We start from the raw sequence: 144,179 nt of genomic DNA on the forward strand, positions 1-144,179 counted from the left end.
CACTACACTGGTTACCTGTGTCATTCAGAATTGACTTTAAAATTCTGCTTATGGTTTATAAAGCCTTAAATAATCTCGCCCCATCTTATATATCGGAATGTCTGACACCTTATATTCCAAATCGTAACCTCAGATCCTCAAATGAGTGTCTCCTTAGAATTCCAAGAACAAAACTTAAAAGAAGTGGTGAGGCGGCCTTCTGCTGTTATGCACCTAAAATCTGGAATAGCCTGCCAATAGGAATTCGCCAGGCTGATACAGTGGAGCAGTTTAAAACACTGCTGAAAACACATTACTTTAACATGGCCTTTTTATAACTTCATTTTAATCGTAATTTAACTTAATCCTGATACTCTGTATGTTCAATTCATCATAACAACTATTCATGGTGGCTCTAAAATCGGTACTGACCCCTACTCTCTTTTCTGTTTCTTTTCCGGTTTCTTTGTGGTGGTGGCCTGCGCCACCTCCACCTACTCAAAGCTTCATGATGCTCCAACAATGATGGACGGATTAAAAGGCAGAAGTCTACGTGACCATCATCATCATCAAGCCCTTCTGTGAGAATCCTAAATCCATTTATGTTAGGTAGAATGCCCAGAGGGGACTGGGCGGTATCATGGTCTGGAATCCCTACAGATTTTATTTTTTCTCCAGCCGTCTGGAGTTTTTGTTTTTCTGTCCCCTGGCCATTGAACCTTACTCTTATTCGATGTTAATGTTGATTTATTATGTTTTATAATTATTTCTTTCATTTTTCTATTCTTTAATATGTAAAGCACTTTGAGCTACTGTTTGTATGAAAATGTGCTATATAAATAAATGTTGTTGTTGTTGTACCAAAAGATCTTATCAACCAAACAGACAAGTAAAACCAGGCATTAAATAATTGCTTGCAACAATTCCAATTTCTTTCAAAAAGGAATACAATTAACAATATTGGCTATATCCTTGTGAACATTTGGACACAAAGACATTCATTGATTACTGGATACAAGCCTCTAAAATGTGAACGTCACTGGAGAAGGATACATTAAATGCATCCCGAGGATGCACTTGTAAATTTTGTATTGTATAACACAAGTGGCTAGATATTCCTGTCCTTCATTAAACTTACATAAACTTTACATAATAAAAAATAACAAGCATTTGTTCAAAGTTGCCATTGTATCATTTATGACAAAAGGGGTTTATGAAACTTGTGAAGGTTTAGAAAGGCTATTGGGGTTAAAGAGGAAACAATAACAATATGGTGAATACAGAGGCATGAAGCTGTAGCGATAAAAAGCAAAAATAAACAAATAAATAAAATTGGGGTAAAAAAGCAAAAAATACACACCTACTAGTTAAAGTCTTAGTCTCACATAGTTGCATTACACCACTGGATGGGGCACCACTAGTCACTTCTAGGCGCAAAGACGATTCTTCATGTTGTCAGTTCGCACACTTCTCGATGGATTTTTCAGGTGATTTTATATGTAATAAACTTAAGTTATAGCATAATGAAAATTGCATAATTAGATCTGGAGCACCTTATATTTGATACATTTCATTGTGCTTTTTTTCTTGGCAAGAAGGATGAAAGGAATCTTACAATAAACAAACATTTATGTGACAGATGTACAGTACATTCAACAAACAGTTTAGCACATCTATGACCATTTAGGCCTACATTAAGAATCCATCAAGAAACATATTGCTTGGATTGATTGCAGCAATCACACTTGTTGCTTTTTAACACTGAATATAATGCTTGAGTGTCACTATTAAATTGTCTCTAAATCTGTATGTTGGAAGAGGGAGAACATCATTGAGCTCCTTTAGCTGCCCCACACATAAAGAGGTTAGTGCTGTCACAGAGTTCAACAGATCTGAAATGCTCATAGTACCATGTGGTAATCTCTTTGAAGACAAACAGGATCTCTGTGTTAATTGATATTATCTGATTTTGGAAGGCCTGAGTATGGACCAACAGAGAGAATCATATCAGCATAATACTGAATTCCATCTAAAAATACTGATGATGCAACAAGAACTGTTACAAGCCAGGGAACTCTCCGGCTGAAAATGTATTGGACACTCTCAGGATAAGATGTGATAAATGTTGTAGTAACCTTGCCTATTTAAACTGAGGGATTGAAAAATGAACTTGTATCTAAATGGTAAGCCATTATTTTCCGATTCTTTACAGCCAGTGTAAAAGCCACATTCTGACTTTGTGATCATTATGAAAGACCTGTTTAAAAATGTGTTTTCCCTCAAAGTGCATTGTCTAGACATGTGAAAATGGACTGAATACCTTAATCAAGTTAGGATAATGTTCAATGAAATGGTGTTTTGAATGTACTCTGAGATCAGGCAATAAAGCATCAATTCAAAAAAAAATCTTTAAGAAACACAACAAAAATATCATAGTCATCTTGTTTGTTTTCAGATTCGCAGTGGCAGATGATGATGTTTAACTCTTTTTTGCACAGATTAATGACTTTGCTAAAAAGAAAACTCGATGAGATTACTCATGCATGTACATAATGGATAATTGATAAATCACATTTTCGGCTTAATCGGTTATTCACTGTAACCCAATTATGTGTGTGTTTTGATTATGACTATGTTAACATCAGAGTCTGGACTGCAAGAACTATGAGAATACTTCTGCAAGAATTCCTGTAGGTGCTGGTGTGTCCCCTAATTCAAAACGTTGCTCTTATATTTGCATACTAACAATGTGTCCAGATACAAGTGTGACTGTAGCAGGCTTTTTGTGACACAATATAGTAACTGAAAAAAGTGGCCAAAAAGGAAATAGAATCTATAGTTATGACCAATGTTGCATTACAAGTAGACCAAGTTGCAAGCAGAATCTTCAATGCATTAGCAGGACATGATAGGACATGTTCATATTTCGGATGATGTTGGAATCAGTCATTTTAGCTCTTTTTCTGCTTCTTTGGGAGAACTAAAGATACATCAATCACTTTCAATTTGGCTGTTAACAATAGGCTGTATCTGATTTCAACTTTGCATAAGCACTGTTTAATACAGATGTTGAAGCAGAGAAATCTGAGAAAATACAAATGTGGTTATTTCAAATATAATCTCCTCTTTCTGTCTGAGAATCAGAGCAAGGGTGCCACATAATCAGTATAGGTGACCGACAGGGGCGCTGTTTAGCACAGGGGGCAACAGAAAAGAGAGTATAATTTATTTTGTAATATACTGTATAGTTTTACTTATAGTATTATAGTAAGGAGCTCCATCGCTATTACAAAAGACTCCAGAGCCTGAATGAACCTATTAATTTTTTACATTTAAGATTTTTCATTTAAAGATTTACCAATGTTGTTTCTTGTCCTAGTGTGTGGATATAAACACAGGGAGCTTCGGTTTCTGTATTACATCTTGCCTGAAGAAGAGGCCCGAGTTTCCTCGAAAGCTTGCATATTGTAATCTTTTTAGTTAGCCAATAAAAGGTGTCATTTTGCTTGGCTTTTCTCTACATTCATAATGGCTGACACGGTACAACACCCTAGTTCTACTTATAGTATTGAAACAAGTTAATACGTTTAAATATGATATAATTGTATTTATTATATATTATATATTTCTATCAGACGGTTGTGGCAAGCGCCCTCTTCTACACGGTGGTGTGCTGGGGAGGCAGCATAAAGAAGAAGGATGCCTCACGCCTTGACAAACTGGTGAGGAAGGCAGGCTCTGTTGTAGGCACGGAGCTGGACAGTTTGACATCTGTGGCAGAGCGACGGGCGCTGAGCAGGCTACTGTCAGTCATGGAGAATCCACTGCATCCACTGAACAGGATCATCTCCAGACAGAGGAGCAGCTTCAGCGACGGACTGCTGTCACCGTCCTGTTCCACTGACAGACTGAGGAGATCGTTCCTCCCCCACACTATGCAACTCTTTAATTCCACCCGGGGGAGTAAACATTAATATTATACAAAATTATTGTCTGTCTGTTATACCTTTGTCATTATCACTCTTTAATTTAATATTGTTCTTTATCAGCATGCTGCTTCTGGAGTATGTGAATTTCCCCTTGGGATTAATAAAGTATCTATCTATCTATCTATCTATCTATCTATCTATCTATCTATCTATCTATCTATCTATCTATCTATCTATCTATCTATCTAAATACAGATTTTTGCAATCCAATATCTCAAACACAAATCTCTTGTAGTGACTTGGGTGCGACACTCCAGATGTGCTGTCCACAGTAACCAACCTGGTCATATAGTTATTCCTAGTATATGAGCACCTACACTTAGACGCCAGTCTTGCACACCCTTAGGACAGGGGTACCTACCCATTAACCAGAAGGCTCCACTGGGACTGGCTGGAATCAGATCCTGGTGTGACCCAAGAGTCAGAATGAGGTTAGGGTAAATTGGATTTACAATGTGTACTTCCACAGCCACAGGATCTCTCACCACTTTGGTCACTGTGTGGTCTGCCTCAGGGTAGTAGGGGCCACAAATGAAATTTGTCAATGGCAAAAAAGTTTTCTACTGATCATTCTATGATGCCTTTGGTTGGGAATCAGTTGCCTTAAAAGCACTGTGGACTTGCACTCAGAGGATTGTTAATTAAACACAAAGGCAACGTCAAAGGTTTGGGGAATCTTCCCATATATTGCAGATGTCAGGTGAATGACTAACACCTTTACAGACTGGAGTTCAAAACAGAACTGATTATAACAAAGAGGAGGCAGTATATATGGTCGGTGGAAGGAAATGGCATCATGAGTATGTGGCATTCTGGAACTGGAAGTGACATCAGGAGGAGGCAGGATATGATGGACCATAGCTGGAAGTGATGTTGTCTGGGGACCGGAAGTGATGGTTAGGCTGAGGGTTCTTCTGTTGTCCTGTAGAAAGAGATGAGAAAGATTTAAAGGATAGTGCTAACCTCTGGTCTGGCAGGCAAATGCACTTATTTGAGCCCATATACGGTCTCTTAATCGTATGTGTGTGACAGGGTCATTTATAGCCTAGCTGGCATTGCTTTGACATTAAACCAACAGGGACACATACAGTACCTGTTGCAATGCGTAATTCCAGATCAAATGGATCTTGCTGTATTTCTGGAGAAGACAAACCAGACCACATCATATCCAGACCCTGGGGTGGGGACTCTAGGTTGTTGCAGTTTCAGAACTCTTACTTGTAGAAACCGTTCCAGATGATAGAGCCATCTGGGCCATTCTTCACAGTGACTGCCGCAGACATCATGTTCTCATAAGTCATATTGCCACCAACAATCTGAAAGACATTTGAAACACTATAGCTCCCCTACATTAAGAATATGACCCTCCCCAGCTGAACTACAGTAGACCATTTTACACTTTAGAAATATTGATCTATACCCAAAGACAAGATTCTTAACCAAAGTGTTGATCAGTCCTCAGTATCTAGTTGCAGATCAGAGTAGCCATCACATTTTACCACACCAAACATTTGCCAATCACTTTTGGGTGCACATTCCCAGAGAAGCCTCAGCAGGTTTACATATATACCCAGATAGATGGTTACCTTAATCATAGTACCAGAGGCACTGACTGTAAACTGATACATGACAAAGCCAGACAGGCTGGTTATGTGACTACACAGGTGGGTGTACACAGTACTCCAGATGAGGCCTCACCAGTACATTGCAAAGCTTGAGCATAACTGCCTTGGACTTGTACTGTACACATCAGGCCGCTATATAACCTGACATTCTGTTAGCCTTCTTAATGGCTTCTGAACAATGTCTGACAGTTGATAGTGCCCAGTCTACTATGACTCCTAAATCCTTCTGATCAGGTGTACCTCACTTTGTGTACTCAATTCTAACATTTTTACTTCCTACGTGTAATACTTTACATTTACTTACATTAAATCTCATCTGCCACAAATCTGCACAAGCCTGTATACTGTCCTAGTCCCTCTGTAATGATTTAATGGATTCTAGATTATTTGAAAATCCACCTAGTTTGGGATTGTCTGCAAACGTAACCAGCTTGTTACTTATATTCCTATCCAAATCATTTATATATATATTCATAATAACAGTGATGCTAGAACACCATTTGTAACATCAGCCGATTCTGAAGAGGTTCCTTGCATCATAACCCTCTTCTTCCTGTGTCTGAGCTATTTCTTGTCCCGTCTACACACAACACCCTGAACTCTCATTTGTTTACTTTGATGCCCAACCTCTCATGTGGCACCTAATCAAATACATTCTGAAAGTCAAGATAAATAGCATCAAATGCTCCACTTTGATTAAATCTTTTTGCTGCTTCCACATTGATTTCCAGCATGTTAGTAAAATACGACATCCTGACCTTGCACAATAAACAATTTCTCAAAAGTATTGCAGGTGTAGTTATATTATTAGAAAAAAATAGTTTAGTGCATTTTATTTTTATTTTTGTTGTTGTTATTGTTGCTTACATGTTGCCTACATTTTCATACCAGCTTCTCCCAGTGCTGGGTTACAGGGATGAGGACAATGCATTTTCTGGCATCGCTGGGAACAGTGCAGGAAACAGCCCTGGACAGAGTCCCCCAAACCTAGCTCACCTGAAACTTTGAGCGCTGCTGGTATAGCATAATGGTGCTCAGCAGTACATTAGAAAACATTGACAGTACTCTAAGCTGAAATTGAAAGAGCACTGCTCAGAAAACTATCATAGAGAGAATGTGCATCAGACAGCTTCCGGTAAGATAATTGAACCCATGATGTTTGAACTGTAAAACTGCACACTACAATGTTTCAAAGTTACACTAAACAGTACTTACAAATGAAATGTAGCATCAAGTCTTTCAGCAAGTGCGGTGTTCTCAATAGAGTGATCAGAATCTGACTCAAGCCTTATGCATAACAGTGCATAAAGATGAACTGTCACACAAGCAATTTACAAGGGATGTTCAAAAAGTTTCTACACTTTTTTTAACTCTTAAGAGACAAATTATATCACTTTCTATATAGTCACATTCGTTTGCAATGCAATATTCTTAGCGTCGTACCAACTTTTTAATGCGCAATTACTACTCCTGCCTTCACCGTTTTTAACAAAAATATAAAGTGCGAAAACGTTTTGAACATCCTTCATATTTCCTGACTTTTATGCACAGCTGTGCATAAATATAGTACAAATGTCCAATCATAGACAACAATACATCAATGGAAAAGATTAAAGCTCAGCTATCTGGTGGTAGTGTGCTTTTCACTGTATGTGGCTCTGCCTCGGCAGGATGTTTGATAAAAGCAGTTTCATTTAGTTTAGATGCACTGCTTGCCTCAGAATATACATGTACAAATTACATATCTCTCTATTTTAATAAAAAAATTCCTGGGACGACACGTGACTTTTTCAGAGAGATACTTTCATGTCCCGCGAGACAAGACTTTGTGCCAAGAGATTTAACCACACTCGGGGCCGAAAATAAAAGACAAAGAATAGATGACAAAGCAGAACATGGTAAAAAATTCAAAAACGTTGGCGAGATACACATACAGATCAGGTTAGAGATAATGAAAGTACTCAAATTCGAAAGTCTCAAAAAAAAAATGATAGTAAAGATTGAATTAGCGCAAACAAACAGAAATTATTACTCAGTAAAATAACGGAACAGCGAAGAGATTGAATATATTGTTCAGATTTAAACTTTAAGTCGGAGACATGTAGATCATCTAATTCATGTTGCCATCAGGGAAAGGTATTGATTCTTCCCAATAAGGAGTCGTATCTGCGAGAATTAAAAGATTTGTTGTTTGGTGAAAGTGAAATCCACACACGTGAGTGGCAGAATCCGAATACAGGGTCACGGGGTCTGCTGGAGTGACAGGCACGGAGCACAGGTCAGGGGGGTTTGCATGTCTTTGGAAGGAAACTGGAGCGCCGGAGGTGAGACACGGGAGGAGATGCCCCTGGCTACCACTTTCAGGAGGAGATGCCCCCTGGTTTTAATAATAAAAGAGAGCAGACAACAAAGAAAATTATTATTTATTTGAAAGAAGGCATCCTTGGTTATGTAAGAAAAGCCATGATTGTTTTTGATTGACTTGTGAGTTCCCTGCAATGTACATAAACAACTTTGAAATATGGCTGTGTCCCACTGGCTTGTTACCTTGTAAATAAATGGCTACAGTTACTTCAGAGAGAGAAATCATAGTGAGAATAGTGCACAGACAAGGTGTGGGCTGACACAGGGACAGATCAGTTGATGTCACCAGGAGGTTTTCCACTCACAGTGTTCTGAAGCAATCCCTGCATGGCTGAATAAAGGAGCTCTCCATTTTGCTCATACAAGAAGAAGAACCACTTCTGAGCCTGATGTTACGGGTTCATTACTGATCACCTGCAGTTCACCTCAGTGCAAATCTTCAAACGAGATTCTACATGGTGTCAGCCCATGACCATTCAGAATTTAAATTGGAAACTTGATTGCACGAGCAGTAGGCAAACTGTCATCTGCAGGAATCAAGAAACAGAAAACAGCTTTTGCAAGACACCAGGGTTGGAATGCAAGAGGCTTTCCATTTAATAAGTTTTCCTGTGGAGAAGGCTCAGTAATGTGAGAGAAAGCACATTTTTATAAACTTTTCATGTGTAAGAATGTCATTTTTTTAAGAAACACATTGTACCTCCATGGTAATTTGAATGAGAGACATAAATAGAATTGATTATAACAGGGTGTGGGTGATTACCTTCATTACACAGGTGTGGATAAAAAGCACAAGTAAACGCACAAGTGTGAAGAAGTCTTTCGGGACCAATACCCACTTTGTTAGACATGTACAAATAGAGGGCATCTTCTTGGCTCATATATGAAATATAATTCTCCACCGGACCATGGGTTGGCGCTGTCACAAAAACGTTTAGCCTCAGAGCAGAGAGCAGCTGGCTGAGAGAACTTTAACATTACTTCCTCTGATGTCACTAAGCTTCCACCTCTTTCATCCCATTCTGGATATACTGTAAGACCAACATCATGGCAACTGGGAGAAGAAGACTGTTACTCCATTAGCAACCTATCAGAGAAAGAGAGAACAGATCCACAAGGTCCTCAATATCATATTCATTGTGTTCTGCTTACTTACATTTAATTGACGTGCAAGGCTCACCCTGCTGGTGAACCAACCCTTTATCTTGTTAATTCTGATTCTATACCACTTGTTTTCTATCCCCAAGAAACATTTAAACCCGCCAAAACGTTTTACTGAGTGTTGTGTTTCTCAATTGTAAAATAATCAGCAAAGTGAATTTTAGTGTCCATTTTGTGAAACTGTATGCAAATTGACACTTCCCTCTTTTTCCCATCACTGCTGCCAATAATCAATGAGATATAAATAATAAAGGAACCAGCAGCTTAACATTTATCTTGGTTCCACTTACACCTGTCTGTGTTTATCAAGAATGTTTTGGAAAAAAAATGAATGCAAGATATTAAAGAACTGAAAAATACTAATCAGCTCTGGTCCACAAATTAAGAAGATGATATCCTCTAAAAGGAAAAATCGACAATGTAAAAATTAACTGATGTGCCAGAATGACAATGATAATAGTCATAAAATTAAATATTTAGTTATGAGCAAGGGTTGGCATCTAATTAAGAAACTGTGCAGAAACAAAAACATCTGGGACCAAACTTTAACACCCTTGATTTAAAGACGTATTTTGTTTTTTCACTCTGTGAATGTATTTTCTTCAGTGAACAACAGGTTTTCTCTAGATATTTGTATCCAGCCCAGCAAACAGGTCCTCCAACATACAGGGAAAACTTGGGGTTTGGTGGCAGAACTGGCACTCCAGCCACCATAAAAATCCTCACACTCTTCCAGTGTGGTGCTGAGGTGTCGCCCGCTGCACTCAGGTCCCAATCCAGGTGGTTCGTCGTGTGGTGGGTGCAGCAACAGCTATCAGCACATGCTTCCAAACTCCTCCTCCTCTAGGTAACTGAAAAAAAACAAATACTAGCATTTTTGATCTCTTTGAGAAAATCATTACGTGGCAAAGACAGAGTTTTATCTCTATGAAAGATATTATTTTGTACAATTCCTAGATGCTTATGGGAATGATTTGCCAGCAGCCATGCCACCTGGACTTGTGAACAGATAATCCAGCTGAAGCTCATCATGTTTAGGTTTTGCCAGTACAGTACTTGGACTGAGACCAGTCAGGAAAGCCTGGGTCGCTGGTGAAAGAAGTGTTGGTAAGACGATTCAGTATCTCCAAGCATGACATATAATCATTTACAGGACATTTACAACACATAAGTTAGAAAATGTATACATGGAGTAACATTCAGGTGTATTTGAGGGTGAAACACACTGTGGCCCACAATGAACTGAGTTCAGTAGTTCTAGAACCTACTCAATGCATTTCATGGTGATGGCAGCCAAAGGCTGTTTCACCAGAACTGGACAAAATGCAGAAAACAGGCCTGGATGTGACTCTTGTCCTTCACAAACACCACTCTTACTCACATACCCACATAAACACACACACACACACTCATACGTATACATCCCATATTCAAACACATTTCCAATTGACAAATAACAGCAAAATTAGAACCATTCACTCCAGTGTTTGAGGTTATTCAATCACCTGCACACAGGTATGTTGTCACCTTAATTTAGTCACCAACTCTTTAGTCTTTTGTCACCTCAAGCATGCCTCCCACTCCTTTTTCTGCTGCTACAGTTCTAATTTCACCCGTGAATGTGTCTGTTGAGTCATATGTTTCTGCTGATGCAACACTATTTCAGGAACCAACAACTTCAATGTTTTTTGTCAAATCTTTTCAGCTACCAATCCCTGAAGATGTTGTAGTCCTTGCTGAGTTTTTCACCCCTATGTATGACTGTTTCTTTTGTCTCTTTATCACCATTTTCCGTCTTTGCTGTTGAAACTGAGCCTAATGTCCTGGATAGGAGACCAAAGAAGAAAGCTGTGGTTACTGCTGGGTGAGGTGTTGTTAAAGTCATCAGAGGCACTTACCCATTGTTCTGTGTATGGATACCAATATCCCAGGGCAGTGATGGGGAGACTGTGCTGAAAATAATGGTGCTGTCCTTCGGATGAGATGTAACACCAAGGTAATGACTCTCAGGGACGCGTCTTTGCTAAAGCATATTACACAACTTTCAGTTGGGGGGCATGTCAAACTTGATGATTGCAATTGTTGATCTTGTCCCATGAGTATTGTTTTGATGTTGCTACACTGGTTACCTGTGTCTTTCAGAATTGACTTTAAAATTCTGCTTATAGTTTACAAAGCCTTAAATAATCTCACTCCATCTTATATATCGGAATGTCTGACACCCTATATTCCAAATCGTAATCTTAGATCATCAAATGAGTGTCTCCTTAGAATTCCAAAAGCTAAACTTAAAAGAAGTGGTGAGGCGGCCTTCTGCTGCTATGCACCTAAAATCTGGAATAGCCTGCCGATAGGAATTCGCCAGGCTGATACAGTAGAGCACTTTAAAACACTGCTGAAAACACATTACTTTAACATGGCCTTTTTATAACTTCAATTTATCTTAATCCTGATACTCTGTATGTTCAATTCATCATAATAACTACTCATGGTGGCTCTAAAATCTGTACTGACCCCTACTCTCTCTTCTGTTTCTTTTCCGGTTTCTCTGTGGTGGCGGCCTGCGCCACCACCAACCTACTCAAAGCACCATGATGCCCCAGAATTGATGGACTAAAAGCCAGAAGTCCACGTGATCATCATCATCATCATCAAATCCTTCCGTGAAAACCATAAATACAAAGAGGACTGTTTCATTTATGTTAGGTAGATTGCCCAGAGGGGACCGGGCGGTCTCATGGTCTGGAATCCCTGCAGATTTTTTTTTTTTCTCCGGCCGTCTGGAGTTTTTTTGTTTTTTGTTTTTTCTGTCCCCCCTGGCCATTGGACCTTACTCTTATTCTATGTTAATTAATGCTGACTTATTTTATTTTCTTACTGTGTCTCTTATTTTTCTATTCTTCATTATGTAAAGCACTTTGAGCTACATTTTTTTGTATGAAAATGTGCTATATAAATAAATGTTGTTGTTGTTGTTGTTGTTATGTTAGATTACATGACAAGAAATCAGAGAGTGTGACAAATTAAGGCCATGTTACATTACACGTCTTTTTTTAGCAATTTTCAGTCACAGACTTAGTGAGCTGGAAGTGGTTGTGGCATGCTGCTGTGAACGCTGGTCATCTAGTGTGACATTCCCAACAAGTCTGCAACATACCCTGAAAACATCAAACAAGTTTTTCAAATTTATATAATTCAAACTTGATTTTTTAATGTGTCTTAAGTTTGTCTTGTGCTTCTGATATGGATGTAACACTGGAGCACCACAAGGAACAGTCCTGCCTCCTTTCCCTTTACACTGTGCACTTCAGACTGTAAATATAACACCATGTTATGTTATTTGTAGAAATTGTCCAATGACTTTGGATTTACGGGGTGTATTGATAAGGGGGGGATGAGACAGAGTATAGGAGTCAGATGGAGAACTGCAACTTAAAATCAGCAAAACCAAGAAACCCTAACTCTAATTATTGAGCCTCGATGTCCGGTCACTGCTCAGGGAGTGGGTGTAAAGGTGGTGAACTCCTTCAAGTACATCAGGGTGACACAGAGGTACTATATAAGAAAGGGCAAAGCAGGCTCCCTTTTCTTAGAAGACTGAGCTCATTATATGTGGATAAGGATATCATTCATAACTTCTACTACTTTCTGATGGCTAGTCCAGTTTTGTACACTGTGATGTGTTGAGCTAGTAACATCACTTTGAGAAAAAGCCCACCGAAACAACAAGCTAATTAAAAGGGCAGGCTTAGTTATGGGTGGAGTGGTGGCTCTGAGGCTAGGGATTTACACTAGCAATTGGAAGGTTGCTGGTTCAAATCCCGTAAATGCCAAAAAGGGACTCTGCTCTGTTAGGCACTTGAGCAAGGCCCTTAACCTGCAATTGCTCCCTCCTGGGTATGATGCTAATCTGCACCCATCCCTGCATGTAGGCACTCCAGCCACCATAAAAAAGCCTCACACTGTTCCACTCCATCTGAACTAGTGTGGTGCTGAGGTGTCACCCGTTGCATGGCTGCACTTGGGTCCTAATCTGGACCCTGATTGGGTTTGTGGTGGGTGCAGTGCGTGCTCCTAACCTCCTCTTTGTTATGGTTATGCACTCAGAACCCCCTGAAGATAATAGGAAAGAAAACTGTGCTTCACAACAGCAAAACCTTCTTGTGAACTGCAAAGTGAAAATGTTGAAGTCTTTTTTATTGGTCAAAGTAGCTCTAAACCACACCTTCATTTCATTTTATTAGTTGGACTAGCAGAATACCCGCACTTCGCAGCGGAGAAGTAGTGTGTTAAAGAAGTTATGAAAAAGAAAAGGAAATATTTTTAAAATAACGTAAGATGATTGATATATATATATACACAGACACACACACACACATATATAATCATATATATATATACATATATATATATATACAGTATACACACATACATATATATATATATACATTTTGTGCGGCCGGGACGCCCTGGAGTATGAGAGGAGGGCTTCTGCCTCCTCCAGACCGCGAGGGGGCATCCGTCCTGGTTATGTTGGGGGATGCGGATAGAGGGCTTGGAAGCCCAGCCCTGAAGGGACCCGTGGCCACCGCCAGGCGGCGCCCCGATGCCGGTTTATCCCGTGTGGTCCTCGGCCGGGGCGGAAGCTTTGGAGGACCAGAGGAGGGCGTGTGCCTCCTCCAGACCCAGAGGGGGGCATCCGTCCTGGTTATGCAGGAGGCCTCGGGTAGGGGGCTTGGAAGCCCGGCAGGCGGCGCCCCAGTGCCTATTTATCTAGGGAGCCGCCTGGAAGTGCCGGGGGGAAGACTACAGGGGACACCCGGACAGCTTCCGGGTGTGCAGCCGGCACTTCTGCCACACAGGGGTGTGGCCAACTCTAATTGCCGGGAAGCAGCTGGAACCCATCCGGGTTCCCATAAGAGGGGCCGCCTCCCTCCAGTCATTGGTAGATGTCGGGAGGTAGTGAGACAGAGCTGGGGAGAGGACTGGAGGCGGGCAGGAAGAGAAGGCACAGAGACTGTGAGCCCTGGACTTTGGGGGAATCGGTGCAAGAGGCACTGGGGTTGATGCACTACAAACTTGTAAATATTGTAAATAAACGGCGTGTTGGGTGAACTTAAGATGTCCGTCTGTGTGTGTCCGGGCAAGCTTTCACAATATACATATATACATATATATATATATATATATATATATACACACACACACACACATACAGTATATACAGTATATACATATATATACACATATACATATCTACATATATACTGTATATACACATATATATATACAAATCTACATATATATATTAGGGGTGGGTACTCGATTAAAAAAATTAATCCAATTAATTAGAGGCTGTGTAATAATTAATCTTGATTAATCGTATGTAATCGCACACGTAAATTTGCCCCAAATCGCAATTTTTTTTTTTAATTTAAAAGGGTTTTAGTGGGCAACAGAATCAAATAATAGACATGGACATGAATATTGTAAACTGAAGCTCTTTTAATTTCTGAAAAAAAAATGCTTTTAAACTGCATTTGAATTTAAAACAGAAACAAAAATATCATCCCTGGTTAAAATTGGGCAGACTTAAAAATAAAGTGGTAGTTTAAGTACTTTAAGTACATTTTCAGAATGGTATTGTCTTTAAAAAATAATAACCAAAATTTCAACATAAAGTGCAGTTTTTCTTCTTAAAAAAATAAGTCAGAAACATAAAAGGTAATTTGACCAACTTAATCTTTAAACTCTGAGTAACCTCAGCCAAAATTATTTTGTACATTAGGCTAAAACAGTGTGATCATTGAACATTTTGTAATTAGATGTAATTAGAATTACTAACGGTCACGGAAGTCCAATGATCCCCAGTAAGAGCCACAAAGTCCGCTTTCTGTAATGCATCTAATTTTGCTTTTCAGTGTGCTTTTCAGTGTGCAGAAAACCATGCTTTTATCAAGGCTTCGCTCGGGTAGTTTTTTGAAATGAAATTTTCCTCTGATCAGTCGTAGGAACGCACTTCATTCCGACTCTAACATTTTTGTAGCTGTGATGTGTGCATCAGTGTAATGGATGTACCAGGAAATCATGCATTGACAAAAGTTCCCCTTTGCTTGGAATTGAAAGTGTGATTAAATGCGTTATTTTTTGTTATGCAGTACATGCATCGAAGCTTCTCAGCTGTGCTTGTGCTAAGAAAAGGAAAGATTTTAAAAATAACGTAACATGATTCTGCTTTAAACCGCATATTTTTCCATACATCCCAAACCAAGGAGATGTGAGGTTAAAATGAATCGGGAAGCGCGCGTACATACTCAGTACATCCCCTCTCGGGAATCGAACCTCGGATGTCGGCGCTAGAGGCGAATTGTGCCACGGCGTGTGGCTTGTCTATTTGAGAGTATGTAGATTGGGGTATATATATATATTCGCAGCGGAGAAGTAGTGTGTTAAAGAAGGTATGAAAAAGAAAAGGGAACATTTTAAAAATAACGTAACATGATTGTCAATATACAGTAATTGTTTTGTGAGTGTTATTGAGTGTTGCTGTCATCAAGGATTTGATTATCATTATTTCTTTCAATTAGGTTCGTATTTGTAGGATGTGTTGTGTTCAAGTTACATTCTGTGTTTGTCAATCGTTGTAAAGATAAGAGGTTTCATTCATCGATTCGTTTCTTACTGCATCAATAAACAGCTCGTCTTCCTCTTTATCTGAGACGTGACACACTGCATGCACAGGTTTTTTTTTACACTGTGTTCCTTTAGCGGAACATTCACTTTTACCACCGTGTGCTTTGTTTCCGCAGTAGTTGGATTTATGAATATGCTTGTATGTATCAGACGCTTCATATTTTTTTGCTGCCTTCTCAGTTGTGTAATTCAGTTTTTGTTCAGCACTCTTTGGAACTGTTGCTTTTTATCTGTGCACTGCGTCCGTTCACGTGAGCCGCTCGGTGTACATGCATCGAAGATTCCCAGCTGTGCTGGTGCCATCTCGTGTGATGTCCATGGCTGTATTTAATGTTAGCTAAGACCCGGCACTTAAAAGTTTCTCTCGCAGTTTCGCTGAGTTTGTGTCAAACACCACCCTGACCATCTCATCTTCCTCTGCATAAGCACAGTCCTTCACCCGTGAATATTTAGCGGCAGTGTTTCTATTGGATTGCCGCTGACGGACGGCCTTATATGGGCAGGCACTAAATTACAAACGCCAGCGGCAGCCTGTCTATGAACTTCATTTAAAGTGTAGGTTTACATCGTGCTTTGTTTCCGAAGTAGCAGCACTCATCAATATGGTTGTATATGTCACTCGCTCGCTTCTTATTGTTTAGCTGCCTTCTCAATTATATAATGCATGTTTTCTTCAGCGCTTTTTTGAGCTCTTCCTGGTTCTCTACGTACTGCGTTGATAGTCAGTTCGCGTGATTACGTGGGAGGCATGATGACGTCACACGAAACTCCGCCCCCCACAGCCATCCATCTCAACTCCATTACAGTATATGGAGAAAAACAGCTTCCAGTTATGACCATTACGCGTAGAATTTCGAAATGAAACGTGCCCAACTTTTGTAAGGAAGCTGTAAGGAATGAGCCTGCCAAATTTCAGCCTTCTACCTACACGGGAAGTTGGAGAATTAGTGATGAGTGAGTCAGTGAGTCAGTCAGTCAGTGAGGGCTTTGCCTTTTATTAGTATAGATTCCCTGCTTGTGAATTCCTAACTCCAATCATCAGCACAGGGGTTCACGTATTTTTTCGAACCTATGTGTATGAATATACTGTATGAATAATGTAATCACTATGTGCAAGAACAATGCAATAATTTTGTGTTATTAGTTAAGACAAATTTTTGTTCTTTTTGTAACTTAGATTAAGATCCAACCATATTTTAAAACAAATTTATTCATAAATGTGGTTAGTTCAAAAGGGTTCAAATACTTTTCCATGCCTATATAAGGTTAATTTATAGTGAAACCCCAGACAGCTCATCTCCATTGAGGATTTAGGGCAATTCAATTAAACGGGGTGAATAGTTACAAGATTAGTTGTTTTTTGTTCTACATTTATGATTTATTTAGACCACTTTGAAGAGGAGCCAGCCTTAGATGAGAAGCCATTCAACTCACACTGAGCTAATTCATGTTAACCTAACAGACCTAAATAGAACCCAGGGGCCTCATTTAAGACTTTATGTAGAAGTGTGAAAATTTGTGCCTGCAAAACAAAAAAAAAAACAAAAAAAAAACAGGGAAATACATGTGCCAATTGATTGTGCATTTGTATGCAATTTTAATTTAATAGCATTTTTATGTCGATATATCTCGATGTTTGTGTGGGAATTTGTGAATGAAGAATTTGAACCAGTTTTTGTGAGTACACAAGCTTCATAAATGAGGTGTGCTGGTCCTTAGAGCTGAGTAACAGCAGCAGTAACCACTGTGCCATCCTATGAGTGGGTTATTATTAACTGAATTTTCTGTACAGGGCTGTGTGGGAATAAAAGGAGGAGAAACAATGAAGGTATAAGTGTTATTAATCTATTCTAGGAAAGAAATCCTTTGGATGACATCCTCAGAAAATAACTATATCTAATATAAGAATGACCTGATATTATAGATGTAAATCATAGTATTAATAAGAAGTTCTGTGGTCAACAGGGATTGGATTTGGATTAAGCAATTGGGTTAAAACAAAAACCTTAAGACACTGCGATCCTCCAAAACTGAACCAGAGGACCACTACTTTATCTAAAAAAAAATACAAGCGTAATTTAATTAAGATTGCTGGCAATTTTGAAGAATTCATTTATTCATATATTGCTTTTGGGAGTACAGTCTCTGATAATCTAAACTGGCATGCCTACTACATGGAGAAAACTTCATAAAATCTCATTTTCCCTTTCTCTATAGTTATTCAGCAATGGTCTTCTTTCCCATCAGATAGTCACGAGTGTTCCACTGTGGTCTTAGAAGAATTATGTAGCATTTTGGGTAAAAAATGCAAACTTCAAGGCCGGCACTTGATGACAAGATGGCAAATATCTCAACAGCAACCATGTACTTCCCTTTTGTGCTGATATAAGCAGGGATGAAGGACAGCCACACACTAACAAATACCACCATGCTGAATGTGATGAACTTTGCCTCATTGAAGCTGTCTGGAAGTTTCCGTGCTAAAAAAGCCACAATAAAACTGATAAAAGCAAGCATGCCCATGTATCCCAGCATGCACCAGAAGGCCAGGGAGGATCCTTCATTACACTCCAAAATTATTGTTCCAGTATGTGCTTTAGTGTTGTTCTCTGGGAAGGGTGGAGATGCTCCAAGCCATGTCACACAGATCATGATCTGGAAATTGGAAGCACAGTGTTGGTGACATATTTTATATTATACCTAAGAATAGTGCAACCCTATTTTCCAAAAAAAAAAAAAAATAGCCTTACTTATTTTCTACTACTATGGGGATGAAATGAAAAATTTGGATTCCATGACACTACAAACAAAGTTTACAAATGCTGAAAATCATGTGGTGGACCTACACATAGGATAGCATAAAATGTCTCATGTATATTAATTTTGGGGGTCTGATTCATGTATTTTCTAAAAGGTGACAGAGGCTAGATACACAAAACCAGCTTAACTTTAAAATGGGCAGAAGTGACCAAACCGGAAACAAATAAGGAGCAGTACAGTGAGAAAAGATGATATTATAATCATTAAAGACTTAAACAAGTAAAAAAAAAATGGAAACATTGCATGACATTCAGGTGTGTTCAGAGACTTGTTGAAAGCGGGAGTATTTTTACACTTTCAGTCACTTCTTCAGGGACTTGTAGTCACGGTGTAGTTTATTTATTCTAAATTGGCCCAAGTGTATGTTTAGTGTTTGCGTGTGTGTCTGTGTGCTCGCCCTGTAATGAACTGGCGCCTGTCCAGGGTTTGCAACGCTACAAGCAGAACATGCAGCAGCAGCAAGACAGCAGCTGATCCGACTGCATCTCCTTAGCATGAGTTCAGCCCTTCACGACGCAAGTAATCAAGAGATGCGAAGTGGCTGGCGCGCAGCCCCCTAGGGAAAATGCACACAACCACCCACCCACACCAGGGCCAATTTAGCTGCATGTCTTTGGACTGTGTGAGGAAACTGAAGCCCCCATAGGAAACTCACGCAGACATGGGGAGAATATGCAAACTCTACATAGGAATTACCTGGGACCCAAACCCTATTCTCCTTATTGAAAGGCAGCAACACTTCACCACTGTGCTGCCTTGGCCTACACATATTTCATAATATTTAAATACTTTCCCATAGCATTATAAACTATTTTTATAGTATTTCACCCTTTTCAGTAGAGTTTGCTTACTTCATTATATTCAGTGAATTCTGAGAAATGACACAGATGCCAACAACACTGAATTCTAAAGGACAGTAATTACTTCCCCATCATTTATCTGTTTTCTGCTATTTTTTAAATGTTTTAGCCTTTTAAAAAACTCTTATCATTTTAGAAATCCAGCCATACCAATGTAAACAGGGTCATCCAGTTTTTCATTTCTTTCCTTGTACAAAACACCAGTCTATCGCAAGTCACGAAACCCCCAATAATACCTGTCATAATTTTGAACAGTAACATCTCAAGTTCTTTGTGGATTTCGGTTCTGCATTTAATACAGTCATAGCAGAGCTTCTCCATAGCAAACATCTCAGTATGAATGTGGACTATGCCACGCGTCTCTGAATCTCTGACTTTCTATATAATAGATGTCAGACAGTGAAGATGGGTGAATGTCAGTCAGAGTCCCTGACCCTGAGCTCAGAGTTCACTCAGAGCTATGTTCTGTTTCCTCTCCTTTTGTTTTATGTACACCAGTGACTGCACCTCTGGTGATTCACCCAAAGTTTGTTGATGAAACCACCCTGATTGGCCTGATCACAGACACGGATGAGGTGCCACATCTGAGGGGGGTGGATTAGCTGGCCATTTGGTCCTCAACAATCTTAACTTATATTCCTTGAAAGCAGTAGAAATGACTATAAATTTTAGGAGACAGCCCTCACCTCCTACTCCCCTAGTTTTAAATGATGTCACTGTCAACAGGGTAGAATCATTTACATTTATTGACACAACTATCACTCACAATCTGAAATGGGATGAAAACGTAACAGCAGTGGATGTTTTTTCTCTGTCATCTCAAAAGGTTTAACCTTTCCCAGTCAGTGCCAGTACAGTTTTACACAGTTGTCACTGAAAGCATTCTCGCTTTCTCATTACCAGTCTGGTGTGACAGCGCATCTGCTCAACCCAAACATAAACTGCAGTTTGTTATTCGGACAGAGGAAATGATTGTATGACTAAAACTGGACTCCAGTGTGGTCCTGTATACATCACGAGTCAGGAAATAAGCTGGAAATAAAAGCCAAGACTACACTCATTTGGGCAACCATCTTCCTCAGTCGTTACCATTAAGGAAAGGTTAGCATTCACTAAAGGTAAAAACTACTAGATATAGAAACAGCCTCCTTCCTATTGCAGTCATTATGGTTAAACACGGCCTCTGATTCATTTCTGTCTGACCAGATTTCTCTTTTCCTCCATTCAATATGAATTATGTTATTGGACTTATCTCTCTATTATATAAAAAAATCTTGGGTCGAGGCATGACCTTCTCGGAGACATTTTAACATCCCGTGAGACAAGGCTGTTAGCTAAAAGGATAGTTGCTGTACAGGCTTTTAAATGTTGGAAGCACTGCACAACATGCAGATCATGCAGCACGACAGCAGGAAGCCAACAGCAGATCGAGCACAGATGAGGTAAAAAAAATGTTCTCCATTGTATTACCATTTAAGAGAGGGTTTTGGAGGAGCAACTGCATCTCCTTAGCGTGCGTTCAGCCCCCCTCTGCAAAACGCGAGTGGCAGAGACGCCCAGGGGGTATGGGGTCGGGGGTGGGCGAGCCGGGGGCGGAGGCCCCTAGTCTAATATACTACTGGACAGGAGTGCAATTATATATTGTGTATATAATATTGCATATATATTGTTTTATATATTTGTGTTTGCTGTATATATGTTGGATTGGTGTCATGCATTGTACACTGTTTTGTTTAATACTATGTGCCTTGTTATATGAATGGATGATACACCAAGAGAAATTCTTAGAAACTACGCTGCCTTTCAATAAAGTTCAAGTACAAGTTCTAAATAACAGCATACAAATGGATTTGTTTTTTGCAATGATTATGATATTCCTTGTATGCTGTATCAGTGGGTCGCCAAACAATGTGCCTTATTGGCTGTTAGAAACATTGGAAATTTCAGTACAGGTAGAGTTGGCGACTCATCATTATTGGACAAATCTGAGATTTGATTTATCATTAACATTTGAAAGCTGAGTGGTTGTAGGATTTCCAGCACCCACTGCAAATGCTGGAAGAGCTAGCGGTGATATTTTCACTTGCCATTGGGGTATCACCAACATCTTCAAGTGCTGATATCATACTCTGGAATGTTTTGCTAATAAAACTTCAAAGGGTTGTTTGTCGTGACATTGTTCACCATAACTTGCCTTGTTCACATTTCTCTCCAACAGGACATAATATAACTAAGGTAAGTTCAAAAAGCTACTGGTTGATGGCTTCCTTTTTTAATGCTTGTGACTGGAAAAAACTGAAATCCAATCTTATTTTCTAAACCTAGTTACTCGGATGTGTGCAGTAAAATCACCGTCAATGTAAGCAGAAATAACCAATGAGAAAAGTGAGTGGGCATAGGCCTACCTAGGCCCTATACTGGCGCTGCACCTGAGACACATGAATATGACACTAAAGTAATTGTATCCTGTTTGTAAACAGTGTTGTTAACATTTCGATACAATTAAGGAAGCAAACTCGACAGCAGTTGTTCGTAATTTCTGTCCTGGAGACACCATATGGCTGCAGGTGTTTTTGCCAGCCAGCTTCTGTTTTTATTGAACTTCTAGCCTACTTAAGCAAGCTGCTACTTCCCTGTTTCTATGTTTTGGTGTCAATGTACATATTAGTTTTGTAAAATTTTCTTTGAATATGCCAAGCATTTATGTACGTTACATTGAAATAATTAAAGGTTTTTAGGATTTTCATCATTATCATGAAGCAGGTGTTCTGATAAGCATGTTAGAGGGTCTGACTCTGAAACTGCTTATCTTTGGTCTTATGTGGTGTGGTCTCCAGCCCGGCCGGGACGCCCAGGAGGACGTGAGGAGGGCTTGTGCCTCCTCCAGACCGCGAGGGGGCGTCCGTCCTGGTTCTGTTGGGAGCCACAGGTCGAGGGCATGGAAGCCCTACCCTGTAGGGGCCCGTGGCCACTGCCAGGCGGCGCCCCGATGCCGGTTCATCCCGTGTGGCCCTCGGCCGGGGATGGAGCCCGGCCGGGACGCCTTAGAGGACCGGAGGAGGGCGTGTGCCTCCTCCAGAACGAGTGGGGCGTCCGTCCTGGTTAGACAGGGGGCCTCGGGTACAGGGCTTGGAAGCCCAGCCCTGTAGGGACCCGTGGCCACCGCCAGGCGGCGCCCCAGTGCCTGTTTATTCCGGGAGCCTGGCACTTCCGCCACACCAGGAAGTGCCGGGGGGAAGACGACCGGGGAGACACGGACGGCCTCCGGTGCAGCCAGCACTTCCGCCACACAGGGTGTGGCCACCGGTAAGTGCCGGGAAGCAGCTGGAGCCCATCCGGCTCCCCATAAAAGGGGCCGCCTCCCTCCAGTCAGCAGTGGATGTCGGGTGGAAGTGGACAGAGCTGGAGAGAGGACAGGAGGCGGCCAGGACAAAGGCACAGAGACTGTGGGCCCTGGACTTTGGGGGATTCAGTGCCAAGGGCGCTGGGGTTGTGAGTGCACGTGACTTTTATGATTATTGTATATATTGTAAATAAACGGTGTGTGGGGAGAAAAATATGTTGTCCGTCTGTCTGTGCCGGGGCCAGCGTTCACAGTGGCCAAATCTCTCTCTCTCTTTCCTCAGTTCTCTCTGTGCATATTCCCTTGGCACGTCAGGTTCTCTTTCTCTTGAATTTCTTTACTCTAATTTTCTGTACTTCAGCAGAAGATAATCACTCTAGCAACTATTGGTGCAAAACTGTTATTGGCTTCCCGCTGGAAATTACCTGACTTTATCACTTTGTCTATTTGGAAGGCATCATTCTTTAACTTTCCGCTTTGTGGATTAACAGCTAATCTAACTCTACAGTTCAGAGATGGCTTACTGCAGTTTAGTTGATCAGGAGCTGGGTGGGGTTTGCCCCATTGTGCTTCTGTCTCCTCGCTTGCTGGTCAACTGTTGTACTACTGAATCTTTTTATTTTTTGTTTCCTTCAAATAATGTTCACCATTTCACAAGTATCTGGGTTTGGTGGGTATATGTGGTGATTCTTTTTTGCATCACTGTTGTAAGATTAAGATTAAAACAAAGATGCTATCATGATCATCAGATGCAGTTTGTCAGCATTCAATGTCATGTGTCAAGATGTCTGCTCTATTCCATTAACTTTTATTCAACATTAATAAGAGAAAATCAAAGGACCAAACTGCAGAGTAAAAGACACATTTATAGTTAAATAACAAAAGGAAATTATGTATTTAAAGGTAAAGCTTCTCACTGATTGTGAAACTGCATCAATGTGGAGTCTCCAGAACTGAGTTTGAGAGTCACTACTCTACAGAAAATGGTGAATAAATTTTGGCCTAAAACAAAAATTCTTACATTTCTTAGAATGAGAAAATAAATAGGACAGTCCACTGAACAATGATATCACTTACAATTAAGAAGCTGCACTGATTGTGAAAATGGTTGCAATTAAAACCTGCAGTCACAGGGGTCCAAGGACAACCTGTTTGAAGAGTCCAAGACTTCTGGTTCAAGTTTCTAGTTCGATGTTTTAAGTTACACCCTAGTGAGCATGGCCATCTTTTGGAAAAATTATGCAACTGTAAAACATCAAGTAGCTGGAACCATATTTTAGATTATACCTCTGAGTGACAAAATCATCAAACTGTAAAATACGAATTTATAGTTATTGAACCACATATTTATTCACCTTACAACCTGTAGTGAGTCAACTGAAAATCATATTGTACCCCTAAAGTACCTTTAATTAAAGATTCCTATCCATCCATTTTAAAATTTCCTAAATTCTAAACGTGGGCACCAAAGAGCACAAGAATATCCAGCTATGAGGGTATGGCAGTCAATCACAAACTATATTCACTTATACCCTCTCAGCTTAGGGTCTCTAACCTGAACGCCTTTGGGTTATGTGAAAAAGAATTTGAAGTATCATAGAAAACACATGTCAACATAATAATAACAAGCAACCCCAATGCAGAGACTAATTAAATGTAGGCCCAAAATCTCTGAATGAGTAGTGCCAACCAATTTACAATTAAAAAAATACATATATTTGAGGATACCTACCTGAAACAGTGTTCCCCCACAAGCAATGGAATTTGGTAAACATGACCCAACCCACTTCTGTAATCCACTGCCTGGTTTGGAAGCCCTGAAAGCAATCACCACCATGATAGTTTTGGCCAAGACACAAGAGACACTGAGTGCGAACACCGTACCAAAGGCAGTCTGGCGAAGCATGCAGGAGGTGGGTGAAGGTCTGCCAATGAAAATCAGAGAGCACAAGGGACACATGGCCAGAGCACAGAGAAGCACATAACTCAGCTGCCGGTTGTTAGCCTTCACTATGGGTGTATGATGGTGCCAGAGAAAAATGGCAAGAGTAGAGATTGGCATCAATGATGTCACCACCGAGAGGGACACCAGAACTACACCCAAAGGTTCCTGGAAGGACAGGAATTCAATCAGTTTGGGGGTACAGGAGTCTCGCTTTTCACTAGACCAGAAGCCCTCCGGGCAGTATAGGCACTCTGCAGAGTCTGTAATGAAAAGAGAAAGGAAAATAATTTCATTATCTATCTATCTATCTGTCTATCTGTCTGTCTGTCTGTCTGTCTGTCTGTCTGACTAAAAAGAAGTGCTTCCCTGTTTCCATGTAATCTAGGGGAAACAACTATGATATTTCAAATTTAATAATGACAAAATGTAAAATTTCTTCTTATCTTCAACAACTGCAGAATAGTTCAGATGGTTGATAGTATGTTTGACTACAAGTAATCAACACCTTGGTTTGGGTCCTTGCTGAATACTTTTTTTAATCTTCATCATATCTGTGTTTTATTTTGTCAGCCATATGAGGATAGTGACTTATTTGCAGGGGTCAATTCGAAGTTGCGTCAAGGCAAGGTCTGAGAATTGCCATGGGTAATCCTACAGTTTCCACATGATGAAAACAGAGTACTGACGTCACTTCTGGGGCCACCAAGGATCCGCCTCTTCCAGTCAGTTCAATGCACAAAGACCTGAAGTGAATTAGGCTTTAGTTCTAGATGTTGCAACTCAGAGAAGCACATTATCACTCTCAGAGCACTGTTACAAAATATTTCTTCTATTTCTTGCCTAACCATTACAGGAATTAAATGGAGTATCAAGCCTGGAACCCTAAGCATTTCAAAATCTATCCTGGGTCATTTTATTTATGCATAAATAAATCTAGAAGAATTTTCAACCCTATCTAAGTGATTTCAAAATAAAAAATTGTTTATTACTCTAAATTAATTCTTACCATAAAAAGAGCATTGTCCCAGATATTTTTTAAATGTATAATATTCTCACTGTTCAGTCTTCAACTCTATTTCTTTGTTATTTATTTTAAATCATTTTATTATCTGGAGAAATGACAACATCTTTCGATTTCTTTTCAGTTTTCAAATGCATGCTTAATGTATTCTGTAATTTAAATCATTAGATTACAAATGTCCTTTAATAAATCAGAACTGTTACTGTCTCTGTCTATTCTGCTTTCTTCTTCATTAATTCAAGTCTGACTTGTTTCTGCACAATTATCTAGCTGGAAAGTTAAAATTAAGACTCCAGTCCATCCATCCATTTTCTAACCCGCTGAATCCGAATACAGGGTCACGGGGGTCTGCTGGAGCCAATCCCAGCCAACACAGGGCACAAGGCAGGAACCAATCCTGGACAGGGTGCCAACCCACTGCAGGACACACACAAACACACCAAGCACACACTAGGGCCAATTTAGAATCGCCAATCCACCTAACCTGCATGTCTTTGGATTGTGGGAGGAAACTGGAGCGCCCGGAGGAAACCCACGCAGACACGGGAGAACATGCAAACTCCACGAGGGAGGACCCGGGAAGTGAACCCGGGTCTCCTAACTGCGAGGCAGCAGCGCTACCACTGCGCCACCGTGCCATCCCTATCAGTTCATGTGATGTTATTAATTTTGTATAAATTTCTCTGTTGCCATACTTAATATATTATAATGATAACTGTTACACATTACATAAGAAACAAGAAAAGGAAGCCTTATTTGATTTCACTATGAAATAAACATACATAACATTTCCAAACTTGATTAATACAATTCAGGGTTATGATGGCTGCAGCCTATCCTAGAGATCAAGGCTCAAGGTAGTAGACAATTTGAAACCCAGTCCTAGGGTCCTGGCAATCGTAGAGCTCTCTCATTGTCACATTCCCACAGTCTTCCTTTGAGCTTGTGGGAGAAAATCTTTGCAGACACAGAAAGAATGTGCATATAATGCATGGACAATGACTGGGTGTGGGCAGAGGCGTAGCTAAGGTTTTCTGCGCCCCCTCCTGTTTGCCAAAATGCAATGGGGAAGGGAAAGAAAATTTTTTAAAATGTATTTAAAATAATAGTATTTTAAGATATAAGTCATAAAAGTCTCTGCATCAACAAGGCATTTTCGCCCACAGGACTGCCGCATACTGGATGTTTTTCCCTTTTCACACCATTCTTTGTAAACCCTAGAAATGGTTGTGCGTGAAAATCCCAGTAACTGAGCAGATTGTAAAATACTCAGAATGGCCCGTCTGGCACCAACAACCATGCCACACTCAAAATTGCTTAAATCACCTTTCTTTCCCATTCTGACATTCAGTTTGGAGTTCAGGAGATTGTCTTGACCAGGACCACACCCCTAAATGCATTGAAGCAACTGCCATGTGATTGATTGATTAGATAATTGCATTAATGAGAAATTGAACAGGTGTTCCTAATAATCCTTTAGGTGAGTGTATATTGCTATCTTTCTTTTTCTTTCTACCGTCTCTCTTCCTTGCCTCTAACTCTCTCATCTGTCTGCGCTGTAAAGTAAAGTAAAGCAGTGTTCACCACCTAGAATCCACAGACTTGATTGGCTGAGTGATATCACATGAAATGGCTTAACGTGCATACAATTGGTCTGTGCATTTCCTCATCCACTAAAACATTACCGTAAATAAAATAGAAGCGGCCCGTCAGGTTTTAAATCATAACCTTCTGTTTTGGCTGTAAGTCTGGGTCCGTATGAGACAGCTTCTGGGTCCGGACCCGGACCGTGTTCCACCTGTTAGTGACTTCTGGTTTAAACCAACAAATAGTATGTTTTTCCTTGCCTCCACTTGATATTCGCTGCTATTGTTCTACTTTTCTTTGTGGTTTTGCCATTGTCTTTTCACAGAATGCTGAGCTTAAGGGCTATTTATATTGGTTTACATATTCAAAGAGGCGTAATTGTGGGAGGAGTTGGGGCGGGACAGCAGGCACGTGCACGTGTGTTACTTTTCACGCTGATCGGGATTTATGTAGAAGAAGAACGTGAATGTTTTTTGTACGCAAAGATTCCTGCATCTGGATTTTTCTGTGCATACGCACATTCACTCTTTTGTACTTACGCCATGTTATAGTGTGAGTTTTATGCACGGCGTTATACATGAGGCCCCTGATCCATCCATCCATCCATTTTTTAACCCGCTGAATCCAAAGACAGGGTCACGGGGGTCTGCTGGAGCCAATCCCAGCCAACACAGGGCACAAGGCAGGAACCAATCCTGGGCAGGGTGCCAACCCACCACAGGACACACACAAACACACCCACACACCAAGCACACACTAGGGCCAATTTAGAATCACCAATCCACCTAACCTGCATGTCTTTGGATTGTGGGAGGAAGCCGGAGCACCCGGAGGAAACCCACGCAGACACAGGGAGAACATGCAAACTCCAGGAAGCGATCCCAGGTCTCCTAACTGCGAGGCAGCAGCGCTACCACTGCACCGCCGTGCCGCCCGGCCCCTGATCCTTTTTACTAAAATCTTTTACTGTGTCATTTTTAGTCAGTACAATCAACTCTTAATCTTTGTTTGCTTAAACTAAAACAAATTATCTTTCCGGGGAGGTTATACCTAGTTGCTTTCCTCTGGACTTTCTCCAGCACTTCTGTTTGATTTTTTGTAATATGGAGACCAAAACTGTACCCAGAATACTTGAGGTGAGGCCACACTAGTGAGTTGAATAACTTAATCATAACTTAATTAATCATAACTTAATTGAATCCCAGAATACCTTTTTAAGTGAGTTAAATTCTTTTAATGAAATAAATCTACCTGAACTACGTAAAATAATTTCTCACTTGAAACCCTCCATCCACCTACGTTGATTATTACCAACAGGCTTTTTTAAAGAAGTCTCTAACGTTCTAATTGATAGTATACTTGACATAATGAACTAAATAGATACAAGGTTCTTCCCTGACTGTCTAAAGGCTGAAGTTGTTAAACCCCTACTCAAGAAAAGTAATTTCGACTCCTCTGTCTTTGACAATTTTAGACCAATTTCTTACCTGTCTTTCTTAAGTAAAATTCTCGAAAAGGCAGTTATTAAGCAGATCAATGATTACTTTGAATAAACATTCTATTCTTGATAAGTTTCAGGCAGATTTTAGAACAAATCATAGTATAGAAACTGCACTGGTTAAAGTAAAAAATGATTTGCGAATTAATGTGGACAGAGGCCATTTATCTGTTCTTGTTCTTATAGACAAGAGTGCAGCTTCTGACACCATAGACCACAGTATTCTTATAAGTTGCCTCAGTCAATGGGTGGGCCTGTTTGGCGGTGTCTTAAATTGGTTTTAGTTTTAATTAACGGGTAGAAAATTTTTTGTTAGTTGTGATTATACAGTACTTCAGAGATGCATGATATTATATATGGTGTACCTCAAGCATCTATACTTGGTCAGCTTCCTTTTTCCATCTACAGTATATGCTTCCATTAGGTCAGATCATTACAAACCACAAGGTGAACTACCACAGCTATGTGGACAACACACAGCTTTATTTATTGCTTAGACCTGATGACCCTGATGCTCTTGGCTCTCTTATCCAATGTCTTAGCAGTATTTCGAATTGGATGAATAGTAACCTTCTCAAACCAAATAAGGATAAAACAGAAATCGTGGTGATTTGGCAAACATGGATATAAGCAAGGATTATTGGAAATAAACTTGATTCCTTAGGTTTAAAAGTTAAGTCAGAATTAAAGGATTTAGGGTAATCTTCGACTTTGACATAAACTTTAAATCACATAATAACCAGATTACTAGGACTGCTTTCTTTCACATAAAGAGCATTGCAAAAGTTAGACCTCTAATAAATTTACAAGATGCTGAAAATTTAGTTCATGCTTTTGTTTTCAGTCAACTAGATTACTTTAATGCTCTCATAACAGTATTACCTAAGAAATATATCAATCGGTTGCAACTAGTGCAGAATTCAGCAGCCACAATCTCATTCAGAATTGTCTTTAAAATACTATTAATGGTTAATAAAGCCTTAAATAATCTTGCTCCATGCTGTATTTTGGAATGCCTGTCTCCCTACACTCCAAGTAGTTACCGTAGATCCTTGAGTGGTGGTCTACTTATTATTCCTAGAATCAAGCTTAGAAGAGATGGTGAGGTGGGATCTGCGGTTATGCAACTAAAATCTGGAATATTTTACCAAGCTAACTCTGTGGGAAAAAACTGCTAGAAACTCATTATTTTAGTATGGCTTTTTCTCAATAGAATATATGAGCGTAGAATGATCATATTCTTCAGGGACCTGCAATCTGTACTAATATCCATTATTCTCTGTTGTTTTCTCCAGGTCTTCTGTGGTGGTGATTTGCGCCACCACCATCTGATCTAGGCACCATGCAGCCCCCTGAGATGATGGAATGAAGGCAGGTGTCTCAGCTGTCCACGAGACCAACTCCATCAAATCCCATGAAATCTACAAGGTTTGATTTAGGAATTATTATGTTAGGTAGAATGTCCAGTGGGGGCTGAGTGGACTATTGACCCCATAACCCCTACAGATTTTTTTTTTCTCCAGTCTGTTTGTTTTTTTCTGTGCTCCTGTCCATTTGACCTTACCTTGTTGTGTTGTTATTTATTCTTTAATATTATTGCTTATTTTTATTTGCTTTCTGTTTTTGTAACTGCTCTGTTGGCCCCTTGGGCAAGGCCCTTAACCTGCAATTGCTCTGTCCTGGTTATGACGTTAATCTGCATCCATTCCTGCATGTAGGCCCTCCAACCTGCAGGGAAAAACCTGGGGGTTGGTGACAGAATTGGCACTCCATCCACCATAAGAAACCTCACACTGTTCCACTCCATGTGAATTAGTGTGGTGCTGAGGTGTTACCCGTTGCATGGCTGCACTCGGCTCCTAATCTGGGATCCTGTGTTGGTTTGTTGTGTTGAGGGTGCGAGAATGTGATGTATCAGTGCCTGCTCCTAACCTCTCTCTCTCTCTCTCTCTCTCTCTCTCTCTCTCTCTCTCTCCCCCTCTCTCTCTCTCTCCCCTCTCTCTCTCTCTCTCTCTCTCTCCCCCTCTCTCTCCTCTCTCCCTCCCTCCTCTCTCTCCCTCTCTCTCTCTCTCTCTCTCTCTCTCTCCCTCTCTCTCTCTCTCCCCTCTCTCTCTCTCTCTCTCTCTCTCTCTCTCTCTCTCTCTCTCTCGTAACTTTTTTTTGTCATCTTGTAAAGCACTGTGAGCTACATTGCTGTAGGAAAATGTGATATATAAATAAATGTTGTTGTTTAATGTTTTTAAATACTTATTTAATTTCTGGGCATGATCACCATCTGTGTGGAATTTGCATTTTCTTTCTGTGTCTGTGTGAGCTTTCCACAAAAAAACTCTTTAATTTAGCATCCTTGTTATGACTCAGTGTACTCAGTAACGGCAAAGGTGTGGAACTTCCAAAGTAGAGCTGAAAACAATCTAGTTTCCAACCTAGCCTGGCCATAAAAGACACTTCCCTATAGTCTGAGTGATTACTCAAAAGGCTGGCTTCAGGTTATACCATTGGAAGTGGCATGTTGTGTTCAAAATGTTTAAGTACACATAAAAGATCCTAACAAGGTTTTGATGGTTTTACTCAAACCACCCACCCCTCACAGTGGGATTTTTTGAGAGATATCCAGTGCTGCTGGAAAAGCCCCCACTATCACCTCACGGCCTGTAAATTGTATTATGTCTAAGTTCTGTTCTACATTGTAAAATGTAATCATTTGTGTTTCCTACTAAGCATTTTCCCAATTTCTAGATATATTTTTCTGAATTTCATCTTCTACATCTAGTATAGAATCTTTCTCATAAGTGGATCTAATAGTAAAGGATGGAATGGATAGACTGGATCCTTTTACTTCAGAACACTCCTGATATTTAAAACTTTTTTGTTATTGTGCTTAGAAAATGGATGCATGGATGGATTAATGGATCTTTGACAACAACTGTCTTCACCCCAACCACACATCACACCAGCCAAATAAAAAAAAAAAGTCTCACCAGACTCATTAGCAAATGCCCCTTCAGAACAAGGAATACAATCAAAGCAGCAGACAGGTTGCCCACGGCGAGTGGCTTTGCGGGTGCCAGCTGGACAGCTTTCTGTACACACTGAACGAGGAATCTAGGAAAGAATGAGAAAAATGTCAGGGATAAATTCTTTAAATCTGGTCGTCGTAAAATTTCCCCTCTCAGTCTTGTGGTAGTCGTTCGGCCTGAAGACCTTTTCTATCATGGAAAGCAGGTTTCATCAATGGAAGCTCTTGTGCAGATTTTTTATCCATTATTTTAAGACCTCATAGTGTTCTTTGGTGTTTTAAGGTGGTGGATGTCACTCAAATGAAACAATGGCCCTGCCACTATATTAGAACAAACATGCCACTTGTTTTTAAACATTCTTGTGTTTTGCTAACTGTTGTTTCGCTATGCTGCAAGTCCTAAAGGGAATTCAAGGTACCAAAAATCCTGGCTGCATAAAGAGTAAAGAACATGGCCCACACCTGCTTTTGTCCTCCATTCCAGATGATGGCATTTTCATTTATCAGGAGGTCTTGACCAGGTGCAGCACTAAAGTTAAAGCTGCCAACCTTGACATAGCGAATCTCTCCTGTGTGGGTCTCTTGCCAGTTAAGGATGTCATAAAGAGCTGGAGGGTTACCATTGTCATCAAAGAACACCGCCTCAGCAGCATTGTTGATAAAGTGCACCTTCTTCATGTAATGGAGAAGCTAATGGAGGAAATAAGAAGTGAAAGGTATGCATCTGGTGGATAACATGAACAAAGAGATGATGATTTTTTTCAATGTTAAAAGCAATCACTCTGCAACAGGGCTTAATGTAAAGAACATTAAATGAACAGAGAGGCTGAACTGAGTATTGAATGAAACAACTGTCTTAATATTGTGAATTTCCCCTTGGGATTAATACAGTATCTATCTATCGATCTATCTGTCTAATAAAATGAATTCTGGTCATGGTGGCACAGGATGCAGAGGTTAGTGCTGCAGCACAGATCCATCATACTTATTTTGAATCTTGAACTCCGTTGCTGTGTGAAGTTTGTATGTTCTTATCATGTTTGCAGGGGATTTACCCCCACAACCCAAAGATATTCATCTTGGTTTAATATATGATGGGTGATTCAAATTTGGCACCATATGGGAGTGTGCATTAGTGGACCCTACAATGTAATGGAGATGTATCATGAGTTGTTTGTTATCTGCCTTATGCCAAATGTTTCCAGTAAATGCTAAAGGCTACGTGGCATTACAAAACTTTTCTAGTGATTTTTAGTTGTAGACTTCATGTACATAATCTTAATATCAGGAGTAGTTATGGTGGAATCCGTGACTGCCATTTGAGTTATACAGCATATCCAGTAACTCAGGAAAACTAGTCTGTGACTTGCACTGAAAAGCAGAAGAGAGGTTTATCTGTCTGATGTTTCATGTTTTACTTATCAAGATAAAATTAAAAAAACAAAAAAGGGCCAAGATTGCAGGGGAACACGTCATACCATAAACCCGTCGCACTGGAACCGACTCCATTAGGCTCCATTACTGGCTGTCAGAAAAAGGGATGGGCTTTCAATAATTTGGAAACATGAAACTTGGTTGGAAAGTCATCATGCAGTTATCAAACATGATATCCTCAGTGATCTAGACATGTAACTTGACATACTTAAGTGACAAGATCAGCAAAACTATTCTGTTAAGGTTTGACATTCCTCTGACTAGAGGTTTTAGACGTCAGCTTCAGGCTAAAAGCCTGAATTTCATTAAACAACTTTAATAATGCTATGTTATTATTATAAAAAGGAACACATTATGAGAATATGATAAAAGAACTGTGCTACCTATCTAAGACCGGTTGAAATATAAATAGCCAATGAAGACCTCAGTATATTCAGTGATAACATCTGAAGTGCACCATCTATTGGAATGTATTTTGTAATGCATGTAGTAATAAAATGGCATTGCATTTTTTTTCCAAATGATGACACATCACAAATATTTTCAGTAATAAAATGCATTGCAGTTTTCATTCCAACAAATGCCATATCAGAAAAAAAATAGTACTGCTTTTATGAATCCTATAACAAATGGTATATAACAGAGATATAACAACCAGACAGACACACACACACACACAAAGATACTTGTTCTTTTATTGAGTTCGATATGAACCTGAGTGTAATCCCAAAACACTCAGGTCACAGCAACATTTACCTTTACATGTATTAACTTACCAGATGCTTTTATACAAAGCAATTTACAAATTAGATCAACATAATCAAGTCAACGTTAGTTAGGGTCTGTTTTGAGTCAACTGTTACAAGACAAGGTTACAAAATTGACCAGTTACAACACAAGCCCTTCAACAGCTCCACCATTTTTATATGTGCCCCGTGTAATCTCCTTCATTATCTTTTAGTGAAAGGGAAAACCAGCCACTCCTTCATATCTAGCCTGTTTATGTTGCTCATGGTCACTCACAAGGTGTGGGTGACTATCCCAAAGCTACTCAGGAGCCAACTCTACATGATTTGATGGAGATATTTAATGTCAATTAAATTAAAAGTTAATTCAATTGACTTTTTCCCTCTAATTAATGACCAGTGATAGACTGGATTTCTATCAAAGATAGCCTCTGAAGAACCTGAAATAAATAATGCTGGATTGCTCATCTCCATCATAACATTTCATACTGTAAAACTTGCTACTCTCATGTATGTCACCTTGTTACTTTCCTGATTTATGTTTAAGGACAACAGGCTGAGCTATTGGTGAGAACACTCTCTTGTGGTTCATCTCTACATCTGCCTTTTCTGTATTCTCCACAGAAAGGTTACTTAGCTCAGATCATGGAGGCTGTTCATACATGCCCTGTATTTAAACTGTAAATTCAGAGTTATTCTATGGTGTCAAACATGGTCAGCTTTGAATATCAATGCACTAACATATGAATCCAGGAGGGAAACTTTTTTTCTCCTGTTGATTAATAATTCAGCCATTCCTAATATCATATAACCCAAATCTAGCTCAAAGTACCTGTTTTGACCATCCATCCATTATCCAACCCGCTATATCCTAACTACAGGGTCACGGGAGTCTGCTGGAGCCAATCCCAGCCAACACAGAGCGCAAGGCAGGAAACAAACCTCAGGCAGAAGCCAGCCCACCTCAGCTGTTTTGACCATCCTTCTTAAATGTGGCGTAGAATGCATTCACTAATACATGAACGATTTAGAGACTCCAATCAACCTACCCTACAGACGTCATACAGACAGTGAAAAGAGCAGGATCTGAATCCAGTATTCTTGTACTGAAAGGCAGGAGTGCTAGCCATAGTCACTATACCGATCAGTGGTCTATCAATCTTTGTCTGTTGCTTTGTTGAAAGTTCAACAGACTGTAGGGATGCAGTGCTCTTAGGCTACCACCTTACAATTTCAGGACACCAAGCTACAATCCAGGCCTGGTCAATCTGTGTTCTGCCATAGCGGTGAGGAAGATGAGGGAACAAAATTCCTAACAAATGCCAGACTAAAGAGCTAATAGTTCATCGGGGTTGCAGCACAGGCCAGCTCACCTGCTTTTTTTAAATCTGTGATTCCCTGATACAGAAAGAAGCAGTCAAGAAAGGTTCGGGAGATGGTTTGCTAGTCAAACAGTCAGAAAAAAAGAATTGTCAACAGGAAATCAAAAACATAACTTGCCAAAATGCTAACCAGAATCCAAAGTCAAAACTTAAATAGCTAAATTTTACAGGAACAAAATTTAACAAAGAAACACATACTGATAATGATAAAGAATTCATCATACTGATTTATAAAACATCATGTCAGTGTTGATCACATAGTTTTCAAAAATCTCTGCACACTTCGGAAATTCCTAAAGTCTGGAGACAAGCCAAAATTATTTTATTACTGTATTTAAAAAGACTGATCGGCAGACCGAAGTAACTATTGACCAATGAACTCAACGTGCATCACAGGTAAATTAATGGAAGTAATTTTAAGGAGAATATTGAGCAACACATTGTGAGAATAGGAATTTTACTTAATCAATAAGCTGGTCAAATTTGAAGGTGATACCAAACTAACTGAAAGTACAGATAATGTAGTATCAGCTAAATTGTTACGGAGAGACTTTGAAAAGATGTAGGATAAGGCAGATTTGTGGCAGATGAAATTCAATGTAAGTAAATGTGAAGTATTACACGTGGGAATTGGAAATGTTAGATTTGAATATGCAATTGGAGGTCTGAAACTTGAAAGTATCCCTTATTAGAATGAACTAGGAGTCATAGTGGTCTCATAAACCAAACTGAACTGCTCGCTAGCCATATCCCCCTTTCCATGCTTTGCATCCAAATACATTTTTGCCATGCTTTACTGAGGAAAAGGTTACAGATGAAATGAAAATTCTGTATATGTGGCATGAGTTTCACATTTGGAAACACCATTATTTATGTAATACAGTATATTGCACTGCAGTTTCTTAAAAGAAAGTTCATAGGTCAGACTTTATATCATAAAATAAATAAAACGTTATCATTTTTTGCTTCAGTTAAACTTCTAAAGATGTATTTTGATTCCACCTCTAACATATTCTCTAACTGTAAATCACCTGAATTGCTTAGAGCTGAGAATTAGAAATCTATAGACAATTCTACTCTACTGCACTTTACATTTATTATGGAAAGATGCTATATAAAATGCAGTGTCTGTTAACAAGCTCAAAGACATTCAAGAAATCTATAACTTAATTTTATTACCAACACTGGCATTTTGTATGACTAAACATTACAAATATGATGTAATTGTGCTGTACTAAGATGTTCATTACAGAAAGACGATACACTCCATAAAATAAAGTTAGTCTAGGCCTAAACCATCCATCCAGCTATATCCTAACTACAGAGTTATGGGGGTCTGCTGGAGCCAATCCCAACACAGGCCACAAACGCAGGAAACAAACCCCAGGCAGGGCGCCAGCCCACTGCAGGGCACACACTAGGGACAATTTAGGATCACCAATGCACCTAACCTGCATGTCTTTGGACTGTGGGAGGAAACCTGAGTACCCAGAGGAAACCCACATAGACACAGGGAGAACATGCAAACTCCACACAGGGAGGACCCCAGAAGCGAACCCGGGTCTCCTAACTGCGAGACAGCAGTGCAACCCACTGCGCCACCATGGCGACCAGGCCTAAACCAATCAGTGCTAAATGTTAATAATTAGAAAATCAATTGACGTACCTGCCAGGGTTCAAAATCCTGTATGTTTGCACATTCATTGTTTAGAAAAGGTCCTTTCATGTGCTTGCAAAAATGAAGATCATGCAGGGCATTAGCTACTGCATAAACAGCATTGTACACATTATAGGTGACTCGTAGGTTGGAAACATCTGAATAAGCAGTATCCAGACTGGCCAGACTCTCCTGCTGAGTGCAGGTAAGCTGAGAACCAATAAAGCTGGACATATGATCAGGGAGGTCAGGCCATTTGCACTTGAAAACCTCCTCCCAGAAGAGTTTAACAAGGACATCACCAGAGCTGGCCTTCTGTTGCTGTGTGGTGCTGTTCTCACCCCAAGCTATGACATCACTGTTTTTGTTCAGGTTGGCAGACTTCCCTAATGGCCACTGAGGTGAGACACTTAGCAGATGTTCCTTGAGACCAGGAATCTCCCCCCGACGAATGGCAAAGCCAATGGTGCCTCCCAGTGTCCTGAGTTGATCTTTCTGTGCCAAACTAGGTGAAGTGGACCAGGCCTCACTTGCGATCCACACCTTACCAGTCACATTCTGCCGGGCCATCTCAGCCATGACAGGAATCAAGTAAGACTCAAAAGAAAAGACAATAATGACATTCGCTGTAGAGGATTTGACTACCTGAAAAGCATAATAAGCGCAATAATTAGTTACGTCAAGGTCCGATTTAAGATTTATACATTAAAAAACAACATTTATTTACAATGACAACATGATGATTAGTCATTATTAGAATTAATATCATCCATAGTAGGGTCACAGAGAAATTCAACAGGGTTACAGAATTGTTCTCACAAGCATTGAATGTAATGTATCCAGTCTTGAATGTCCATCAAAGGATTCTCTCTTGGAAAGATAGAAACTAGACCAAATTAGAATTCTTAATTACCATACTACACAACTCTGTGGGGTGTGAGAGGAATACAGATATATAAAGAAAGTACAATCTATGTCCCCGGTAGCTATGGAGCAGAACCAATAACTACTGCATCACTCTATCACCTCTTATTATATTTCAAACATATCTCAAAAATATCCAGAATTAAATTTTATCCACTTGTTTTTGAATGGATTTTTCCCAGTGTTTGAAGTGGGCTGCTACTCGTACCAGTATTTTTGCCTTTTGCTGTTTGGATTAGTTTTTTTTTTTTTTTTTTTTATTGCGTGGTGGCAGTGGGTAAAGTCAGCCCATGTTCACCAGTGTTGTACTGGCACTTCTACTTTTTACTCTTCAAAGCATCATCAGTTATTCGTTCAACATTTCCTAACGAAAACTATCTCCTGGGAATTATAGCAATGGGGTACCCCCAACCCCCTTGGTGTCCATCGTAAAATATCTCCACCTCCCACCTTATATATGTATGAAGTAGAATACCTTCCCATTTCCTAACATAAATGTCTCCAAAGGATCTGAAACACCTGGAGTACCGTCTGTCTTTTCTTCCACTTTAACTTATAGCTTATTCCATTTCAGGGATGGATGGAGTGAAAGCCATTTCTGGCAGCATTTGATGCAAGGCACGACCAATCAAAGAGACACCAGTCAAAGAGGGCATGCCTGTCCACAAACTCACACTCACTTATTGTTACCACTGCATGACACCAGGCACTATGAGCTCAAGCCTGTTTCAGTAATGGTACTGCATCATCCAAGCACAACTTTATATCTAAGAAGTACATGTCCTGAATAACTAGAGCATTTTGATTATCTGATCTCAGTCCTTTACCACCATGGCTGTTAAATGTTTCACTTTTGTATCTTGTTGTATGTTGTATTGCTTTTCTGTCCTCTGTGTAAGTGGGGTACACTATATAATTGCTATATCCGTTTCAATTGATTTCTTTCATATATCTACCTTATTTTGTACTTTAATTGACAAAGTAAATAAAAATAATTGCAGTGTAATAATTATGTGTGCTGTTTCCAACCCACAGTGAACCTCATATGCATTAAGCACAATTCATGGATGGATGGATGCATGGATGGATAAAAAACTATGAAATAATTCACATTATCATCAAAGCATTTTGTATTATTATATAATCTATAATTTTATAAATGATAATCAGCAATTGTCAACCCCTGTTTTGACCATCTTTTTCCATCCAGTATGATATCCTCTAGGCAGGCTTTGGCCTCCACTAACCTCAGATAATTGAAGCTGTTTAGTAATTATTCAAGTCAAGTCAAGTCATGTTGGGGAGCATGCACTGGTACAGTTTGTTGCCACACCCACTACACGTCAAAACAGCTCGGAATCCCGGTCGGCAACCCCCAAGGCAGACACGCGGTCCAGTCCTACCCTCCGGAAATGACCCTCTATCTGCCGCAACCAGGTGTTACGTGGTCAAATCCTTGGCCTGGTCCAGCCACTTGGATCCTCAACAATGAGGATCTTATGAGCCAGATCCCCGACAGGGAAACGCGCCTCATGGCCATAGTGCCGTAACTGACGCTCCCTCACAATGCAGATAATATGCCTAATTTGGGACTCCATGAGCAACCGCTCATTCGACACAAAGTCAAAGCAACGGTACCCAAGGATTTTCCGGAGAGACACAGTACTAAAGGACTCCAGTCTTCGACTCAGGTCACTGGATAGCATCCATGTCTCACAACCATATAGCAAGACAGGAAACACCAGAATTCTAAAGACTTGGACCCTCGTCCTTTTGTATAGATATCGGGAATGCCACACACCCCTTTCCAGCGACTTCATGAACCCCCATGTTCTCCCAATCCGTCTACTGACTTCACAAGAAGAGTCACCAGAGACATTAATGTCACTGACAAGGTAAGTAAACCTCTCAACAAGGTCAACAATCTCTCCGCAGACAGAAGCACTGCTGATGGCTTTGCCCAAAAGGTCATTAAAGGCCCACCACAGGTAGTCAAACTTGTAATAAAAAAATATTTGTGTCTAACTGCCAGCTAAGTAAGCTGTTGGTTATCAACATCAACTTTTAATTTCTTTTTCTATGTCAGACAAATAGCTTTTTTGTATTTAAAGAAACCCATGGTAATACGACTACTACTACTATATATACAGCCATATGAAAAAGTTTGGGAACCCCTCTCAGCCTGCATAATAATTGACTCTACTTTCAACAAAAAAGATAACAGTGGTGTGTCTTTCATTTCCTAGGAACATCTGAGTACTGGGGTGTTTTCTGAACAAAGATTTCTAGTGAAGCAGTATTTAGTTGTATGAAATTAAATCAAATGTGAAAAACTGGCTGTGCAAAAATGTGGGTCCTCTTGTCATTTTGCTGATTTAAATGCATGTCACTGCTCAATACTGATTATTTGCAACACCAAATTGGTTGGATTAGCTTGTTAAGCCTTGAACTTCATAGACAGGGGTGTCCAATCACGAGCAAAGGTATTTAAGGTGGTCAATTGCAAGTTGTGCTTCCCTTTGACTCTCCTCTGAAGAGTGACAGCATGGGATCCTCAAAGCAACTCTCAAAAGATCTGAAAACAAAGATTGTTCAGTCTCATTGTTTAGGGGAAGGCTACAAAAAGCTACCTCAGTGGTTTAAACTGTCAGTTTCAACTGCAAGGAATGTAATCAGGAAATGGAAGGCCACAGGCACAGTTGCTGTTAAACCAGGTCTGGCAGGCCAAGAAAAATACAGGAGTGGCATATGTGCAGGATTGTGAGAATGGTTACAGACAACCCACAGATCACCTCCAAAGACCTGCAAGAACATCTTGCTGCAGATGGTGTATCTGTACATCGTTCTTCAATTCAGCCCAATTTGCACAAAGAACATCTGTGTGGCAGGGGGATGAGAAAGAAGCCCTTTCTGTACTCACGGCACAAACAGTCTCGCTTGTTGCATGCAAATGCTCATTTAGACAAGCCAGATTCATTTTGGAACAAAGTGCTTTGGACTGATGAGACAAAAATTTAGTTATTTGGTCATAACAAAAAGTGCTTTGCATGGTGGAAGAAGAACACCGCATTCCAAGAAAAACACCTGCTACCTACTGTCAAATGTGGTGGAGGTTCCATCATGCTGTGGGGCTGTGGGGCTAGTTCAGGGACTGGGGCCCTTGTTAAAGTTGAGGGTCGGATGAATTCAACCTAATATCAACAAATTCTTCAGGATAATGTTCAAGCATCAGTCACAAAGTTGAAGTTACGCAGGGGTTGGATATTCCAACAAGACAATGACCCAAAACACAGTTTGAAATCTATAAAGGCATTTAGGGAGAGGTACAATATTCTGGAATGGCCGTCACAGTCCCCTGACTTGAATATCATTGAAAATCTATGGGATGATTAGAAGCAGGCTGTTCATGCTCGTCAGCCATCAAATTTAACTGAACTGGAGAGATTTTGTATGGAAGAATGATCAAAAATACCTCCATCCAGAATCTAGACACTCAAAGGCTAAAGGAGGCATCTAGAGGCTGTTAGATTTGCAAAAGGAGGCTCAACTAAGTATTGATGTCATATCTCTGTTGGGGTGCCCAAATTTATGCACCTGCCTAATTTTGTTATGATGCATATTTCATATTTTCTGTTAATCCAATAAACTTAATGTCACTGCTGAAATACTACTGTTTCCATAAGGCATGTCATATATTAAAAGGAAGTTGCTACTTTGAAAGCTCAGCCAATGATCAACAAAAATCCAAAGAATTAAGAGGGGTTCCCAAACTTTTTCATATGACTATAGTAATATTAATATTTTCAAACCCACTTAAGCCAACTGAGGGGACACAGTACAAGAAATAGTCCTGGATAGGGAACCCATCCATCATATGGCCCACTCACACATAAAGAAAGTATAAAACCAGTTGGGCACAGAAGTCAAAGCCACGGGATGATGGTTCCATTGAGAAACCGCACACAACCACTGCACTACTGTCCTGACCATAGTGATAATAATGATAATGAGGTCCCAGAAAGACTCCACCACCACTACTTACCACTATTACTACTAATAATAATCATAATAATAATAATAATAATAGTGGAGGTACTGCAATGGTAGCATTGATGCCTCGCAACAAAGAGACAGAGGTTCAAGTCCCAGGTACTCTCTGAATACACTTTGCATGTTCTCTCCATTTCCACAAGGGTTTCTTATAGGTACTCTGGTTTCCTCCCACAGTCCAAAGACATGCAGGGCTGGTAATGCTAAATTGGCTTGCATGTTAGACTGTGTGTTTACCCTGCAATGAACTAGCACCCTGTCCAGAGCCCATGGTCAGCTCTACCACACTGGCTAACTAGGCAATCGCCTAGGGTGTCAAAGTTTTTGGGAGGCAGCACAAACTGAACCGTATTCAGCAGTGGACATACCACCAGGGCATTGTGGTTGAATGCCTAGGGGCCATTAAAGGAATACTAAAAGCATCAAGGGGTCCAAGCTCGATGAAATGAGTATCCCTACTCTGAAATCTCCAAGGACACATTCAGATCTTAGATATGACATCCATTTACAACTCACAGAAAACCTAAAAATGGATTACCACTCTTTAATAATGCGTATAGCAATTGCCTTTAAAGCTTGTTTTGACATGTTCACTTTTGCTTAAGTTTGAAAAAATAAAGATGCTAAAATGCATCTTCAGAACAGTGCCATGGAAGAACCACTTTTTGGTCAGAAGAACCATCCACATGAAGGTTGCAGAAGGTTCCTTTAAATATTTAGATTTGTAACAGGCTCCGTAAACAGCCTTGAACAGTTAATAACACATCTGTGAAATAACAATTTTCTGATTTTAAAGGGACTCCTGCTTCATATAATAAAATAAGCTGATTTTAGGCGGTCTTGATCTGCTAGTATTCTGCTGCTATACATTAAAAATTTCCATTTTAACCACATACTAGGAACCTTTTCAAACCCCAAAAATCTAATTCCATATGCAAAGAGTCCTTCTGGGAATGAAATAGTTGTTTGTCAAGAAGTGGTACCATAAAACCCAGTAAAGTCTCATTAAGGAATCAGCATTCTTAAGAAAGTAGGGCAACAATGAGCTATGCTCCTGCCTTGCTGAGATAGGGTCCAGCTTCCTCACGGTGTTGCTCAGGATAAGCGAGCTTGGGAAAATGAATGGACAGTGGGTGACGTTATGGTAATTGTGATATGCAGGAAGGACAACTAAATACCAAAATAAATTAATATTGTACTATTACAGATGTTTTCATGCTTATATGGGTGTGCTGGCCAAGTTAATTCTAAAGCAAAATCAATAGTCATCATCATCGTCATCATCGTAAATGAAGCAAGTACAATATACTGTACATGTGTCCGACGAGGTTACTGCTACGTTTCTTTATTTTGTATGTCAAGTGAGATTTGATCTTATTGCATATTTTGCAGCTGCAGTCTTTCTTTACATAGCGCGGCTGACGAGGACGCCCCCGAACACAAACCTGTACTATCTTCGCTATCTTCTTGAGGTTGTAAAGCACTGGCACTGTTTCGGAAAAAGCCAGACAAACTCCGCTTCCTTGTATTTCCTCTCGAAGTATTTGACTGCCCAGCTGTCCATAGTCATCTTCTGCAGCGAGGATGCCAACCCAGGACCATCCAAAGTAACGCACCAACCGGGCCAGAGCTCGCGACTGGAATTCATCACTTGGTATCGTACGGAAGAAGGAAGGAAACTGTCGGCGGTCACTGAGCAGCGGCACTGATGAAAAATAGCTGATCTGCGTTTGAAAGAAAAGCATAAGAGGAAATTCGGGTATACAAGGCAATATAGTGCTGCTTTACAATGGGAAAGAAAACAAGAAGGACAGTATGAGGGGCAGCGTGCTTATCAGAATACTTAGATAACTGAATAGTTTCTAATGTGGAATCAACCTTCTGGATCCCAAAGTTTACTTATATTGAGTGATAACAAACAGATCGGATTCAGCCAACTGTATAATCTTATATATTACTTTACTTATTTCTGTATCTGTCCGTCTGTTTGTTTACAATTTCACCAGTTTTTCGAATTCGCTTTTGGGGCAACTGGTTCGTGGCAACATTTGACATTTGAAACACATATAATATGAATCGGAATAGGAATATATACATTCATACAAGTGAAATTGTCAAAACCTAACACGGAAATCTTTCCTTTTGTATAAAGTATCAAGTAGCCACAGGAAAACACATACTGACGCTGACACTGAATATGTGTGGCAACACGCAACCACTGTGCCGCATAGTAAGATCTTGTCACGAACGTAATTAGATCAACTACTTTGGGAAAGACATCGCGAACGTCGAAACTACTACAATGCAATTGGTAAGAAAGAAAGAAAGAAAGAAAGAAAGAAAGAAATGTTGTTTCTGGAACCTTCGTGTGGATGGGTTTTTTAGAGACCAAACATGGTTCTCCTGTGGCATTGCTCCGAAGAACTGTTTTATCATCTTTATTTTTAAAAGTGATAGGGATTTGTACTTGTAAAATACAAAATAAAACCTCATGCGTTAAAGTAGCTCTACAATAGTTTCTGTGACTCAAAAAGATGTAATTCAACACAGCTCAGTTTGTGCGTATGCGTTAGGATGTTTTTCACCGTAGAAATGTGCCATTAAAAATAAAGATTTTTGTTGTTTACCGGACACATTTGATTCAGTTTTGAAGAGTCAGATTCCGGAACAGACACCTATGCTTCACATTGGGAAAAAAAATGTCACTCTCCGAAATCTAAAACGTAGATCTTCCTAAATTACACACTACCGGGTTGTGTGGCTCGGTGCAGTTATTGCTTGACAAAGAACCATTTCATACTGGGACCATTTTCATTATCTGCTTATGAAATTGGTTTTGTGGACCTCGGAAAGCATCCTAATATGTAAAAGAGACATTTTAATGTATTTGAATTTAGACCGTGTATGCATTAGGAATCCAAACCAGGAACGTTTCGGGATTTCACACATATGTAATTATCTGATAATGAATGGCTGCGGTGGGCTGGCGCCCTGCCCGGGGTTTGTTTCCTGCCTTGCGCTCCGTGTTGGCTGAATTGGCTCCAGCAGAAGCCCGTGACCCTGTAGTTAGGATATAGTGGGTTGGATAATGGATGGATGGATTGATGGATGGAATGGCAACTGCTACAGATCTAAATAAATAAAGGGATGTTTTCTGAAGTCATTTTAAAATCCGTAAATCAATGGTATTTCATAAATCTGCTATACCATATATATATATATATATATATATCCATGAGTATTTAACGGTCCAAATAAATTAAGTTTCATTCTGACACCTTCATGGTTCTGCACAGAACCAAAAACGGTTCCCCTATTGCATTGCTCCGAAAAACGTCTGGCGCTTTTATTTTTAAGAGTGGTACGATTGGGGTAGACGCAGTGACACAAGCAGACTGCAAATTCTCTACCGAATGTGTGTGGATATAAATAAGTGAAAATGCGGTTTAAAATTACTTTAAATCAGATTACTGGTTTATTTCTCAAACCGTCTAAATTTTGGGCGCTTATTCTACAGTGTAGCGTGCAGTCCGAGATTCACCTGATGGGGCAAACTACAAAATCATGTCCTCACGAGAGCTTTGTATTTTGCTCTTTTGGAAATGTTTAGTTCAGGGGTGCCCAATGCGTCGATCGCGATCGACCGGTAGATCGCAAAGGTAGTGCAGGTAGATCGCGTTGCATTAAAAAAAATGTTTTTAAACGTTAGTCTATCATATATCCTCCCTATGGCATTTGCCACTTAGTTGACATACTGGGCGGCCAGTCTGAGATCTCCTTTCTCCTAAGACACTGGTCATCCCGCAGGCACGATCAAACGCGCGAGCTACTGCAAAACTCCGGCTGAGATCTAGTTAGCCTTCCAATTTATATCGACTAAAGAAGGGATTTATCAAAAAATTGTTTGGGGAGGGTATGGGCTTTATGTGGAATTAGAAGAGGATTTTTTTCTCTCACAATGTCACAATCGAAGTGCGTTTGTCTGATGCTCCAACAATGATGGACGGATTAAAAGGAAGAAGTCTACGTGACCATCATCATCATCAAGCCCTTCCGTGAGAACCCTAAATCCAAAGAGGACTGTTTCATTTATGTTAGGTAGAATGCCCAGAGGGGACTGGGCGGTATCATGGTCTGGAATCCCTACAGATTTTATTTTTTCTCCAGCCGTCTGGAGTTTTTTTGTTTTTTCTGTCCCCCCTGGCCATTGAACCTTACTCTTATTCGATGTTAATGTTGATTTATTTTTTATAATTATGTCTTTCATTTTTCTATTCTTTAATATGTAAAGCACTTTGAGCTACTGTTTGTATGAAAATGTGCTATATAAATAAATGTTGTTGTTGTTGTTGATCTGTCAATCTATCATTGCTATTCCAAAGAAGGAAAATGTGGAAAGGCACTTTCGAACTGTTCATAAAAACTACGAAACTGACTTCCTTCCTTCTGAGAAAGAGAAAAGACAGGGAATTAAAATCGCAGTTAATCGGACAGCCGTCTTTTCACTCAGGTGAATTCAAAAGCTCCTTGACTGCATTATTCGGCTCTACTTTATGCGAGTCAGCCGTTTCCCACAAGAAGATTATTAAATCCAAATACTGTAGTGACCATAAATGTATTGAATTGTTATTGTGCCATAAAGGTTATTCAGTTATGCAAGGTACAACAACATATAATTTATGTATAAACTCAGCAATCAGCTTATAGCATATATAGTATTTTAATGTAGGTAGATCATTTCGACCTGGCCATTTTAAAAGTAGCTCGCTAGCCGAAAAAGTGTTGGCACCCCTGATTTAGAAGGTATGACACCGACAGTATGCCCCAGCTGCACAAGTGATTTTATATGAAATAAGAGCCAGACATGGTTACCGATTTGGAGGCAGTCAAATTCAGAGGGGTTTGAAATTTAAACAGTTCAATCAAGGTTTGTATACAGAGGCACATGAATAAATGCATAAAGCTGAGAAATATCTTTTTTCATCAATTCCTTTTTTAACACTCTAATCTTTATTACATGGTGGTAGGAAAAATAAACTGGTAACACCGAGCGCAAGAGAACTACTAATTAAGCATTGCCATTTGCACGAGTTCGCTCTCGTATATGGAGATAGTTTAGGATTTTATTAATCTAAAGTGACACGAAGCTCCCCTACTCGCACTGACCAAGGAGGAGCTCGCACTCAGACTTGAGCTCACGTATCGCCACAGCTTAGTAATTCTGAAAAATGAAAACATTCAGTTTCATTAGAATATGATAGTCCATTAACATATCACAATCAAAATATATAACATATTTCTAAATGTTCTCCCTACATATGTTCTGGATCCCCCCGACTTACTCACCTGCGGATAGCCGTAAAGTCCAAGCATTCGAGCTACGGGCAAAGTGACCCCTGAGCCAGCGTCTCCTATAATCGCAGCTAGGGGCTCGGGGCGGCACCGGTACCCAGGCAATACGTCGTCCTGTCCGCTCAGCTGCCACAAAGCACCTTCCAGGCCCCGTGGAATGACATCGCAAGAATCGTAAATTGCGAATCCCAGAGTAATGTTGGGCAACAAAAGTGGGTTTTCGTTGATCTCTTTGATGGCAAACACCATGGCCTGAAGCCAGCGGTAAGACCTCAGACTGAATCTGTGTGAACGAAATTGAGGGGTGATTATCACACCTTGAAGAAATTTAATGAGACTTTTATAGACACAATTGGGTTAAAGAAAAGGACTACCCTGGTTACAGAATATACTATTTTCTCTATAATTTGACCAATAAGAGTAACTTCTAATTTTTCGAATTTCCTTGATATGTGTCTTTATGTATAGCAAACACTGTCTGATTTTCTATTGCGTCTCTCAAATGCGCATTAAACGCGTTCAACCCGCACTAACAAAAAACAAAATGAAATAAAGAGCAAACTGAATCAAATCAAGTAAAATTAATTACTGAAACAACGACAATGGTCATTTTAGAATTATGCTGCTGATGATCATGATGACAAAAAATCCTAAATGTTTTTAGTCATTCGTTATTTCACGTTGTTCGGTAAAAGCGACTCTCGATATATGTTATTCTACATAAAAGTACATACTCACTTTTCGCAAACAATTGGCTTTGGTAAATCAGTAAATGGGGTGTCTGGGAAGACTTTATTGTAATGAACTGGAAAAATGCCGCCGATGATGATGTCCCCAGCTGCGGTAAAACCACGACCTTCTAAGACACCAACCGAGCAACGACTCGGTCCATTTGCCGCTGTCAAAGAGCCCAACACATGCAGGACCACCCGATACCAAATAGCCAGGATAAGTACGCGGCGAGTCATCTTGAGCACCCGGAACTGTGAAGGTAATATTTTGTCGATTATTATGTGTTGTATATTTATTCATTGCGGTAACATTGGCGATATATTTTACTAAAACTACGAAGAAAGAGAAAATGACATTAAACAAACAAAAAACCTATTATAATAGTTTCTTACAATTGAACTTTAACCAAAAATAAATAAATAAATAATCCATCCATTTTCAAATTTACTTATCCTGAGCAGGGCCGTTGGGAAGCTGGACCTCCAACAAGTAACAGGCCCAAGGCAAGAAAATCCTCTTAGCTCCTAACCCTCATAACTCTTAAATCAGTCTGTTATACTTTATCGAAAAAAAAGAGTGTAAAATATTTGATATTTAGTATATTCTAAATTATATAATATCAAATAAAGCAGCAATTTAACGGTTAGAAACAAGACGGGACGACGAGGAAAATGCAGCTAAATAGTAGCTACACACCCACGTATACAGGGGGGTCCAGATCTAATTATGCAGATCCTGATCATCAGGGTGACTTTGATTTATGTGGGGACGATTCCAGTTCGGCGCGAAGACGATTCTTCATGTCGTCCGTTCGCACACTTCTCGATGGTCCGGGATTTTCGGGTGATTTTCTATGTAATAAACTTAATAAGTTATAGCGTAATGAAAACTGCATAATTAGATCTGGACCACCCTATATTCATGTATACATCCTTATGTATATACAGTATGTATATATACGTTGGTGTAGCTACTACTTAGTTGCATTTTTCTCGCTGTACCTTCTCGTTTTTTACAGTTAAATTACTGCTTACTATGATATTATGTGCTATTCTGTTAAATATTCAGTATACTTTTACCTTTTGTGTGCAAGCTGGTCTACAATATTAACCTTGCACCAATCTGTTTTAATATCATATGAATATATAGTTTCCCATACTTCTCCCTACAGAATGTCTTTACTAAAAAAAAATCACACCGTTCTTTTAAATTAATATATATTTAATTAAAAAATGCTCATGAGAGAAAAGGATATTGTGTGAAAAATTAAGAGATTAATGGCTTGAGAAGCACCAGGGACATTTTTTTTTCCATTTCACTCAGTCATGATGTCGCAAAAATAGAAACAGTGCAGCAATAACAAGTCCAAGGTGTCAAAAACAAAAAAAGATGTCACTATAGAAAAAAATGTGGCTTAGAAAGTTACCCTTCCGAAATCATCAATGACAGAAATAAGTAATGGAGTTTGCATGTTCTCCCGGGTGCTCTGGTTTCCTCCCACAGTCCAAAGACATGCAGGTTAGGTGCATTGGCAATTCTAAATTGTCCCTAATGTGTGCTTGGTGTGTGTGTGTGCCCTGCAGTGGGCTGGCGCCCTGCCCAGGGTTTGTTTCCTGCCTTGTACCCTGTGTTGGCTGGGATTAGCTCCAGCAGACCCCCGTGACCCTGTAGTTAGGATTTAGTGGGTTGGATAATAGATGGAAGGATCAATCAATCAATCAATCAACATTTATTTATATAGCACATATTCATACAAAAAAATGTAGCTCAAAGTGCTTTACAAAATGATGTCATATAATTCAAGTTATGAGTCAATATTTTCTAGGAATTGCCAGACATACCTAATAAAAGATCAAGCCATACAATAAATTCAGAAAGTACAAAAGTAGAGAAGACAATTTTGTGTTATTACAATGCTCAATGTTTGTCAGTTTATCTTATCTTGTCTCTTAACAACTTTTCTCTTATGTTACATATGTGCAGATCATACTTTAGTATTTAAACAGGACAGAAATTGTCTATGGGTTATTTGAGATCTATGTTCTTTTTTATGTTTTAAGTGTGTATGTGATGTGTGCTTTCATGTGCACACAAGACTTTTTAAAGTCTTGTAAATGAAGAATGACTGATTAAGGAAGCAGTAAGTTATAAATCACCAATAAGTTACCTTGTTAAAAAGTTCTGGTATATTACATATCCAAAAGATGAGATTTGCCTTATTCCTTCTTACAAACAAAAACCGAAAACTGTAAAGTCAGTAAAAAGAATAGTTAGAAAGTGAACCAGCAGGACAATAGAGAAGCATCAGGACTACTTTGCTTGTATTGACTGGAGTGCCATACAACTTCCACCTCCAACATACATAAATACACTGATGCTGTCACTTCATACATTAGTTTTTATGAAAATTTTTGCATTACAACAAAATCAATTGTGAAGTTTAGCAATGATAAGCCCTGGTGCCAGGACAAACCGAGTTCTTTCAGATCTGCCAATCGTGAGGAATACAGTGAAGATAAATATACATTGGAGAAAGGGATCAAAGGTGCCAAGAGAAAGTGCTCAGCTAAACTTCAGGAACAATTGTCTGTAAATGACAGCACATTAGTCTGGAGAGGCCTTAAACATGTCACTAACTACAAGAAACAAAAATCAAACAGTTCTGGTGATCCCAGTCTGGCTAATCGGTTAAATCAGTTTTATGGTGGCTTTGAAAGACAATGCAACATAACTCTACTTGATGGTCTTACTGTTACTACTCTATACTCCTCTTCTTTTCAGCCTACCCCTCCTTGTCATCACTGTAAACCATGTCTGCAACTTATTCAAAAAGCAAAATATTTAAAAAGCTGCAGACACAGACCTTATTTACCCTTCCACGCTCAGGCACTGTGCAGACCAGTTGTCTACAGTATCTGCAGACATTTTCAACCAATCTCTGGATCTTTGCACTGTTCCTGCCTGCTTGAAGACCTCCACCATCATTCCCGTAGCAAAAAAAAATCAAAGGTCACAGGCCAAAATGACTACAGACCAGTAGATTTAACCTGTGTGGTAATGAAGACCTTTGAAGACTTTATTCTGAATTACCTCAAGCATGCTACAAATCACTCCCTGGACCCATTTCAGTTTGCAGACAGAGCTAACTGGTGTGTGGATGATGCAGTGGATTTAGGTCTGAGTTTTATTTATCAACTCCTTGATAAGTCAGGGCCATATGTGAGGATTTTGTTTGTGGACTTTAGCTCTACTTTCTATACAATCAACCTAGAGCTCCTAAATAAGAAACTCACCCACTTCAGCCTGCCCAGTTCAATCTGCCATTGGACCACAGACTCTCTTACAGATAGGAAACAGCATGTGCGGCTGGGCGCACACATGTCTGACCCATTAACACTAAGTACTGATGCACCACAGGGATGTGTCCTTTCCCCACTACTCTTCTCACTTAATACAAATAAATGTATGTCTGCCAAATTGTTTGTCAAACTTCTTAAATTTGCAGTTGACATAACACTAATAGGCCTCATTTCAAACAATGATGAGCGCATATCTTTCTATTATATAAAAAAATCTTGGGTCGAGACTTGATTTTCTCGGAGACACTTTAACGTCCCATGAGAGAAAGAGGACAGCTGCTCTACAGGCTTTTAAATGTTCGAAGCGCAGCATGACATGCAGATCACGCAGCACGGCACAAGCAGCAGCAGCAAGCCAGCTGATCAAGCATAGAGGAGGTAAAAAAAATGTATTTCTTTCCCATTGTATCACCGTTGAAGAGGGGGTTTCAGAGGAGCAACTGCATCTCCTTAGCGTGCGTTCAGCCGCCCTCTTCACAACGTGAGAGGCAGTGACGCGAAGCGGCAGGTGCAAAGTGCACCCTGGTTGGAAGGGGGTGGGCGAGCAAAGCCCCCTAGTACAGGAAAAAAGTGGGAAATCTGATGTTGTGGTGTAGCCATAATAATTTGGACCTTAACATTCAAAAATCTCAGGAGATGATCATAGATTTAATGAAGCAGTCACCTTGTCACCTACCACTTGCTATAAATGGCTCAGCCATTGGGATCACAGGATCATTTACGTTTCTAAGCACTGTGCTGTCACAAAACCTTAAGCGGTACAATAACATCACATGCATTATTAAGAAAAGCCATCTTAGAATGTTCCTTTGGCATCAGCTGAGGAAATTCAATCTCCCTCAAGCAATATTGGTCCAGTTCTACACAGCCATCATTGAGCCCATTTTGACCTAATCTATAACTGTCTAGTTTGGTGCTGCCTCTTTTCAGGCTAAGATCAATCTGCAATGCATCATCAAAACCTGTGAAAGGATCATAGGATGTAACTTACCACACATTGAATTCCTATATCAGTCCAGGGTAGGGAAGAGGGCCACAAAAATCATTACTGATCCGACTCACCCAGGGCATCACCTGTTTCAGAAACTTCCCTCCAACAAACATCTTTGTGCAGTTAAACCTAAAACAACATGTCACCTAAACAATTTTTTTTCCATGGAGAACATTAACAAGGGTAACAAATCTATTGTTATAGGTCCTGTTTTCAAGTTGTGCATTCTATAAGCGGGTAGATCTATCTGTTCAAATCTTTAAAGTGGGGGCAAAGTGCAATGGGCAGTTAATTAGTGTGGCATTGTTTCTGCAAATCCTAGTGGAAGCTGAACTGGGGTCAGCCCTCCCAAACTGAATCTGGATAGCAATTTAGAAAAGAACCAGTAAAGAAATCCAAGAATGGCAATCACTTTCTGTTCCGTCCGATCTTTGGAGGGATGACAAATCATGGAGGGTGGGAGCGTCGTGGGAAAGTTTTCATTTAATTAAATAAATATATCTGTACTAAAATTAACCAATTTATTAAAACTAAAATTAATATGTAATTGTTATATCGTTTAAGTCCAAAATGTCTTTGAGTTGCTGCACTCATAAGTAAAAAAAATATCGGAGTGCAAAGGTTTAAATGAAATAAATTGTAAACAAAAAATTCATAAAATGGAAAATTCAAAATAGTTAATCAAAAATTTCCATATAAACAACATTTTTGGTAAAGATGTTTTTCTGTCCTTCTGTCCTGTCATCTGTGCCTGGTATGGAGTAGTTAAAACCATCACTTTAACGTCACACGAACGCTGGACTCTTGAAAAGGCAACATAAAATTGTCCATGTCTAAATACAGGCTCAGAGAGGTAAATCCCTACAGGATGTGTTGTTTGGGCGCCATACTGACTCTTTTTAAGCCGCTGGGTTTGACTCTAGGGCGCTGAGGCGCTGTGCGCGTGCGCTTTCGGCGCCACCTAGTTCCCCTAATGGTGATGGCGGCGGATTCGCGTGCTGAAGTGATCATGGCAGCGGATCACGGCTTGAAGATCTACATTACTAAACGAAGGCTGTATATGCGGTGGTGTGCGCATTCGCGTTCGGGCGGCGCTTGGATTGTGCGCGTTCGCGTTCAGCTGGCGGTTGTATTATGCGAGTTCGCGTTCGGGCGGCGGTTGTATTGTGCATGACTTGCTTCTGGCCTCTGGCATCAGTGCATATATACAACCTTCATTTAGTAATATAGATATGATGTGCAGACACACACAGGACCATATAGCACTATAAAGGGTGGTCAAATGAGCCCTGAAAATTAGTACAGTGGAGCTCCCTACTGTCTTAGTCATTTATAGCACATGGTGCGACAGAAAGGCAAACAGTATTGTTAAAGATCTCATCCATCTGGAACAGTCACTTTTCTCACTCTAACTATCAAATCACATGTTTCAAGGAAGGTTTTTAATCTTAGGTCGAATGGCGTGCTTGTGTTGCAATCATCAGATCTGCTAAAAGTCTCAGCCCACCTGAGATTCAGCATCAACAGATCCAAGTCAAGAATCCTGAAAGTCAACGCAAGCAATGAATAACCAATAAGAATTAATGCTAGAACAGGTATAGTCCTTTACATATGTTGACAGTGCAATTGACAGAAAGCAGGGATTAGATGCTGGCATTAAAATGAAAATCAGAAAAGCTACAGTGTTTCTCCAGCTCAGAAACATCTAGAGCTCCAAAGAAATCAGCCACACTACAAAGATAAAGCTGTGCGACACAAATGTTATGTCAATGATATTGTATGGAACAGAAATATGGAAGACTGAAAAGGCTATCATGAAGAAGATCCATAATTTCAGAAACCAGGGTCTGCACTGAATCCACTGGCCAAAAGCCATCAGCAACTCTAGATGAAGAGCTCCTGAGGAGACATTGAGGATGACTAGGAAACACTCTGAGGAAACCTGCAGACAATGTCACTAGGCAGGCATTAACCAGGAACCCACAAGGAAAGAAGTGAGAGAGACTCAGAAGCACCTGGAGAATGGATCTCTGTGGTTACATAAAGCTAACAGAACACATGTGGAGGCATCTGGTAATGGCAGCACAGAACAGACAGTGATGGAGGGCTATCATTGATGACCTGCGCTCCAGAAAGGAGTGACTGGCTTAACAATGACAACATCACATAAGGCATAACTCATAATGACACCTGCATGGGTGTTTTTGTATTTCCCAGCTGATGTTGATTTCAACGTATGGTTTTGTATTCACTGTTGCTGTTACATTCATTGTCTGTTGTCAGTATTGTATTATTGTCACTAATTTGTAGGAGATAGGGAATCAAGAATTTCTTTGTATTATTTACAAATGACAGAAAACTTGAACACGGATTTGAAGATTAACATGGCTTGGGGCCAATGTGGCAGCATCAAAAACAAAGTGAGAATTATCACAAAAAGATCACAGAACACATTCACTTATACAGGGCTAATTTAGGACATCTGTTAACCTAAAGCCAATGTCTTTGCAATGTGAGGGAAAAAAAAAACATGACTTCCAGGAAAGATTTATACAGACATGGGAAATACATAATCTCCACAAAGGTGGTGACCAGGCCAGGATTTGAAGCAAAGACAATGGAGTCGTGCGTCAAAAGCGTTAATCACTTTCCCAACCGCTTGTGAATACCTATTGACATTCATGCTCAGACAGAGAAGGAAGCCTGCTTGGGAATTAGCCACAGTTCACATGACAATTAGCTCATTATATGTAAATTATAGTTGTCCCTTGCCCTCCGGCAGAATTTTGTTTAGTTTTTCCTGGAGCAAGCAGCCAAAGGGAGCATCCAGTATGCAAATCCTAGTGGAAGCTGAACTGAAGAGTTAATCATTAGTTTTTCCATTTACAACACTGTTTCAAAAACATGCATATTAAGAAAAACAGTGTAACATCATAAACAACTGAAAATCACCAGAGAAATTAAAACTTATACATCTGCAGCAGAGTCTCACTGGACTCATTCAAAACTCAGTTTAGTGAGAAAACAGAACATACTAAACTTGTTTTGGATGTCACTATTTATGTCTACTGAAGTTTCAAGATTTATAAGAGTGTTGTTACACAAATAAACATGGGTAGTGGTTGCTGTGTTGGTGACCCTGTTTGGCTGTTTGGTGTGCTACTTCATTGTGACATTTGGTTTGCTTCAGGAAATCTTGCCAGGTAAATAATATAATAAAATATATAATATAATAATATACATAATATAATAAATAATGCAGCAATAAGATGCTGCAGATGTTCTACCAGACGGTTGTGGCGAGTGCCCTCTTTTACGCGGTGGTGTGCTGGGGAGGCAGCATAAAAATGAAAGACGCCTCACGCCTGGACAAACTTGTTAAGAAGGCAGGCTGTATTGTAGGAGTAAAGTTGGACAGTTTAACATCTGTGGCAGAGCGACGGGCATTAAGCAAACTCCTGTCAATCATGAAGAATCCACTCATCCACTGAACAGTGTCATCTCCAGGCAGAGGAGTAGCTTCAGCGACAGACTTTTGTCACTGTCCTGCTCCACTGACAGACTGAGGAGATCGTTCCTCCCTCACACTATGCGACTCTTCAATTCCACCCGAGGGAGTAAATGCTAACATTACTCAAAGTTATTGTCTGCTTTTACATGCATTTTTATTACTCTTTAATTAATTTTTTTTTTGTATCAGTATACTGCTGCTGGATTATGTCAATTTCCCCTTGGGATTAATAAAGTATCTATCTATCTATCTATCTATCTATCTATCTATCTATCTATCTATCTATCTATCTATCTATCTATCTATCTATCTATCTATCTATCTATCTATCTAAATCCTGTATTGATCTTCAATAATGGATTCAGTGGAGGCCCAGATAAGTCAGTTAGATGGATTAGTTTACTGGACTGCATTAGGCTGAAACAGGAATCAAGAGTTTCGATGAAACATGGCGCATCACATTGGCATTGATTATTCTGGGTATTGCTAGGCTTTCAGTGATTAGGAACTTCAGATCGGAGTGTACTATGATAGAACATCATCATCATTATTATCACAGGTTTAAATGACATTATTTCTGTGTTTATCCTGGTTTGGCTCTGGTTGCCACCCAATCCATTCCCTGTAGTCTTGGAGACATTTGGGGTCAGACCCATCCTTCCTATATCATTTTATACCACTTCTAATGAGGTGACCCTTTTTTTTGGCCTTGCCCCATCCACGTCCATCTTGGTAAACCTCTTCTTCCAAACATCCTCTGCCTTTTGCTCCATATGCCCAAACTAACTCAGTGTGCTTCTCCTCTGGACAATACTTATCACCTCTAAACCAAATCCTTCTCTTAAATCAGCACCTCTCATGTAACATGATATTAGAAACAGACCTCCGTCCCTCTTTTTGCCATTAATGGTGTTTAAACGAGGTTCATGTCAGGAAGGTTAACTGTTGTTATATTTACCTGATGATGAGGTGAACCCTGAGAATATTCTAGCTGTGCATTGAACATTGCTTGAATTAAAGCTCAAGAGATTAACAAGCACTGTTTGCACTCTAACCACCAGCAGGTTGAATGTTCCCAGCTCTCAAAACAGGAGAAGATGGTAAACCTTTAATACAGAGTGAAGGCTGAAGGCTAAAATGCTTTAGCAGGTCCGTATTCCATGACACAACATGCAGGATCAACGTCTTAACACTTGCTGTACATTACAACCGCTTCTGTGTTTAATCTTGAGTACAAAAAGCAGTAAAGCAACATCTTCTTCTTAATGTCTGTTATCTGGTTTGTATTTAAGGTTGGTTGAGGTGGGTGCATGATGGTGGGTGGGGGCTGGGGGTGTAGGTCTAATGCTAAATCACCTTTTTATTAAACCACAAAGGACTTCCTGTAGTCTTCAGTGCAGCCAACCTGGTATAGCAGCTATAGGAAGAATCTACTTGTGACTACAGACAAGTTGTTTTCACCTGTAACAGACATCACACTGTGGGAATTCTATTCAGAAGGAATCCACTGAGGTATGTGCATCTGTTTTTAACTAAAAAGTTTGTTTGTATTGTTTTTATCTTGTTTCCTTTACAATAATATTAACAGATGTTGCTCCTTATTCTCATTTCTTCCATGAAAGCCTACTGACAAATATTTACAAGACCTCTGCATTTCCTACAAGCTCATTGGTCTAACCACAAAATTCATTTCTTTGGTCTGCTTTCATTTTGCTCTTATATTTACAAACATAAATATTTAACTCTTGAAGGCAATTTATACAGTTTGTCTTAATGGTCCTCAAACTCAGTTCAGGGGATCCCATGTGGATGCAGGTTTTTGCTCCAACCAGCTTCTGTATTTAATTGGACTCCTAGCCAAATTATGTCCCAGTTTCGATGTTTTAAGATCAATGGAGAAATTAAAAAATGGAGTTTGGTAAACCTTTACTTAGAATGTTCCAGTAAATTTCGTGGGATTTTTTAAACTTATTTTTAAGATTTTTGTGACCAATGTGATTTAATTTTGCTTTTCCGGCTGCTGTGGTCATTTAGTCAATTTAAAATTCAGTGTCGTTTGCTTGGCTGCCCTCCTTAGCTTATTGTTCACAGTCATTGTTAGGATGCAATTAAGTAGGAAAATACAGAAAAAAGTGAATTTGTACAAAAACAATCTCAAGAGTGCTGATGGGAAACATTCTAACAATTCATCAATCAGCATGACTCCTCACCGAACACCCCACGTCTGCATAGCTCCTCAGCGATGCACGCATTCACGGGGTCCGAGTCACACTGTTCTTTAAAAACTTGCTCCCTTCTTTATTCTTTAAAAACAGACCCTTCTTTCATCACACAATATATCTCAAACTTTGTCCAGGGCACTTCATGAGACTGCAGGTATTTGTTCCATCCTATCTTGTAATCAGTGAGTCTGATTTTTCTCTCTCTCTTCCCAAATTCTGTATTCAGAAAAATACAGCACTGAGTATTTTACATTAATAAGACATTTAGAAATATTTGTGTTTTTTTGTTATAGCTTTAGCTACAGTTTAGGGCAGTGAACCCACAGTATAAGGAAAGGAGAGGGTAAAGAAGGCAGAACTGGGGTGCTTGAGCCAGCATGGTGATGGGGAGGTGGTCAGTGACCCAGAGAGGGAGGGATCGATCGGTGGTTTAGGGTTGCCAGGTGCTCTGCTGATCAATTCAATTCATGGTTTGATCAGAATTTGATCTTAGGGACCTGATAGACATCAAGAAAGTGTGTTGGACGATGGCAGGCTGACTACAAGTGTCATGGCTGATGCCGACAGAAATAGTCTAGACAAGAGTAGGAATTTGTGACTTTTCAAAATCTCATCAAATATCAAAATCTCATTGAAAAATGTCTTCACTTGTTTAGATGTGTGACATGGGGCCAGATCTTGTTGATACACACCAGATTGCATTAAATGCAATACATACAATACAATTTATTTTGTTTAGTCCAAAATCACACAAGGAGTGCCGCAAAGGGCTTTAACAGACCCTGCCTCTTGACAGCACCGCAGCCTTGACAAGAAAAAAAACTCCCCAAAAAAACCCAGTAAGGAAAAAATGGAAGAAACCTCAGGAAAGGCAGTTCAAAGAGAGACCCCTTTCCAGGTAGGTTGGACATGCAGTGGGTGTCAAAAAGACAGGGGTCAATATAATACAATACACAGAACAGAACAAATACTCAATACAGTATAAAAATAAAAAATTTAGAAGTACGTAGCAGAATTTAACAATGGATGACATCACATAATATGATTTGGATTTGTTTATAGACCTGGAGACCTCATCCATCAAGCTGTCTCCCCCATTTGGCCATTCCACAGCTGAAACAGTGCTGGGAAGGCCAATCAGATGAAAGGACCTCTCTTTCCCATGATTCCAGTGATCCTCCATCAGGGATGACTTTACCATAAGCAGGCACAACAACTTGAGTACCGAGAAGAGAAATACCCACATTGAGTACCGAGAAGAGAAATACCCACAAAGAAGATGTTTTTGGAGTTGCTTCAGCTATTATGGCATTGGTTGTTTCATCCAGTCGAGTGCAGGATGCGCTCACCACAATACATTGAACTTCTTTGTAGAAAAGTTGTTCAAGAACTGACAAAATTATTTTCCGTATATGGATCCGGTGTTTTTCAACAAGATCTGGCTCTGTGTTATATATTGAAACAAGTGAAGAAATTTTTGATGAGACTCAAATTAACATACTGGAGTGGCCTGGAAACTCTCCTGATCTGAACCCAATTGAAAATTTGTGGTCTGTTTGTAAGCAACGACTTTGTAGAATGGACTACACAGCGATGATTCAGGCCCTAATTCTTGTTTGGTACAGAGACCCCAAAATCCTCCAAAATTGGTGGATTCTATATCGAATTGCATCAAGATGCTTCTCAAGAGTCAAAAAGGTCATATCATGTATTGATGTGAGTATATGAATACTATTCATAATTAACAAAACACTTATTTTTATTGTTTTCACAGTTTGTTAAAAATTAATTTGTACAAGGGTGTAGTTGGATTACATTTGCCCTTGGTATTAAAATATGTCTCTCATATCCACATCATGTCTAGACAGAGATCAGAAGGACACCTCCATAAGCACAGCAGTTTGGGATTTAGTGGGCCCTCATGTTTATTTGAACAGCAGTCGGAATAGAAACAAAGGGCATGTAATGATCCTACAAAGAAAAACTGTGTCACAAAAGTGTTTTGCGTCTTTCAGAAATGCAGTACATTCATCAGAGTGGAAGACAGATGTGACAAGTATAGATGATGCCTTACAGAATTTCAATCCATTCACAAGTGACAGCATGCCCGATTTAATTTGATTGAGCCCAACAGATGAGTCGGGAGTCAATGGAGGCTCTGATTGGGGCTCTCAAGAGACTGAGTGAGGAGTCTGAGTGTCTGGGCTTGCGAGTGTCCTGATAAAAACCAAGATCCAGGCCCTTAATGACCTCTTGGGGCACAGCCATCAGCAGTGTGTCTGTCTGCAGAGACAGTGTCGACCTCGTTGAGAGGTTTACTTACCTCGGCAGTGACATTTTTGTCTGTGGTGACTCTTCCTATGAAGTCAGTAGATGGATTGGGAGAGCATGGGGGCATCATGAGGTCGCTGGAAATGAGCGTGTGGCGCTTCCAAAATCTATGCAAAAGGATGATGGTCCAAGTCTTTAGAGTCATAGAGCTTCCTTTCTTGCTATATGGTTGCAAGACATGTACACTATCCAGTGACCTGAGACGAAGACTGGACTCATTTGGTACTGTGTCTTTTCAGAGAATCTTTGGGTACCACTGGTTTCGCAGGATCCTCATTGTTGAGGACCCGAGTGGCTGGACCAGGCCAAGGGGATGCCCATGTAACACCTGGCTGTGGCAGATAAAGGGTCATTTCCAGAGGGTGGGACTAGACTGCGTGTCTGCTTGGAGGGTTGCCAACCTGGATCCCGAGCAGTTTCGTCGTGCATACTCAACCAATCTGACCTGACCTGACCAACAGATGTGCAGAGTAACTAATGAAACATACATAACTTATTATCTATAGATCAAATGGCTGAAGCTGAAATATGCTGGTCAACAAACCTTTATTTGAAACACCTTATGGAATGCAGATTACAAGTGAAAAACTCCAGAGCTTACTTCTCAGATGTCTGTATTTTGTTTCAAGTCACTTCACACAGTAATGAGAAATCATTTTTGAAAACAGAACTGATCATCAGGGTACTAATGGAGATATGCAGTAGAGTGTAGACACTTAAACAGAAAGTTGAGAAATTAGTTATGGTCTGGAACAGTCATTTGGCAATGAAGTAATACAAACCTTCTATAATACTGAGTTGGCTGTTTCTCTGCTGAGCAGCAGGTGAAGTTTATTGGTAGCTGGAGAAAAGTGCCCAGAGTCTACAAACTGGTGAAAAATTAAACTTGCTGATGTACATAGAAAAAATGTTGGAATGAATCTAATTATGTGAACAGATTCACTGTCACTAGCATAATTAAATTCCAACAAATGTTTTCCTCCAGTTTTACACATAAACTTTTGTTAGTCCATGTTTGTGTTGTTTGTGTTATGCTGCTCCATGTAATGGACTGTTGCACAGTTTCAGACTGCAGGTCCATGAAGCTGTAACCAAATAACAAGGGGATGGGAACTGTGAGTGTCAGTTCAGTTCTCCCCGCAGCAGTGCGATCTGATACTGCAGGTTCTGATCCATCTGCTGCTCATTAGCATCCTAGGCAGAGATAAACTGTGCTTCCAGAGTGCACACGTCCCCTGTAATGATGGTGTCATCTCTGGCTGGAACTTTACCAGTGTCAACTCCCTGGGACTGGTCTGGAGTTCCAACTACAGGTTGTCTTTTAGGAGCCATACTGCACAAAAAGAAGTTCTGTCTTTGTCTGTGTTCAAATTAAAACAATGTGTGTCTCTTCTATGGCTTTAGATCTTACCACTGCCACCAAAATGTGGTGCCCAGTGCAATTGCAACATTGCACAGCTTCAGACTGTGTGGGAGTTGAGACACAGTCAATGCTGACTGTTCCAAAAAACAGAATTCTGGTTTATTCCAGAAATGGCCAATAACTATTTACAGTAATATCTTGCAAATATCTATACAATTCAATGTAAGAACATTAAGAAAAACAAGAAAAATAGGTGCTATATACAAAATTACAATGACTACAAAGCAAAAAGTGATAAGAAGAAATCCAACAAAAATAAACAAAAACCTTTTTCTTCAGATTCGGATGTGCGTAATGCTTCAATTCCTCTGTAAGCAGGACGTGAGTTGCTAGACCACAGATGGTGTGTCACTTGCTCACAGATTCCTCTAATAAACGCCTCTTTTTCTGCCCTCAGAGGCCTCGCAGCCGTCCTTCTCAGTTCCCGGTACAGACCAGAGATGCCATTCAGCCGTGTGATGCGACTCCTCTCGATGATAGCCAGGGTGCCCTGTGAGATGAAACACCTCCTTCTGGAAACACCGGTAACACCAACATAACCGTCATCAACCTTCACGGCCTTGTCACGGAAGGTCTCCCACATCACATTAGGATCGGCAGTTGCACCCAAATCTGAAACTTCCTCACACAAACTGCGTGCAAACTCATTAGAAATAAACCTACAATCACATGGAAATAATTTAAAATCTCTACATGTCTGTTACGTCTTCTCTGAATATTCCAATTTTTTCCCCATCCAAAAAGTTAGATTAATTGGAGAACAACCAAACTTGACACAGATGACAATCAGGAATGGGAGTCAAACCAACAATAATGTGTTTTCCATCACATAGCAAACTAAACTTGATATCTAAAGTTCTGTAAACTAAATTAAAAAAAAAAAAAAATCCAGCATAATGTGAATTCTCAATGAAAATGTATTCTTAAGGAAGTCCAGTAGAGAAAGTATAACAGAAGTAGCAAAAAGTGTCTCTCCTTTGAACATTGAAGAAATAGCTAAACTTCACTCTTTTTGCCGTGAACTTAATGGAAAAGGAAAAGGTTTTGATATGGTTCACTCTGGGAAGTTGTGACTGACAGCTCTTTCTGCTATTTCAGGTCCTCTTCAAAATGACCAAGACTCAGATCTTCCTTCTGATGAAGGTTCTTGCTCTGGCTGAATCCCTGAAAGGCCCATTTCCATACTCTGCTGACTTCCACAACTGCGCCTATCTGAATCACCGTGGCTCCGAGATGCTCCAGCTACCCTCACTAGAAGAAAAGATAAAGACGAACGGAGGGTGGGATGGGGCCTTTGATTCATTCACTGTACATGGGGGTTGTATGCTAACCATTTGGCCAGGGCAAGAGAAGCCAATCGAATACCAAAGTGGTACTTTTCAGATAATCTTCAACGTGACTGCATTTGTGTGCAGCTGCACGGAGACCGGTTATGAAAAATTTTTACGACAGCATGTTGACAATGGTGTTAGAAATGGCAATTATGAATATTGTGCCAAAATGATGAAAAACAGGAAGATGACTAGACCAGTCTGCAAAAATGTAAATAGTTTCATCCATGCAAACAAGAATGATGTAGTAGCTGTCTGCCTTGAAAACAGTCCAATACAAAACGGCATACGCACCAGCAAGAATCGATTTAGAGTTACAACTTGCAAAAATAAGAAAGGAGCTAACAGACTCCCATGCAAGTACAAAGCAAACAATGCTTATGGCTACATTAAAATTGCATGTGATAATAATAAGAAGCCTGTGCATTTTGAGGGGCTTGTGCCTGCTCCTGTTCCTGCCTCTGAATTCATGTTAGATTAGATACATTGACTTGCTGAGCTCTTGCTTCAACAATTTAGTTTAAGCTTCACTTAATACTGCATTTCTAGAGAGTCAGATATTACATTTCTGTACTTTGATATTACCTTTTTTTGTTTCTTTAAAGCAATAAAGATTTGCTTTCATGAAAGTATGCAAGTGAGTAGTATATTTATTAAAAGGCTGTTATTCTTATTCACAGTGGCACAGTATCTGTAGCTGTTGACTCGCAGCTCCAAAATCACACGTTTGTCGTATAGCATTGGCTTGATTTTCCTCATGTCTTTATGATTTTTCTCTTCATATTTACGTTTTCTTACAGCATTCAAATTTTATTAAGTCTGCTTAATTTAGTTCAAGATCAGACAGACAAGGGACATTACAGACATGGGCTACACATACAGTAGATAGGGTGGTCATCAGATCATAGTTCACACAAACACATACTCACAGTACATAATTATCACCTCATATTTAAAACAAATGTAAATATCATAAAGACATGGGGAACTATCATTTAAAATTAACAAAAACAACAATAAAACATAAAACACTTATAACTGCAGCGCAAAACAACAAACTGAATAAAATCCTACACTTCAAAAGAATCCCAAAATCACCTGACACATTAAAATACTTTTTTTTTTCCCAACAGCTTGGTGTAGTTGGCAGGATTTCTCAAGTTTGAAAGGATTTCTGCCAGAAGACCTTACATCTTTTTTATATCAGTGTCATAAATCAGCCAATTTAACTTCACCTTCTATTGTATTTGAGCACTGTTACAGAGATCAGGGAAGGAATTAATGACATGTCAGCATAGGTAAGTGGTCTGTGTATGTTTTAAGGGGGAAAAAATAGAGATGAACTAGAGAGGAAAAAATAGACACAAGTCAGAAAAAGAGCAAAGAGTCAGAACAAAGATGGGAATCAAAATTAATAAACAAATATAATGTTCTGCACTAAATTCTTCTTGGAACTACTATTAGCTTCCTTCACACTAACAAAAAGTTGAAAAACAAAGGATAAAAAACCCTAAAGGAAGGATGCCCCGAGATGTGAGCCACCATCTTTTATTATGGTGTACTGTTGACATCACATATAGCACAAACTCTATTAACAAGGCAGCAATAGGACAGCGTTATCTCTCTATAATAAAAAAAAAAATCTTGGTGGAAAGGAGACCAGGGAGACGAGACGCGATCTTCACGGAAGACACTTTAAAGACCCGCGAGATGAAAGAGATTGGCCACGGAGCATCTCACGGGGACCTTAAACATGAGACTTAGTCCCAAGAGATTGCAATTTGACGTCCCGTGACAGATACTTTAACGTCACGCGAGACAAGGCAGTGAGACAACAATTAATACAAGTTCACGGACATCTAACCTAGCAGTTGTTAGAATGCTTTTGGCAGACAGACATCATGTGCTCCCAGCTCTTAAAACAATGACAAGCGGCAAACAGAACATGCAGCTCGCCAGCAGCAGCAGCAGGAAGCCAGCAGATGATCTGACTGCTTCTCCTTTGCGCGAGTTCAGCCCCAAATCCCACCCAGCTCTCCCAACACAACGGGAGCTGCAGAGATGCAAAGCGCGACAAGCAGGAAATGCAGCTCGGCAGCAGATGATCTGACTTCAACTCCTTACTGTGCGTTCAGCCCTCCCCTTCACAATACAAGTAGCATTATATGTCCTGCCAGAAAGAGATTTAACCACGCCCAGCAGCGGAAATAAAGGACAAGTATTGTTTTCACAAAAGTTTTAAAGCAAAAGTGAAAATAATGCATATGTAACAATTCCCTTGAAAATAACAATCTCCTTAAATTGTAAATCTGGTAAACTAAACCCAGAGGTGGGCAAGCAAAGCGAACAGGGGGTGGAGCCCCCTAGTTATAAACAATATGGCCATAGCAATGAAAGAACAATACAATATGGTGTCATCTGCAAAAAAACAAAATTAATGTCATGATGTCACCAAATGTAATGATAAAATAAGTACAAATCAAAGCAGCAAATAGAAATGAAACAAAACCCACATGATAGAATTGAGTAAGGCAAGATAGGGAGATCATGACAGGTACATGGCTGTCAATATAAACTTTATTGTGAAACTAGCCAAATATCTATTAATAGTAGTAACCACATTGTCATATGTACAAACTTTAATGAGAGTGTTGCTTGAATATCCAACCAACATTCAACATGTAGGCACTCCTGGGCTCAAGATAAATAAGAGTGCATTAAAATTGGTTTACCTGAAAAACTCCTTCCTCCTATCGCTACTATCCTTTAGCATCAGTAATTGGCCATTTATTGGCTATTTCTAATTACTAATTCAGAAACTGACAAAATTCTATCCACTTCGAGACCCCTTACTTTGTATTTTCAAAACAGAAGACTCAACTATAAACTTTGCCACATGACTTACAATGTTTTATTGCCTGGTCCTATGGTGAACATTATAGAGTAGGTTTCAGTCTTACCAGTTAAGGGACCAAAGGGACCACTGCCATTTTTGATATACAGCACCCTCCATAATGTTTGGAACAAATGCACCTTTTCCTTGATTTAGCCCTCTGCTCCAAAGTTTAAAGTTGCAAATCAAGAAATGTCTGCACACTATAACTTAATGGCATTTGCATACATTTCGGTTACACCATGTAGAGACGACGACACTGTTTAAACACGTTCCCCCCATTTCAGGGCACCACAATGTTTGGAATATAGTAATGGCAGGTCTATTAAAGCAGTCATATTTAGAACTTTGTCACATGTCCCTTGCATGCAATGACTGCTTAAAATCTGTGATCTGGCTTTTTTGTAGCTATATTTTATTTGTATTCCTAATAGACTATATGGGCATAAAATCATCATATTGTTCAGGGATCTGCAATCTTTATTAACCTCTACTTTTCTCTGATGTCTTTTTGGTTCTTCTTTGGGGAGATCTGTCCCACCACCACCTGACCAAGGCACCATGCAGCCACCTGTGATGATGGAATGAATGCGGGCTCACTAGCTGTCCACGAGACCAACTTCATCAAGTCCTATCTTATGAAACCTGAAAAGGAGGAATGAAGTATGAACATTTATGTTAGTAAGAATGCCCAGTGGGGGCTGGAACCACTGCAGATTTCTTTTTTTCTTTTCTGTCCTCCTTATCGCCAAACTTATATATATGAGTATATAAGGGCACCATGATTCTACTTTATATTTATCTGTTTTTAAAATTCATTTTTCTTTCCTTTCTTCTTTAATATCATTGTCTTATTTGTTTGTACAAAAATGTGCTATATAAATGAATGTTATTGTTGTTATTCATAGTCTCACCAAGTGCCGAGGATCTTCTTTAAAGATGCTGTCAGAATCCACTAATGCAGCCATATTTAGCTCCTGCTTGTTTTGGGGACTTACGTTTTCTCTTCAGCATATGGAAGGCATGCTCATTTGCATTTAAATCGTTTGACTGGCATGGCCATTCAAGAATATTCAATTTTTTAATGCTGAAAAAGCTCCTGTGTTGCCTTAGAAGTATGTTTGGGATCATTATCCTGTTGAAGGATGCAGTGCTTAATTTTGAAGGCATTTACTTGAACTTGAGCAGATCAGATGTTTCTCTACACCTCAGAATTGATTGTGCCATGCCTGCCAACAATTCAATCATTAATGAAAATAAATGTGCCAGTAACTGTGACAGCCATACATACCCTGGCCATAACACCCTCACCACGTTTAACAGATGAGGTGGTATGCTTTGGATCTTGGGTAGTTCTTTTTCATCTCCATATTTTACTCTTGCTATCACTCTGATACAGGTTCATAAGTCTGGCCATCCTGATGTGGCTAACTAGTGGTTTGCATCTTGCCGTGTGCCCTCCTTGTTCGTGTTCATGATGTCTTCTACTGATAATTGCCTTTGTCCCACACATATCTGCTTCTTGAAGACTGTTTCTGATCTGATTGACAGGCGTTTGTGGCGATTCATTACCACAGTGAGGATTCTTCCATTATCAGCAGTGGATGTCTTCCTTGGCCTACCAATCCCTTTACGATTACAGAGCTCACCAGTACGTTATTTCTTTATAATGATATTCCAGACAATTGATTTAGGTAATCCTAAAGTTTTACTGATTTCTCGATTGGTTTTATTCTCGTTTTTCAGCTTCAGAATGGCTTCTTTGACTTTAATTGACACATCTGTTGTTCTCATGTTATACAATGACAACTACAGACTCGTTAGAGTTAGAAGCAAGCTGAATTATCTTATGAAGAAATGAAACTCACCTGAGGAATCACAACCACGTGTGAGGCCAATCAAACATGATGGGGCCCTGAAATGGAGAGACGAGGTAGAAAAAGTGTTGTCATTTATAGATGCTGTGACCGAAATGTATGAATATTCCCTTAAATGAATGTCGTCAATGTGCACTGTAATCACATCACAATTGTCTGATTTGATATTTTAAATTGTGGAGCAGAGAGGTAAATCAATGAAAAAGTGTCTTCGTCTCAAATATTATGGAGGACTCTGTATATAAATCATCTGGAAAGGAATGTAAAAAAACTGGTTTAAGTTTGCAGATGATACCAAACTAGGTGGAATGAGCAGCTCATCTAGAATAAGTCATGTCAATACATAGGATTTGGACAGAACAAAGGTTTGGGCAGATTAAATTTAATTTAAGTAAATGTAAGGTATTACACTTAGGAAGTAGAAAAATGAGATTTTGGAATCATCACTAGCAATATCCAGTGCACAAAAGCAATCATCAAGGTTAAAATTATATTACATTATAAAGCACAAGGTGTGGAGTACAAGTCAAGGGAGGTTATGCTTAAGCTACATAATGCACTAGTGATGTCTTACTTAAGGCCATGTCACATCACACAACTATTCCAGCAATTTGCTGTCATAGCCTTCATTTTCATTGAGTCGGAGGCAGTCAGCAGCATGCTCCCATAAAGTTAATCGTTTAATGCGACATCCCCAGTAACTCATGCCAACTAATCTGCAAGTCACTCTGATACAATGAAACAGATCTTTAGTTGTAGGGTCAAGCTCTGTGTGCATGAGAGCTTAAAATAAATGAATAGTTATCCAGACGTACAAAGCAACAACAAGGAATAAGGAACACAGGTGATTTTCACCTTACAAACAACAGAGAAGCTTGTCTGTCTGATATCTCATGTTTTGTGTTCCACAACAGAATGGGGAAAAGAGAATAAACGGGTGGAGATTGCAGCTGAACACACCATATCTGTTAACCCTTTATACAGCACTGGCTCCATCAAGCAGCCTGTCACAAAAAGGGTCAAGAAAAACTGGAAAGTCGGCATTTGGTCTGCAAATGTGACATGAGAAGCAATTTTCAGTCATTAACACGGACAGGGTCCAGCAATGAGATGAGCAACTGGGGTTGGTAAACCTGAAGCCACATTGTCTTTGGAGTAATGCATGCAGGTTTGGTCTAACGTCTTGCAGCAGTAGAAAGAGTGCATAAAAGAGCGACTAAATGGCTTTGTAAACATTGAACCCTTTAGGCTATTTTTAAAGTTTTATTTGAGTTCAGGTCTACTGAATAATTGTAGTTCAGCATTATATTTTCTTTACAAACAATATAGAAGCAGGGCACCTTAAGGTGTAACTGCACCTTCAAGCCTCAATTTAGTGCAACAAGCCTGTTTTGTCAGTTTCATCTCATATATGACAACAGCAGACTTGGCTCTATTAACAAAGTAAATTTGTTTTTCACTAAGCTTTTTTCAGTGATTCCAAACACTGCTCAGTGTTTCATGTAGGTAATGCTGCAGTCTTTATAAAATTTACTTTAAATCTAATTGAAATGTATTTAAAGTTTAAAACAAAAAACCTATCTACATGAAAAGTACTCATCAAATGAGCTAAATACAGCTTGAGCACCTTTACCACTTTTGCATCAGCAAAGTTAAAATGACCACACTGACAAATGATAAACCACAGCTCGAGGAGACCTTAGTAGTCATCCTGCCCCAAAGACATAAAACCTTCCTTTTCTACAGAAACCTTTTTAGCTTACTGGAAACTCACACACAACTGTGGCCATGGTGGGTTGCCCAGCAAACAAGAGATGTTCAGAAAAATGTAATCATCACTACTGAACAGAAGTTGTCTGACATCTTTAAATTTTAACTAATGCTTAACTATTGTTCGACTATTTAGTTTTCAAAGTGAAGCAATGCACACTTGAATCCAGAACTCAGAAGCTACAAGGCAGCACCCAGTGTGCCATCTTGCCGTTAATTACTTTATATACATGCATGCTAAACAGATACATTTCATAATCAAAGAAGAAACAAAAAGATACCCTGACAAAAGAAAAATTTGACTATTTAATTGATAATGGGCAGATCTGGCAAATAATGTTGCATTTTTACTTTTCTATTTTCTTTGCATGTGTAAACATATTAAATACAAGGCAAACTTTAATGAAGAACTGGTTCAATGGATAGCTGATTCAGAATTGACATAATATGCATTTGAGAAAAATATATTTTATATTTATTTGGCTTTCTGTGCCTCCCACTGATCTGGTGTTAGTGTTTTTTGTTCAAAGGCATGAATCTCCTTCAGCTCTTCTGCCAGACAGGAATTCACCATCCTAGAAAAGAAAAATAAATAAAAATAAAAAAGACATTATAACAGAACTCATGAAACAACTATAACCAGGCAAGGGGTAATTTTGCTTTATAAGATATTTTAATTTTTTTTAACTACCATCACATGTTTATTAAGCTTGTTGCTATCCTATTCCTATTTTAAATCATAACACTGTGGACTTATTGCCAAGATATTAAAGAAATCTGTGTAATATTTATAAAGTTTATCATAGCAGGTTAAGACTTTTGCAGTCTTACTTCTCTAAATAAAATAAGCACTAGCTTTCAAAAGTTTGTGTTTTTGATAAAAATGTTATTTTTTAAAACTAACTAGAAACCCTGAAACCTATGAAAATATTTGTAATGCCAGGCCACCTTAAATTCCCATGCACCTCCTTAACAGCATCTTTGTTTTGCAAATGTGTCAAGCAGCTTGTTATCCCACCCGCCACCAAGGCAGCTGAAGTCAGACAAAATTCTCACAGCTTAAGTTGCTTTATCTTGGAGTAGGGTATCTGGAATTGTATAGGGTAATATATTGTTATATGTAATACATACATTTCATGTGTGCTCCGTGTCTACAACGATCTGGGTAAATGTAGGATGACATGAAGTACGAGGCAAGAAATGTTGAACACACAACTAAAACAGAAACATTTTTCCTGTTATAGTAATAATGACACAAATGTTGATGCGAAGTGTATAATGTGTGAAGACTGAAGTCCGAATATCAAATAAACACTTTTACAAAAGGTATAACAAAACAAGTGTACTTTTCTTTTTCTTTGATTATATACTTGAATAAATGATTCAATTTATTGCTGTTGCTGTTGATTTGTAAAAACCAAAGCCTAATTATCAATCAACACAAAGTAGACATGTCTGCTTGCCTGGTGTAGCAGTAAGAACTGCTACCTCGTAATCAAAAGGTTGTGAGTTTTATTCTAGGTCCTCCCAGTATTTACCGTTTTCAGTAGTGAGCTATTATTATAAGTATTATATAATAAAAAAAAACATACATTTGATTTGAGTCTGTAACACCCAGTGTACATTTTTGCTACTTGTAAAAGATATTGCTGAAGGGATACACCACCATCAGCACAACTCCCATAATTATTAAACAAATTAATTTTAAAAACTGGAAAGTTAGACTGGCATCAAATACAATATATAGCAAAACCTTGGATTGTGAGTAACTTGGTCTGCGAGTGTTTTGCAAGACTAGCTAAAATGTTTAATAAATTTTAACTTGATAAGCGAGCGAGTTCTTGCAATACAAGTAGTATGTATACGCTTTGTCTGCCGAACATCATGTGATCACAACTGAGCTGATGGTTCTTCTCTCTCTCTCGATGCGGGAGTGTGGGCAATCGTCACCCATTCTCGGTCTCAGTCGGCGTGCCTCACTCATATAGTCAATATCCGAACGAGCATATACTGTTTACTATAGCATTGTGACTATGTGTGTGTGTGTGTGTGTGTGTGTGTGTGTGCTGTAACGTCCCTGTCTTGCACCCCAAAACACAAAGCTGAGTCTCAGTACTTTTGCAAGACCAACTTTATTCAGCTTGAACAGGAACAGCTGTTATTTATTGTAGCGGGATCTGTCACTCTCCTATACGCAGACACAGCAGTCAGGCAGGGTCATGGCCAGGTTAGTGGTCATGTAATACTGTGCCCTGCATTTATAATATTTCTTGTATCACCAACCAACGGCAGACGCTTATAGCATGTTTGCAATCTTTCTGGATTCGCGTTCATGGTGACCTACTACAGCGCTGGGAGCCTGCGGTTGCTTTGGGATGCTCTTTCACATGTCTTCCCGTTGGGTGGAATTATCAAAGATCAAAGAGTTTAGAAACCTTACAGTGCGTAAAGCATTTTTTCTTATTTTATGTCCAAGTGTAGTGACTCTTCAGGCAAAAGCAACTGTCATTGAATAGGTTCCTTGTTAAAGTCACAAAAAAAGAAGAGGATTCCAGTTAGCCAACAGATAGCAGGGATTCTGTTAGTTAGAGTGAAAGTCGTTATACACAATAAACCTTCTTTCTCCTCCTCTCTCTCGTCTTCCTCACATCAGCCATGATTCATTTTAAAGGTAAAGTGCAGGTTAATTTGTTTTTTGCATTTTTACTTTATATTTCGTATTAATCATTTTTATATGAACAGTTTTGGGTTGTGGAACGAATCATAGGAGTTTCCATTATTTCTTATGGGGAAATACGCTTTGATATACGAGTGCTTTGGATTACAAGCACGAATCCGGAACGAATTATGCTCGCAATCCAAGGTTCCACTGTACTGCATAAATTGTTGGGTGTGCCATGTATATGAAAATAATGAGCTAACTACTGTGCTGTGCCTCTTCACTTGCAGCTCCCTCAATCCACAATGTACCATCTCAAGTGCTCATGCTAAATGTATAGTTTCTTCCACTACCAATGAGACTAAGAAAGTTACTTTCACTATCCTGATAACATAAAATATTATTGGTATATTATAGAAAATGCATCTGGGATTCAATCCATGCAGGCAAAAATTAACCTTTAAAAAAAATTATATATATATATATATATATTATTATATATATATGTATATTTCCTGCCGTGTGTACAATCAAACACAAACTGAACAAATAGGGAAGTGAAACACAAAGAAATCAAGTACGGTAAACATAAATTTCTACATTACCAGCCTAAGCATAAGGGATACACAAAAAATAATCAAACAACCAGTGCAAACATGAGATCTAAAACAAACATCTTGTGGAAGAATTTGTGCTTATTGTAAGAGAAAAGAAAAAAAAGTGCTTGAAACTGCATGCATGTTAAACTACGACAACCTGACTTTGTGCACCAGTATATTTAAATTAGAAAATAAGAGCATATATAACATTTATTTAACTTTATACTTTGACTGATAAAAGCTAACATATAGATATACAGCAGGTTGGTGATGTTTCAGCTCTCCAAGACAGACTGTGACATTTTCAGGGAGGCTGCTATGGATGGTGACTCCATCAATCTGGAGGAGTACACAGACTCTGTGACTGGCTACATCTCCAAATGCATAGAGGATGTTACTGTTACCAAGGATGGTACCACTCTAAACTAAAAGCCCTGGATGATGAGAGAAGTGTGCACGCTGCTCAAGATCACAAATGCAGCCTTCAGATCTGGAGACAAGGCTGCCCTCAGGGTGGCCAGAGCCAACCTGTCTTGTGCTATGAGGAGAACTAAGCAGGCCTACATGCAGAGGATTAACAAACACTTCAACAGCACCAGAGACACACGTCGTATGTGGCAGGGCGTTCAGATAATTACAAACTACAAGCCCAACCCACACAGCAGCGATGCTGATGCCTACATACCGGATGAGCTGAACAACGTCTTTGCACGGTTTGAGGCTCAGAACAAAGAGCCTGAGAGAAAGTCAACACCTCCCTCCACTGACCAGGTACTCTGTCTCACCACAACTGACGTGAAGAGGACTCTATCCAGAGTCAATCCACACAAGGCTGCAGGACCTGACAACATACTTGGCCGTGTACACAAAGAATGCGGCAGTCAACTGGCTGGTGTCCTCACAGACATCTTCAACACATCTCTGAGGCAGTCATCAGTCCCAGCATGCTTCAAGTCGACCACCATCATACCAGTGCCGAAGAAGTCATCAGTGACATGCTTGAATGACTACCGACCAGTTGCACTCACGCCAATCATCATGAAGTGCTTCGAAAGGTTAGTCATGTCACACATAAAGCGAATCTCCCTGCCTCCCTTGACCCTCTTCAGTTTGCATATCGTTCCAACAGGTCAACTAAGGATGCCATATGCTCTGCCCTTCACCTCTCCCTGACACATCTGGATAAAAAAGACACATATGTCAGGATGCTATTTATAGACTTTAGCTCTGCCTTCAACACAATCATCCCTCAAAAGCTGGTTGTACAACTGAGCAGGTTGGGCCTGAACACCACCCTCTGCAATTGGATACTCGACTTCTTGACAGAGAGCCTCCCAGTCAGTTTGGATGGGCTGCAACACTTCCAGCATCACACTGTGCACTGGAGCGCCGCAGGGCTGCTTGCTTAGTCCACTGCTCTTCACCCTGTTTGGGGTGCTAAAGTATTTGCTAAAGTATTTTCTACAACACTTACCTATAGGATTATCTCCTTCCAGTTTGTGTTTTTTTCTGTCCGCTTTAAAGCTTAATTCTGACAAAATGAACAATGTTGCCAATTGGCCACAGAATAATAATTAATTAATGGATAGATATTGCTAGGCTACATTTATGTCTCAGACTACTTTGCTTTCCTGTCCGTTTTATAAATCTTTATTTGTAATCATTCTTTGTTTAGTAATTTGAAATAGTTGCTTGTTACAATACTCTGCACCTACAAAAAAACAAGCTTGTTTTTTCCATGAATTAGTTTTTTTGTTTATTTTTTTTAAACCACAGCTCTAAGTTCTATAGAAGATGTTAAATACATGAAAAATGTATTTCCTTACTTCTACTTTTTTAAGACAATGGCCATTATGGAAGTGGGCTAACATACAACCCGTTTGCAACTCTAGGTGTGGATCTATATAAAGCACATTAATCATTTGTTTAATTAACAAACAATTAATATTTGTGGTGTTGTAAAAGTATCATCTGTATCCTACATGTGTTCACTGTAGTTAAATTTGAACTGTCAGCAAAAACGTTCTATATCACTTAATTCACATAAAAATGGAGCGGATTTAGGTTGGATCTATATACTGTGTGGTGCCCGGCCGGGACGCCCAGGAGGACCGGAGGAGGGCTTGTGCCTTCTCCAGACCACGAGGGGGCGTCCGCCCTGGTTATGTTGGGGGCCTCGGGTAAAGGGCTTGGAAGCCCAGCCCTGTAGGGACCCGTGGCCACCGCCAAGCGGCGCCCCAGTGCCTGAATATCCCGGGAGCCCAGCACTTCCACCACACCAGGAAGTGCTGGGGGGAAGACGACAGGGGACACCCGGACGGCTTCCGGGTACGCAGCCGGCACTTCTGCCACTCTAGGGCGTGGCTACGGAGGAATGCCGGGAAGCAGCTGGAGCCCATCCGGGTTCCTATTTAAGGGGCCGCCTCCCTCCAGTCATCGGTGGATGTCGCGTGGAAGTGGACAGAGCTGGAGAAAGGACTAGAGGCGGCCAGGAGAGAGGCACAGATACTGTGAAATAAAAATAAATCAATGTCTAGTGCTCATTTTAAAATACTGAGTACTTTATTTTTCTTTTCTCTTACCTATGTCTTTGAAGAAGAGGCTTTCCATTAAACTGTGGTGACACAACAAGAACCTTGAAACTGGTGGCACATCGATTAGCAGAGGTATCTTCTACTTCCTGCTCATCCAGAAGAAAGAAAATAAAATAAAAAAGAAACAGTATTGAGACATAACCTTCATGAGTTGTAAACGGAAAACTGTTTTAACTATACCTTAATTAATGATGATAACCTACTAATAAATTTACATTTGTACACACGCAGTATTTGTCCAATCTTACATATTCCATTAAAACATTAAAAGAGGTAATAAATACTCCACAAGTGGACTAGGCAAGGCAATATTGATGTAATTTGCTATTTTTAAAAAAATATTTAATAAAACTTTCAATACTTAACACCATAGTTTTATATGTATATCAAAGGCACTGAAGATGTATGCTTGATATCATTTTGATGTTTAAATTCATTAAATAGCACAGTGGTAAAGATGATCTGGCGCCCCATCCAGGGATTGTTCCTGCCTCATGGACAATGCTTACTGGAACTGGCGCAACCCTATATGGATTCATTTATTGCAGCAGTACCATCTCTGTCAAACATACCAACTCCTAATAACTGCCCTTCCGTTTACTTTCTCCACGTAACCAATTGCCACACAATAAGCATCAGTAATAAATGTAAAACCAGCTCTAAGCTCAGAACGCTGATTCTTCAAAACTTTTAAGGAACATTGAAAAATCTTCATTATAAATGTTTAATTATTCCATCCATCCGCCCAGCAAGCATCGAACATGAGGCAGGAATAATCCTAGGACGGGGTGCCAGATCATCGTAGCGTGAATACAAGCACTCACATACGCTAGTAGCGTCAATTTAGAATCACCAAACCCCCTAAGCCCCCTGCTTTTGGAATGGAACCGATGCATGCAGAAAAAACCCACCAGGAAAACATGAAAACTCCAGGCAGGACATGCCAGGGATGTGACCCACCTACTGCAAGGTAGCAATGCTCCATCACACCACTGTGCACCCACATGTTTAATTATTAATAATTAATTTAATTGAGCAATTTATCTGTAAAATGTAATATACATACTTTAATGAATTTCATTATAAAATTATATCAAATATACATCCTAGTATTCTACCAGCACACAGCTCCAAGAGAATAGCTCTTGAAAATCTAAATTTGACTAAATAAGCTCTCGCTTTTAATTCTTCCATTTGCAACGTCATCTAACAATGCTAATGCAGCCATGGTATTTGGAATAGTTTGGACATTCTGTGTACGATTATACTGTTACAGAATGATTACAATCAAGTGAATTTGTAAATGATATGCAATTCATTTTGGTGTTTTCCTCAGGGTTTTCAAAAAGCTTTACTTTCCCTATCCACATTGACATGAGAGACCAGGCACACTATAGCGAGTGTTTTCAGAACAATGTTTTTCCGTGGTTACAAACACTATTTCAATGTGGACAGAAGGCCAAACAAATAAAATTAAAAAAAAAGATGCATTTTCAAATGTATCCACATTAGCATCATAGCGGTGCACATTGTTTGCCAACGCTGAACCTAATGGATTCCTGCTCATTTTATTCTCTTTTAGCTTGCTATCCTTAAAAGGACCACTACCTTTAAGCCACAGAAAGACAAAAAGGCATGCAACTTTGTAGGCTTGATGCCTTTGGAAATGTAATGCCAGTTTATAAGTGCCCATGCAACTGGTGATGTAATGCCAACTCACACTTCTCGTGAATCATCACTGGCTAATGTAATCCAGCACTACGACACTGCCCACCCATCAAAGTCACTGTCCCCAGCAACCACTTCCAACTCACACAAAATCCTTGAAACAGCGAGGTGGTCTTCTTTTTTGCTTTGGTTGTGCTGCCAGTGATGAGGGCACATCAGCAGGGTTAATGAGCGTATTGTTATCAAATGGCGTAGTATTGGTGTTCAACGCTGCACTGCTGGACTGTGAATTTGACTCCCCCTTTAAGGGGCCAGTTGGTTGCAGTGCACCACCACTGCCCAGCATACTACTTTTACATGGTACACTACTTCAGACATCCGGGCCAGGATAGAACAAGGGGCCATGTCAGCTGCTGCCCAATTTAAAGCAGAATCCCATTGCATTCACTATAATTTTATGTTCTTATGTTCTATCTTCTTATCCTTAATGGGACTGCTTGTTTTAAGCCAAACAAAGATTTAATAAAATAAAAAATAAAAAAAAAACCCTTGTGACTACACAGGTTTACTGTTTTTATAGGTGTCCCCGCTACTAGTGATGTGATGCCAGCTCATACTTCTGGTGATTCATCCCTAGCTGAAATGACTTGTCCAGGGCTGCTACAGTATTAGCAATGCGAATGTCATTTGCTAGGAAATGGAATCCCCTACTGATGAGAAGCTTTTATGTTAAGCTGGCATGGTAGTGCAGTCATTATTTACTTATTTATAAAGCACATGAAAAACAACATCAGGGCTGACCAAAGGCTGTATAATAAAACTCAACATATAAGATACACAATAACCAAAGGGTAAAAGAAACAAACACATAAGAGCTAAAGAAATTCATAATTAAAAAAAGTACACAGATCAACAACATCTCACACTGGGTGAAAGGTTAGGGAGTAAAAGTGTTTTTAAATAAGATTTAAAGACAGCAAGTGAGGCAGCCTGCCTAACATACAATGGCAAATCGTTCCAGAGATTTGGAGTTGCAACTGTAAAAGCCTCAATCTTTGCATCGTGCCTTAGGAACAAGTAAAAGCATCAGGTCTGCTGACCTGAGAGAGCAAGATGGTACATATGGGTGCAGCAGTTCTGACAGATAAAATGGGGCACAACCATTAATGGATTTAAAAACAAATACAAGAATCTTAAAAGGGATTCGAAAATAAACTGGAAGCCAATGAAGGGAATCCAAAATTGGGGTAATGTGCTCTTGCTTGCTTGTACCAGTTAAAAACCAGGCAGTGGCATTTGGCACCAGCTGTAGGCAAGCAATGGAGGCCTTGTTAATTCCAAAAAGTAAAGTAAGAGGTTATAAAAGCATGTATCACTGTTTCAGGGTTACGTTTAGACAAAACAGGCTTGATTTTGAGAGCCTCAACTGGAAAAAGCAAGATATTATCACTGCATTCACATGGCTATTAAGTTTTAAAGTAGAATTCATTTTCACACCTAAATTTGTGATCATGGACTTCACATATTGAGCCACAGTGGGAAAGGTCGATGCAGGGGCTCCCGCTGGTACCATTGGGTCTAAACAACATGAATTCTGTCTTGTTCTCATCAAACTTTAGAAAATTTAATGCCATCCAACTCCTGATGTCAATAAAGCAATCAAGGAGGGGCTGGACAGGGCATGGACCAAGGCACGTCAGAGAGAAATAAACCTGACAGTGATCCGCATAAAGATGAAAGGAAATACTAGGTTTCTGGAAAATAGAGCCGAGTGGCAGCAGGTACAAGGAGAACAGAAGAGGTCCCAGGATGAAGCCCTGTGGTACCTTAGCGCTACTGCTTTGCGAATCTAGCCTCTACAGTAGGCATACAGTCATATGAAAAACTTTGGGAACCCCTCTCAGCCTGCATAATAATTGACTCTACTTTCAACAAAAAAGATAACAGTGGTATGTCTTTCATTTCCTAGGAACATCCGAGTCCTGGGGTGTTTTCTGAACAAAGATTTCTAGTGAAGCAGTATTTAGTTGTATGAAATTAAATGAAATGTGAAAAACTGGCTGTGTAAAAATGTGGGTCCCCCTGTGATTTTGCCGATTTGAATGCATGTCACTGCTCAGTATGGATTACTTGCAACACCAAATTGGTTGGATTAGCTCATTAAGCCTTGAACGTCATAGACAGGTGTGTCCAATCATGAGTGGTAAAAGGTATTTAAGGTGGTCAATTGCAAGTTGTGCTTCCCTTTGACTCTCCTCTGAAGAGTGACAGCATGGCATCCTCAAAGCAACTCTCAAAAGATCTGAAAACAAAGATTGTTCAGTATGATGGTTTAGGGAAAGGCTATAAAAAGCTACCTTAGAGGTTTAAACTGTCAGTTTCAACTGCAAGGAATGTAATCAGGAAATGGTAGGCCACAGGCACAGTTGCTGTTAAACCAGGTCTGGCAGGCCAAGAGAAATACAGGAGCGGCATATGCGCAGGATTGTGAGAATGGTTACAGACAACCCACAGATCATCTCCAAAGACCTGCAAGAACATCTCGCTGCTGATGGTGTATCTGTACGTCATTCTACAATTCCGCGCAATTTGCACAAAGAACATCTGTATGGCAGGGGGATGAGAAAGAAGCCCTTTCTGTACTCACGGCACAAACAGAGTCACTTGTTGTATGCAAATGCTCATTTAGACAAGCCAGATTCATTTTGGAACAAAGTGCTTTGGACTGATGAGACAAAAATTGAGTTATTTGGTCATAACAAAAAGCGCTTTGCATGGTGGAAGAACACCAGATTCCAAGAAGAACACCTGCTACCTACTGTCAAATGTGGTGGAGGTTCCATCATGCTGTGGGGCTGTGTGGCTAGTTCAGGGACTGGGGCCCTTGTTAAAGTCGAGGGTCGGATGAATTCAACCCAACATCAACAAATTGAAGTTACACAGGGGTTGGATATTCCAACAAGACAATGATCCAAAACACAGTTTGAAATCTACAAAGGCGTTCATACAGAGGAAGAAGTACAATGTTCTGGAATGGCCATCACAGTCCCCTGACTTGAATATCATTGAAAATCTATGGGATGATTTGAAGCAGGCTGTCCATGCTCGTCAGCCATCAAATTGAACTGAACTGGAGAGATTTTGTATGGAAGAATGGCCAAAAATACCTCCATCCAGAATCCAGATACTCATCAAAGGCTATAGGAGGCATCTAAAGGCTGTTATATTTGCAAAAGGAGGCTCAACTAAATATTGATGTCATATCTCTGTTGGGGTGCCCAAATTTATGCACCTGTCTAATTTTTTTATGATGCATATTTCATATTTCGTGTTAATCCAATAAACTTAATGTCACTGCTCAAATCCTACTGTTTCCATAAGACATGTCATATATTAAAAGGAAGTTGCTACTTTGAAAGCTCAGCCAATGATACTCAAAAATCCAAAGAATTAAGAGGGGTTCCCAAACCTTTTCATATGACTGTACATATTGTGCCTGGTTGATGTTGGTGTGGAGTTGCCATGTTTTTTAAAATTTTTGCTTTTTCATATGGACTTATATTTCATAAGTACTTTTTTAAACTGCATGAACAGGTACAGTATTTTTTTACATTCATATGAAAAATTAATCACTTAAGAACCCAATTTACTGTGACAAATTAATGTTTTCCAAGTGTGCACAATTCCCTGCTAGCATTCAAGCTGGGAAAGACAAGCCTAGCAGGTCTACTGCATATGCATAGCACTTGATGTTCCAGGTGTACTGCGTACTCGTAAGACTACATACTTATTTGTGTTTTCTGTTCAGCGTTTGATTCTAGACCCTCTAATTGTGTGTTACTGACAAAGCAAGCTTTCTGTTGCCTTTAATAATCAACATGCTCAGTGTACTTTAAGTATACAGTATAACCAGCACTTTAACTTCTAATAACATTTAGTTCTCATATATATAAAGGCATCATGATTACCACATTTCTGTTTGCAAATGAGCAGATTATTAATATTATTCAACGTTAACATTCAAGGGCACAATTGCATTAAAAGTAAGGTATTTTTCTTTTTGTGAACAATCACAGTCTTCAGCCTCACACAGTGCCTGTATTTGGAAATTGTGTTACTGGTGCCATCTATTGGTTGGCTTAAAGAATAACATTTCAAACTTAAAGGAACCAACATTTTGGAGGTTTCAATTACTCTTCCTGGGTAATCTATAATGTTTCAGTTTTGCCATTTTGATTGTTTGCTTGATACACACTCCATTGGTACTTATGTACTTACTGTATTTATTTAGTTCTGTTTAGATACGACACACATATGCACATACGGTATCTATCAAAGTGTTTGCTGCAAAGCCTGAAAGGGTGTTCAAACGACTCTCTGGTGTGGCTTGTTATTCTTTCTGATAGAAGAATTAGGCCAGCTGGTGTACGATCAGCCCAGTAACATTCAACTATCCCTCACACCAAGACTCTAAAAAATAACTTCAACTTGAAAAACAATGAATGTATCCTTTAAAGCACATTATTATCACTTATTGAAGCCTTCATTTGCCAAAAATGACACTGAGGATGGCAACAACTGAGCATCAACTTCAATTCTCATCTAGTCGATAACAGAGATCATTGTCTGCCATTTATACCGCTTTTTCCAGAGAAAAAAATTGAAACTGTAAACTGTCTAGGATTAAATTTATTTAGGCCTACAAATGTAACTAAGAGAATATTTAATGGCTTTAATTCTCTGCTTTATAGCAATAACTGAGGCTGAATATGTAAACTCAAAATTAAAACAAGCAGAATACAGAAAGTCAAACAACTGTGATAAGATTTATAAAAAAGGTGAGACTGGAATCATCGTTCAGAGGGCGCTTAAATAAAAAAAATTGACATTTTCAGTAAAGTTAAGCTTTCTGTTTCTAAAATATAAAGTTCAAACAAAGCATTCTCCATAACCCTTCATCTTTAAATAGCCTGGTATTAATTAAAGAACTCATTAGCAATAGTCTTAACAACAGCATCGCTGCAGGGATTCATTCATGGAGACCAGAGGGACACTACATTTCATTATGTCATCAATCCCTGACCAAAAGAATGTGATAATGTAAATTTAAAAAAAAAAAAAAACATAACTAAAAAATTTTATAAAAACCCAACTGGTCATACATAATGGAAATCATGCCAAAAAAACACATTTGTATTAAAAAATACACTACACTTTAAAGTGTACATAGCTACACTTTAAGGAAGCGGGAGAATGTTAAAAAATATATATGGAAGGAAGAAATCCCCCCAACAACAGGAAAACAGGACCACATTTTCTCCAAAAAATGTGGCTTAATTGATTACACCTCTTTATATTAAACCAATTAACCATGGGTTCTCCTCTTATGCAGTAAAGATGAGCAAAAATGTTATTTGGAGAATATTGATACGAGAAAAAAAAGAACATAAGAACATCAGAAAACAGTTATTTATCGGGATCATTTATTCAGGCAGTAACTAAGTTCTTCCATTATCTTATTTACAGTCATGGCCGAAATTATCGGCACCCCTGGAATTTTCCCAGGAAATGCACAATTTCTCTCAGAAAATTGTTGCAATTCCAAATGTTTTGGTATACATGTTTATTTCCTTCATATGCATTGGAACAACACAAAAAAAATCTGACATCATGTCACACAGAATTCCAAAAACGGACCGGACAAAATTATTGGCACCTTTTCAAAATTGTGGGTAAATCATTTTATTTTAAGCATATGATGCTCATTTGAACTCACCTGTGGCAAGAAACAGGTGCTGGCAATCTAGCAATCACACCTGAAGCCGTTAAAATGGAGAAAAGTTTACTCAGCCTTTCTGTTGTGTGTCTGAGTGTGCCACGGTAAGCATGGAGAACAGAAAGAAGAGCAGAGAATTGTCTGAGGACTTGAGAACAAAATTGTGGAAAAATATCAACAATCTCAAGGCTACAAGTCCATATGCAGAGATCTTCATGTTCCTTTGTCCACTGGGTGCAACATAATCAAGACGTTCACAACACATGGCACTGTAGCTCTCCCTGGACATGGACGGAAGAGAAAAATTGATAAAAGACTGTAACGAAGGATAGTCCGAATGGTGGATAAACAGCCCCAATCAACTTCAAAACATTTTCAAGCTGTTCTGCAGACTCAGGATGCAACAGTGTCGGCTTGAACTATCCGTCGACATCTGAACGAAATGAAACACTATGGCAGGAGAGCCAGGGGGACCCCACTGCTGACACAGAAACACAAAAAAGCCAGACTGGAGTTTGCCAAAATGTACTTGAGGAAGCCAAAATCCTTCTGGGCGAACGTCTTGTGGACAGATGAGACCAAGATAGAGGTTTTTGGTAAAGCTCATCGTTCTACTGTTTACAGAAACGGAATGAGGCCTACAAAAAAAAGAACGCAGTATCTACAGTCAAACATGGTGGAGGTTCTAAGATGTTTTGGGGATGTTTTGCTGCCTCTAGCACTGGATGCCTTGACTGTGTGCAAGGCATCAAGAAATCTGAAGACTACCAAAAGATATTGGGGCGCAATGTAGGGCACAGTGTCAGAAAGCTGGGTCTGCGTCAGAGGTCATGGGTGTTCCAGCAGGACAGTGACCCCAAACATACCTCTAAAAGCACCCAGAAATGGTTGAAGACAAAGCGCTGGAGAGTTCTGAAGTGGCCAGCAATGAGTCTGGATCTAAATCCGATTGAACACTTATGGAGAGATCTCAAACATGTGTATACCAAAACATTTGTAACTGCAACAATTTTCTGGGAAAATTCCAGGGGTGGCTATAATTTCGGCCATGACTGTCGATACTTTTATAAACTGTTAAAGTTTCCACTTAACCTACATGATAAATCAGTTTATTACAGATATCCTCAACCCTTTTGTGTCATAAGCAAAAGCAATACTTGCTTAGTTAGCCTCAATGGGCTGAATATTTCTATTTTCTACTCATTTCTTAAACTTAGGCTTTACATCCCTTAATGAAACTGAGACGATTGGAAGTTCAGAATTATTAGCTATTTTTTTTTAAAATTATGAATAGTAATATTAGTTTGCCTACAACTTCAGACTCTCAAAACTACAGCTGAACTCCGGACAGCACAAACTGTCACTGAAAAAAAAATGTCCTGCAAATCCGAAACCTTTACTGGCCCAAAGATGCTTAATCTCATAAGTAAATTAATCACTGCAGTACAATTTTCAAATTGGGAATACTTTTTGTAGTCTATTGCACAATGTATTATACAAATGTATTTTTCCTTCGCTACAATCAAATATTACTTCTCATTACTTCACATTTTATACTAAACATTGACGTTCTGAAAACTACAAAATGTAACCATCCAATTCATTGTAATACGGGACGGCAGCCAATTCAATTCAGGAAGCATCGGGCACTGGGCAAGAGGCAAACCGGGACAGAGCGGCAGACCCTACTTAAAAGGAAAACGCTATACAAAGTAAAAGGAGATGTTGGCTGAATTTCAGGGCTGACACTTTGATCGTGAATATTATGTTACCTAATACAAATGAAGTACAAACATGTAAAAACATACATTTACAAGTTCAAACAACTGGCAAAAAACATACATAATTCAATGTTTGTCATCTACGTTAATGGGTTTTAAAGAAAGTCCGGCTAGGTAAATCTTACCCTAATTTTAAGGTTTGTTCTTATTATTGTAGACCCCAATGATTATTGCTGCAGCACTTACCACATGTATAGCACCGACAGATTTTGTAAGTTTGTCTTTAATATATTCCGCAGTGATAGCCATTACTTTATATGCTAAAACAAATTCAGTTTATTTTAGATTTTTTAAGTGAGTTATAATCAAAGATAAGAAAATAATAATACTAAAACAGAAACTCAGTGATATTTTGCTGTGCCGGTATCATCGGATCTCGTCTTCCGGTTAAGACTGCAATCCCAGCTGTACTGGGTAAACCCGCCTTACTTCGCATTATCCAATAAAATTATACGAAACTCAAAGTCTTCCATGACGTATGGTACCAAACACGTCACTCTTAATAAACTATCCAATCAATGGCGGATTTCATTTGAGTGGGTGTTAATGCAACTTGTGTACTGTAAGGAGGGGCTGACTTCGAAGGAAAAGGACAAATTACATTTTAGAAATTCAAAATTGGCTAATAGATTGGCCAATCACAACTTAGAACGGAAAAGCTTTGCCAAGACACCCAGCATCGTAGTTTGAATCCCATCGCCTTTCTGTGTCACGAGAGAAAATAGACAACAATGTTCGAGTTAACGTGAGAGATTACTTGTAAGTATTAAACATATTTAATTGTGGATTATTGATATATGATGTAGTGTTATTAAAATCATCGGTAAATTAGGCACAAATGCAAATAACACGGAGCACAGTTTTTAAAGGTGCAGAATACAACTCATACGGTCTGCAAGGATAGTACTTTTTTATGCCAGTTTCTTACTAATGAAAAAGGAATAATAAAATATGCGAAGATCATTTCCTATAGAGTTTATAGTGTGTTTAAAATAGTGTAAGATTAGTCGTAGATTAGAATATCGTTCCGCAGTTTATGAAAATTTCATTTTATGGGGTCACCTAAATATATATGTTGAAATTAACAGCAGTGTTTTGACAATTTAAGGATGTACAAGTACGTAGAGTTTCAGCAACATCAGGACAGGGTTCGACGTTGTCTCTCCAAACTTAATTTCTTTTTCATTGTGGTAATAACCTTTATTAACCATTCCTTATCCTAAAAACTGTAATATGTATCCAATATTTCCATTCAACATGTAGCAGTTGATCTTTGTGCAGAAGTAAATGTATAATCAGTAGGTGCCATCAGCTTTGAATTGCAAATCATGGTTTAAATATTCATATCATACAGTGTGTTCTGAAACCAAACGATTAATGTTTGCCACATTACAATACAGAATTTACCTAATGATGCATTATTAGGCATGAATTAATAACACATGGCATGTTTAATAAATATACTATTGGTAGACAGCTTGAAAGCACATCCAAGAGATTTTACACGTTAAATTTCAAGAAAAGCTGTGGTATAAAATAACAGGACAGAGAACACAGGAATACTGAGAAAAAAGGTAGAACAAAAAGCTAAAGGGATTAACAAATGAAAGGGTAATACAATAACTGTATGAGAAACTGCAAAAAATAAATAAATAAAGCATGTGTCAAGAAAAGCAGACAGTTAATATCATATACCCGGGCAATGACAAATTAATTACTTTCAATATCACTGACCCTAGAAATCTGTAGATGAAGGCTCGGCAATCAAATCTTCAGAAATAGCTGATTGGGTTTGCAGTTTGGGTTTGAAGGTCAAGAATACTGGAACCTTGTCAAGGAAGTATTTGCCAAGATATAAGGAGTACCAAGATAAGATCTCAGCTCTTTGATAGGTTTTTGTGGTGCAGGAAACACTGACACATATTGTAGAGTGTTGGAACAACAGTTTTGTAAGCCAGTTTTAGGGTTTTGAAAACTGTCTGGTTTTTGAGAGGAAGTCAGTGTGGATGAGAACCCTTGGGGCTCATGTGGTTACACTATTTTGATGAGATCAAGACTAATTGCACTTTATTAGTAGTTAGCCACAACATGCTTTCCATCAAAAGGCACATTTTGTTTAATATGTTCCTTGGCAACACGTGAGGGGTAATATTGCAGGTAATTACTTAGAGTAAATTTGACACAGTTTCTGTTTATATGATATTTACACAGCAGAATCTACATATACATATATACACGAGGTATGTCTATTAAATAACGAGACTGTGATTCCACCTAGTAAACAAAGCAGTCAGAACCGGTTATAACTGCATGAGTGGTGACCTTGAACATGTCTGAACCTGCATGACAAGCAGCAACACTCTATGACGTTCAGTTGATTGTGAGACGCCATTTAGTTTGGTTGTGTTTTCTGTAGTGTGCCGAAAAAATGCTAAGTTTAAAAGTTGAACAACGTGTCAGTTTGAAATTTTTAGTAAAATTGCACAAAACACCAACAGAATGTTTTAAAATGCTTACTACAGCTTATGGGAATAACTGCCTGTCTCATGCGCATATGTTTGAGTGGCACAAAAGATTCAGTGAGGGACGTGAGAATATCGAAGATGATGAGCACCCTGGACCAAGAATGAAAAAAGCTCATCAAAGCAAGACAAAATTCAGAGCCATGCTCATTGTGTTTTTCGATATCAAGGGTGTAATTTTGGAAGAATGGGTTCTAGAAGGCACAACAAGTTAACCAGGATTATTATAAGGAAGTTTTGATAAAGCTGAGAGAAAAAGTCAGAAAAAAACGGCCACAACTGTGGGAAAATGGTTTCATTCTTCACCAGGACAATGTGCCTGCTCACACAGCACTTTCTGTAAAGCAGTTTTTGACCGACAAGCACATTACTACACTTGATCATCCTCCATATTCGCTTGATTTAGCACCATGTGACTTTTATCTTTTCCTAAAAGTTAAATCAGTGCTTAAAGGCACATGTTTTGAGTCAGTTGATTATGTAAAGAAGAAAACGGTGTATGTGTTAAAACAGCTGACAGAAATTGATTGCTCCATGCCTTTGACCAGTGGAAAACAAGACTGCAGCAATGTATTAGTGCAAATGGGGAGTATATTGAAGGGGACGAGCATTAAATTTGTAATACATATAAATAAAGGTGAGTTATTTAATCAGTCTCATTATTTAATAGACACACCTTGTATACTAGGGGGCTTTGCCCCCTGCTTGCTTCACTTGCACACCTCAGGGGCAAGCTACACGCCTGCCACTTCGTGTCTCTGCCTCTCGCATTGTGAAGAGGGGGGCTGAACGCACGCTAAGGAGATGCGGTCACTCCTCTAAAACCCCCTCTTAAATGGTGATACAATGAGAAACAAATACATTTTTTTTACCTCCTCTATGCTCGATCAGCTGGCTTGCTGCTGCTGCTTGTGCCGTGATATGTGATCTGCATGTTGCGCTTCGCTTTGAACACTTAAAAGCCTGTACAGGAGCTGTCCTCCTTGTCTTGCGGGATATTAAAGTGTCCCTGAGAAAATCACGTCTCGACCCAAGATTTTTTTATAATAGAGAATCACCTACTGTACATGTGGACACACTGTTGGAATTTAAGGAGAAGTTAGTTTAAGACAGAAGAAAGCTTGGGGACACTTCTTTGCACAAGCAGTCCTATTAATCTGAAACAAACTAATGAGGCCACACAATGTCCACACTACCACATTTTCATTTAAAAAGTGTTTCCAAACAAAAATGACCTCCATCCACACTAGTGTTTTCACATCATTTCCAAGAGTATCTCTGTCCACACTAAAATGACAGAAAACACATACAGTATGATGTAGCCATTTTCCAACACTAGGCTTGAACGCTTTGACGGAAAAAATCTCTGAAGGGACGGTAATACCGCAGGTCACTGGGTTTGTTGTAATACTGTAGTGACAAGGAAGTTATTTACCTTTTGCACATGTAAGAAACATTCATACTATACAAAATGTAGTTTAAATGCTTACAGGTAAGCACCACAACACACGCCATGGAAAGCAGCTCTCTTATGTCCGCTGTGCTGGAATATGTTTTTCTTCCCCAAAAGGTAAACAAACAGGGAATGAGACATTGTAATGAGCAGGATCCAATCAGGGAAATGGGTCTATAATAAGCATAGGCAAATCTGAACCCAGTTAGAGTCTGTGTTTTCAAAAGTCACATTGCAAATCCAAGCTGACATTTTTTGAAGTACTGTATAAGGTTAGAGAACATTTTCAAAAGTCTCTACTGTCAGGGGTTAAAAACACCAGGGTGGTGTGGACAAAAGCCAAAAATAGAGACTAACATTGAAAACAAAGCAGTGTGGACGTAGCCTGAGTCGTGTAGTTCAAGCAGAAATCTGTACAGCATTTAATATGTCAGGATGAGAGTTAGGGAAACTTAGCTATTAACTAACTAAACAAGGGGTCTGAATGGTTCCTCTCTTGTCAAATATCTTTTATTTTTTACATTTTGATGAAGTTACAATTTAACAAAAAAAAAATTAAAATGAAAATAGACAAAAAATGCAACACTACATTCCCAAATAATTATACTCTGTAAATTACTTTTCATCCAAACATTAGCTTTAATTAGCACTTTGAACACATAAGTTTAAAATTTGTGATTTAATAATAAAATCTAACAGGTTTTATACATGTTAACAAAAATTATTTTCTTCTGTTGTCTTTACTAACAAATAAATGGGAACATGGACACTGCTCTTCAAGTCATATCTAATATTCAGCAGAGGTTTTGCCAACAAAATTATAAATCAACTGATAATGCAGAACCTGGCAATAATAATTGAGTCTGAATAAATGTTGATTATTTTAATTGAAATCTATTTCAGCTTTCCTATTCTGCAGAAAAACAAATTAACATACAAGACTATATTAAACAGAGTGTATTGGGCTATGCTCACAGTACAAATGTAATCTTGACCTTTCAATGGATGACCTGTTCGTTAATGTAGACTGTAGAACAACTTAACCAGAATCAGATGCAAAATACTGTTAATAGCAAAGGGGAAATCCAGAGTTGTTTGAAGCTCCATTTAAAGTAAAATGTGAGTGGTGCTAGTTGTGTTGCTGTGTCTATCTGTCTGTGTATCTGTGCCCTTAATATTTCCTTTAACTTTTATTAGTAGTAGTATTGTCACATTTACAATGTTCTATGGAATCCTTAATTTCATGTCCAAGATTTAAAAGGGTTTTTATTTTTATTCTTCTTGCCTTCTAGTCAGCAGTAGGTTAATGTAAGTTTCATAATGTAAACAAGCCAACGTGAAACAATGCATTATATTTACAAAGTTAGTTTGTTCCTGTTTGTTATAACATCATGTAATACACTGAATAATATAACAATAACACTGCCTTTCATCAGTGCTCTGAAGATGGTGGTGGAAGTGGAGAATTTCTTTGGTGTATATATGCTGTACTGCACCAACCCTAAATTCAAAGGGCGGATCTACATTGGTTTCACTGTGAATCCTGAGCGTCGCATTGGACAGCACAATGGGGGGCGCCATAGAGGAGGAGCCAAGAGAACAAGTGGCCGTGGACCTTGGTGAGTCTTCACCTAAAATCATCATTTAGTGAAATTTTAAAAAATTTTGTAAATGTTATGAATTTGATATTTATTATGTCCCATTTGTATGAGGTGTCATATTTCATTCTGTGATTTGTTGCAAATTACTTTTCAGTTATTTATTTTTTTTTTGTTTTAAGTTCATGTGTGTTTTAAATATATTAAACATGCTACTTCTGTTTATATAACTGAGCACTTTTCAGTAAGGACTGATTTTGCAGTCATTGAGCTACTTTTAAATAGAAGATCTGATGTTTCCTTTAGAAATCTTTTTAGTTTTTAATGTGCAATATTAAATAAGCAGGCCTTTTGGCTTATACAGGCATACTATGTATTATCCTGCTAAGTATTAATCTGGTAATTGTGATTCAGATATCACCTGCGGGCACGGTGGCGCAGTGGTAGCGCAGTTAGGAGACCCGGGTTCGCTTCCTGGGTCCTCCCTGCGTGGAGTTTGCATGTTCTCCCCGTGTCTGCGTGGGTTTCCTCTGGGCACTCCGGTTTCCTCCCACAATCCAAAGACATGCAGGTTAGGTGGATTGGCGATTCTAAATTGGCCCTAGTGTGTGCTTGGTGTGTGGGTGCGCATGTGTGTCCTGCGATGGGTTGGCACCCTGCCCGGGATTGGTTCCTACCTTGTGCCCTGTGTTGGCTGGGATTGGCTCCGGCAGACCCCCGTGACCCTGTATTCGGATTCAGCGGGTTAGAAAATGGATGGATGGATATCACCTGCATGTCTTTAAAAAGAAAAAACACATATACTGCATCGCCAGTAGACCAGGATTTAAAAAAAAAAAAAATGGACAAAAGAAACAGGTCTAGATAATTAAAAAAAATTAATTGATTCAGGAAATTCCAGCGGTTACCTACCGTCAACATTATATTTTGTGCTGTATTAATTTTAGACATATGAGTACATTTATTCACTTTAAATCAGAAAAACACAAAATTAGTTCAAGAGAATATTTTTGTCTGTTCATTTTTAAAACATCCACCCATCCATCCATTATCCAACTCGCTATATCGAACTTTTTTTTTCAAATTATCCAAATCTACACCTGTGTTTATCAAGCGTATAAGAATAGGAAAACAGTCCTAACTGTTTGTGTGATAAACTTATTATGTGGTATCATCTATTGTTAAATTCTATTGTATTGTGTTGACTCCCTTCTTTTTGACACCTATTGCATGCCCAACCTACCTGGAAAGGGGTCTCTTTTTGAACTGTCTTTCCCAAGGTTTCTTCCATTTTCTTCCCTACAAGGGTTTTTTTTTGAGGAGTTTTTCCTTGTCTTCTTCAAGAGTCAAGGCTGGGGGTCTGTCAAAAGGCAGGGCCTGTTGAAGGCCATTGCAGTACTTCTTGTGTGGTTTTGGGCTATACAAAAATAAATTATATTGTATTGTATTGTAACTGCCTCAAAAATGTCAGAGTGATGTAAATTTGTAGAAGTAAAAGCATTTTATCCATTTTCCTAATTTAAAAAACTACTGATAACTTGACCAGTAAATAAGAGAACTCTTGAGCAGACCTAATTCACTTGGGGCTTCTAGAAGATGACATTCAGGCACAAACATTTGAGAAAAAGCAGAATATTTTAGGTACACTAGACAACACTGAGCTCCTAAACAAAACAACAAAAAAAAAATCCCAGAAAATATTGATATGACAGAGATGGAATAATATTACATGTGATGAAGACCATGGAGCAGCTGCTGCTTCACCACCTGAGGCCACAGGTCCGCCACACCCTCGACCCTCTGCAGTTCGCATACTAGGAGAATGTGGGAGCAGAGGATGCCATCATCTATATGCTACACCGATCCCTCTACCACTTGGACAGAGGCAGTGGTGCAGTAAGAATTATGTTTCTGGACTTCACTAGCACCTTCAACACCATCCAACCTCTGCTCCTTAGGGACAATCTGACAGAAATGGGAGTAGATTCATACCTGAACTATCTCATAGACAGATCTTAGTATGTGCGTCTCGGGAACTGCAAGTCTGACATTGTGGTCAGCAAAACAGGAGCGCCGCAGGGGACTGTGCTTTCTCTGGTTCTGTTCAGCCTATATACATCGGACTTCTAATACAACTCGGAGTCCTGCCACGTGCAAAAGTTTGCTGACAACACTGCTATCGTAGGCGGCCTCAGGAGTGGGCAGGAGGAGAAGTATAAGAACCTATTCAAGAAATTTGTTAAATGGTGCGACTCAAACCACCTACAAATGAACACCAGCAAAACCAAGGAGCTGGTGGTGGATTTTAGAAGGCCCAGGCCCCTCATGGACCCCGTGATCATCAGAGGTGACTGTGTGCAGAGAGTGCAGACCTATAAATACTTGAGAGTGCAGCTGGATGATAAATTGGACTAGACTGCCAATACTGATGCTCTGTGCAAGAGAGGACAGAGCCGACTATACTCCCTTAGAAGGCTGGCATCCTAAGATGCTGCAGATGTTCTATCAGACGGTTGTGGCAGGCGCCCTCTTCTATGCGGTGGCGTGCTGGGGAAGCAGCATAAAGAAGAGGGACACCTCACGTCTGGACAAACTGGTGTGAAAGGCAGGCTCTATTGTAGGCACGGAGCTGGACAGTTTGACATCCATGGCAGAGCGCCGGGCGCTGAGCAGGCTCCTGTCAATCATGGAGAATCCACTGCATCCACTGAACAGTATCATCTCCAGACAGAGGAGCAGCTTCAGCGACAGACTGCTTTCACCGTCCTGCTCCACTGACAGACTGAGGAGATCGTTCCTCCCCCACACTATGCTACTCTTCAGTTCCACCCGAGGGGGTAAACGTTAACACTATACAATATTATTGTCTGTTATACCTGCCTTGCATTGTCCACCTTGCATTTTTTTAAGTTGCACTGCATTTTTATCACTCTTTAATTAATATTGTTTTTATCAGTATGCTGCTGCTAGAGTATGTGAATTTCTCCTTGGGGATTAATAAAGTATCTATCTATCTATCTATCTATCTATCTATATAACAAAGTTACGGAGAAGGCATGCGCTGTCAGCTGAAATTAAGATGTTGGTAACGCTACATGTAAAATGCAGCTTTGGAATAACAATGATTTGTATATGTCACAGCTAACCATTTCTCGATTTTTGCACCAAATCTTGAATGCCCTTATAACAAATGATGTAATATTTATACGTTTCTTCACCACTCCATGTGTGGTAATGTTAAAACAATGCTGCATTCATGCAAATCCGAATGTACATAACAATCATTGCTCCAAGTGTGGATGAGCATGCATATGTGAATCACAAATAATATCACAGTATCAACACCCATGTGATCATGGAGGCAAACTGTACTGTAGTAGCCAGAATATTACCCTTATATAAACAGGGCTGAATGGGTGATTGACAGTGAAATAACAAACAGGGACACAGAGCTCTGCATTCCATTAACCCCTGAAACATTACTGTTACACTTCGTAAGCCCAGGATAATTCAAGAAGGCAGACATAGACTACCAGAGACTTGCAGAAGATAAGTGGGGATCACAGAGGTAAAGAGATGCATCATACAACAGTGGAAGATGACACTGGAAAAGTGAATATGACTTCAGAAACATCATAAGAATAGCTGTGGCTACTTTCATAAACTGTTACTTCACAAGGCATTTCCTGTGGCCATAACTGTGGTAAGATGATTCTTCGTAAAGTATGGCTATGGATCATTTTTTTTTTTTAAGTAAAGGTGCCTGATATTGGGTTTTACTCTCATTCAGAGTGTGTACCTTGGTCTTTCAATAGCGGTGATAATTACAGTATTATTCTTGATGCGTTTTGTGAAGCAGCAACAATTAGGTGCAGCTTAGCGCAGTATCCCACCTTGTTATGTTTTTCTTCTACTACTACTACTACTTTAAATATTATTATTTGTGATGAAGCCCTAGTATTAGTTTTAGAAAACTACGAAATGATTTCCAAGGAAAGTATAAAACATCTTAATAAACACCATTTTGCAGTTTGGGTGTCGTAAACTGTAACATCATTCATTTCCAAATTTGAACCTTGACTATTAGCTGGGACTGGGTGTAGAGCACTTCAAAAATAGTTCTCATGTCCTACTCAGAGGTAGGAGACATTTTTGCTCTAGTCAGACTTTTAGTGCAATTCCTAGTAGTAATTCTGAGGCTCTTGATAAATACGGGCACTTATTTTTACGTTAAATTTCTGTCCACATTTTGGCATTACTTTTGATGGAATCTTCATTCTGTATAGTGAATATCAAGCAATTACTATTTGTATTGGTGACTTAGCCAAATCAAAAATGTATTCAAAGGCCTTTAACTTCCTAAAGAGTATTGGAGAAGTAGAAGCTGAAGATGTGGCCTTGTGTTTCCACATCCAGAATCCAGATTAAGTAATTTTGTGCCAGATAAAGGTTAAACCAAACCTCTGTAATATGAGTCTTTGTGCTATTTCCAGAATTAAACAGGTTACAAATCTTTCTGTGATTTTTTTTTTGACTGGATTTAATTAATTTAAGGAATATTTGAATAGGTAGACAGACAGCCAAATGTGAAATGCACCATATCATTTACAGATAGATAGTACTTTATTGATCCGTAATGGGAAACATGTAACTTTCATCCTAGAGATACATTTTTAGGATTCTTAAAAATACACACTGTTTTCTAAATGAAAATAAATATAAGAGAATTAATGTAATCAATTGCTGTACTTTCTGTCTTGCAGGGAAATGATTTTAATTATTCATGGATTCCCTTCAGATATTTCTGCCCTTCGTGTAAGTCATCAGTTTTATGACTTTATGACTATAGTTTATTCTTTATGCCTGTGCATTTCAGTTCAAAATTAATGACAGTTGAGTTTTTGGTTTGACTTTTTAAAACATCACTGATGTTCATTTAGTTTTAACTGTCATAATTGTCTAATATATACATTATTTAATAGTTTGGATCAATTTACTGTCATTATTCCTTACAGTACAATGCCAATTATTTATTACTACTCTTCCTGAACCACAAATATAAAAAATGCTGTAGCATTACAAAAATGGAATGGCATAGTATAACTGAGGTGGCTCATTAAATAAGGCAATGGATATTCTAAGTTAGCTTATCCCTGAGTCATCTGTCAGTTTCCTTGAAACTGTGGACAGTAGTTTATGAGTGATGCTGGAAAAAATGCATAAACATACTTACATATGTACATACCATGTTTCCTCGAAACAAAGGCAGGGTCTTATATTAAATTTTGCTCCAAAAGATGCACTAGGGCTTATTTTTGGGGGAATATTTTTTATATTTATTCATGTACAATAATATACATTTATCCAAATACTGTCATGTCATCTTCTTCTGGAGTATCGTCATAACTTTCCACATCCAAACCATGAATTTCTTGCTACTCCAGCCGCTTTTAGGATCTTCCAGGGTCGAAGTGCGCGCTTCGATGTTTGATGAATGGTTCGATGTGGTGAAGCAAAATGCCAAAATAAAAATGCATTCATGGTGCTTTTATATTCAAGTGTCGCATATTCCAAAAAGTAATGACACGATGCATTATAAAAGTCTCACATACCATCTTCTGTGCCATCTTTTTATTTATTTATTTCTTTTTGCACCTTTTACAATACCATCAGAATGTACAGCAGCGTATTTGAGCCACAGAGAAAATAAAATAAGGACACAATAAAATGTCTATTTTGTGATTGAAGTGGAAATTTCGGCTTCAACCTCGTAGTTTACTTTTATCATTAAAGCAGATAGTCGTAAACATCATCTTAAAACTGACCCAGTTCTTAAATCGCTACATGCTTCTGGGGCTTCCTCCTGACCTGACAGCAGTGATAACACATTGCCACACAGAAAACATTAAATTTATAATATTCCAGCTCTCTGCACATTTGGAATTCTCAGATTTATACTTGATATCACTTTCATGACGAAATGCATTAAAATATGTATGTTACATTTGATAGATAAATCGTTAACTTTGTTTAAATAATGAATACTGCTAATAGTTACACATATGGGGTGGCACGGTGGCAGTGCGGTAGCACTGCTGTCTCACAGGGAGTCGCATCCCTTGTGATCCCTGCCTGGAGTTTGCCTGTTTTCCTGGTGAGTTTCCACAGTGTGCTCAGTTTTCCATCCAAAGATATGAAGATTTGGGGATTTGGTGAAGCTACAATGACGTGTGTGCTTGTGTTCACCTTTTAATGAGCTGATGCCCTGTCCAGAGATTTTGTTCCTGTCTTACGCCAATACTGCTGGAATGGGTGGATCCCCGAACTGATGGATGTAATCAATAAACATCCTTTGTGGCAAGGTGTTCTCGGAATTTAATGGATGTTTCGGGCACACGTCACATTGCGTGAAGTATAAACCTGACCTTAGGCGCCTTACTTTTCAGCTGACGATCTTGACTTGGGCTTATTTTTGGGGTAGGGCTTATAATACAGAGCAGCCTGAAAATCATGCTAAGGCTTATTTTCGGAGAAATACGGTATCAACAGACTCCAAATCAGCTTTATTAATACAGTAATGGCAAATAATGCAGCACTGTTGATCTTCGCTATAACAATCTGAATCATTTTGTTGGTGTGGGGGAGTGTATTCTTTTCTGTTCTTTGAAATGTTACTTTAGGTGTATGTTGGATACAGAGGATCAAATCAAGTCATAAGAGGACGGTAGTTAACAGCACACACAGGCATGTTTCTGAGAGAACCTTACTTTTATTACACTGCTTCTACAAAATAATTTCAATTTATTTTTTGTCAGAGTTATAAGTCTTGGATTCAGTAGTTGCATAACACTAGACTTTACTTCAGTTTATACATGCGTGGCTTTTAGCTTGTGCTTATGATACTGTAGAATCGTCAGGAGTGGGAGGGAGGCCAACTGACCTAGGTCATTACAACTTCCATTTCTTTCTGGTCTCTGTATTTGAGATTTTTTTTTCTTCACTAGTGATAACTGGAATTTTGTTCTTTTCCTCTTTTCTGTTATCAGCAGGCTTAATCTCAATTCCTTTGTTAAAGGGACCTTATTACTGTATATTTTCAGTATGTTTAATATTTGATACATTTTATATACAGCATGCAAATGTTGCAAAGTTGAATTCTTTGTTATATTGTAGTTATACAATTGTGTATGACCTCTGATCCTGTATTCAGAGAAAAGTGAAATGAAAGAATAAATTTAATGAAATTCCATTTTGAGTGATTCAGTAGATGGCATCAGTTTGTAAGGCACGTCTTGCTTACTGCTGTTACATAATGTGACAAGTATAATGATCCAAGACAACGACATTTTTGTAAAATAATTTAGCCTGAGAGGTCAGTATTTAACAAGAAAATAAATAAGTCAAATAAAAGTTTGATAGTACATTCATGTCACTGTTTCAGTAAATTCTGTGGAAATTCTTCTTTTGTTAATGTACTGATATAACAGTTCTTTTCAAAAATTTGATTCAATGGCTGGGAAGTAGTAACACCTTTACCGGAAATTGCCAGCTTTCATCCACATCTAGATGCCTGGAGTGAATGGAGAACATTCTGCTCTTGTCCCGCACTGAAAGTGACTTCCCTTTCTCTGGGGACCTTATGGATTGTGATTTCTTTCCCATCTCTTCTGGAGACCCCTTTTCTTTGAAGACTTTAGTTATCTTCTGAAAAGAAAGCAAAACATGCTATAAGACATCTGGAGTTGCTTACTATTTACCTGTAAGGTTTTTATTTTGTTCCCTTTTTTGACCTGTGGAGATGGCATAGCAAACTGTGACAATTTTATTATGAGTACTATTTTTTTTCCCCAAAGCAAAATATAATGATTTAAGACCTGTATCAGCACTGTATCACTTATACTTTACCTGAGAATTTTAACAGGATAGCCCATCATTTTTTTCCACCAAAAATCTGAGGTCTTCCACTTCTACCCCATTAATCAGTGGTATTGGTTTTAGTGCATCTGTCTGTAAGATCTGTATTTTGCTTTAAAAGGTGCAGTTTTAAGTAGGCTAACCAAAGTGTACAATGTCTACCTATTTGTAGTATTGATTTAAAAAATATATATATTTTGTGCAGAGTTTAGTCAGATGTCTTACTTTGTCTTCTAAAAAATATTCAACATTTATTGGGTACTAAGCCCTATTTTGCAGCTTAATAGGTTGTTCTGGCTCCACCCACTAATAAAGAGATTAACCTCTCCCCAAATTAAATAAGCAGATTAACATATTCATTGCAGTACTAAAAAGGTGAAATATCACAACTTATTAATTTGTTGCATTTTGATTTAATAGTAAGAGGGTCCATGTAGCCTAATTGCTATATAAGCATGTCAATGTTAAATGTAGTAAAAAGGGAACACCCCTTATGATACACATTAAATCTTAAATTTAAGCACATATAATTTCTTAAGGGGCAGCATTGTGGTGCATTGTTTAGCTCTGGGACGAAAATCCTGGGTGTCTGTGTGAAGTCTGCGTATTCTGTGATGTGTCTCCGTTGTTTTTTTCTCTAGTTTTCCTCCTAAGGCCTCAAAAGACATGGATGTGTATCGGGTGGATTAGTGATTCTCAACTGGCCTCATGTGTAGATATGTGCACTAGTGGGTCCTGCAACAGCCTAGGGCCCTCTTCAGGGATAGTTGAAATCTTGCACCGTACGCAGCCATCGAGTGGGTTTAAGAATGTTAGGTTATGTTATACTTTATTTGAGCATTTCCACAACACTTTCCAAGCACATTCTTTATTTCCATGTACTATGCACTGTGAAGAAGACAGAAGTGGAAAAGTCTTCTTCTGCACTTGTCCCAACAACTTAATTGTAACACTCCTGCTGATGATATAAAAGCTTTCCATATACAGTGATCCCTCCTCGATTGTGGGGGTTGCGTTCCAGAACCCCCCACGAAAGGTGAAAATCCGTGAAGTAAAAACCATACGTTTATATTGTTAGTTTTATATTGTCACGCTTGGGTCACAGATTTGCACAGAAATGCAGGAGGTTGTAGAGATAGTGACTTTAAGACAAGACAGAGATGACAGTTCCGTCTCACAATTAAAAGAATGGAAACATATCTTCCTCTTCAAAGGAGTGTGCATCAGGAGCAGAGAATGTCAGAGAGAGAGTGAGAGAGACAGAGAGAGAAAAGCAAACGATCAAAAATCAATAGGTGCTTTTCGGGTTTTTAAGTATGCAAAGCACCTCCCGACAAAGCAGCCGTAGTCTTTCAGCATGTTTAAGAGGAGCGGCCATATCCTCTAGGCCAGTGTGTGAACAGCCCCTCTGCTCACACCCCCTCCGTTAGGAGCAGAGAATGTCAGAGGGAGAGACAGAGAGAGAAAAGCAAACAATCAAAAATCAGTACGTGCTGTTTGGGCTTTTAAGTATGCGAAGCACCGTGCGGGAAGCATATCGTATATCATTGAGGAGTTTTATTTAATACATAATACGTGCTCTGATTGGGTAGCTTCTCAGCCATCCGCCAATAGTGTCCCTTGTATGAAATCAACTGAGCAAACCAATTGAGGAAGCATGTACCATAAATTAAAAGACCCATTGTCCGCAGAAATCCGCGAACCAGCGAAAAATCTGCTTTATATATTTAGATATGCTTACATATAAAATCCGTGATGGAGTGAAGCCGTGAAAATCGAAGCACGATATAGCGAGGGATCACTGTAGTAACACTGATGTGAAATTATATGTTCTATATGGTACTGTTCTGTAGAGCCTCCTTTTGGAATGATGTATCAAGCCCATTGGCATTTTCCGAACACATCTACCAGCCAAACTTAAGGAAACTTTTAACATTATGTAAAGGAGCCCAGCTTTACTAATTTGATTAGTTTTCTATGTATTTATGGAAGCATTTGGTTAATTTCAAATATCTATGATATACAAGTACAAAATTTAGTTACAAATGGCCACTCCTGAATTATTTTTTGCTTCCACAGTTTGAGTGGGCTTGGCAACATCCACATTCTTCACGACGCCTTGGCCATGTGTCCCGGAAAACCAGGAAGGAGTCTAGCTTTGATTTTCACTGGCGGGTCGTTTCACATATGTTACGAGTGGCACCTTGGAAACGACTGCCTCTCACTGTGAGATGGTTGCGCCAGGAATATCGTCGTGATTTTGATCCAGCACTCCAGCCACCTCTGCACATGCCAATAGCATTTGGAAGCGTCAGGGCCAAGAGGAACAAAACTTCAAGCCAAAGTGAAGATCAACAAGAAATACAGGCAGACAGGGGAAGGTGTTACCTGTGTAAAGAAAAAATACAGGTGGGTTCAAGGTTAAGTAATGCTTCCAGCTTTTATCAAAAAAGCTTAAAGTGGTTTTGACATCTGTTTTGACATTCTGTTTTGACATCTTAAATTTATCAAGCAGCTATGCTAATAAAAAATAAAATTCTAAACCTATTATTATATTACACACTGAGCTATCCGGTTGTTAGGCAGACTTGCTTATTTTTGAATTGCACATTTGACTTTCAGAACAGCACAAACTCATGTAGTCAAGGATTCTATGAGGTGCTATTTAGGAATGTTGCACCATGTGAAAATCATTATGTTGCTCAGTTGCTGCACATTAGACAGTTCCAGTTTTGTTGTGAATGACCCTTTGTACCTCATCACATCAGATTCCAATAAAGCCTGATAAGTTTAAGATCCAGTGCAGGCCAATGAAGTACCATAGATAAATTTATTAAATTTATAAATTAATAAATTAAAATTCATTCAAAAATACAAAGTCGACTTATCCACGGGGCAACACTAATTTCATTAAATAATTCTTTAAAATGTGAAATACCGTACTTGAATTTGAGCATTAGCTTTTGCATGTTTTGGATAACAAACATACCATTAGCTGCCAGTAGATGGCGGTAACCGGAAACATACAATATTTCAGACCATAAGGTGCACCGGATTTTAAAGCGCAATATCAATGAATGGGTCTACTTCCATACATAAGGTGCATCGGATTATAAAGCGCATTCAGCGAAACAAAACAGATAAGTCAAACTTTATTCATCCATCCACCCATCCATTTTCCAACCCGCTGAATCCGAACACAGGGTCACGGGGGTCTGCTGGAGCCAATCCCAGCCAACACAGGGCACAAGGCAGGAACCAATCCCGGGCAGGGTGCTAACCCACCGCAGAAACTTTATTCAACTCATCTATACTAATAAAAGGCAACGCCCTCACTGACTCAATCACTCACTCTCTCACTGACTGACTGAATGACTCACTCATCACTAATTCTCCAACTTCCTGTGTAGGTAGAAGGCTGAAATTTGGCAGGCTCATTCCTTACAGCTTACTTACAAAAGTTGGGCAGGTTTCATTTCGAAATACTACGCTTAATGGTCATAACCGGAACCTATTTTTCTCCATATACAGTAATGGACGTTAGCTCGATGGCCGTGGGGGGCGGAGCAGCGTGTGACATCATCACGCCTCCTACATAATCACATGAACTGACTGTGACCGCAGTACGTAGAAAAGAAGGAAGAGCTCCCAAAGAGCGCAGAAGAATAACGCAGAATACTTTATTCACGAGATACAAGTTTAATGAGAAGACACGAGGTATAAACAAGATTTTGGATCACTTTGTAATGGAGTTAAAATTGCTGTAGCAAGAAACTTTTAAGTGCTGGGTCTTAGCTAATATTAAATAAAGCCGTGGACATCGCAACATCACACAAGAGAGCAGCTCACATGAACTGACTGAACACAGTACGAGTGATCACTTCCATGCATCAAACCTGTTCAAAAAACGCATTAAACAATTGACAAGGTGGGAAAAGAATATGGTCCGAGCTGAGCTCCACAGCTAACGCGTTCTTGCGGAAGCAACTTCGTCACGCTGCCACCAAATACTCACAGAAAAATCCACAAGTTAATACACACGCTGTCTCTAGAGTTTCTCCACACTCAATGTATTCCTCGCATCCCCGTTACACCCTCTGATCTCCCATTTCAATTCAGATGCCTTCAATTTCCAGTAAGGCTCTGCTTTGCGATGAGAAGTAAGTAGTCTCAGGGACAGACCCTACAACAGGTTGCCATTGATTTCAGGCAAGATTGCTTTTCTCTTGGACAACTATACGTTGCATTCTCAAGAGTGAGCTCGCGCAGCTTCGTCGTTTTACAACCAGAGTGCTGAACTGACAACGTGATATATAAAGAGAACTATAATAATTGTAATAAACGAACAATAAAACAGCGGAGAACCCGTGGATTAAATAAAAAGGCAGCTTCCTTGGCAAAGCAAGGAAAAGGATGGCTTTTATATGTCGTTTGTTTATAAAACAGCGGAGAAGCTGTGTAAAGGCTGCTTCACAAAAAACCAGCGGAGCGCCTTATATGAGCAGGCAGTAAGCTAAACAAGGGAATCAATAAATATCTATAATCATAATAAACGAACAAAAAATAGCATACAAGCCGCAGATTAAATAAAGGAAATGGGTACCTGAACATTAAAGTAAGTCTCAAATAGCTACACAATAACTATAAGAATCGTAATAAACGAACAATAAAACAGTGCAGAACCGCAAAGTAAGGAGAAACGACGGCCTTATATGGTGTTCGTTTATAAAGCAGCGGAGAAGCTGTGCGAAGGCAGCTACACAAAAAAACAGCAGAGCGCCACACTCTGAATGTATTCCTTGCATCACCGTTATACCCTCTGATCTCCCATTTCAATTCAAATGCCTCAAATTTCCAGTAAGGCTCTGCTTCGCGATTACAATTAATTAGTCTCAGGGACAGACCCTACAAAAGGTTGCCATTGATTTGAGGCAACATTGCTTTCCTCCTGGACAAAACTATACGTTGCATTCTCAAAAGTAAGCTCAGTGCGCAGCTTGGTCATATTACAACCGGACTGCTGAACTGACAACGTGGTTTACAAAGAGACACTTAACAGATAGTTATTGCTTTATTTTCCCTCAGTTTAAAAACGTTTTCTTTTCTTCTTAATTAAAATTTAAAAGCAGTTCTTCGTCGCTGCGAAGCGCGGGGATTTTGCTATATACAGTATATATATATGTATGTATGTATATATGTGTATATATATATATATATATATGTAGATATGTATATATATGTGTGTGTATATATGTAGATCTGTATGTATATATATGTATATGTATATATATATATATATATATATATATATATATATATATATATATATATATATATATATATATATATATATATATATGACAGCAACACTCATAACAGTGACAAAACAATTACATTGACAATCATGTTACGTTATTTTTAAAATGTTTCCTTTTCTTTTTCATAACTTCTTTAACACACTACTTCTCTGCTGCGAAGCGCGGGTGTTTTGCTAGTTCACAATAACTCTCAACATTGCTCAGTTATAACATAAAATACAAAATAATACACTCACTTTTTCAATTCATTCCTCTTCCACAAATCTCTCAAATTCTTCATCCTCAGTGTTGGAGGTAAACAGTTGGGCGATTTCAGCATCAAGCGTGCCCGGATCTCTCTCGTCATTATCCGAGTCAGTCTCATTGCTGTTACTTAGCTGTTTAGTGATGATTCCACCCTCTGTGAAAGCTCAAAGATACTTGAGACTGATACCTTAGCCCAGGCATCCACGATCCATTAGCAGATAGTGGTGTAACTCGCCTGGCGTTGCCTCCCTGTCTTGGTGAATGTGTGTTCGCCTTCCATCATCCAATGCTCCCACGCATCTCGCAATTTAACTTTGAACGACCTGTTGACACCGATATCTAACAGTTGGAGTTCTATGGTTAATCCACCCGGAATGATGGCAAGCTCCGAATTAGTTTGCTTCACTTGGATTTTGACAGTATCGGTGAGATGGGCGCGCATGGAGTCACAGATCAATAGAGACAGAGATTTGTGGAAAAAGCCATCCGGTCTCCTGACGTAAACTTCCTGACTACGGTAGCCGTGATGCTCCAACAATCCATCAAGCGGTGCAGCTTCGTAGCTTACCAAAGTCATTCTAAAACATTTTGACAGATTTTTGAGCACCGTGTATCACATAAAATCGGTTCGATGTCAGTAAGCACAACCAGAATTAATACATAAGGCGCACTGGATTACAAGGCGAACTGTCGATTTTTGATAAAATTAAAGGATTTTAAGTGCACCTTATTGTCCAAAAAATAATCAACAACATCCTCTCACAGTCCAAAGACATGCAGGTTAGGTGGACTGGCGATTCTAAATTGGCCCTAGTGTGTGTTTGTGTGTGTCCTGCGGTGGATTGGTGCCCTGCCCGGGATTAGTTCCTGCCTTGTGCCCTGTGTTGGCTGGGATTGGCTCCAGCAGACCCCTGTGTTCAGATTCAGCGGGTTGGAAAATGGATGGATGGATTTAATACAGTCTACTCAACATTCATTTGGCGCAACGTTTTGCAGCTTTTTATTAAATTTGCATTGAATTGTTTCTGGAAGAAGCTTGAAGACCCCACATGCTCTGCATTATTAGCCTACGTATATTTAATTGCAGTTTATTAGTAAAATAGATATATAAGTTAAACTTCTTACCGGTGCGATCATGAATTCTGAAAAGAAGACAAGAGCATCGTATCCCGCATCGTTCAAACTGAAAGTTATTTAGCGTACTGAGGAAACCAGTAATTGTTTGGCTGGTAGAGTTTTGCGTTAGCGAAAAACTTGTAAGAGATTGGAGAAAAAATAAGTCTTCTCTACAAGCAAGCATTGCATTTTAGACTTTCGCCTTTCAGTGGACTGGAAAAGGACTCGTATGACTGGATTGTGAAATGCAGGCAAAATGGGTACGTTGTGACTCGTTCAAGCATTCGGTTACGGGCACTTCAATTGGCAAAAGAAGGAAAGTATTTAACGATCGATGGTAAGCCTTTGTTGAAATTTCAAGCATCGGCTGGCTGGTGTATGTGGTTTATGAACAGATATGGGCTTTGCCTTCGTCAGCGAACAAAAATGGCGCAGAATCTGCCGATAGATCTGGAAGAAAAGGTCAGTTCCTTTCATAAATTTATTATCAAGCAAAGAAAAAGGCATGACTTTTTTTTTTTTTCTTTTCTAATTATTTCATGTGTACCCTAAATGAGACTGTTCAATATCATACCCTTGGTTTGCTGTTATTGCTATTACTGCATTAAGACTTGTTATGCTTGTTTTGGACACATCTTTAACACCATCACCTGGGTTTATTATCTGGGGATATCATCTAAATGCACTAAAATTGATGAAGATTATATGTATGTATGTATGTATGTATATATATATATATGTATATGTGTATATGTATATATATATATATATATATATATATATTAAGTGCAAAATTCTTTTCTTTCTTTTTCCTCTTTTAAAGACTATATTGGTAACAGATATCTCTATCTTTTAACCTTAAAGCCACTGCATGGGGGCTTGATGTGCTTTGGACGTGCTCTGTCTCTGGGTATGTCAGAGGACTGGGACTGCATGAAGTGGGTTTTAGCCTCACCTGGGGAGGCAAAAGGGAGGGTGGGGGTTAAGGGGAAGAGAAAGAGAGCAGGCTTGATCTATATCTAATCTATCATCTCAATCTTTATAATTATAACTATCAACGTAATAATAAGCTGCATGGCAACAACTCTTGGGGGAATAGGAAATTAAGACCTAAACTATTTCACTTCCAGTTAAGACTATAATATGACACCAAAAACTCAGAATCAGTGTCTCCATGATGGGACAGTTAACTTCGTAAGCTGGAATGTTAAAGGCCTGAATCACGAATTAAAGAGAAAGAAAGTACTTTCTCACCTAACAGGTCTAAATGCTAAAATAGTATTTTTACAGGAAACCCACTTACTAAGTAAGGATCAGTTCCGCTGCAAAAGACTGGACTGGCCAAATGTTCCATTCTAGTTTTACAAAGAAAACTAGAGGGGTGGGAATTCTCATACATAGAACAGTACCATTTGTAGCATCAGATGTAGTATTGGATCCTGAAGGGAGATATGTGATGGTCATGGGAGACTTATCTAACTGTAAAATGATTTTGATAAATGTTTATGCACCTAATGTTGATGATAAGGAATTTATACAAAATTTATTTGCATCCATTCCCAATCTGAACACTCATAAACTTATAATGGCTGGGGACTTTAATTGTGTTCTAAATCCACTTTTAGATAAGACTTCCTCCACAGGGGGAACGCAACTAACACCGCAAAGATAATTACAAAGTTTATAACTGATCACAACTTATCAGATCCCTGGAGGTTTTAAACCCAAATTCAAGAACATATTCTTTCTACTCACCAGTACATCATTGCTACTCAAGGATTGATTACTTCTTTATAGATAATAACTTCTTGCCTAAGATTAAATCTTGTAAATACGATGCTATTGTTATTTCAGACCATGCTCCGATGATCTTGGAGCTGAAATTACTAAGCCCCATACACTCACCCCAGATGGCGTCTCAATCCGCTTCTATTAGCTGACGAGAATTGTACTGAATTTATATCCAAACAAATTGAATTCTTTCTAGAGACAAATACATCCCCTGAGATCTCTGCAGGAATACTCTGGGAAACTCTTAAGGCCTTCTTAAGAGGACAGATTATCTCATATCTTTCCCACAGAAATAAATCCAGAGCGAAGAAAGTAGCAGAGATAAAAAGCGAAATTACTAAAATAGATGAAGAACATGCCAGACTACCAAGCGAGACTCTACATAAGAGGAGGCAGGCTCTACATTCAGAATTAAACCTCTTGACAACTAAAGAAACCGAACAACTAATTTACAAATCCAGACATCATTATTATGAACATGGAGAGAAAGCTAATAAGCTTTTAGCGCAACAAATTCACAAGCAAGAAGTGCAACGCAATCTCGTAATTACTAACACGAATGGAGATAAAATCATCGAACACAAAAATATAATGTACACTTTTAGAGACTACTATAAATCCCTATATACTACTGAGTTTAAAGAAGACAATATACAATCTAATGCATTTCTGGATAAATTACAGATACCACAAATTGACGCTATTAGTGTGGAGGAGCTCGATAAACCTCTGTCATTATCAGAATTACTGGATGCTATAAAGTCACTCCAAGGTGGAAAAGCAGCAGGCCCTGATGGCTACCCTGCAGAGTTTTACAAGAAATTCTCCGCTCAGCTAGCTCCCTCCTATTAGCAACATTTACAGAAGCCAGAGATAACCAATCTCTTCCACAAACCTTTCGCCAAGCACTAATCACTGTCTTTCCAAAACAAAATAAGGACTTATTACAATGTGCATCATACAGACCAATTTCACTTCTGAATAACGACGTTAAAATACTCTCTAAAATCATAGCTAGAAGGATGGAGAAAGTGCTCCCTCAATAATATCACAAGACCAAACTGGATTTATTAGGGGCCGACACTTATCTTCAAATCTTCGACGCCTGTTTAATGTAATATACTCACCAACTAAATCAAACACCCCAGAAATATTATTATCATTGGATGCAGAAAAGCATTCGACATGATTGAATGGAAATACCTTTTACTATTTTGGAGAAGTTTGGGTTTGGCCCAACATTTGTGCATGGATTAAATTACTGTATACTAACCCAGAAGCTTCAGTTTGCATCAATAACATTTGCTCAGACTACTTTAAACTAGAACGTGGCACAAGACAAGGATGCCCTTTGTCACCACTGCTGTTTGCAATTGCCATTGAACCACTGGCAATACATTGTCGAAATACTGATCAGATAAAGGGGATTAGCAGAGAAGGACTGGAACAGAAAATCTCATTATATGCAGATGACATGGTACTGTATATATCGGACCCAGAAAATTCTGTGCCTGCAGTCTTAGCAGCACTCACAGAATTTCAAAAGCTCTCTGGTCTCAGAATTAATCTGAATAAAAGTGTACTCTTTCCGTGAATTCGCAAGCATATAATATTAGATTAGACACCCTTCCTTTTATCATTGCAGAACAGTTTAAATACCTCGGGGTAAACATCACAAGTAAACATAAAGCTCTTTATCAAAAAATTTCGTCGTCTGTATGGAAAAAATTAAACAAGACTTGCATAGATGGTCAACCCTTCATCTCACACTAGCTGGAAGAATTAACACTGTTAAGATGAATATTCTTCCTAAGCTCCTTTTTATTTCAAAACATACCAATATACATTAATAAATCGTTCTTTAAGCAATTAGATTCAACAATAACCTCATTTATTTGGAATTCTAAACATCCACGCATCAAAAGAGCGACCCTACAAAGACAAAAGGCAGAAGGCGGCATGGCTCTACCTAACTTCCAGTTTTATTACTGGGGCAAATATACAGTCGATAAGAACCTGGACACAAATAGAAGAACATACACAGGCATGGACCGCAATAGAAGTAAAATCCTGCAGTACTTCTTTGTATTCCTTGCTTTGTGCTCCAATAAACACACGCTATCGGCAATACACTAATAACCCAATTGTGCTCCACTCACTTAGAATCTGGAACCAATGTAGAAAGCATTTTAAGACGGAGAAGCTTCTTTCTGTGGCACCCTGCAAAAGAACCACCTCTTTCAACCCTCACAAACATATGCAGTTTTTAATATCTGGAAAAATTTGGAATTAACTTGCTTAGAGATCTTTATATAGACAACGCCTTTGCATCCTATGAACAATTACATTCCAAATTTAACATTCCAGCTACAAATTTCTTTCACTATCTTCAAATCAGGAACTTTGTTAAACAGAACCTTCCAGATTTTCCTCATCTTGCACCCTCATCCACGCTGGAAAAATTATTGCTCAATTTCAAGGAGTTAGACTCCATCTCTACAATATATAAAATCCTTTTACAATCCCTTCCTTTCAAAGATCCAAGAGGACACTGGGAAAATGACCTCTCAATTAATATATCAGAAAAGGAGTGGAAAGTAGCAATGCAGAGAATTCACTCAAGCTCCATATGCAAAGCATACAATTATACAACTCAAAATTATATATCGAGCACATCTGTCTCGACTAAAACTCTCAAAATGTTTCCAGGGCATGATCCAACCTGCGAACGTTGCAACCAAGCCCCAGCCTCACTAGGTCACATGTTCTGGGCCTGCTCCAAATTAACATTATTCTGGACAAAAATTTTTAATTACCTCTCAGACAGTCTTGGACTCACAATCCCTCCTAACCCATTAACAGCTGTGTTTGGGGTTCTTCCAGAGGGTCTTAAAGTGGAGAAAGACAAACAAACTGTGATTGCATTCACTACACTGTTGGCACGCAGACTTATTCTGATAAACTGGAAGAACCCAAACTCTCCTCTTTTAAGTCAGTGGGAAACTGATGTGTTATATTATTTAAAATTGGAAAAAATCAAATACTCAGTTAGAGGATCTGTGCAGACTTTTTCAAAACATGGCAGGATCTAATCAGTAATATTTTGAAATGATTTTATAAAGCACAGAGAATTTGTTGATTTAGGTATTTTTAAAAGCCTTAAATTTTACACCGTTTGGCTTGCTCTCTCTCTCAAGGGTGGGGATCGATCTGTTCTTAGCATAATTCTTTTTTTTTTTTGTAAAACTTGATTGCTATGTATTGATTGTAATAAAATTAATAAATAAATAATAAAAAAAAAAAAGAAAAAGGCATGACTTTGATCTCAGTAACATTGGCAACATGGATGAAACGCCAATGACATTTGATATGCCGGGGAATCGAACTGTAGCAGGTATTGGTGAGAAGACCATACTTATTAAGTCAATGGGCCATGTAAAAACCCATTTCACTGTTGTCCTCTCTTGCTTGGTAGATGGTACAAAGCTACATTCAACAACAATAATCAAGAGGAATTCGTTCCCAAAGAACATTAAATTTCCTGCAGGCATTACTGTTCGTGTACACCCCAAAGGCTGGATGGATGAGGCTAGAACGAATTTGTGGCTTCAAGATGTGTGGGCTAGGTGATCAGGAGCAAGGCAAAGTAAACGCCCGTCACTTTTGGTGTGGGACATGTTCTGCGCTCATACATCAGAGGATGTGAAGGATGAAGCCAGGAAAATGGCTACTAGGTTAGCTGTTTTTCCCGGCGGATTGACATCGATGCTCCAGCCATTAGATGTTTGTTTGAACAAGCCAATCTAGGACAGAGTACGCAGCATGTGGCAGCAGTGGATGTGTTCTGGACAAGTAAAATTAACAAAAGGAGGGAATTTGAAGAAACCAGATATTGATTTAGTAGCTAAATGGGTAAAGGAAGCTTGGGACTCAATTCCACCAGAAATGATCAAAAAGTCGTTCTTGAAATGCGGCATCAGTAATGCTATGAATGGATCAGAAGATGATGCCATCTATGAAGACAAAGAATCCGCAACAGATGATTCAACAATCGGCGACGGCGAAGAGGATGATGTTTATGCTGACGATGTCACGGAAGAAAACTTTCACGTTTTATTCGGACATTCTGATGACGAAGAGTCAGACTTTGAAGGATTTGAAGAAGACACTTAGGGCCACTTTATTATATGCGAGGGATTAGAATACGAATTTGATTTAAATATTCTAACTGTAAGTAAATGAATAAAAATTTTTTTGGAGTTTTAATTTTGGCTTGCTAAAATTCTTCAAAGATTAAAATGTTAAAAAGGCTGGGCCCAGGTACATTGGGTATAATTATGAAATTCAAATAATTTGATAGGCTGTCAAGCTTTACCCTCGACTTATACGCGGGTCATAACAAATTTCATAATTTTCAGCTTAAACAATACACTGGACTTTTCTGCGAGGTCAATTAATAGGCGAGTATCTAAGGTAATTTAATTTTGCAGTCATGTTCCCATGACCATTTATTGATGACATGTGACTAATGACATTGTGCATTGTAACAATAACAATATCCATCTGAGGGTTTATAAACTGTAGTAAATAATTGATTAACTTTGTTAGCAACAGTGATCAGATATGCTTTGCATTTTATAAAAACATAAGTAATTTGACAAAGGAGAGGAGATCATCCAGTCCACCAATCTTGTGCTAATCTGTTCCAAAATTTCATCCAGGTACTTCTTAAAGATTCTCAATGTTTCTTCTTCCCCTGCATGGCTTGGTAGATTGTTCCAGATTCAGATGTCCTTCAGTGAGTATCAGGGACCCTAATATTTACCAGAAAAACATTCCATACACCATCACACTACCACAACCAGGACTGCTGGCACCAAATAGGGTAACTTCAGTAGACTCATGTTGTTTAGACAAAATTCTGATCCTTCCATCAGCATGATGAGGGAGATAGTGAGCTATGCAAATCATTCAAAACAGATATTGTGGGTTACTTCAACACAAAGTGTGCTGACTCAGCCATTAATGACCTATTGGACATGGACTCACTCATGGATCCAAGATTTAGAGCCATATATAGCATAACTACATAAATACATAATCTGTTTATGTCTTTCCCTGTTTTCCCACTCCACTTTTAAAATGACCAAGTCAAAATGATCTACCTACATTAAAAATGTTATATATATATATATATATATATATATATATATATATATATATATATATATATATATATATATATATATATATATATATATATATATGCTAAGTACAGTGTCTTGCAAAAGTATTAGAACTTTTCCACATTTTGTCACATAACAGCCACAAACATGAATCAATTTCATTGGAATTCCACGTGAAAGACCAATACAAAGTGGTGTACACTTGAGAAGTGGAACGAAAATCATACATGATTCCAAACATTTTTTACAAATAAATAACTGCAAAGTGGGGTGTGCGTAATTATTCAGCCCCCTTTGGTCTGAGTGCAGTCAGTTGCCCATAGACATTGTCTGATGAGTGCTAATGACTAAATAGAGTGCACCTGTGTGTAATCTAATGTCAGTACAAATACAGCTGCTCTGTGACAGCCTCAGAGGTTGTCTAAGAGAATATTGGGAGCAACAACACCATGAAGTCCAAAGAACACACCAGACAGGTCAGGGATAAAGTTATTGAGAAATTTAAAGCAGGCTTAGGCAACAAAAAGATTTCCAAAGCCTTGAACATCCCACGGAGCACTGTTCAAGCGATCATTCAGAAATGGAAGGAGTATAGCACAATTGTAAACCTACCAAGACAAGGCTGTCCACCTAAACTCACAGGCCGAACAAGGAGAGCGCTGATCAGAAATGCAGCCAAGAGGCCCATGGTGACTCTGGACGAGCTGCAGAGATCTACAGCTCAGGTGGGGGAATCTGTTAATAGGACAACTATTAGTCGTGCACTGCACAAAGTTGTCCTTTATGGAAGAGTGGCAAGAAGAAAGCCATTGTTAACAGAAAACCATAAGAAGTCCCGTTTGCAGTTTGCCACAAGCCATGTGGGGGACACAGCAAACATGTGGAAGAAAGTGCTCTGGTCAGATGAGACCAAAATGGAACTTTTTGGCCAAAATGCAAAACGCTATGTGTGGCGGAAAGCTAACACTGCACATCACTCTGAGCACACCATCCCCACTGTCAAATATGGTGGTGGCAGCATCATGCTCTGGGGGTGCTTCTCTTCAGCAGGGACAGAGAAGCTGGTCAGAGTTCATGGGAAGATGGATGGAGCCAAATACAGGGCAATCTTAGGGATATCATATGGAGGATATATGATAGACTAACATCTAAAAAAAATTTTTTTGAATGCATCACGATTTACCTGCACTACCTTTCCGATCTACCGGTCAATCACGATCGACGTATTGGACACCCCTACTCTAAATTGTAAGCTACAGAAGAAATATAAGAGAAGCATGCAAAGAAATACTCTTCAACTGTCTTAATTGGAAATCAGGCTGTGTGTTAGTAACTGTTTCAAAACATAGTGCATCACACTAAGGATGTGTGCTAAATCTGTGTCAGTACAGTAGTGGACACTAAACATACCTTTTCTACTATATGTTGACATTTTGAAATGTAATGTTTTTTTTTTTTCACGTAATAACAGTTTTGTTATTAATAACAATTCAGCATATTTGGCTTGTTTTTCCCAGGTTAAACATAGCACTAAGGCTTTTAAAAGTGTAAGCAGTTAATCACTGTTTAATTTTGCTTAATTTTTTTTTTTCTAAAAATATTTTAAACTGTTTGTTATCTTTTTAATCCATCTGTAGACACCCACCCATTCAATTACCTGTTTCTTGCCATCTTGCTCTATGATAAGCCATGTGATCTGTCTGGCACAGGAGTTTCTGAAATATGAACCAGGACATCTTATTCCCATTGAAGGAAAGTGCCCGAGGTGAGTTGGAGGACAGCTGTTTCCTCATATGTATACATACAGTATGTATCTGAATGGCTGCTTGAGATGAATTGAATATTGTAAATATGCCTTTTTAATCATTTATATAACTAATTTATCAACCAACTGTCTCTATAGGTACTATAGATACCTAAAGGTAAATTACATTGTTTTTATTTTTTAATTCTTTTTTTTTTTTTTCCTATAGTTGTAAAAACCAGGTGCTGTGGGGAAATCTTATTCGACATAAGAAGGGATGTTATGGAGACCTCGAGGAAATTGCATCTTCTCAGGTATCTTGAAAAAAATGTATATAATAAAAAAATGTTTGTCCTTTTTAACTATTACACATAGGATGCATGACATCATTTAGAACAGTGGCACTAAAACTTTTTTAAATTAAGATCAAGTGTGCCCTGTAATAGACCTGCTCTGATCAGGTTTGGTGCAGAGAAAAAAAACTAAGTAATCTGCTTACTGAGTGAGATGATTTGAGTTAGCACTGAAATAAACACTTCTAAGTGGGGTTTATATTGGATCATCTTGAAATGTCTCTATTATGCTCTTTCTGAACTTAAGATTCTTAGCTAGTTAATATTTATTTCACTTTAACTTTTAAGAAGCACAATGCCTGAACAAAGCCCGTTCAATCACAGGAACACTAGACACACTGGAAGCTGTTGCGGAAAAGAGGATGATGGCAAAATTGGATGCCATCATGAAAAATCCCCTCCTGGAGGCACTCTCTTGGAATACTTTAGCCATAGGCTCATTCTACCACAGTGTGCTAAGAAGCACTTCAGAGGGTCTTTTCGGGCCACTGCTATCAGGCGATTCAGTGCTTCTACCCAATGTGCTTATTATGTTTATTTTTATTTAATTATTTATTTATAGTTTAATTCATACATTCAGTGGGTGAATTATCTATTATTTTTATGTGAATCTGCTTCCTCATTTTTATGTTTCCACTGCTGTATGCATCTGAATTTTCCCATGGGATTAATAAACTTTATGTAATTGATCTAATCTAATAATGCAATGGTGTTTGAGCAGTCCATTTATAGCCAAAGCTGTTGGTTTGTGGAAAAAATTGTTTGAAATCTGTGTTTTGAATTTATTCAGTTACAGTGGATTCAGTTATTCGCCTTCCTGTGTGAATGCACTGCCTGAAGCACAAGAAAGCTCCAGGGACAAAACAGGTGACAAATAAAATGGTCAGCGTTGTCAGTTCCATCAAGGCTACAAAAATACAGCAGTCTGAACCTATATCCAAACTGACTGACATTTTTGGTATTTTGAATGATCTACACATGACAAGTCTAGTAGAAATTCCACCTTCTTCACTTTGTTTATAAATTCATGGAGAGAGTAGAAAATTCTTCTTGTGGCAAACACACAATATCTTATAAGCTGAGGCTTCCTTGTAACTTAAAAAGAGTTTGTGCTAATGCAACTCACCTGCTATACAGATTTTAATGCAGTGGATTCAGAAATATTTAGAACACTTTGCTTTGTTCTGTAGATTGCCTTTTAAATTGTTACATTTTCCACATTCTCCTATCAAACTAAACTTAAACCCATAATGACAAAGTGAAAAGATCTGCACATTATTAGAAAACAAAAAGTGAAATCTCTCATTCACATAAGTATTGACTCTCTTAATTTAATACTTTGTAGAATCCCCTTTGGCAGCAAATACAACTTCAAATTTTCTTGGATAAGTCTCTAAAAGCTTTGCACACCTGGATTTGGGCAGTTTATCCCATTCTTCCTGGAAGATAATCTTAAGTTCTATTTGAGATGTTTCCCATCCAAACTGTTATCTTTACGTCTCCCCACAAATGTTCTATGGGGTTTAGGTTTAAGCTTTGGCTTGGCCACTCAAGAAAAGACAGAGATTTGTCCTAAAGCCACTGCAGTACTTTCTCAGCTGTATGCTTTGTGTAAATGTGTGTACTCCGAAGCAGGTTTTTTTCCCAAGGACCTTGCTGTATTCAGTTGCATTCATCAAACCTTCAACTATGATCAGTCTCTCTTTCATGCCACTTTAAAGCACCCCGTAAGTATGATGCCATCACCACTGTGGTTCACTACAAAGATCTTATTAGGCAGATGATGAACAGTGCCTGATCATTTCCATAGTGCCCAGAGTTCTGCCTGAAAAATTCAAGATTTGTCTCATCCGACCAGATAATCTTTCTTCTCCTTTTCAGACTCCTTTAGTTGTACTGAACAGTGGCTTCCATCTAGCCACTGTTTCATAAATGCCTGATTGATGCAATGTTACTAAGACAGTTGTCCATCCAACAGGTTTTGCTGTCCTAGCAAAAGACTTCTGAAACTTTGTTAAACTGATCACTGGGTTCTTAGTCACCTCTTTGTCTAAGACCTTTCCTGCCCTGTTGTTCAGTTTGACCAGATGTCCCTGTGGTTCTAAACATTTTCCATTTCACAATTATTGAGGCCATTGTACTTTTGGGAAAAGTCAAAGCTTTAGAAATATTTTTAACACCTTGCCCTGATGTATGCCTCACAACAAATTGGGCTCAGAGGTATACAGTGAGTTTCTAGGACTTCATGACCTCTTTTTTTTAATCAAGTGTGAATTGTGAAAAGGCAAATTTATCTATCTGAAATTAAATCTACAACACAGTAAGGTGGGCATAAAGTAAAGGGGTCTGAATACTACTGGCCCACTGTATTTATCAGTCATCATCTATCCAGGGGTCGCCAACTCTTATCCTGGAGGACCACCATGGCTGCAGATTTTCAATCTAACCCTTTTTGTAATGAGTGCCCTGTTTTGTCTTGCTAATTAATTTCTTGTGAATTAATTTTAATTGAATTGCTTTTTTAAGATTTGTTTGCATGAATTTCTTTATCGTTTATCTGAATTGCTTCATTTCTTTCCTTAAATGGCACCCAAACAGAAATGAAATGTGAAGTGAGTGAGCCAACAGAAGACCAACTAAGTCAGGGCCTCAAACCACCAGTTTCACTCCAATTAGTTGCTTAATTAGGCACCGATTCTTGTTGTTAATTAAACTTGTTCTTTAATTCCATGGCTTGTTGCTGCTCTTGTGGTGCAGACATTTCCAAAATTGTTGATTTTCCCTTTCTAAGAGCACTGTTAAAATGTTTTGTGGACCTGAGCAGATCAACATTCCTGAGAAATTCATCTTTCTTTATTTTCAGATATTGTATGATGGACACCAGTTGTTTTGGCTCATTTTGTGTCTCATTATTGTTTGGCTGCTAATTAAGAAAAACAAAACAAATTTAATTAAATTAATAAATTGAAATTAATTTTGCAATGTATATGTATATGTATATGTGTGTGTGTACACACATATATATATATATATATATATATATATATATATATATATATATATATATATGTGTATATAGATAGATACTTTATTAATCCCAAGGGGAGTGTATGTATATATGTACAGTATGTGTGTGTGTGTGTACATTAATATATATATATATATATATATATATATATATATATATGTGTGTGTGTGTGTGTGTGTGTGTGTGTGTGTGTGTGTATATGTATATATATATATATATATATGTAATTTTTTTTTTCTTAGAGTCACTGGGTAGATGATTTGTAGTTCTGAAAATCCTACAGCTTAAGAATGACCAGATCTCATGTGAGCTGAGAATTTGGAGACAGAGAGGTGGCAGTGCATTCAGGAAGAATATTAACATCTGCACAACATGTCTTTCTCTGCTGCCAATACCTTACCACATAAATATGGTGGTTTTTGTTTATGTGCTGCACAAGACTGTATCTTTTTGTTCATTTTTTTAATACTACCTCTGTAATAACCATGAAACATTTTCCTTTCAAAATGTGAATGAATTTTGTTGAACTGGTCACAAGGTTTTACATTTTTTTCACAATAATGGCAATGACAAATGATATTGTATTTATATTTGTGACTGAGTCTTTAACTCTTAAGTGTAGCTTATACAGTATCTGTCCATTTTTAATAACTCTTTTAATGACGTGTCTCTTAATTTCCCATTTCTTAAAAATGTAAATGATGGAAAACCTTTACAAATATGTGGGATGGCAGATAAAATTATATCTTCAAACCAATTATTGATAAAAATAATATATATATATATATATATATATATATATATATATATATATATATATATATATATATATATATAAAGCAATCATTGGCTTTATCTTTTACCTTACAAAAATGTACGAATGCCTCATTTGATAGGCTACCAGGATTTAGGATAATTGTCCTATATGAAATCAGTTTTAAATGCTAAATGAATCATGACATGACGTTTGTGTTTAAATATTCACAAAAATAATTGAATAAACAAAGGTTGCTTATGTTTAGTGATTGCAAATTCTTAGAAAAAATGTCTTTTTGAGTCTTCAACAAAATACAGTATATAATTTTAACATTTTTTCTTTTTTACCTGTAAATGTTTTAATAAGAAAATGAATTACTTTCCTTTTATACAGTGTATCTGTTTATCACAGAAATTTAATAAAAAAGTAAAAATTAAAATAGCACATTTTATTTTTCTTTAATTTTATAATGCCTTAGAAAACCTAAATAAAATCTTTTTTAAATGGATGTCAAATTGATAGCTCATGTACCACCAGCCAGCCTGGACAGCTTATAGAGGTGAATAGTTCATCATGCTGTATTTATAAAATGTCCTATATATTTATGAACATCAATTTCAATTTTAAGCAAAGACTTTTCCCAGTTATTTGTTAGGTGAGGAAATTAACAGTGACCTGATAATTTAATATTATCCTGATAAATGGGGCACACCGGGATCATATTTATTACATGTTTTAACAAATTAATTATTGTGAATCATTTCTGCAATGTGTTTTTCTCTTTATTTTATTGAAATAAAGTTGCAATTGTGTGCCTATAGACAAAAAATGTGTTAATCTGTCGTAGTATATTATTAAAAAACCCCTTAACTCTGTTCATCCCACTTAATATTTTCTAAGTGTTGAAATATACCTCAGGTTTATCATCAGTTTCCACAGGTAAGACTGGAAATGCTCAATTATGGTGCATAATATACTCTGTGGTACACCATTTAAATTTCGATCTGGACAAATCCTTGGAAGGTGAGCCTGTATCAAGCAATAACTGAAATTACTAGGTTTGGTATTTAAACTATTGTTTGAATGGAAAGCACTGTGCATTTTAAATTAGTGGGTGTTTATGAGGCGCGTATGAACTGCGTCTGCCTGTTTGATTGGATCATCTTGACTTAATTTGTTCCAGCACAAATTTTAGAGATGAGATCATGTAACATTTTAAATTTTTTGTTCCCTGATTATTTAAATATAAGATATCTTGATTCAAGACTTTTAATCTGTTTAACTATTTTTGAAACTTTAAATGATGTTAAACCGTAAGGTTATTCAAAAGAATTTACCATTCATCTGTGTGCCGATTGGCATAATTGAAATGTTTCTTAAACTGTGATATATAAATGAACTAATAAAAGGTGCTGTTCAGTTAATATTAGTCCATGTTACTTTATAACACAGCTCTGCTCCAACAGCCTGATGTATAAAAAAGGAAGTCTCTTGGGATTAATTTGTAATAATAACTTTTCTTTATTTTATGAATATTTTCTGTAATCTGTATAAATTACAAAATAACACGAAACTCTTACTTATTGTTCATTTCATTTATTTTATTCTTTGGTTAACTATGAAATATTATTTAGTTTGTTTTTTTTTATTATAAGCTTATGAATATGTTTGGTATTCAGGTTTGCAGCATACCGGCTAATGTTTTGAATGTCTGAATAGATTAGAAACTCCACAGTGAAGGCTACAAGGAGTTGAATTTGTTAAATTGATCAACACGAGGGACAATCCACAACTTCTGACAGCTAATTCCCAACCCCATATGTAGCGTCTATTGTTCACCTCACAGAAATCATTTGTTTTCCTGATCAAAAGTGTATTAGATGTACCAGAGATCTGCCATTCTGGTTGAAATTTCAGAATATCAATTGACTTCTGGATACATGAGCCCCATTGAAAAATTTAAGGTGTAAGTATTATAGGTCAGGCAAAAGAACAGGAAACCAAAACTTAAGGTCTGATCTGTTTAAGAGGGAAGAAAGCCAAAACAGCCCACTTTTGGACAAACTTGTACGGACAAGTTTCTCTGTATTCAGTGTTTTGGACATAAAGTGAGATAGATTGCACTTAGTTCTTTGTCTCAGATTAAAGTTGGTGTTCATAAAGTACATCTTGATCAGAATGAGTGCATGCAATTGACACAGCTGTTCTGGCTCCCTAGCTGGGTTACCACTGAAGAGCTTATCCTTGCTTGCACTCCATCCATTGAAGTTTACCAATTTAGCTGAACCTTTTAGGAAAAATTACTTTTCAACCACATAATGTGTGTTATGCTGTAATAAGTTTCTAATTTGAGTTATTTTTGCCTTTAAAGAAAATCTTAGAGTTATTACATAAGCCCATGTTTTATGAAGCTATATTTACCACAAATCTACCAGCCGAGTTTCAGAACATGCCTTCTCCAAATGAGTAGCAGTTTAGAATTTTAAGTTTAAGGATGCTTGGTAACACAGTAAGACAGAACATCAAATCTGCAATTAAAAACAGTGTAGTGGCTTGCTCTCTCTCTCAGGGGTGGGGATCGATCTGTTCTTAACTCAATTTTTCTTTTTGTAAAATCTTGATTGCTTTGTATGGATTGTAATAAAATTAATAAAAAAAAAAAAAAACAGTGTAGTGATTAAGGCTTTGGACTCAAACCCTGATGTCAAGGGTTCAAACCTCCACAATAGAAACTGACCATAAGCAAGTCACTTCACCTGCCTGTGCATCAACTGTTGCAACACTGCTAACAATTGAGTACATTTCTTCTGGAAGATTCCTCAGATGAGAGATCAGCCATATAATTAGAAGCCTGTGTCATTAGGTGGCCTTCAATACTCTGCCTAGGCTGATGCCATACATATTCCACATCTAAGCTTTTCCCATTTCAAATTGTTCATGTAGCTTTTGTCAGTCTAGTAAGTTGAGGTATTCATAGTACAGCACCCTCCATAATGTTTGAAACAAAAATGTAATAATATTTTATTTATAGGTGCCTTTCAAGGCACACAAGGACACCTTACAAAGCACAATAACAGTCACAATATAAAGTTAATACAATATTACGGTAATATAAAACCATAATAAATACAATAATAAAACTGAATATAAATTTATCAACTAAGCTAAGATGTGTTTTAAGATGAGAATTAAAGGTAAGACAACGCTCATTAACATAGAATAATAGTAAGATCCGATGGCCAGGGAGGATGGAAAAAACAAAAAAAAACTCCAGAAGGCTAGAGAGAAAAAATAAAATCTGCAGGGGTTCCAGGCCATGAGACCACCCAGCCCCCTCTGGGCATTCTACCTAACATAAATGAAACAGTCTTCTTTGTATTTAGGGTTCTCTTGGAAGAACTTGATGATGACGGTCATGTAGACTTCTGGCTTTTAATCCATCAATGTAGGAACATCACAATGCTTTGATTAGGTGATGGTGGCGCAGGTCACCACCACAGAAGACCGGGAAAAGAAACAGAAGAGAGAGTAGGGGTCAGTATGGATTTTAGAGCCACCATGAATAGTTATGATAATAAATTGAATATACAGAGTATCAGGATTAAAGTAAAGTGAAGTTATGAGAAGGCCATGTTAAAGTAATGTGTTTTCAGCAGTTTTTTATCAGTTTTTTTTTTGTATCAGCCTGGCAAATTCCTGTTGCCAGGCTATTCCAGAATTTAGGTGCATAACAGCAGAAGGCCGCCTCATCAATCAATCAACATTAATTTATATAGCACATATTCATACAAAAAAAATGTAGCTCAAAGTGCTTTACAAAATGAATAGAAAAATAGAAGACACAAAAAATAAACATAAGTCAACATTAATTAACATAGAATAAGAGTAAGGTCCGATGGCCAGGGTGGACAGAAAAAACAAAAAAAACCTCCAAAGGCTGGAGAAAAAAATAAAATCTTTAGGGGTTCCAGACCATGAGAACGCCCAGTCCCCTCTGGGCAATCTACCTAACATAAGTCAAACAGTCCTCTTTGTATTTAGGGTTTTCATGGAAGGACCTGATGATGATGGTCACGTAGACTTCTGGCTTTCAGTCCATCAATGTTGGTGCATCATGATACTTTGAGTAGGTGGTGGTGCCACAAAGAAACCGGAAAAAGAAACAGAAGAGAGAGTAGGGGTCAGTATTGATTTTAGAGCCACTATGAATAGTTATTATGAAGAATTGAACATACAGAGTATCAGGATTAAGTTAAAGTGAAGTTATGAGAAGGCCATGTTAAAGTAATGTGTTTTCAGCAGTGTTTTAAAGTGCTCTACTGTATTTGCCTGGTGAATTCCTATTGGCAGGCTACTCCAGATTTTAGGTGCATAACAGCAGAAGGCTGCCTCACCACTTCTTTTAAGTTTAGCTTTTGGAATTATAAGGAGACACTCATTTGAAGATCTAAGGTTATGATTTGGAATATAACGTGTCAGGCATTCCGATATATAAGATGGAGCGAGATTATTTAAGGCTTTATAAACTATAAGCAGTATTTTAAAGTCAATCCTGAATGACACAGGTAACCAGTGTAGTGACATCAAAACTAGAGAAATGTGTTCGGATTTTCTTTTCCCAGTTAGGATTCTAGCAGCTGCATTCTGCACTCGTTGCAAGTGATTTATGTCTTTTTTGGGTAGTCCTGAGAGGAGTGCGTTACAGTAATCTAGTCGACTGAAAACAAAAGCGTGAATTAATTTCTCCGCATCTTTTAATGATATAAGAGGTCTAACTTTAGCTATGTTTCTTAAGTGAAAAAATGCTGTCCTAGTGGTCTGATAAATATGCGATTTAAAATTCAGATTACAGTCAACGGTTACCCCTAAATTTTTTGCTTCCGTCTTAACTTTTAATCCTACTGCATAAAGTTTATTTCTGATAACCTCATTGAATCCATTATTGCCAATTACTAAAATTTCAGTTTTCTCTTTATTTAGTTTGAGAAAATTACTATTCATCCATTCAGAAATACCAGTAAGACATTGTATTAGTGTATCGAAAGAGTCGGAGTCATCAGGTGCTATTGATAAGTAGCATCTGTAGCATCACTTCTTTTAAGTTTCGCTCTTGGAATTCTAAGCAGACACTCATTTGAGGATCTAAGGTTAAGATTTGGAATATAAGCTGTCAGACATTCCAATATATAAGATGGAACAAGATTATGTAAGTCTTTGTAAACCATAAGCAGTATTTTAAAGTCAATTCTGAATGACACAGGTAACCAGTGTAGTGACATCGTTTTCCTAGTTAGGATTCTAGCAGCTGCATTCTGCACTAGTTGCAGTTGATTTATGTCTTTTTTGGGTAGTCCTGAGAGGAGTGCGTTACAGTAATCTAGTCGACTGAAAACGAAAGCATGGATTAATTTCTCAGCATCTTTCAATGATATAAGAGGTCTAACTTTTGTTATATTTCTTAAGTGGAAAAAATGCTGTCCTAGTGATCTGATTAATATGCGATTTAAAATTCAGGTTACAGTCAACCGTTACCCCTAAATTCTTTACCTCCGTCTTGACTTTTAATCTTAATGCATCGAGTTTATTTCTAATAACCTCATTATATCCATTATTGCCAATCACTAAAATTTCTGTTTTCTCTATATTTAGCTTGAGAAAATTACTATTCATCCAATTAGAAACACAAGTAAGACATTGTGTTAGTGAAGCAACAGCGTTGGGTTCATCAGGTGCTATTGATAAATACAGATGTGTGTCATCAGCATAGCTGTGGTAGCTCACATTATGCCCTGAGAAAATCTGACCTAACGGAAGCATGTAAATTGAGAAGAGCAGCGGACCCAGGATAGAGCTTGTGGAACACCATATCGGATATCATGCGTCTTTGAGTTGTAATTACCACACTTAACCTCGGAAGAAGAAGAGATTAGAGAAGAATCAATAGTCAATGAAATATCAATTCATCCAAAACAGATTTAGTTGCTACCAAAACCACCACTGTGTTATCGTTATTTAAGAAAATTAGCAGACAGAGAGGGAAGAAGGTGGAAGTGTGGAATCAGGCTTAGTAGACAGATTGAGCTGGGTGTCGTCAGCATAACAGTGAAAATGAATATCAAATTTCCTAAAGATATGACAGAGGGGCAGAAGACAAACAATAAATGGAAGGGGACCCAAGACAGAGCCTGGGGGAATATCACGAGAGATTGTATCGAAGACAGAACTCAGATCAAGGAGCACAAGTATGGTTAATAGACCAGAGTCATCTTCCAGAGTTAGGGGTCGCCACAGCGGATAATCTTGTTTCATACATTTCTGTCCTCTGCATCTTGTTCTGTTACACCCATCACCTGCATGCCCTCTCTCACCACATCCATAAACCTTCTCTTAGGCCTTCCTCTTTTCCTCTTCCCTGGCAGCTCTATCTTTAGCACCCTTCTCCCAATATATCCAGCATCCCTCCCCTGCACATGTCCAAACCAACGCAATCTCGCCTCTCTGACTTGAGCTGACCCTCTAATGTACTCATTTCTAATCCTATCCATCCTTCATCACACCCAATGCAAATTTTAACATCTCTAACTCTGCGACCTGCAGATCTGTCTCCTGCTTTCTGGTCAGTGCCACCATCTCCAACCCATATAACATAGCTGGTCTCACTACCATCCTGTAGACCTTCCCTTTCACTCTTGCTGATACCCGTCTGTCACATATCACTCCTGACACTCTTCTCCACCCATTCCACCCTGCCTGCACTCTCTTCCACAATCCCCATTACTCTGTACTGTTGATCCCAAGTATTTAAACTCATCCACCTTCGCCAACTCTACTCCCTGCATCCTCACCATTCCACTGACCTCCTCTCATTCACACACACGTATTCTGTCTTGCTCCTACTGACCTTCATTCTCTGTACTATAAATGGACAAAAGCCAGACTGAAATCATTCAAACAAATGATTGTAAGGTAAGAGTGATCCTGCTCAGCAACAGTTTTTTGAAGTGTTTTTGAAAGGAAAGGTAAATTTGAGATTGGACGATAATTATTTAGGTTGTTGGGAACCACACCAGATTTTTTCAGATTTGGAGTTATTACAGCCATTTTAAATGATAAAGGAATAAGACCAGAGATAAGAAAATGTTATTAGAGAGGAAAGAGAAGACAAATAGAATTTAACCAAAGAAGAAACTGGATCCAGCTGACAGGTAAAGGGCTTAGATTTTCTAATAATATTTCCTCCATAGCTGGGAGATTAAATCTAGTAAGATGGGGGAAACATAAAATGCTCAATACAAGGAATTTCCAACTGCTGGTGGTCATGTCCAATATTCATATTAAAAAAAGATCATTAAAAAAGTTACATTGATCAGTGTAGTAAAACTGAGATGGAAGACTGGCAGGTAGCCATAGGATGTTGTTTACAGTTGAAAATAAAGCCCTAGTATCCCCTTCAGTAGACCCAATTAAGTATTGCAGAATATGTAGCTTTTGCTGCAAAGCATCCTTATAGGCAAGCATGTGTTCATCATACATATTCTTATATCAAATCAGTCTTTATATAAAGGCATTCCAAACATCACCCCTTAGCTTTAAGTTGGTGAAGAGAAGGGGTGAACCAGGGGGCAGAGTGGATGAAGCAGATAGTCTGGGTTTTCAGAGAAGTGTGAGAAACTAGTTCATCTGTGGTAAATAATTACTACTGGGCAAACTGTCAACTCCATTGGAGAAGGCAATTAAATCTTTTCCATTCTCTTTTTGTAATATTAAAAACAGATTTTAATTAAGTCAACATTACAACACCCATTTGTGATCAGACTGACAGGTCAGATGCTATACAATAAGGAGTAACAAATAAGATTAATATGGCCTTTAGAGGGCATAGGAAAGTCTCTAAATTGCTGCAGACCAATGCTTTTTCAAGGCATGATATAAATATAAAAAAAAAAAATGCTTCCTTGATTAGCCCCACTGTTCCACCATTTAAAATTACAATTTGAAATTCACATGTGATGAGTGCAAATTTGCAGGCTCTCATTTAAGGATATTTGCATACATTTTGGTCACACCATGTAGAATTGATGTTTCTCTACAGTCCATTTCATGGCACAACATTTAGGACAATTGTATTCACAAACATCTGTGATAAGGTGGGTTTCATTGCTTTGTAAGATACCTTGTGTTCCTACACTGTGTAGTTGGCATTGTTCAACATGAAGAGCTGTGCCAATGCATACCAAAGAAGCCATAAGGAGGCTTAAAACAAAGCATGAAACCAAGACAATAGTAAATCCTTTATATCCAAAATAAGAAAGCTCAGCAACTCCAAAAGGGTCCAGTGGACAGACATCCACTGCCGAGTAGAGGAAACGGTAAAGAAATGCCTGTATAACAAATGCAGGGGAGAAGAGAAAAAAGCCTTCTGTCCACAGAAGCCTTCAAACAGAAATCCAGAATGACCAGACTGTCTGCAAAATTTTTTAAAAGGTCCTAGACAGACGAGACAAACCTGAACTAGTATCAGGGATGGGCAGAGCAAAGCATGATGAAAACTGGCAAAAATACAAAGCATACTACTACTACTACTACAGGCCCTCTTCATGGATGGAACTGCCACCAGGAGTAGTATACTGTAATAGAGGTGTAGAAACATCTGCTCAATTCCAGTCAGTTCCTCTAAACGCATTGGATATTGCTTCATCCTACAACAGCAGTTCAACTTCCCACTTTTTGTAGAGGAACTTCTGATGTTCAATGAATCAGACTTCAAGGGATATGTAATAATGACCTAAATATGAACTTAATCTTTAACACAGAACTACCATTGCTAGGATGCCCTGAAACAGGATAAAGGGATTTTGCATACATTTTGCTCACACCATGTGGCACTTAAGTTTGAAATGAGCACTTTGCAATGGAGAATTTTTTCTTGAGCTAATCCTGTCTGAATTTGAAGAGGGTGGAGCAAAGGATGTGGAAAAAGTTTGCCCTTTTAAATGTTTGGGACAAAGTGTTTAAGGTTAAGTGTTTAGGCAGGACCTAGAAGTCAGAATTAGGCAACCTTTGTCAATAGGTCAAAATTGCAATACAGACTTCTGTTTCAGTAAGCTTCCACCCATATTTTTACAGCTCAAATCAAAGGCTGTATCCAGTTCTTGGATAGTGCAGGTGGGCACCCTGACAATGCATTTGACCAGGCACAAAATCCTTACACCTACAGTAGACCAGGAAGTATGCATTTTAACAGGACAAATAGAGTTTGATAGCTTGGGGCACCTAAAGCCTTTACGGCAGTATAAGCTTGGGCTCAAAAAAAACCAAAGACCATTTATTCAAAATCTTTATTTGCAACATTCAGGCACATTGACAGGTTTAATCTTAACGCTTGTGATATGTGACCCAAGCAAAGGCAACCAGACATGCAATGATCACCATGAGTGTCCCAGTCACTCCAACAGCAAGACCAGAAGCAGCAAGGCCTGCAACAAAAAACAGTCAATTCACTTCAGATAATGCAAGTAAATGACCTAAATACATGCCTAAAAAGTACAAAGGAATTAGTTTTTGGTCTATTTCTCAAGATCTAAGATGCTCATACCTTGGTCAGTTTGTTCATGAAGCTCAGATGTTGAAAGTTGAGGTCCCATACCAACAAAATCCTTTCTTGGGACATCTTTGATGGTAATGGGCCCAACTGAAACGTCAAGTTCAGTTTTATCTGGTTGAGGAGAAAAAAAATTCAGGGCTCATGCATTCTATATCCCATTTTCACAAATATTTGAATAACCAATAGTTTGAGCAATGGCACTGCAAGCCTCCCTTTGGGTCTAATGGTGACAAAATTGGGAGGCCATTATGGGACATTTCCATAAGGCACTGTCAGGCTATTCCACAGTACTATGGAAAGTGCCTCAGGGATCTTCTCTGCCCACTACTCGGGCAACTCAAAGTTTGAGGCACTGAAGAAACTTCAACTCTGCATCCTATTAATGCAATCTAATTCTGGACAAATAGACCCATGTATCTGCTGTTATTTGCATCAAAGCATCCTTGGCATTACCAATATGACTTGACACATTTATGGTTTGAACAGAACCCTAGAAGTCTTCAGTACAGACTGAAGATTTGGGGGAGCAATACAAGAGCTGCAAAATGTGCAGCTTAGACCATTCAGCTTGTTTAGATCAGTTTTGTCCCATCATTGACCAGTCTTAACTTCTGGACATGAAGATTAAATGCATTTCCAATTTATAGAAAAGGTTACTAAAAAACTTCTGATATATAAAAAGCTTGTTATTCTTGTAAAGCTGCTTTGAACACAGTTTTAAACAGTGGTGCAAAATTAATCTGAATGACATTTGCCAAGAGGAATCCACCAAGGTTGCACAAAAGCAGCCAGGAGTCTGAGCAGAATGGACAGGTTGGCTACAGCTTGCTATTTATGCAAACTGGATTATATCGAAATTCAGCAGATTAGTCTGCAAGAGTTGACTTGCATCCTTGTTTGTGGAGCCATGTCTCCATGATAGTTCTGAATGTTACCATTCAGCTAAACCACATTTGGTGCCAACAAATGCTGCCAAGTGTAGTAATGCTCACAGCAGTGCACGCATTTAGCGCAGTTCTTGCACCATTCCATAGCGTTGCATCTAGTTACTGCTCACCACTGGTTAATTTTCACCGTTAATGCTTCCTTAGATTTGCTTGAGGAATGTAAAGCCCAACTATTCATAAATAGTGAATTCCCATGGTAAAGAAAGAAAGGTCTGCCATTAGTTAACTGCAGAATGCTTACCCAGAAACTGTTGAACCACCACCATGCAAATCTCAAGTCCGTGCTCTTTAAATTCCAGCTGTATGTGAACTTTGCCACATTCTCAACACTATCAGGTGGAGTCCAGTCCCTACCTGGGATATACAGACCACTTGTCAAGTGACCCAAACCAGTACAGCCATCTCTGCTCTTCAAGATGGTTGAGCACACCAGCTGGGCATGTTCAGAGAAGCTGCAACGAGTATACAGCAGTGACCAGCGATATCAGCAAGTTTGCAAGTTCTAAGCACTTAAAGCTGACTTGACTCCTGCTCTAAAGAGTGCTGGGCCATCTGTACAGTAATGCATGGCTTCTGGTTGAGGTGTGATTGGTGCAGTTGCTCTAACAGCCCAAACTAACCCAAGCCATCAGGAAAAACTACACCCATAGAATCCAGCTGCTTCAAGGCAGTGGCGACACTGCACACTGTGGCAGGGCACCAAGGCCATAAACTACAGAACACCAAAGGCCTGCAAGTGATGCCTCCCTCCGGGCGGTGTTGGTCATTTCTGCCATGTATAGTTCAACTACTAAAGCAAATGCGAGGAAAACATGAGTCAACCCACACAAGACTGCTGGAACAATGTGCAGACCAGCTGGCAGATGTTCAACATCTTCCCAAGCAACACCATTCCAATATGCCTCAAAACTATTACCATGTTAAAGTCCTCAGTGTCCTGCCTCAACTATTGTCTGGTTGTACTCGATCATGAAGAGAAACAAGACCCTTGCAGATGACTGAAACCATTCCATAGATGGCACCCTTCATCTGGACAAGGACACATGTGCAAGTGCAGTTCAGACATTAAGGCCACGGAATTGTGTTAAATGCTGAACTAGAGATGGTTAAATGCCTACTGAGCCGGACCTCCCTCAGAGGTCTAGGTCAAGTTGTTAAATTGCAGTCAGGATCTGAAACTGCATCTTCACCACAACCACAGTGAGCAACAGTGCTCCACAGGGCTGTGTGCCTAGTCCACTTTACCGACTTGCTACTGTGCATCAATGGACAACCAACCACAAGTTCATTGACATGACTGGTGGGCCAAAGCAAGGCTGAGTCTGCATACTAAGAAATGCAACAGCTAACTGGTGGGATGCGTTTTGTCTGTTTAGATGGTTGTTGGCTTTGCTAGGAACATCGTTGACCCCATGTCATTTTGGCTATATACAGTTCTAGTACAAACTTCTTGAATCAAGTGTTCTGTTCAATCAAGTTTGGTAAACTTAATGGAGGATTATGCACTGCTGTTGGTGCAAGTAGATGTACCCAAAGATTAGCATTTTATAGAGGTTAATCAAATTTATTCCAACATGGTGAATATTACTTACCAAGTTGCTTGAGATCCCGGCGATACCTCATATAGGCAGATTCTGCACAATTACTACTCTGACAACAAGCACAGATGACAGGATCTCCCTCTACAGCATACCAGCTAATCAGTGGGGGGGAGAAACAAACAATTTAAGCCTCCATTTGTTTCAATGTTAACACAAACTAAGCAGCTACTCACCTATTATTGGCCTGGCTAAAGAAGCAGGCTTTATACAAGCCATCAGGGGTTTGGTCCAGCGTGGTCACTTTCAGATGGCATGTAATGTAGATCTACAAAAATGTAGCAACACAGGTCAGGGTTTATATTTAAAGCCTCCAGCTCTTCACATTGCTTAAAGCAAACAGCTTCACAAATTAGTTGTAAGGAGGTACAATTTAAACAGGCAAGTGTTGATACTTTACCAGGTTCTGAGAATTTGCATAAAACCTAAAAGCCTGGAAAGAAAATAGTAGCTTATTTGGGTGGCTTCTTGGGGTTATGAAGGCAGAGGTGGAATCAAGATAGGTACTATCAAGCAGACATCTAAAAGATAATATACAGGGTTGCATTACCTTATAGAAGCTGCCATGTAGATTCAGCATGCTCATAAACCTGTGAGGGATATGAAAGATCAAGGACTCACCCATCATTCCCAATTATTGAATAACTTGGATTGGAGATGGTACCATTGGAAAGCGTAGCCACACAACTATCAATGAACAACCTTAAGGGAGTCTGGTTTTCTGTTGAAACTGTTGCTTCAATGAGGACCTGATCATTCAGGTAGTACACATTGGAGGTTCTTCTAGTAGAGGAATCTGCAACAAAAGCCCAGATTGATGTAAAAGGCCCAAGTGTCAGGAAGTGCCTTTAGCCATGGCACCTGTGGTTAAAATAGAGGCTCCCAAGATATCCAAATGGTAAATTGGAATGACAATATTCACCAAGTTTAATCAAAAGCCTATATGTAGTTGTATAACAGAGCTGGAATGGTTTATTATGCCCAGTAGTAGGCTAAAGGCTTAACACTCAGATCATGTACAATTGATTAAACCATTAGGATTTGTGGGCTAGATGTATTAGGTTTAATTGGTTTTGAAAATCTTGCATTAAGGTGAAGGTCCAAGTACAGTGGTCCTTTCATATGGGAACAGTGAAATTTTGCAATGAGAATCATTCCCCATAAGTACTGGCTTTGGTGCCATAGGCTTGTAAAACTGTCCATGGATCCTTAAAGTGAGCTTTAAGCACCATAACAAATGCACTTTAAGTATCTGTCATTTTAGCCCAAATTTCTAACTAAGCTGTCCTAAAATAATCCAAACAGTTGCAGCTTCAACTACATCACCCAGTAAACCTCCACTGAAGCCAGGAATAACTGCTCCCCTTTATTCCTAAATGCTCTTCACCTAGTTGTGGGAATCTGAAATTAAGTCTTAATTAGATAAGGTGAGCAGTATCCTCAGAGGGAAGTTAAAGCTCATTCTGGCAGTTTCTAGGTAAAATACTTCAAGCCAGAAATTGGACCTCCAGGTTATAAGTCTGAATCTAGGATATGGGCCACTTTAGTTCTAAGTTCTCATGGAACGTTCCAATCAAATCTAAATTTAGCTTTTAGTACTTACCACTCATTAGCTGCAATGAAAAAGACAAGACATCTGTTGCAGATTGTGTGGACGTGAATGGCACCCAGGTTGGCTTAATAGCATTGCTACTAACATTCTGCAGCCTAGAAACAAGAGTCAATCAAGACATACATTATATAAAATTAACTATTTTAAACTTGTCTAAGCGACACCCTGCTTCCACCAGTCTCAAGGTAAAAGCCAGTTTAAGATGCAGTAGGGCCTAATACCTCCAAACTTCAACCAAGGGCATGTCATTTTAACTACTTTCTTCACTTAAGGTGCTCCAACTTAATACTAATGGACAGTTTAGGCTTTGCTCATCTTCATTGCAGGGCACTGAATACAAAACCTTTCTGGCTTCTGTGAATAAATTAAGTGCCTAGTCAAGTTGGCAATCCCATGCATTGGGGGAATATGAGCATGGTCCATTATATACAGCAGGGCATTTTAAGACAGGTGTTAGGTTCTGGGTCAATGCTTTTAAAGCAGTAGCTTTCACACATGAACTTCAAGGCTGTTGAAACAAAGGATAGTCTCTACAAAAGGATGACAAGATGTAGAACTGAAAAAAAGCACAAACTTAAAAGGATTCTATATTGATATGAAAGATCCAAGAATAGATATAAAAAAATCTAATCAGGTATGGTCTTTAGCTCTCATTGTTTCAATTGGAAACTTTCAAAACTTCACAGGTTAGCATGAACACCTTACCTCATATAGCGACATTCAATAGGAACTACTGCACCATTACTTCTCACGATGACCCCATCACCAGGAGGAGTATACACAAGCTGGTTAGCATAAACCAATGAATCATTGGTCATCTACAATTGAGAGACATTGTTAGGCTTGATTTTCAGGCAAGTCAACTATAGTTCATTATCCTTTACAGCTAATCTAAAGCCAACATGAATAAGCCAATATTTCATTTTCAGAACACCACTTATAAATGATTATGGCATATTAAAAGTTTAAGTCCAAATCTATTCTCAACTTAAGGGGTATATTCAAAAAAGATGCCTTCAAACAGCCAATGTTTGGCTACCAGACAAATAAGTTTCCTCTCAATCCAAAAAGCAATTGCCTCCCACCTTATACTTCCATAAAGCAAATCAACCTTAATGTATCAAAAGATTAAGCTTCACATCAACTAAGCAGCACCAAGATTTTATTAAGACTCATCCAAAAGAAAAAACATAACTAGACTCAATTGTGTGTGCTTACAGGAGGAGTTGTTCATGTCTTGCAGTAAATACTAATCTTTACTGGACTGTTAGCCAGTTTTAGCAAGCATTCTTAAACTCTGCTTTAGTATTTAAAAAGCTCTAATCAGAGCATACACAAAAGAGCATTTTAAACTCTGAGGAAATCACACCAAAAAACCTTCCAACTCTCACTTAAGACACCACAAGGGGTTCCATTAAATTCATGCCTTTCCACCCACACTAGCAAGTCACTTTAAAATACATAATCTACTTCAAATCACAAGCCACCATCCCCAAAGAGCCATCTGGAAAAAACAAGCCTACTTACCATCACACTGCTCCCACATGCTTCTAGAGAAATCACAAGGATAAATTCAGACGGATTAGAAACGTTTATTATTGGGGTGCAGGCGCTACTTGCTGGTGGAAGGACCCAAGAGGAGAGCAGATTGGGACACGAAGTGGCCATTACTAAAAAAGTCTCTATTAATCGAAATAACCATATCAGATTCTCCACACCTTACGGACACAGATCCAAAAGAAGACTTAACGGCAATGCCAGGGGCCTTAGGAGCTTTCTGTAATGAAGATTGGGCTTTAATGCTAGGAACTTTATAAGCTTTTCGCGGTGAAGATTTAGCCCCAACGCCAGTAGCCTTGTACGGAAATTTGCGTAGCAAAGATTGCTTATCGGATTGAGCCACCTTCGGATTAAATTGCTTTTCGCCCCACTTCCTCCGTGCACCAAAAGCTGGCTCAAAATAAAATAGCAACAAACTAAAACAAACGGATACTGGTAACCAATGCATCTTGTATTTGAAATCACCACCCAAAAACAAACTCAGAAACCCACCCCAAAATGACGTAATATATACCTCCTAATGGCCGTCCTGGAGCCAAGCTAATTAATCACCGGCCAGGTTCTATTCATTAAAACGATATGTTAATTACAATTAAACCAATTACTTGACAAGCAACATTAAAAGTAAAAACTTTTAATGTGAAAATATCGAATCTCATTTTAAACGATCAGTTATTGCGTTTTTCGAACCCGTCGTAACAAAAATAGCAAGTTAAATCCTTCGTAATCTACGTGCTCCCCGACCAGGTCGTTATCGTTAAGAATACTGGTTGTTTAATGGCATTTTACGGGCTTGTTCATTTAGGCAAGGGTTCTTTGCATATGAAGTTGGGCGTTTGTGAGTTGGAAACCTTTCTATAATGTAGAAAAAAATAAAAATAAAAAAATCTTACATTTATGTTAGTATACAATTGACAGATTAAGAAAACCTGGACGTAGCCTGTGTATACGTACATAAAAAGAGTTCTTATTTTAGAGATCGTATATTTATGGTTATTTACTGCAGTCTGTTACAGATCTAAAAAAAAAAAAGTTATTTTTGGCAATTTCAAGTGGAACTGTAATTTTAAAAAAAAATGGTTACCCCGTGGCTTGCTCTGAAGAACCACTCTGGCACTTTTATTTTTAAGAGTGCACGTGCTTCAAACAGGCTTCATCTTGCACATACCGTAGCCATTGACAGCGATCGCCACACAGAATACATTTCATTCAAATAATGACAGCTCTCTGAACATTTGGAATACAAAGATTTATAATGAGACTACGGAAAAAGAAGAAGAACAAGAAGAAAAAAGTGAGATTATGATAATATTTTCATGATGTAATGCAATAAATCATTTATACGACGTTTTATGCGTAAATTGTTAAACTAACTTAAGTAAATCGAACTGTTAATAATTACAAATTCACAAGTCAATATTTCTTTGCAATTTATTAGTTTTCAGCGTTCAGTGTGTTAAGGTTGCAGCTCGTTATATTATGCTACAATCGGTCACGTGCAGAAGCAGGAAGAGAGAAAAAGGATGGGCATGAACTGGGGTTGACTCGTTTGGGAAGCGAGAATACGGCTGCAATACTTAAAGTCCATCCATCCACCTATTATCCAACCCGCTATATCCTAACACAGTGTCTGCTGGAGCCAATCCCAGCCCACACAGGGTGTAAGGCAGGAACAAAACTCGGGCAGGGCGCCAGCCCACCGCAGGACACACACCAAGCACACACTAGGGACAATTTGGTATCGCTAATGCACCTAACCTGCACGTCTATGGACTGTGGGATGTAACCGGAGCACCCGGAGGAAACCCATGCAGACATGGGGAGAACATGCAAACTCCTACAGAAAGTCTATACCTAGAATAACATCCATTGAATCATATATTTTATCTGACCACCAACTCACGAACTGCAGCGCTTATAAGCAATATTTAATTTAACCCAGTCGGCTGTAGTTGATATACTCATTGATACATCCTGCCCCATTACACCTGACATGAAGGTTGTCTGCATTAAACGTTCAGGCGAGTCGCTAAGGTTTTTTTTTATATATAGTTTAGGTGGCAAAATAGCCTAGAAGTATATGTCTTCATTTAGCCAACAGTGTGAAAAGAGAAGAAATGGTGATTTTGTTGGAAGACAGCTACTGGGTGTTTGCAGGTATCCTCTTTTGCTTGATTTCTCATTTATATATATATACACACACACACACAGACAACTTTTTTCTAATTTTGGTTCTGTACATTACCACAATGAATTTTAAATGAAACAACTCAGATGCAGTTGAAGTGCAGACTTTCAGCTTTAATTCAGCGGGTTGAACAAAAAGATTGCATAAAAATGCAAGGCAACTAAAAGATTTTTTTAACACAATCCCTTAATTTCAGGGGCTCAAAAGTAATTGGACAAATTAAATAATTGGAAATAAAATGTTCATTTCTAATACTTGGTTGAAAACCCTTTGCTGGCAATGACAGCCTGAAGTCTTGAACTCATGGACATCACCAGATGCTGGGTTTCCTCCTTTTAATGCTCTGCCAGGCCTTTACTGCAGCGGCTTTCAGTTGCTGTTTGTTTGTGGGCCTTTCTGTCTGAAGTTTAGTCTTCAACAAGTGAAATGCCTGCTCAACTGGGTTAAGATCAGGTGACTGACTTGGCCATTCAAGAATTTTCCACTTCTTTGCTTTAATAAACTCCTGGGTTGCTTTGGCTGTATGTTTTGGGTCATTGTCCATCTGTATCATGAAACGCTGTCCAATCAATTTGACTGCATTTAGCTGGATTTGAGCAGACAGTATGTCTCTGAACACCTCAGAATTCATTCGGCTGCTTCTGTCCTGTGTCACATCATCAATAAACACGAGTGTCCCAGAGCACTACACCCAAGCCATCACACTGCCTCCACCGTGTTTTACAGATGATGTGGTATGCTTTGGATAATGAGCTGTTCCACGCCTTCTCCATACTTTTTTCTTGCCATCATTCTGGTAGAGGTTGATCTTGGTTTCATCTGTCCAAAGAATGTTTTTCCAGAACTGTGCTGGCTTTTTTAGATCTTCTTTAGCAAAGTCCAATCTAGCCTTACTATTCTTGAGGCTTATGAGTGGCTTGCACCTTGCAGTGCACCCTCTGTATTTACTTTCATGCAGTCTTCTCTTTATGGTAGACTTGGATATCGATACGCCGACCCCCTGGAGAGTGTTGTTCACTTGGTTGGCTGTTGTGAAGGGTTTCTCTTCACCATGGAAATGATTCTGCGATCATCCACCACTGCTGTCTTCCGTGGACGTCCAGGTCTTTTTGCGTTGCTGAGTTCACCAGTGCTTGCTTTCTTTCTCAGGATGTACCAAACTGTAGATTTTGCCACTCGTAATATTGTAGCAATTTCTCGGATGGTTTTTTTCTGTTTTCGCAGTTTAAGGATGGTTTCTTTCACCTGCATGGAGAACTCCTTTGACCGCATGTTGTCTGCTCACAGCAAAATCTTCCACATGCAAGCACCACACCTCAGATCAACTCGAGGCCTTTTATCTGCTTAATTGATATGACATAATGACGGACTTGAACACACCTGCCCATGAAATAGCCTTTGAGTCAATTGTCTAATTACTTTTGAGCCCCTGAAATGAAGGGATTGTGTTAAAAAATACTTTAGTTGCCTCAAATTTTTATGCAATTGTTTTGTTCAACCCACTGAATTACAGCTGAAAGTTTGCACTTCAACTACATCTGAGTTGTTTCGTTTAAAATACATTGTGGTAATGTACAGAACCAAAATTAGAAAAAAGTTGTCTCTGTTCAAATATTTATGGACCTAACTATATATATATATATACATAACTACCCCGATCTACATGCTGTCAAATAAACAAACCACACACCGTGGTGCAACGCAAGAGACTTTGCCTCTAGCGCTGAAGCCCGAGGTTTGATTCCCCGACGGGGGGTACAGGGAGTGTGTACGCCTGGTGAGCCCAGAATTAGGGCGAAACACGTGTCACATACTCTTTGCATTATTTGTTAGTAAAACTATTCAACCATATATGTATGTATATATGTACAGTATATATGTATGCAAGTCTGAAAGAGAACAAATTAGGTTGTGAGGTGCAGGCTTATTGACTCCATTGTATCAATTCCATCCATCCATCCAGTCAATCTGTTATCTTCTTAACCCATTTATGCAGGACATTTTCATGGGGAGGCTGGAGTATATCTCAGCAAACATTGGGCACATTTCAAGAAGCAGACCTGGGCAGGACGTCATTGAACTGCAGGGTACTCACACACACCCATGCAAACAGAGAATATGGCCAATTTAGCATCTGCAATTCACCTAACTTACATGACTTTGGACAGAATGTGACAGAACAAAGTCCAAATAAAGAAAGATATTAAGAATAATGTTAATTTATGAAGGGCGGCACGGTAGTGCAGTGGTAGCGCTGCTGCCTAGAAGATAGGAGACCTGGATTTGTTTCCCGGGTCCTCCCTGTGTGGAGTTTGCATGTTCTACCCGTGTCTGCGTGGGTTTCCTCCGGGCACTCCGGTTTCCTCCCACAGTCCAAAGACATGCAGGCTAGGTGGTTGGTGATTCTAAATTGGCCCTAGTGTGTGCTTGGTGTGTGGGTGTGTTTGTGTGTGTGTCCTGCGGTGGGTTGGCACCCTGCCCAGGATTGGTTCCTGCCTTGTGCCCTGTGTTGGCTGGGATTGGCTCCAGCAGACCCCCGTAACCCTGTGTTCGGATTCAGAGGGTTGGAAAATGGATGGATGGGTTAATTTATGAATGATACTAGCAAAATACCCGCTTCACAGCAGAGAAGTAGTGTGTTAAAGAAGTTATGAAAAAGAAAAGGAAACATTTTAAAAATAACGTAACATGATTGTCAATGTAATTGTTTTGTCACTGTTATGAGTGTTGCTGTCATATATATATATATATATATATATATATATATATATATATATATATACATACATACATATACATATATATATATATATATATACACATACATACATACATACATACATATATATAATTACACACACAGACACATATATATAACATATATATACATATCTACATATATACACATATATATTCATATCTACATATATATACAGTATACACACATACATACATACATACATACTTTAAATTTTTATTAAGAAGAAAAGTAAACCTTTTTAAACTGAGGGAAAATATACCAATAATTATTTGTTAAGGATCTGTTTGTATACCACGTTGTCAGTTCAGCACTCCAGTTGTAATATGACCAAGCTGTGCGCTGAGCTTACTCTTGAGCATGCAACATATAGTTGTCCAGGAGAAAAGCAATCTTGCCTCAAATCAATGGCAACCTTTCATAGGGTCCGTCCCTGAGACTTATTAATTGTCATTGCGAAGCAGAGCCTTACTGGAAATTGGAGGCATTTGAAATGAAATGGGAGATCAGAGAGTATAACGGGGATGCAAGGAATACAAACTCTCTCCCCTGAGCAACTGCCAGTAAAAATAGTTGCCTCAATTAGGTTCTTTTGCAGACACATGACCTGAAATCTCGTGCCGTTACAAAGTCTCGGTGGCTGTAAGGTTTTCAGTAACATTATCGGTGTCCCAACCCTCAAAATTAGATTATGCTCAGTAGTGCCTGGAGGATTCAGAGTGTGGAGAAACTCTAGAGACAGCGTGTGTATTAACTTGTGGATTTTTCTGTGAGTATTTGGTGGCAGTGTCACAAAGTTGCTTCCGCAAGACCGCGTTAGCTGCAGAGCTCAGCTCGAAGCGAAATGAAGTGAATAAAATGAGGTGAATGGGAGGGGAGATAATGATGTGACTCCCCCACCCGCCTTAACTGTCAATCCCCCCACAAACACAGTCTCTCGGAATTTGCATAAGCACAGTCCTTCACCAGCAATTTTAACTCTGTTACAAAGTGATCAAAACTCTTGTTTGTACCCTGCGTCCTCTCATTAAACTTGTATCCCGTGAATATCGCATTCGTCGTGGGCATGACAAACTCCAGCGGCAGCCTGTCCATGAACTTAATTTAAACTTTAGGATTACACCGTGCTTTGTTTCCGAAGTAGCTGCACATGAGCCGCTCTCTTGTGTGATCTTGCAATGTCTACGGCTTTATTTAATGTTAGCTAAGACCCGGCACTTAAAAGTTTCTCGCTACAGCAATTTTAACTCCGTTACAAAGTGATCCAAAGTCTCGTTTATACCTCGTGTCTTCTCATTAAACTTGTATCTCGCGAATATCGTATTCGTCTTAGGCATGACAAACGGCAACGGGAGCATGTCTATAAACTTAATTTAAACTTAAGGTTTACACCGTGCTTTGTTTCCGCAGTAGCTGCACTTATGAATATGCTTGAATGCGTCACTCGCTTGATATTCTTTTGCTGCATTCTCAATTGTGAATTGCGTTTTTTCTTCAGCGCTCTTCGGAGCTCTTCCTTGTTCTCTATGTACTGCATTCACAGTCAGTTCACGTGATTACGTGGGAGGCATGATGATGCAAGACGCAACTCCGCCTCCCACGGCCATCGAGCTGCAATCTATTACAGTATATGGACGAAAATAGGTTCCAGTTATGACCATTACGCATAGAATTTCGAAATGAAACCTGCCCAACTTTGTAAGTAAGCTGTAAGGAATAAGCCTGCAAAATTTCAGCCTTCTACCTACACGGGAAGTTGGAGAATTAGTGATGAGTGAGTCAGTCAGTTAGTGAGTGAGTGAGTGAGTCAGTCAGTGAGGGCTTTGCCTTTTATTAGTATAGATTAAATACTACTTTAGCTGGGAAACATTTTGGGGAACACTTTGCAAATTATGATCAATCTTAAACATTAGATAATGGAGTACTTGGTGTTAGGAAGCTTTTGGGAAATTAATCCTCTGACATTGTCCCACAAATGTTAATCAAAGAGGACACTTTTTTTTCCTTCTAACTTGTTATTCATGCGGTGGGCTGGCACCCTGCCTGGGGTTTGATTCCTGCCTTGCGCCCTGTGTTGGCTGGGATTGGCTCCGACAGACCCCTGTGACCCTGTAGTTAGGATATAGCGGGTTGGATAATGGATGGATGGACTTGTTATTCAGGTCTGATTGGATAGGTTAGGTGAATAGGTAATGCTAAACTGGCGTTAGTATGTGTATGTGTGTGTATTTGCCCTGTGATAGACTGCTGCCCTGTCCAGGGTTTCTTCCTGCCTTACACCCTTTGCTAGCTGTAACAGGCTGCAGCACTCCACTGTGACCCTGTTCAGGACTAAGCAGGTTAGAAAATGACAACAATACCTGTAATTCCATGCAGCATGGTGGAACAGTGGGCGATGCTGCTGCTCTGTGGATCTAGCAGTCTTTGTTTGAATCCTGTGCCTTCATATACTGTATGCAGTAGCCTACTTAAAGCCAGTCATTCCAATAGAGTGTTAAGAGTGCTGGAGTGTATTCTGAAATCGGCCAATTCTCCTAACTTGCCTGACTTTGGACAGAATGTGACAGAATAAAGACTGGATAGGTCTTGTGAACGATAGGGGGCACTCTCGCTCCCTTGAACCCCTGTCCACGACTCCAGACACCAGGTAAAAGTCCAAATGTTGACTTTATTTTTCTTCCACAGTGCACAAAGCACACTCTCTACCACAATACTCATATAATAAATCTCAAATACAATAAACCAATCCTCCAGCTCCCAGACGCGTTGCCACCCTTTCACCCAGCTCAGCTCGCCATCTGGGAGCTCCCACAGTCCTTTTATATCTCCTGACCCGGAAGTGTTTCTGCCCAACAGTCCACAAGTCCTTATTCCTTCCGGGTCAGGGTAAATAGTCCTTTCCTTCAACCCGGAAGTCCGTCGCTCTTCCTGTGACGAACCTCCGGGTCACAGGGCACGAAGAAGCCCTCGGTCCTCCCTGCAGCTCCTTCCTGTGGCCTCCATGGCATCCAGCAGGGCCTTGCATAAAAACTCCAATGTCCATGATGCCCTGCTGGTCTTCTGGGGACCTCCACACTGCAAGGAGGGCTCCATCTGGCAGCTTGGGGGTATTGGCCGGGATAAATGGCGGGCCATCCTTCACAGTCTTTAAGTACATGTGTAGGGGTGTGGGCTGGAAAGCAGATTGCTTTTAGGGCCTTTGGTAAGTTCAGTCATTGTATTCTATCAGGTACATTTTTCTTAGTAAATATTATGAATTAAATTACTAGATTTTAAAATAATAATAATAACATTCATGTAAATATAACTGGTTGTGCTTAGCTATTTGACTTTATATGACAATGTTTCGTACACTGAATTTCTTACTGTGTATTTTACCAGTAATAATAATAACAATAATAAAATAACAAGAAATAACAATATTTTGTTATATTTGCACATAAACTTTTTAATTAAACAACAGCAGTTTAAAGACATCGAGGTATTCTTCCAGGATAATACCAGCACTTGCCATTTACAGAAACTCTCAGATGATTATTTCATTAATAATAAAGACAAGTTGGAATACTGGAGACTTGTGGAGGACATCATCTTGTGGTGCAGGACAAATCACATTCAGCTCAACATCAGCAAGACAAAAGAGCTGATGCTGGACTTCCAGTCTACCAAGAGTCTCTGAGACCAGTCACCATCCAGGGAGAGAACGTGGAAGTGGTGCAGAGGTAGAAGTACCTGAGGGTTCACATAAACAACAAACTGGACTGGTCTGACAACACAATGGCGCTGTCCAAGAAGGGCCTGTGCACACTATACTTCCCGAGGAGGTACAGGCTTTTGGATGTGTGTAGCGAGCTGCTGAAGATGTTTTACCAGTCCATTGTAGCCAGTGTAGTGTTGCAGTCCCCTGAGTAAGTAACTTGGGTTCAAAATGCCTGAACAAACTTATCAGGAAAGCCTGCTCCATCACAGGGTTAACACTGAACACACTGGAAACATTTTCTGATTAATAAAGTCTATATAATCTAATCTAATTCCAGTTTAATGGCATCACCAACTCCACATCTATCACATTTTGACTAGTCATATACTGTGTATGTATTTTTTTTGTTCTTCAAACTTTAATACTTTTTAGAATATTTCTGTATTCTAATCAGGCAGACAATTGATTAAAGGTCATTTAACAATTATTGCTTCACTTCCCCTAGTTCAAAATGCTTTATATATCAAATTTTCCTGTGAATTTGTCTCAGCACTATAAGCCTACACTCAGTGAAAAGCGCTATACAAAAATAAATTGAATTGAGTAATTAGCCACTGTGTGTGTGTGTGTGTGTGTGTTTACCCCATGATGTACTGGCTTCCTGTCCAGGGTTTGTTCTTGCCTTGCATCCCACGTGACCCTGGACTGCATTAAGCAGGTTACAAAATAACATGCCTGAAATGTAGGTTATTTACAGTACATTTATGAAAATTCCAAATGACAATTAGAAATATCTACAATTCAGTGTCGACTAGCCAAATGGGGCAAAAGATATTGGTAACATATTTGGAGGCATACACAAATGAGGGACTTTTCCCAATTATTTCTTTAGATCCTTAAAACTGAGCTTCTGTCATTCCTTTCTGATCATTTAAATTCCATTTTGAGATATGTGAATTTATGTGCTGATTAGACAGTGTCACAAAAACGGCCATCAAACATTGCAAAGGTTTGGGGCAGCCACCTGTATAATTGTTCCCGGCTGCAAAACTGATTAAAGAACAAAGACTTGTTCATTCAATAGAGTCCAAAACAGAACTGATTCTCTGAAGACAAGATGGTGGCTTTAAAGGCCAGTACAGGAAGTGATGTCATCAATACCGGAAATGGAAATGACGTCATTGGCTCCCCCAGAGCCGGGTGGGATTTCCGTAGAATGGTCTGCAAAAGATGGAGAGGGAAAATTAGTGCACTTCGCCACCCCCTGGTCTGGCATGGAATTACATGTATTCAAGCCCTTTAGCTGTCTGCTAAAGAAACGTGTGTGACAACAGATTATATAACATAACATACCACGCGTACTGCTTAACACAATGGAGTGTCTTGGGAGGTCAGGAACCTAAACCTGGCGACACTGACCTCAAAGCAGACACAAATCCTGGATGGACCCCATTCTCAAATATATTTTGAGTACTACAATTTAATTTTAGATGTGTGAAATCACATTTTTGATCTCTTTGATAAAACATTAAAAATAAAAATATGCTCGTACACGCGCATTATGTAATGCCCCAAATCCTCCCAGAATTACGCCTATTTGAATATGCAAATCAATATAAATCGCCCTTAAGCGCAGCCTTCTGTGAAAAGACAATGGGAAAAGCACGGGGGAAAATATAAGAATTTCAGCGAATACCAAGTGGAGGCAAATGAAAAACATACTATTTGTTCAAATAAGCCGTGGTGTAATCAACAAAAGGAAGTTGATCGAGTGACATAGCGTGTTGGAGAAACTTGAAAGCTCACATTCACAAATCGCACAGTGCCGGAAATAAAAAAGAAGTCACATATCAAAGTCGCCGTGAAAAGCCGAGTTGTAAGCCCACTGTCTGAGTGTCATATGAAAGCTTATTAGGGTACAGAGAAAAAAGGCACACAGTGAGGAAAAAGAACAAAATGTCAACTTCAATCTCGACATTTCCACTTTAATCACGTAGTTTATTTTGTCATTAAAGTAGAACATCATAAACTTTATCTTAAAATCGTTTAATTAACCAGTTTCTCAAATCACATCGTAATTAAAGTAGCACGTTAAATGCTTTGTTTTGTATTTGATCTTCTATGTGCTCTATGTGTGTGAATCACTACTTGCTTTTTAAACCGGCTCTCTTCCTCCAACTGGACACAGAATCCATGACATTCGTGATATCACAGCTCTCT

General features: G+C 38.9%; 5 protein-coding genes across 8 annotated transcripts; 2 read left to right on the forward strand and 3 right to left on the reverse strand.

The window, feature by feature from the left end:
• Nucleotides 1-4,865: 4,865 nt before the first annotated feature.
• Nucleotides 4,866-48,417, reverse strand: LOC120526448 (extracellular calcium-sensing receptor-like). The gene is made up of 9 exons (XM_039749614.1): nucleotides 48,188-48,417; nucleotides 47,444-47,732; nucleotides 43,543-43,821; nucleotides 37,133-37,768; nucleotides 31,867-31,990; nucleotides 24,567-25,039; nucleotides 9,892-9,969; nucleotides 5,187-5,284; nucleotides 4,866-4,890 (listed from the first exon to the last, which is right to left on the reverse strand). The coding sequence occupies exons 1-9, from the start codon at nucleotides 48,415-48,417 to the stop codon at nucleotides 4,866-4,868; spliced, it is 2,232 nt and encodes a 743-aa protein (XP_039605548.1).
• On the forward strand, nucleotides 44,337-63,928 carry LOC120524980 (angiogenin-like). 3 transcript variants are annotated; one of them, XM_039746894.1, is made up of 4 exons: nucleotides 44,337-44,408; nucleotides 57,419-57,554; nucleotides 62,416-62,542; nucleotides 63,117-63,928. In XM_039746894.1, exons 3-4 carry the CDS (start codon nucleotides 62,459-62,461, stop codon nucleotides 63,828-63,830), a joined length of 798 nt encoding a protein of 265 aa, XP_039602828.1. In that variant the 5' UTR covers nucleotides 44,337-44,408; nucleotides 57,419-57,554; nucleotides 62,416-62,458; the 3' UTR covers nucleotides 63,831-63,928. The 3 variants fall into 3 exon arrangements, with proteins under 3 accessions (XP_039602828.1, XP_039602829.1, XP_039602827.1); XM_039746895.1 differs by lacking the exon at nucleotides 62,416-62,542 and having other exon boundaries at nucleotides 44,344-44,408; XM_039746893.1 differs by lacking the exons at nucleotides 44,337-44,408; nucleotides 57,419-57,554; nucleotides 62,416-62,542 and adding an exon at nucleotides 59,535-59,980.
• A 6,239-nt stretch (nucleotides 63,929-70,167) lies between these two features.
• zgc:112271 (uncharacterized protein LOC553698 homolog) lies at nucleotides 70,168-85,382 on the reverse strand. Its single transcript, XM_039746896.1, has 3 exons — nucleotides 85,153-85,382; nucleotides 75,730-75,827; nucleotides 70,168-70,464 (listed from the first exon to the last, which is right to left on the reverse strand). Exons 1-3 carry the CDS (start codon nucleotides 85,213-85,215, stop codon nucleotides 70,365-70,367), a joined length of 261 nt encoding a protein of 86 aa, XP_039602830.1. The 5' UTR covers nucleotides 85,216-85,382; the 3' UTR covers nucleotides 70,168-70,364.
• A 151-nt stretch (nucleotides 85,383-85,533) lies between these two features.
• slx1b (SLX1 homolog B, structure-specific endonuclease subunit) lies at nucleotides 85,534-117,987 on the forward strand. Of its 2 annotated transcripts, none has more exons than XM_039746898.1 (7): nucleotides 85,534-85,725; nucleotides 90,378-90,560; nucleotides 95,303-95,354; nucleotides 100,533-100,862; nucleotides 113,748-113,875; nucleotides 114,084-114,168; nucleotides 114,496-114,721. In XM_039746898.1, the coding sequence occupies exons 2-7, from the start codon at nucleotides 90,388-90,390 to the stop codon at nucleotides 114,508-114,510; spliced, it is 783 nt and encodes a 260-aa protein (XP_039602832.1). In that variant the 5' UTR covers nucleotides 85,534-85,725; nucleotides 90,378-90,387; the 3' UTR covers nucleotides 114,511-114,721. The 2 variants fall into 2 exon arrangements, with proteins under 2 accessions (XP_039602832.1, XP_039602831.1); XM_039746897.1 differs by lacking the exon at nucleotides 114,496-114,721 and adding an exon at nucleotides 117,478-117,987 and having other exon boundaries at nucleotides 85,536-85,725.
• Nucleotides 117,988-127,313: 9,326 nt separating this feature from the next.
• Nucleotides 127,314-133,798, reverse strand: LOC120526754 (zona pellucida sperm-binding protein 3-like). The gene is made up of 9 exons (XM_039749903.1): nucleotides 133,281-133,798; nucleotides 132,459-132,571; nucleotides 131,745-131,848; nucleotides 130,763-130,937; nucleotides 130,542-130,662; nucleotides 130,318-130,409; nucleotides 130,136-130,239; nucleotides 127,588-127,707; nucleotides 127,314-127,468 (listed from the first exon to the last, which is right to left on the reverse strand). Exons 1-9 carry the CDS (start codon nucleotides 133,419-133,421, stop codon nucleotides 127,368-127,370), a joined length of 1,071 nt encoding a protein of 356 aa, XP_039605837.1. The 5' UTR covers nucleotides 133,422-133,798; the 3' UTR covers nucleotides 127,314-127,367.
• Nucleotides 133,799-144,179: the final 10,381 nt, after the last annotated feature.

The sequence above is a fragment of the Polypterus senegalus genome, chromosome 3 (assembly GCF_016835505.1).
Source record: "Polypterus senegalus isolate Bchr_013 chromosome 3, ASM1683550v1, whole genome shotgun sequence".
Lineage (NCBI taxonomy): Eukaryota > Metazoa > Chordata > Cladistia > Polypteriformes > Polypteridae > Polypterus > Polypterus senegalus.

Coding starts and splice junctions, on each gene's coding strand:
- LOC120526448 (XM_039749614.1), bottom strand. CDS start 48,417: ATGACTCGCCGCGTACTTATCCTGGCTATTTGGTATCGGGTGGTCCTG. Junction 43,822..47,443: donor GACTTTACGGCTATCCGCAG/GTGAGTAAGTCG, acceptor TTTCAAACGCAG/ATCAGCTATTTTTCATCAGT. Junction 5,285..9,891: donor CACGACGAACCACCTGGATT/GGGACCTGAGTG, acceptor AATGTCTTTCAG/ATTGTTGGTGGCAATATGAC.
- LOC120524980 (XM_039746893.1), top strand. CDS start 59,843: ATGGACTACACAGCGATGATTCAGGCCCTAATTCTTGTTTGGTACAGA. Junction 59,981..63,116: donor AGGTCATATCATGTATTGAT/GTGAGTATATGA, acceptor CTGCTATTTCAG/GTCCTCTTCAAAATGACCAA.
- zgc:112271 (XM_039746896.1), bottom strand. CDS start 85,215: ATGGCTATCACTGCGGAATATATTAAAGACAAACTTACAAAATCTGTC. Junction 75,828..85,152: donor CTGTCGGTGCTATACATGTG/GTAAGTGCTGCA, acceptor CTGGATGAGCAG/GAAGTAGAAGATACCTCTGC. Junction 70,465..75,729: donor CCTCTTCTTCAAAGACATAG/GTAAGAGAAAAG, acceptor TTTCTTTTCTAG/GATGGTGAATTCCTGTCTGG.
- slx1b (XM_039746897.1), top strand. CDS start 90,388: ATGGTGGTGGAAGTGGAGAATTTCTTTGGTGTATATATGCTGTACTGC. Junction 95,355..100,532: donor CAGATATTTCTGCCCTTCGT/GTAAGTCATCAG, acceptor TTGCTTCCACAG/TTTGAGTGGGCTTGGCAACA. Junction 113,876..114,083: donor ATTGAAGGAAAGTGCCCGAG/GTGAGTTGGAGG, acceptor TTTTTCCTATAG/TTGTAAAAACCAGGTGCTGT.
- LOC120526754 (XM_039749903.1), bottom strand. CDS start 133,421: ATGGCCACTTCGTGTCCCAATCTGCTCTCCTCTTGGGTCCTTCCACCA. Junction 132,572..133,280: donor CATGTGGGAGCAGTGTGATG/GTAAGTAGGCTT, acceptor TCTCAATTGTAG/ATGACCAATGATTCATTGGT. Junction 130,938..131,744: donor TTCATTGCAGCTAATGAGTG/GTAAGTACTAAA, acceptor CTTTTGTTGCAG/ATTCCTCTACTAGAAGAACC.